The following is a 144,179-nucleotide window of genomic DNA, read 5'->3' on the forward strand; positions in this document are numbered from 1 at the left end:
AATTTTTTCGTGATAGGAGTTTAACTTAATGGGGAATCAAGAATGTACTATGTGATTTTTTTAAATCCAAAATTGTCTTTTGCGACAAAGATTTTCTCCCTTGCGTTATATGCATCCCAACTTTTAACATGGGGCATTTCTTTGAGCCCACCATGATTTATGTGTTAGAACTACACTGTCTATCAACTTTTCTATACTTTTCTAAAGCATGATCCGAAAAAATATGCACATTCAAAGCTCAAGTCAATGCCACCACATAAAGTAGTGGGACTGGAACGACTCTCGTTAAAACCTTCCTGATGTCCACCGTGAAACTTATTTTCCATCAAATCTCTTTATAAGATCACATAGACCTGTATGAAGGCAAAACACAAAAAGAGCCTTATGTGGTCCCAAGAAGTTTTCAATGATAGGCACCTAATTCCCACAGCTTCTTGTAGTGTGGCCCACTTAAGCCTTAAATTTGTTTTGTTTTTATGTCTTAATTTCTAAAATAATATGAAAAAAATGAATGGACGTTATAGATAAAACATATATTTCATGGTAGGCCCCATAAAGCCCTTAATTGTCCATATTTAGGTAGATCTTGGTGGGTAGTATGCAATTCCCTCCTAAATCGTAGGACTCCACTGGAATCTTAGGTGGATTCCACCATTATATTTGTGATAAATCTAATCTATCCATCCATGTTTTGAAATCATTTTCAGACTTGAGACAAAAATATGGAGGATACAAGACTTAAGTGGGCCGCACTAAAGGAAAAGGTGGGTAGGAAAATCCCTATCGTTGAAACCTTTATGGGGTCGACAGTGATGTTTACATGCCATCAATACCGTTTTTACCGTCATTCCTAGTGAGATAAAATCAAATCACAAATATTAGCATGATTGAAAACTTCTGTGGCCCCATGAATATTTTAATTATGAACATCCAATCCTCACATTTTCGGCCCATTCGAGTATTGGGTACGGCTCATTTTTAGCACTATGTCTTAAAATGATTTCACAAAACAGATGGACGGGGTGGATTTCACACAAACATCACGGCGGGCCCTACCTAGATTTTCAGCAGTGGACTTCCTAAGAAAGGCTTTCCCATGAAATCCGACTTACTGGAGATAGGGGTGTACATTGGGCCGAACCGAGTCGAACTGGGCTCAACCCGGCCCAGCCCGGTCACCAGTCAAACCCAACACGAACCCGGCCAGGCCCGGTCACTAGCCCAACATGTCCAGCCCGAACTCGACCCAGTCAGCAATCAGGCGAGTTCGGGCCGAGTTTAGGCCAGTTTCGGACCTGCTCAATCTACAAAGGGACCCATGATTTGGACGGCCTAGATTGCTGTAAATCTATTACACCTATGAGGTGGATGAGTCATTGTCACTTCAAAGATAAGCGATGAACTATCCCAGAAGTCAAGAGAGAGAGAGAGAGAGAGAGAGAGAGAGAGGGAGAGACGAGAGGGACGAGAGAGAGAGAGAGAGTTTTAGGGTTTAGGGTCAGGCGGCATTCTCACATCTCTGTCTTAAATGGTTAGGGTAAGGATTTAGGATATATATATATATATATATATATATATAAGGCCGAGTCGGGCCGAACTAGGACCTATTCGAACTGGGCTCAAACTCAGTTTCGAGTTGAAAAAAATGGCCCGTCCCGGACCGAACTCAGTTCAGGGTCGGGCTGAGTCGAGTTTTTTTGGTTCGAGTCGAGCGAGTTAATTGGGCTAGCTCGGTTCGTGTACAGCCCTACCTGGGGATGTGGTTTGGCTAGTGACGGTGCCACTAGCTTGGTGACTAGTGGTCGGTGCTCTGTGGGCCCACCATGATGTATATGTTTCATCTACGCCATTCATCCATTTTTCCATATCATTTTATAGATCATTGATATAAAAAATGAGGCAAAGGAAAATAATACTGATTAAGCGCCCATCATCAAAAATCTATTTGTGCCCACTGTAATGTTTATTTGAGGTCAAACCTATTAATTAGGTCATACAGACCTGGATTGAAGGGAAAAACAAATATCAACTTGATCTAAAACTTTTGTGGGTCTAATAAGTTTTTAATGGTGGGCAATAATCAACATTGTTTCCTATGATGTGATCCATTTAAGATTTGGATATACTTGATTTTGGGATCATGCCATAAAATGATCTGTAAACATGAATGAACAGAGCGGATGAAATGAATACATTATGGTGGAGCCCACAAAACACCAACCAATAGCCATTAGCTAGTGGTAGGGTAACTAGCCAATCTACCTCCCCAATATGGGGGAGCGGATTTGGTGTGACCCGGATCCACCGAGGTGGGTGGGACCCTGACTGTGGGGCCTATTGTGATATACATGATTACATTCATACTGTCCATCTATATTAAAAGCTTATTTTAAGGCATGATCCAAAAAATAAATTAGCTTCAAATCTTAGATGGACTTTTGTCTAAAAAACAGTGGTGACTGACCATTTAAAAATTCTTTTGGGCCACAAAAGCTTTGGATCATAATGATATTTGTGTCTTCATCTAGCTGTTTGTGACCTTTTCAATAGGTTAGATGACAAATGAACATTTCAGTGAAATTCATGAAGTTTTTAAAGGTAGGGATTCAATCACAATTATTTCATATGCGTAAATGTGTCAAATTAATATATTTCAAACATTTCATATGTTAGTTAACAAATAAGTTATTCTAGATTCACTATTAATTTTCTGACTTTGGATTCAAATTTCACATTCAGACTTCAGATTCAGACTTCGGATTTCATATTTAACAAACGGGCCCTAAGTTTGCTATTTATAATAAGTCACATTTTTAGGGTGTTTGAGTTGAGTCTAAGTCTAAATTCCATCTTAGATTTGAGTTCCTAATTTAAAGAATTGTAATTTCATTTTTTATTATCAACCAAGTTATTTCAAATTTTTAAAAAATTATTCCCGTTTTTCTCTAGTGGATTCGAGGATGCTCTGTGAGAAGACCAGAAAGCTCTACGAATTTGGAGCAGTTATCCCTTGAGGAAGACAGTGATCAACCTCATCATGTCCCTCCGTGCGCAAAAACCATCGTTACATTCTTTCTCTTAACGATCTATTTCTAGGTCAACGATTTAAGGTTTGGGATGAATTTTCTAGGAGATTTCTTGTGTATTAAAGGTGGAGTCTGACCAATCGATTGAAGGTTTGGAATGAACGTTCCAGGAGATTTCTTGTGTATTAAAGTTGGAGCCTGACCAATCGATTGAAGGTTTGGAATGAACGTTGCAGGAGATTTCTTGTGTATTAAAGATGGAGCCTGACAAATCAGAGGCTGTGATCTTACACTAGTGCCGTGAAGTCTCTTGTATTTTTTGCCAATTGAAGCCTAATGCAATTTATTGCCACCATCTAATTTTCCATTAAACTATACAAAAGTCCTCTTGGGTTTTGTTTGAAAAAATTAAGAAAAGGCAAGCTTAACAATAATCCACACCAACTAAACCCTTTATATATTTCATTGAAATTCATTGAATTGTACCCCGTGAAACAAACACAAAAGGTACATAAACATTAGGATGCCCATTAAGTATATGAACCCCATTATATAATACAAAAATATGCGTGTTTTTTCGAGTGCGGAGCACATGCCATTGTAGCCAAAGATGGCACACAGTTCAATGACCAAGTTGGAATATCTTATTTGGGTCCAGCCACAAATGAGAAAATTTTGAAATACAAAATTAAAATTAAATTGTCCAAATGGTGAGCCCCACTTTAGATGGATGATAAACCAACTTTAAATATTGAAATTAGATTTTAAGTACTGCTACATTCGTGGATGCCCAATTAACATTTTTTTGTATATTTAATTTTAATATTAAAAAATAAGGAAAAAAAAAAACTCAATATTAGAATATTAGCACATTGTTTTTCAAATAGAGATCCTAATTGTTCGATGTTAACAGATTTCTTTCAGAAAAGGAAATTATTATTATTTTTCTCTCCTTCAGCACAAGGAACCCAATTCCATGAGTTTGGGTGAGTTTGGGAGATTCTATTAAGAATAGAGTACACAACATCCAAACGACAATACTGTAAAGTAGCCGTTTTCACAACTCTGAGATTGCATCTTCATTGCTACCACACAAAAGTTATACGGTCTTAAAATCCTGCTCCATTGATATCTTCAATTTTGAATCTTGCATTTGAGTAGGAACCATTGAATATTTATTTTCACTAACAATAACAATTTCAACTAATGTTTTGTACAATGGGCTGGTGGCAGAGAAGCCACGAGCACTAACAGTTAAGATCATCCTCATGTAAAATTCAGGAGGGGGTGCTACCCTATCAAAATCCTATAGTTTTAATATTATTTTCATATCCACTGTAATTACTTGGGTGCCAAATTAACCAAAAGACAACACTACTATATGGGCTAATTTGTTTTTCAATTTATCTTTGTAAATCTTTGTAAACCTCCGTGAATAAGTAATAATTATTTACCTATGTAATTCTCGCAGCTTTCCCAAGGCAGGGATTGACAGCTGTTTGAAAATAGTCCATGCTAAAGCTAGGGAGGGGTGTGAAAAACAGTGGGGCCCACCCTGATGTATGTGGCTTATTCATGTTGTCTATCCATTTGCCAGTTGATTTTAGGGCATGAGAAATAAACAATAAGGCAGCTCCATATTTAAAGTGGACCACAACACAGGAAACAGTAAAATTTTAATGCTTACTAATGAAAGTTTTTTAGGGGTCATAGAAGTTTTAGATTACGCTAGTATTATTGTTTTCTTTGTATTCATGTCTACATGACCTTATAAACAACTTAGATGACAAATAAACATCAATGTACGCCCTAGGAAGGAAACATCTTTCAATAGTGGACGTTTTAGGAACTGTTTCTTGTGGTGTGATCCACTTGAGCTTTGGATCTGTCTTATTTCGGGCTCATGTACTAAATATCATGGTCAAAATGGATAAACAACATGGATAAGTCACATAGATTATGGTGGGGCCCACAAATATAACTCAGCTTTTTACTGACCCATTTTCGAATTAAAAAGACTCAACTATTTCCAAACATATATTATGAGTAATAATAACTTATTTATGGGATTTGTTAAACACCACTGAGCAAGATTTAATCTCTAATTACTTTCACAACCTCAAAGGGTTTGCATGTGAAAGTTCAGAGATTAAATCTCCCATTTGTATTCCAAGCTGGCCCATGTGGTGCGTGTACACACGTGTATGTTCTCAGCTGACTTGTGGATGTGGTGGAGGTTTTTTTAAGCAGCAGAAACGATCACATGAAACTAGTTGCATCCTCAGTCTACTACCATACAGCTAGATGCTTCAGGCAAGTGGAACGGTCCTACCATTCATCTGAGATCTCCACTCATTCAATACCATTGTCAGCCGGCCATCGATGCATAAATCCAACTGATGGGATGATCCCAGGCCTGCAAGGTTGGTCATTTTTGTTATAGCCGTTTATTTTAGAAGTCATGGTTAGGTGGTTAGAATCATCCTAGTGAAGTGTTCTTCTAGAATAAAAACTCATCCAAAGTGGGGGCCATGCAATAGGTATTTTAAGTGGATCACTTATTTTCCAAGGTCGATCTGGACCATCCATATTTGCATGGTTCTGATTGTATGGTAAAGATCAGGTGATTGGCAGGACACTTGACATACTGGCGCGGAATGAATTGGACGGTCCAGGTCATTGATTGTGAATGAAATACTATAAAGCCTGCATAGGCAGTAAAGGAAAGGTAAGAATGGACACGAGTCGCAATTGGGCATCAAGCAAATCAACGACGGCATTTATATCAATTCGATTAGGTAAATCCCTTAAATGCATGGATGGGCCTACTTGAACATATAAATTGGGTGTTGCCCGTGAACTGTGAACGTCCGAAAGTTTAACATTATTTATTGGAAGAGGAAAATTACTCTTCGACTGTTCATAGTTTATTATTCTAATCAGATTTTAGAAGAAAGTTATTGGCTACACCAAGTTTGTTATTTCATCTTTACCACATCCCTTGCCAGGCTCTTGAACGCTAAAACGTATATTGAAAAGAAATGCACATGCATGCCATGAACTTGTGATTCTTGCTGTTCTTTTTTTTTTCTTCTTCTTTTTTTATTTATCTTCTACCCTGTTTTCTTCTTCTTCTTCTTTTTTCCTTTTATATTTTCTTAATACTCTCTGCCGTGCATTGCATGCTTATTTCCAAGTAAGAATCGTAAATTCTTCTCCCACGATCAAAATTATCTTATGTTATTCTTGTTATTATTCCTTGACCTCAAGGTGTTTATGCCTGATCTAATAGTGTAGAATCTAACAATTTCGATGATGCCATGTGTCAGTGAAATCAAAACAAATTTTTTTATTTTTATTTTTTGTGCTACTTTGAAGACTAAATATGATCAGAATTCATGAAGTAATGAGTAGCCTCAAAATCATTCCAAACAAGAAATGAAGCGGCCACATTCATCGAGGACAAATTCGTCCATAGGAGGATGACACTGTATAAGGTCAGAATGTGGGGCCCGGTCATGGCATCTCCCAGCAAAGGCACTTGGGTTCGAATTGAGGGGATCCCCCTTCATGCCTAGAGTGAACAAATCATTTGACATATTGCGGACATGTTTAGATCAATAGTAGAAATTAATAGGCAAACCCTTGTTGGATCGATACTCTGGTACATTAGAGCCAAGATCATCCCTTCTTCGGACACACCGCTATTCAAGATACTGGATCTTAAGATTGATGAAAGATCATTCTCAATCACTGTCTTTTTCTAATTAATTGAATGTCCACAATCAACTTTTCACCTTCCTTGTGCTCATCCTTATGGAACAAGGATCCTTCGTCGAATTTGACGTCGCGAGGATAATTTTCCGTGTAGTCTAATCGTATAGTCTGTACCCCCTCACACCATTACTATAGTCGATAAAGATGTACTTTTTAGCCCTTTGGTCCAACTTATCTCTCTCAACTGATGGGATGTGAGAATAAGCATCACGACCAAATACACGCAGTCCTGAGTAGTTTACTTGCTAACCACACCACAATTCCTATGAAATTTTACATTCAATGGCCATAGAAGGGGATCGATTCACCAAGTAACAAGATGTGTTAATGGCTTTAGTCCACAATTCATTGCCCAACTCAGCATTACTGATCATGCATTGGGTCCTCTCCAAGTGAGTCTGATTCATTCGCTCAGCTACACTATTTTACTCTGGTGTGTGGCGCACTGTGTTGTGACTCATAATGTCTTTATCTTTACAATACCGATTGAATTCCCCACCGTTATCTGTCATTAACACCTTCGCTTTTTACCCAGACTATTTTTCCACTATATATCATATTTTACTGTTTGAAGTTGGTGAAAACATCGAATTTATTTTTTATAAAATAAACCCACACTTTTCTAAAATAGTCATAAATGAATGTGACAAACCATGACAATCCTCAATCAAAAACCACAAGTGTCAGCTTTCATACAATAAGATGTACATAATCTAAAATCCCCTTAAAAACATATTTCTCAGATTTAAAAGATAACATTAACTGTTTACAATATATACAATGCTCGCATATACTAAAATCAATGCTTTTAAAACCTGAAATTAAACAGAGATAAGAAAGTACCACATTGTAGACCCATATATATATCGTCTGCTAATACATGACCAATTAGTGTCTGGATCAATTTTTTTTTTCTGCCATCCCATTTCCCTTTAATGAGTTCTAATATGCAACGCCAAGCAATTCCGCTTTCTCGGTCCGAGAAGTGCATTGTTGGAACTGAGTTTTCTATTGATTCCTACGAATTGGATTTAAAAAAAAAATTTCTTGAATGAAGTATTCTATTCCAGGGATGAATCGAAAAAGAAATATTTATGGGTTCTGCCTCCTATTTTCGATGAAGAAAATGAATCATTTTATCGAAGGATTAGAAAAAAATCGGTCAGGATTTCCTCTCTTGAATTTTGGTTATGGAAAGTGAAAGTCATTTCGTTTAGTACGAGATTGCTTCACACCTCGTGGTGCTACACCGCTTGCCTATCGAAGTTCTATTCAAAAACCTCGTATGAGAACTCGCATAGAGAAGGATTTCCTGCAGCGCAGCAGTTCTTCCATACCAACTTAGTTGCCCGGTGTTGCTGATGTAGAGCAGGTCGCGGACAATTTCATGGCCAAGATGGATCAAAAAAGGCCGGTCGACGACAGAAGTGATCTGGACCGTCAGACCTTAGATCGGGTGTATCTCGCAATCCGGAATGAGTTACCTGACGTAAAATATATGATTTTGGGGTAGAACAAGCTACTTTAGCCAACCAACCCTGCTACATCGGGTTGCACAGCTCAGAATTACAAAAAACCCTTGGATTGACGGTCGTTTCCCTGTTTTAATTTCATTTTTACTATAAATAGTAAGTTTTAGTTTGATTATAACTCTTCATCCGTCGGGCTTTAGGAGTTGTGCCCAACGTGAAAAGAGCTTAGAATAATTAGGAGAACGGTTTGGTGAAGCCAAATAGGACACTTACTATTTTTGGCCGAAAACCTTGCGCACTAGTAGACATCACGATCGTCTATAAATAGTAAGTTTACTATTTATAGTAAGTCACGGATTCTAGGTGTTTGAGTTATAGTTTGATTCTGATTTCTTTCCCATTGCTTGGTACCCCTATTTAAAGGGTTATGAACTCGTTTTTATTCATCAATTAATCAATTTCGAATTTCTTAGAATTTATTTCTATTTTCTGCTTTCTTTTCTCGTGGATTCGAGAAGTCTCTATGAGGAGTCCAGAGAAGCTCCGTGGATTCGGAGTAGTTATCCTCATCACGTTCATCCCTACGTCAGCTGCTATTAGCATAACAACTGGTACATCATAGGTTGGCCCAAAACCTCATGCCCCGCTCGCTTATGTGGCCTAAGCATGCATGCCACATACATACAGACATGAAATCTACTACAGATGCCGCAACTCTACCCGATGAAGTAGTCCTGATCAACCTATAAAGGTCGTGTCTTTAGGACTATAATTGCCTCCTTGGAAACTTTAAGGTACTGTGTTGATTTTCTAATAACAGTGGTAATTCACGGTAAATGGGTAATAATTATTTACCTTCACATTTACAGCTGAATTTTCAAGGTGATGTTGATAGTAGCCTTCATTTATAGCACCTCACGTCACCTAAGTAAAAAAAATATTACATTTGTGGGGGCCATCATGATATTAGTGTCTTATCCACACCGTTCATCCCTTTAGCCAGCTCATTTTAGAGCATGACCTAAAAACTGAGGCAAATAAAAAGCTCAAGTAAACCATACCATAGGAAATAATGGGGATTGATCTCCTACCAATGAAATCTTTTTTGAGGGCCCTAGAAGTTTTGGATAAAACTGATATTTCTGTTTTCCCTTTATCTATGACTCTATGACCTTATTAACAGGTTGGATGACAAATAAACATGCCCTAGGAAGAAAATAGCTTTCAACGGTTGACGTCTTTACAATCATTGGTTTTTATGGTGTGGCCCACTTGACATTGGGATTTGCCTCATTTTTGGACTCATATCTTAAAATGTGTTGTTAAAAAAGTTGGATGCTGTGGATAAGTCACATACATCATGATGGGGCCCACAAGTTTAAATCAGTAAAAACATGGTTTTTTGGATTGATTTTCTAGATGTAATTCTTGTATATTTCAAACCGTTGAAGTTAGTCATAATTATTTTTTTTTTACAAGTATTTACTGGGAAACTTAAAAATCAAACAGCTCTTAAGGGCACGAGTAAAGTGTGTGAATTTGTACACAAGCGCCTCAAGTGCTCCGAGAGATATTAGATTTTTCCTTAAATCAGGAACGTATCTCACTTCACTCAAGATTTGCTCCATGCCATCAAACATCTTGATGCGTACCGATCCAACTTCTACCACTTTACATGCATTATCATTGCCCATAAACACATAGCCACCATCGCACTCACCGTAACTGGAAAACCAACTCTGATGAGGGGTCATATGGTACAAAGCTCTCATATCCATAATCCAATATTCTTCGTTGTAGTACCTGAATTTTGATGCTGTCAATACGTCACTACCATTCATTTCCTCATGGAATTCCATATTATTGGCTTCATTGAAAGAACTATCTGAATTCTCCTTTCTCGACTTAGGATTCTAACAATCATTCTTCATGTGTCCAGTCATGTCACAATTCCAGCACTTTAACTTGCCTTTGCCCTTACCCTTAGATTTGGACCTCGATCGCGAAGATCCACAATCCTGTTTAGAATTTATTTTCCTCGTAAGTAGTACATCTGTAGAAGCACCCACGTCACCATTTTTTCTTTCTCATCGCCTTCGACTGAAGAGTTGAGATAACGGTCTTAACACTAATGGTTGTTCTATTGATGCACAAAGAGTCCTTGAATGAATCATACGAAGCTGGGGGAGAATTCAGTAGCATACATGCCTAATCCTCATCTTTCATCATCTCTTCTACATCCAACAATTTGCAAATCAACCCATTAAAGTTACTAATGTGGGCCTCAACGTCAGCCCCCTCTGTCATCTTCAAATTAAACAATTGTAGCTTCAAGTATAAATGATTCTAAAGAGATTTCTTCACATAAATATTTTCTGATTTCACCTATGTACTTGCTGTAGTTTTCTCTTTCATAACATTATAGATGACCTCATCCATTAAACACAATTGGATAGATGTTTTAGCTTTCTTATCCATCTTGTTCTATTCTTCTTCTGTCATAGATTCCGATTATTTTTCAAGGAGAGCATCGTCTAATACTTGAGAAATATGATACTATTCATCTTAACTTTCCATAGTTCAAAATTATTTTTACTGAAATATTTTTCTACATTGAACTTCTGGTCACAACCAAGTCCAGAAAAGAATAATCCGAATTTTATGTGGAATTACTCTTTTGAGAAAAAACCACAGTACAAAGGTGACGCAAGGATGAACGTGATGAGGATAACTACTCCGAATCCACGGAGCTTCTCTGGACTCCTCACGAGGAAAGAAAGCACGAGGAAAGAAAGAAGAAAATAGAAATAAATAATAATAACTTCTAAATTGATTAATTGATCAATAAAAACGAGATCACCAACCATTAAATAGGGCTACCAATCAATGGGAAAGAAATTAGAAGCAAACTACAACTCAAACTCTTAGAATCCATGACTTACTATAAATAGTAAACTTATTATTTATAGACGGTCGTGATGTCTACTAGTGCGCAAGGTTTTCGGCCAAAAATAGTAAGTGTCCTATTTGGCTTCACCAAACCGCTCTCCTAATTATTCTAAGCTCTTTTCACGTTGGGCGCAACTCCTAAAGCCCGACGGATGAAGAGTTATAATCGAACTAAAACTTACTATTTATAGTAAAAACGAAATTAAAACAGGGAAACGACCGTCAATCCAGGGGTTTTTCGCAATTCCGGGCTGCGCAACCCGGCGTAGCTGGGTTGGTTGGCTTGAGCTCGTTCTACCCCAAAATCATATATTTTACGTCGATAACTCATTCCGGATTGCAAGATACGCCCGATTTAAGGTTCGATGGTTGGATCACTTCTGTCGCCAGGTCTTTTTCGATCCATCTTGGCCATGTAATTTTCTGCGACCCACTCTACATCAGTCTCCTCCACTTCAAAAGAACTCGTCCTCGAGTTCTCGTCATGCTCGGGTTCATGATATCGGTCCGCGACATTGAAAGTCCGTGAGATTGCCATGTCATCCGGAAGATCAACAACATAAGCGTTGTCATTGATCTTTCGAATGATTGAGATGGGTCCAATCTTCTTATTTTTTAACTTGTTGTACGTCCTGGTCAGAAATCTCTATTTGCGCAGATGGACCATAACACGGTCGCCCACCTTGAACACTTTTTGTCGCCGTTGCTTGTCCGCTTGTTCCTTATACTTCTCGTTCGAGGTATGTAGCTTGGTCTGCACTTCTGCATGGATGCCCATGATCTTGTTTGTTATATGTTCTGCTGCAATGCTCGTGCCTGTGTACTTGGGCAGAGGGACCAAGTCAAGTCTATGGCGAGGCACTCGTCCGTAGATAATCTGGAATGGTGATTTCCGTGTTGAGCAGTTCACCATGTTGTTAAATGCAAACTCTTCTTGAGACAAGGCCAAATCCTACTACTTCGGTTTTTCTCTTGAAATGCAGTGAAGGAGGTTTCCTAACATGCAATTCACAACTTCGGTTTGCCCATCAGTCTGTGGGTGGTAAGCACTGCTGAATTGAAGTCGTGTATCGAATCAAGTCCACAAAGTCCGCCAAAAGTGGCTAATGAACTTCGTGTCATGATCGGAAGTAATGGTCTTGGGGACCCCGTGTAGCCGTACGACCTTCCTGAAAAATAAATTCGCCACATGTGTTGCATCGAGGGTCTTCTTGTATGGGATAAAGTGCGCCATCTTGGAGAAATGATCTACCACCACGAACACTGAATCCATGCTGTGTTGTGTTCGTGGGAGACCAAGTACGAAGTCCATTGATAAATCCTCCCAAGGACCATTAGGCCCAGTGCGGTGTAGAGGCCCGTATTCGAGATTGCCCCTTGGAGGTCGACAAACATGACAACGTTGTACGGCTTTTCCCACATCGCGTACTACCTGCGGCCAGTAATACCGCTCTTCCACAAGAGCTCGCGTCTTGTCTCGCCCTAGGTGTCCACCGAGGCCACCTTCATGTAGCTCCTAAATAATCTGCTCTATTAAAGAACTTTGGGGGATGCACAATCGATTCCCTTTGAAGAGAAAATCGTCCAGGTATATGAAGGTCACAGTGACCTTCTTGACACTTCATCCAAGAATCTTTGAAGTCCTCATCCTCGGCATACGGATCCTTAGACAGTCGAAGCCGACTACCTCGTTGCTCATTGTTACTAGTAGTGATGCCCGAGGCTAAGTGCATCGACCACCTTGTTCTGCTGCCCTGACTTGTGTTGAACGAACGTGAATTTCTGTAAAAACGCAACCCATCTAGCATGCACACGATTCACGTTAGTCTGACTATTAATAAACTTTAATTCTTGATGGTCAGTGTACAAAACAAACTCTCTTTGAATCGAGATAATGTCGCCAATGTCGCGGTGCCTGAAACTCAAGCTCATAAGTGGACCACTTCTTTCGGGCTTCACTAAGCTTCTCGCTGTAGAAGGCTACCGGCCTGCCTTCCTGTGATAACACTCCTTTAATTTTGACGTATGAAGCGTCACACTCAACCTCAAACAATTTGTCGAAATTAGGAAGCACCAAAACCGGTGTTGTAGACAAACGATGCTTGATCTCATGAAAGCTCTTATTAGCTTTATCGTTCCACTGGAACAGTCCATTTTTCATCCAATCTTTTATAGGCGCGACTATGGTGCTAAAATCTCGCACAAATCGATGATAGAAAGTCGCTAACCCGTAAAAACTCCTCACCTCATGAATGTTTGTCGGGATCGGCCATTCCCTAATAGCTCGTACCTTTTCATCGTCCACATGAATGCTTATGAACATTACAACAAATCCTAGAAATAACAGGCTGTCAGTTAAAAAACTACACTTCTTCAAGTTAAGGTACAACTTGTTAATTTGTAGGACCTGCAGCACCTGCCTGAGATGTTTCCTATGCTTCGCCTCATCCTGGCTATATATCAATATGTCATCAAAATATACTACCACAAATCGGCCAGTGAACGGTTTTAGAACTTGATTCATCAAACGCATAAAAGTACTTGGTGCGTTCGATAGGCCGAAGGGCATGACCAGCCACTCATACAACCCTTCCTTGGTCTTGAATGCCGTTTTCCACTCATCACCGGGTCGAATACGAATCTGATGGTACCCGCTCCTTAGATCTAGTTTAGAGAACACCTTGGCCCCTTCTAACATATCGAGCATGTCGTCCAACCGTGGTATTGGGAACCGATATTTGATGGTAATTTTTTTGATTGCCCGGCTGTCGACACACATGCGCCAGCTTCCATCTTTTTTTGGCGTTAATAATGCTGGTACGGCACATGGGCTCATGCTCTCTCTCAAGAGACCCTTACGGATCAATTCCTCCACTTGCCCCTGAAGTATCTCGCACTCCTTCGGACTCATCCGATAATGAGGGCGATTGGGCAGGCTAGCCCCAGGGACGAGGTCTATGTGATGTTGGATGTCCCTCATGGGGGGCAATCCATCAGGTAAATCCTCAGGCCAGACTTCTTTGAATTCGTTTAGCAACAGTCTTAAGCTTGGAGGGATATTTGAGGGTTCCTCTTCCTCGCCCTTCACTACTACGGCGTATACCTCGCCAGTTTCCTTAGATTCCTCCATGAAATTCCGAATGGTCAAGAGGAATTTTCCTCCACTTTAGAGGCTTCAAGGTGGTTCTCTGGTGCCATAGGGGCAAGGATTATTTTTCGATTATCCTTGAGGAATACGTAGACATTATCTCGTCCCCGATGGGTCGCATCACGGTCCGATTGCCAGGGTCGACCGAGTAACATATGACAAGCTTCCATATCGACCACGTCACAAAGTATTTGATCCTTATAATTTTTGCCAATTGAAAACGAGATAGTGCATTGTTCAGTTACCTTGGTCTCATTCACCTTTTTTATCCAGCCAATAGAGTATGGGGAAGGATGTTTCATCGTTGGTAGCCGCAACTTGTCCACCATTACTCTCGAGACGATGTTTTCGCTACTACCACTGTCTATGATCACATCACAGACCTTTCCGTTAATGGTGCACTGAGTATGAAATATATTGTGTCGTTGTGGATGTAATTCCTTTCGTGGGGCATACAACAATCGCCTCACAACTAGAAATTCGCCACGATCCTCGCCCATCATTTCATCGCCACCTGCTATTTCTTCAGTGGTTTGTTCATGTTCATCAAAGCGATGGTCTTCCTCTGTGGCCTCATCTTCAGTGCCCCCTTCGTTTGTAGTCAAGTGCGCTACGGGATGTTGAGGACAAGTGTTTGATAAGTGACCTAGTTGGCCATAGCTGTAACAATTATTCGACCTTGGTCGAGCATAAGGATTTGGAATCCTACTCGGACCCGCTGTTGTGGGTGCTACACGTTGAGGTCTGGATGAGCCGCTCCCCGTATCACGGTTTGCGGTTGTAGGAAGTTGAGGTACTGGGTCTTTTTCTTATGGCAGTACTGGATCCTGTGTGGGACCCGTCATGGGGGGTCGAGTTGAAGGATATGACCGAGCAGGAGCTCTTTCAAGTTGTGTTTCTGCCCTACCCGCCAATTGAACTGCTTCATCTACAGTCCCGACTGGGTACATCTGAACTCGGTCCTGAATTGTCGGTCGCAACCCACCTATAAATCGCGCCACCTTCGTGACTCGATTACGGATCGTTTCGTGTAGCGTAGTTGAAATTCTTGATATAATCTGTTGTTCGATTTCCTTGCTGAATTTTGATATTCTTTGGAATAATATCTGCTCATAATCACTGGGAGAAATCGAGATCGAAGAAGACGCCTCATCCGTGGCCATGATGAGATAGGCGCCTTGTTCGCGAGCTCGTGAGAGTTGTAATTGTTCCCACCATGCGGAACCCGATTTTAATTTAAACGCTACCAATTTTACCCTCTTATGATCGCACGTCCATATAATCAAAATATCTCTCTACTTTGTGCCAATCGAGAAAATCTTCTATACGTAATAAACCGTTAAAACTAGGAAGATCAACCTTACCTCAATAGTCTCTTTCAGCACGATCTAAATGATTACCTCCATGGATTGGTCGTCGGGCAAAACCTTCATTAAGGTCCTCATCGTTAGAACTTGAATCATCTAGTGTAGCCCTACGGTTTGGCACTGGTAGTGCTCTACGGAAATCGGGGTTGCGTCGTACAGCAACCATGGGTGGTGGAGCCACCACGGGTGGTGGAGCACCGCCTAAGGCTCGGGGCGGAAGTAGCGCATCCGCAAGACGGTCAAGAGTTGCCTGCAGCCCTTGCATGGTCAACTGACTCTCCCGGTGGAAAGCTTCCATTCTTTCCGAAAGATAACGAATCCCTGGATCACTGTCCACATGATTTTGATTCATACCTCCATTGTTTGCCATCAGCTCGAGGGGAATCCTTGCTTTGATACCAATTGACGCAAGGATGAACGTGATGAGGATAACTACTCCGAATCCACGGAGCTTCTCTGGACTCCTCACAGAGACTTCTCGAATCCACGAGGAAAGAAAGCAGAAAATAGAAATAAATTCTAATAAATTCGAAATTGATTAATTGATCAATAAAAACGAGTTCACAACCCTTTAAATAGGGCTACCAAGCAATGGGAAAGAAATTAGAAGCAAACTACAACTCAAACTCTTAGAATCCGCGACTTACTATAAATAGTAAACTTACTATTTATAGACGGTCGTGATGTCTACTAGTGCGCAAGGTTTTCGGCCAAAAATAGTAAGTGTCCTATTTGGCTTCACCAAACCGTTCTCCTAATTATTCTAAGCTCTTTTCACGTTGGGCGCAACTCCTAAAGCCCGACGGATGAAGAGTTATAATCAAACTAAAACTTACTATTTATAGTAAAAACGAAATTAAAATAGGGAAACGACCGTCAATCCAGGGGTTTTTCGCAATTCCGGGCTGCGCAACCCGGCGTAGCTGGGTTGGTTGGCTTCAGTAGCTCGTTCTACCCCAAAATCATATATTTTACGTCAGATAACTCATTCCGGATTGCAAGATACGCCCGATTTAAGGTTCGATGGTCTGGATTACTTCTGTCGTCGACCGGGCCTTTTCTGATCCATCTTGGCCATGTAACTGTCTGCGACCCACCACAGTACAAAGAGATGAGTAATCCACTATGAAAGAAGAAGTTACAAGAGATAAAGTCTTACCAATTCAAACGGGCTTCGAATCTACTTCACAAGTCAACCCTTAGGAACGATTTAGAAAGCCCTAATACACTTATACACCTCCATCTCTCTCTCCCTCCCTCCCTCCCCCCTCCCCCGCAAAATTTATACCCAATATATAAACTATCACAATTAGAATAGAAAACTAATCCCACACTTAACACAATTCTACGTATATCTTCGATGGGACCTTTGATGCCATGCATCGACACCCATTAAGAATATGTCCATGGCATTGAACTCCTCCGATACCATTGAGTAACAACATTAAAACGTTCCAGCAACCAACATAGAATTTTCCAAATTTACTTGACGGGATCGAGCATTTGTCACGGAGGCAATGACATACCCTGTAAGACATATTTAAGACATCAACAACATCATCTACGTGCATATCTATCCAAGGTCTAGCTGGCAGATGTCACACGTGAATCAGCGCAGATAAAAAGAATGAACAAGGGCATGATGTGAGGACGTGAATCCAAGACATTCCAGGGCTGGTGATTACACTGGGAGGGAAAGATACAATATAGGTGGGCCTTCAGCCAAGGTCTACATACCACGGCCCAAATACGCCCAAATACCTTATACATTATATAGAACATACGTTTTCTTATATAGCCAAGGTCCACATACCATGGGCCAGGTCCACAGACCATGGCCCAAGTTCCAAAATCAAGATGCTCAGCTCACTTGTCATTAATTCAAAGAATGGACAATCATTCATTTAAATATAAGCTAAAAGAAAACCAAAGACAGTATTACATTTCCTTAGACTACATCAGGGCTTCATTAACGATACCCTACGGGTTCATTACATTTCCCTTGCTATAATTGTCCAAAGCTCAGCAATTACCTCATATATTCAATCTGAATCCCATCAATGGTTGTATTTACTCCAGTCCCACCTCTCGGCACCAAAGTAACCCAGATGTACTCATCTTCATCTGCCTCTAAATCTTCCACCACTTCTGAAATCCCTAACTTAAGAGTGCTCTTTCCGTTCACTGTCGAATCTCCCTCATTCCTCACTAACCTTACACCACTGCGCATGTTAACATAGGTCCCTGCAAACTCTCGAGACTCAGGTCCTGTGGTGGTTTCATCAACCACATTGACAAAGACATCAAACTTCACATATGTGTCCTTCTTAACATCAATCCCATACACGACTAACACCTCTTCTTCTTCCTCTTTCTCTTTTTTGCTTCTGTGAATCTTAGGCCTATGGACCTTGGTCCTTATGGTAGTGTCGAGGGTGCGACCCTCTGGGCCAAAGTCCGGAGAAAAGGTGTGACTCGGCAGTTGCAATCCGTTCTGGGTCTCTCTCATTTTCAATATGTTGCGTGCGATTTTGGGAGAAATGGATGGTTTGGGGCGTGCATTGAGCCAAGGAAGGTCCACCTCCTGGTAAGTATACCTGAATTTAGTCATGTCCAAGGTATCCCGTATCTTGATCCTGACAAGTTGGGCGTTCTCATCATAGAAGTAGAAGTAAGAGTCGAGCCACTCAGGATCTTCAAACTCAAGGCGGTTCCCTCTTAGCCCCTTCCAGACATTCCACAGGCGATCAATGTTTGCGTGATGAGCATAGAAGACAGGGTCACGTGCAGCCGAGTAGAACGCACCCATGTCCTCCCCCTCAGGCGTTATATCGCTCCCAGCCCATGAGTGCAACGTGTCATGGGGAGCAATCTCTATTGTTCCTGGCGACTTGCAGTAGCCCTCCTTACCGGCTTTGTACTTGCATCCCATGAAGAGCTCGGGCTTCTTTGCACCAGAAACCATTTGAGTATACATGAATGCAAGGTTGGAGGATATTTGGTCCTCAGGCCCAAGCCCACTCTCCTTTTCATGGTAGCTGATGTCGGCGACATGAGGTGGGAGGTGGATGGGATTCCGGTCCTTATCAATGAAAGACCCATTCAAGTACATACTGGGGAAAACCATGCCTGCAGGGTTATCCCAATTCCAGTAAGGCAGCGCAAAGGTGTCGTCTCCCATGAATTTCGCAAGCATCTGCTCATGGAAGTAGATCATGGCGCGATGCCATGGGAAGAATAGCCATGAATTGTGTATCTTGAAAATGGAGGTTGAATTTTCTTGGTTATAGGCTCCGGTGCAATAGATGCAGTGCATGTTTGCTTGGCGGTTAAAGCTACGTGGGTCATCATAGCTGAGTTGCTTCATGATTGAGACGGCCTTCTCGTACTTGGCAATATACTCTTCATCAACAAGGTAGGTTGGCCGACGGATACGCATCGGTGAGGAAGGGCTTGGGAACTGGAAATCTATGACGGACTCCTCCGATTTTGGTTTGGGAGGGCAACAGTAGACTGGCCTATCGGCATCTGTAAGGGACTTGTGACAGCTGCTTATGTTAGCAACCACGAGAATGGTTTTTGTTTTATTAGGCTCACTGCTGCTTGAAAACCATCCTCCATTCACACCAAACACGGTGCTCCTGAGCCATTCAAATGCTGCAGATATGTAGACTGCAGGGCTCTTCTCTTCATCCAAGCCTCTTAATTCCCTACACATTCAAAAAGGAAAGATAATTGTAAGTGGCAAAGCAAGAGATGATGCCGAGAAAGGACGGTTGTTGAGCAGTCATGAGATTTTGAATGAAGATTAATATGATAATGATGATAATGATAGATGCATATCACTTCTAGAATTAACAACTGATTACCGACATGAGCCTTAAAAATAAAAATTATATATATATATATATATATATATATATAAACAACTTTAGAATATATACTTTTACGGATGCTTTTTTTATTTTATTTGAAAAAAAAAAAAAGTGAAGCCCAACATTGAACACTTTATGGCATGAACATTTTCAGGCAGGCCCACCGACAAAATGGAGAGGGTCCACCTCTCATAAGATAGAAAGAAGCAAAAGAAAAACGGCGGGAGTTAGGCTTCCCTCGGGGCTTTTTTTTTTTTTTTTTTTTTTACACACGCGCACACACCCCTACACACTCACGCTGTAGTGGGATTTCACCACCTATGGATACTCGAACCCTTCCCTTGGGTTGCCTAGGCCTACTTGATCAAGGAACAACAGTCCTTGAATGGGCGTGGGGAGATCTCCCAATGAAGGGACGAGCCTGACCCGTTGACGGTCGCTCCCCAATCTGGCGTGGGTGCCCGCCACCGCGTTAGTCTCCCGTAGGGTGTGCGCGTTGCGAATGTCCAAATTGCACCACCAATAGCGGTATAGGGATTTTTTAGCCATTCGGTTCATTAAAAGAAGGCCTTGCTAGTGATTCCATTTACATGCATAAAATGTTAAAAGCCTTATTTGGATTATGAACTATTGGTAATATGGCAATAATTGCAGCTTAAATCACATCTACATAGATATAATTGTTTAAAAAAAAAAAAAAAATTTATTTTTATTTTTTTATTTACAATTTTACAAATGTGTCAACGATTCCAACTCTTCCACTGGTCATACTACCTGATACATCAACCCACACCTCCAAATCATCCGACCCTTGTGTGGATCGAGCAAAGGCCCAAAAGGAGCATCTGAATCCTCTATAACACATGTTGTACCGTGAGCCCATGTCATCTTAATTATCACATCCTCTCCATCCCTCGTTGTTTAGGCCCAACAGCTAAAGAAAAAAATCACTGATATCAGCAATTAAAGTGCGCCTCGCCATAGGGAACAATGGAGAGGAGATAACCACAGATTCATGTCGAGATCTTACAATGGCTCAAATAAATTAAGATGTCATGTTCACAACACAGTGTGACTCGCAGACAGTGCGAAAGGTTTTATTGGTCACGCATCCCCTCCCAACGTCTCCTTATAGTGTGTGGACCACCTGAGTTTCTGGTCGGTTTGATTTTTAGTCCTATGGTCTAACATCAAAGGGCGTATCGAATGGATGGGGTGGATCTGATGCAAAGTTGGTGTGGCCCCACAACAAACCCAGTGTTATATGAGCGCACCTCAGAATATAATTAGCACAAGATGAGAAGTGGGAGGAGAAATTAATACAGGTTTATTTCTCTTCCCTGTTCTGCTTAAGCTGAACTAAAAATAAAATAAAATAAAAGAAGAAGAAAAAGAATGAAGATTAAAGACATACCCCTCTATATGGGAGCCGTGAAGGAGAAAAGTTGCAGAGAAGGCAAGCGTGACAAAAATGAAAGCGAGCAGGACCGTTGAGAACCACAGCTTGGATCCCATGATGGAATCTGCAACCTCACCTCATTAATAGGAGGATGTGTTGAACGGCAAATGAGAGACCTTTGCTGAGCGGCGAATGAGATACCTTTGTTGCGCCTTTATAAAGATGTAGAACTTTGATCCCCAAACTACCACCTTTCTACCTTTCTCTCACCCATTTGTCCTTTTGTGGATTTTTTTCCTTCATTTTACAACCAACCCCAAAGTTACAGGTCATTAATTGAAGGTTAGGCATGAACATCCAAGGAGATTTCTTATGTATCCATGATGGAGGACCCCGATCAATAAGAGGCCCTGATCTCTTACACGTGTGTGACATGAAGCCTCTTGGGGCTTTGTTTGGATGGTTGACTATGACATTAATGTGGCAGAAAAAACTCACATCCTTAAATGTTACCTTTGATTGGATACAACCCACCGTCAAATTAATGTAATCCAAATTAATATGTTACTTGACGAAGGTCTGCCGATGTGCCATAGTTCCATGGACCTACCTTGATATATGCATTATATGCAGATGGTCTATCCATCAAAGTGGAAATGGACCACACTGTAGAAATCAATGGGAATTGAACGCCTACAGTCAAAAGCTAGTCCGTAGAAGTGTTGGATTAATTTGATATTTATGTTTCCCGTTCATTCAGGTCTATGTAATCTTATGAGCAGGTTGGATGGCAAATAAGATCATGACAGGCCTTAGGATGCTTTCAACGATGGGCATCATTATCTCCACTACTTGATGTGATGTGGTGTAGCTAGCTGAGCTCCGGATCTGCCTCATTGTTTAGGTCATAGCTTAAAAATGATATTGCAAAATGGAGGGACAATGCCGATATAACACATTTGAAACTTTTACATCCATATGCATCCAGTCACAATTCTTTCTTTACATGCATATCTATAATCCGAAATGTATCATAATCCATTCAGGGTTTACATGCATATATATAGTCCTAAATGTATTCTGGGAGTGACGTAACATAGGGTGATTTCTCCGGTTTACTTTTGATTATGTAATTGTTAATTCTAATAGGCCCTTGTATGTTTAGTTAAAAAACTTACTGCTATCAATTGTTATTTTAGTTTTTTGGGAAAGTTAAGAGCTCACCACCTATAACTTTGTTTATATGCGCGGGCACACACACATAAAAAAGGTACTATACTTGTCTTTGGGCAGGCACCATTAAAGAGGTAAAGGCCAACATTTTTGTTCCATTAAACCCCACAAAATTCCTCATGGGTCTTGTTTAAAATTTGGAGAACAACTGAGTTCAACAACAATCCATCTGCTGAACTTATATTTCATTGAAATCGCTCACCCCCTCAATCCAATCGCTGTTCTTATTCATTATATACCGTACATCTTCATTGTATATATGTATATACACCATGTACAGAAATATATATATATATATATATATATAAAAGAAAAATTATTCATAAATCATTATTGTTAAAAATGTGCCTCTATAAATCATAAACGAGGGGATGCAGACATTGGGATTCCCTTAAAATATCAATATAAAATATGTAATTTTAGAGTGTGGAGCTAGCACATGCCATTATAGCCACAGCTGACATGTGATCCAAAGACCAAGTTTGAATTATTTTTTAATTGGGTTCAACCACACATGGTGAATTTGAATTATAAAATTAAACTGTGCAAATGGTGAGCCCCATTTTATATGGATCATAAACTAACTACGGTAGATGGATCATAAACTAAGCTTACATGGTGAAATTAGAATTTAACTGTAACATTTGTGGATACCTAATTATTATGGTTTTGTATATTTAATTTCAGTATCAGATCAGCCATTGTTTTTCAATTAGAGTTTAAAATTGATCCATATTAATGGGTTACCTTCTAAATGGGGCTATTTCTTTCTCATGCAACACAGAGAACCCAAATCCATGATATTGGGAGAATCTATTACAAGTAGAAAAGATAACATCCATAGGACAGTACTGTATACCAGCCGTTCCTTTTAGGGTTGAATCCAGAACATGAATTGTTAAGATCATCATCATATTTGCATGGTTGTGATCATATGGTAAAGATCCGGTGATTAGTAGCACGCTAGACGTACGTAGTGGTATGGAATGGATTGGACGGTCCAGGTTATTGCTGGGACTGTCCCATGTGTCCAAAGAACAGGTTGTATTAGATCGATGCCCTTTCAGCTGATTGCCAATTAGAATAAGGCAATGGGCCTCGACGTTCACAAGCCATCCATTCTTTACTTTTGTGAAATACTATAAAGATAAGTTATCACCACTACACGTGGGCAGTAAGAGCCTGTTTGTTTTTCTATTATAAATAAAAGTAAATATTTAAGACAAGTATATATAACTCATGCCAGCTACTTCACATGAGTTGATGTATATGTGTATCTTTTAACAGTTCATCTCAAGGCATGAGGTAAAACATAAGGTAGAACCACAAAGCCGGTGGTCAGACACATCCATAATACCGGTGGGTCCCTCAATTTTAAAAAAGACGTAATCCCTGCGTGTATGTTTTTTATTTTTTATTTAATAAATGCCTTCTTTTTTTTTATTTTTTATTTTTTTTTAAAAAAAAGAACTAAGAAAAAGTGAAAATGGACACGAGTCTCTCGTGTGCACTATAAGGAAATCAATGACAGAACTGCAGAGTATCCCTTTTCGATTCGGTCGTCCAGAGGGATGGATTAGCGCGGGAGCGGATTAGGGGAGACCCGGGATCCACCTAGGTGGGTCGGACCCCTGATTGGGGGACTTATAATGATGAATGTGCCATAAATCGACACTGTCCAACTATTTTGAAAGCTCATTTTTTAGCATGATTCCAAAAATGAAGATGACTTATATCTTAGGTGGGCCACACCGCAGGAAATAGTCGTGATTGAATGCCCACCATTAAAAACTAAGTAGATTCCACCGGAATGTTTATTTGTCATCCAACCTATTGATAAGGTCACAAAACTTAGACGAAGAGACCACACAAATATCATCTTGATCCAAAGCTTTTTTGGTCCACAAAAAGTTTTTAATGGTCAATCACCACTGTTTCCTGTACTATCATTCATCTGGTACACGGAACTGCTTCATTTTTTGGATCATACCCTAAAAGAAGTTTTCAATACGGATAGACCGTGTAGATGAACTTACATACATCACTATGGGCCCCACAGTCAGGGCTCTCACCGACCTCGGTGGTTCCCGGGTGTCACCTAATCCGCTCTCGGTTAGGTTGCATATGTGGGCCCTACTTCAAAATAAAAAAATCTCTGTACCATGTGAACTGTCAACGTGGAGAAAGCTCGGGAACTGTTATTTATTGGGAAATGATTCTTGGACGGTGGACTCCGTGGAAGTGGGAGTGGATAGCGGCGGGCCGCCCAGGCTCTTTGGTGCCACCGTCACTATGGGTTTAATCCACACCGTCCATTCATCTTTTTATATGATTTTATGGCATGAGTGAAAAAATGTGGCAGATGATCCAAGACTCGGTGATAATGACGCCGACAGCTGGAGCCTTTCTAACGGCCACCGTGGTGTTTATTTGAACGTGGAGGAAGGAAAAACACAAATATTAGCTTGAGCCTTAGAATTTTGCCTCATATTTAGGCTCATACAATAAAATGATCTACAAAAATGTATGTAATATGTAGATAAAACCATACAAGTCAGCATGATGAACGGCATGAATCAGTTATAAATGTGACCAGGACTTCCTAGATGTAACGCTGGGTCACAGGCGGTGAATACAAGGCCCCGACCCTTGCAGATAATGGACGACCTATCCAGCCCAGATTTTGCAAACCAGGACTCGGTCAGCCGTGGGCCGAACGGATTAAGCAGGCTAGGGCGTGCATTGCGTACGGACACTGACAGTAGGGACGTAGCCACTTGTTGGTGCTTTGTGAACTTGCAATGATGTATGCTTTTTAATTATCTGGCTCTATATCTAATTTGGTTCATTATTTTAAAGCATAAGCCCAAAATTAAGGTAGATCTTCATCTCAGTTGACTCATATCACAGGAAAAACATGGTGATTGACCATTAAAAACTTCCTACAGCCCACTGTAATGTTTATTTTCCATCCAACCTGTTGTGAAGTAAAAACACAAATTTCACTTTGATTTAAAACTTTTGTGACTGTTGGTAGGTTTTTAATGGTGGGCATTCAATCACCACTGTTTCCTATGGTGTAATCCACCAAAGATTTTCATCTACATCATTTTTGGGCTCATGCCTTAAAATTAGCTACCAAAATGGATGGATGGCACGGAAAAAAGACACATACATCATTGTGAGGCCCGCAGGTCACCATCGAGTAGCATGCTATGCTCATTATCTCAGAAAAATCCAGTCCTTTAGATGTTGGAAACGTCATATTACAAAGGACACAGGCTGCCCATTGATGCTAGCTAACAGTGCTTTGTGGGCCCCACCATGATGTATGTGTTTTATCCACACCATCCATCCATTTTTCTAGATCATTTTAAGGCATGAACCCAAAAATGAGGCATATCCAGATCTCATGTGGACCCCACCATATCCAGAACTCATGAACCCAAAAATGAGGCATACCCGGTACATTTGAAATATAAAATTAAACCATCCAACTGGTGAGCTCCAGTGTAGATAGATCATGAACCAACCTTACATAGTGAAATTAGATTTTAACAGCTATATATATTTGTGGATATTTAACTTCAATATCAAAATATCACACTGTTTTCAAATAGAGTTCTAAACTATTCTATATTAATGGATTACCTTTCAAAAAGGGACTATACCTTTCTTTAGCAGCACAAAAAATCCAAATCCATGATTTCGAGGGATTCTATTAAGAGTAGAAAAGATTACATCCACAATACGGGATTGCATCTTCATTGCTACCGCACAAAAGCCATATATGGTCTCTAAAATATCTTCAACTTTCAATCTTGCATTTGAACAGGAAGTCATTAAATTTTCATTTTTCACAAACAATAATAAGTTCAAATAGTATTTCTAAAAACGTAGAATTCAGAACATGAACCGTAAGATCATCTTCATTTAAAATGTACTGGGGTGTTACCTTATGAAAATCTCATAGTTTTAATATTGTGTTCATCACAATTATAATTTTTTGGGTGCTAAATTAATCAAAAGACAACACTCTTTTTAAGGGTTGCGATGTCGCGAGTAATAAAACCCATATTCCGAATTCGGGGAATGAACTAAATAGAAATATAGGTAGGAAAATTTTTCACGGGTATGCGTAATCAAATTAGTTGTCAATTCATAGCCAACAATCAAAGTGGCGCTAGTTACAGAATGATTTCAAAGATAAACAAGAGTAACTAAACCGTAGAGAATGTCAAAACAAATATCCAAAATGTACAAATTACAAATCCCCCAGTTGGGGATATACAACCACACTAAACAAAATATACACTATATAAACTAAATAGATAAAGAAAACTCATCGACTCTCTGCTCCCCCACGCACTCCACTAGTAGGCGTCATCCCCCTAAATACTTGTATATGTTAAATGGAAGGCGTCAATGACCTATGTGGTGAAGAAATACCTACAAAATTGAACATGTAACATAATAGTCAAGCATATGTTACAACAAAAGCAACAATTCATAACATACAAACTATACATGTTATCCTCATACGCAAAAAAAATTTAACAACACGTCAAGCTATTTCACGGGTTAAGTCATATTTAAGTACGATGACACAAAAATATATTCAAGGTTGGGAAGGGGCATTGAGTTGGCACACGAAAATTTGTAGTGGCTAACAAGGTAGTAAAGTACGAAAAGAAAGCCCATTACGGCTAACAAGGCAGTAAAGTACGGAAAAACATGTTTGTACTAACCAGCCACACCCGGGCGGTATTTACAACTCATATTGGTTAAACACGCAAGAAAATCATCGTGCCTCAAATGTGTATTTACAACCATTATTAATCTAACTTACTAGTACTTGGTCTACAAGCAATTAAATTTAGGCAACTTAATTTATAAAGAATTTAACTTGCTAACAATATTAGATTGGGGATGCGCATCTAGCTAGCATGTGATGTCCATAGCGGCTAGCGATCAGGTAAAATATAAAGAAATGTACGTCCATACTAGTTAAGCACCTAGTAAAATCTTTACGCCTCAGATGCGTATCTACGACTTTTATTAATCTAATTATAAGCAATTTCATTTACCCAAGTTGGCGTGCGATGCCCATTGTGGTAAACCAGCTAGTAAAATACAGAGAAAAGTATGCCTGCACTAATTAGGCACCTGGTAAAATATTCACAACTCGAATGTGTATCTCCAACCTTTATTAATCCTAGTTTACAAGTTATAACGCTCGTAAAAATAATAATTTAGAGAGAGATTCTGTATCTCTCTCTCTCATCTAAACCTAATTCCTTTTTTTTTTATCTAATCTTAATTTTCTATCTTATCTCTATCACAATCTCTCTCCATTTTATATTTCTAACTCTTTTTATGTATCTCTCAACCACCCAACAAGCCATTCCTTTTAAGGAATGTGTCACAAGAGGAGTTCTACTATAACTTAAATATTAACAAAAAGACTCCCTACGTACAACTGAGAAAGAGATAGAGAGAAGGTTGGTTGAAAAATGATTTCAAGTTGGTACATTTATCATTTTTAATAATTTTAATGTAATATGTGGCTAGATGGGTGCGATGAATGGTTTGGATTAGTCTTCCGATTATTGCATACACTTGAATGAAGATGATCAATTCTTTGTGTAAATAGTCTAGTTTGGCACAAGAAATTACTCTCTACGAATGACGATAGATTTATATTTGTAAGATAGATTAGTTGTTATCAATTTTATTGAATTAAGGATTTAATTATTTGGACAACGCAATGAACGGATCAGATCGACAATACGATTATTGTGTTGTCAGATCTATAAGTGTTTAATAAGGAAAGCTCAAATTTTCTGTACGAATGTTGGTATCACTCGGCGTAGAAGGTCAAGATTGGCAATCAATATGTGTGTAGTTAAATCTACACCATTCATCCAATGTGTAGAGGCAAAACATGCCAAGACTTCAAAAATCTGGATGATCTAATCATTCGGTGGGCAACCCTGATTCGTCATTTGCCATTCATTTTCAAAATATAGATGTAAATAAGGATATGAATTGTTCAGATTAACAATATATGAGCCTCTCTGATTATTAACCGAGGGGTAAATAATGAGGATAATTTTGTCCATTATGGTTAAATGGACCCTATGTCCTTAATTAAAGTAAATCTTCAAAAATTTTGGGCTTATTTGTGTATTATCGATCAATCGTCGATCAATCGATTGATTGATCAATCGAATGTGCCGAATTTTGTTCAACGACTTGTATGCCTTAAACAGAATTTTATCGATTTGAAGTTTGATTGATCGACTATATCAGTTAATAGGTGTCTGGACAGAATTTAAGCTTTGCTAATCGAATCAAATAAACATATTATGCATGTAAACTTCAATTAAGTGATTTTTGAAGATTGTTGTATAGTAGTTGACCACTTAAGTTGTTAAATCAAAGGTGGGACCCACTAAGTGATGTAATTATATCAAACAATAATAAGGTTGTGTGATTGTTAGGATTTCCAAGTTCAAATCCATCAGATCATCTTGTGAATTGATCTTTACTACTAAAGTATTAGGTGAGTAACCCAACATATCTCATATTCATGGAAATTAAAATGAAATTGTTTATGTAATTAATTTATTCATATTTTGAACTAGCTGATGTTAATTCTTGAAAATGTATCACATTCTAATTTATGTTCTCACATTTAATTTTTGAAAAAATAATGGAATCACATACTTACATAACACTAGTGTTTATAAAATGATGAAATCATACATCATCCACTGTGGATCTTCTCAGCCTATGAAAGTTTTTTAAGTAAATAAAAGGCCGACTTTGATGACCTAAGGGCCCGTTTGGCCGGTCGGATTGGAAGGGCTTGGATGGTATTGGAAGGGATTGAAAGTCAAATCCTGGGACTGGCCTGGCGTGCCAAACAGAGTCGGTGATCTGATCCCAATCCCATGGATCTTAAGACAATCCACTGACAACACCATCATTACCTTTAAATCCCATCCAATCTAACCTAATCCTTTCAAATTTGCCTGGGACGTGTTTGGTTTGAGGGATTGGAAGGGATGAGAAGGTTTAATCCCAGGATTGGCCGGGCACGCCAAACAGATTGGATATAGCAATCCAGGGATATAGCAATCTCATGGATCTCGACAATCCACTGACAACATCATCATTACCTAGAAATCCATGCCATCCACCCTAATACCATTCAATCCCTCCCAATCCACCCGGCCAAACGGGCCCTAAGGGGTTTTCTCATCGTAGCTGCATGTACAAGTTAGTTGTCTCCACCAAATGCCGACTTTGATGACCCGGGGGATTTAATTCTCAACCTAGCTACGAGTGCAAGTTAGTTCTCTACAACAAATGCATAAAGTGGCGTGGCATGTGGGCATTAAATCTGAGCAGTCCATCATGTGGGTCTCACCATGTAGATGCCTTGCTCAAAGATCTGGCTGGTGGGATCGTCAGATAGGTCATGGTATTCGAAAACGGTGAACGGATTGGAAATCTTTTGTTTTTTTTTTTGGCAGATTTCATTTCTTACATGAAATGGGGAACACCCGATGAGAGAACCGGCTCTCTGTTTCCAGGGTATCTAACCGGTGGACCGCGTAATCGTACGCTTCAAGTTGAACGATCCAACCGTCCATCTGAGAACTCCACTCATTCTACACCATTGTTGGCAGGCCATCGATGCATAAATCCAACAGATCGACTGATCACATCCCTTGTAGTGTTGGCTGTTTTTGTTATAGCCGTTTATTTTTAAAAGTCATAGATCAGATGGTCAGAATCATGTAAGTGAAGTGTTCTCCTGGAATCAAAGGCAATCCAAAGTGGGGCCGTGCAATAGGTGTTTTAAGTGGAAAAATTATTTTTCCCCAGGTCGATATGGGCCATTTATATTTGCATGGTTCAATATGGTAAAGATCCGGTGATTGGTAGGATGCTTGACACTGCGGAATGCGCACTGGACGATTCCACGTGTCCATAGCTGATTCCCTATAAAATTAGAGCACGTGGCCTATTGAAATCCATCACCACTCCACGCGTTGGTTGAATAACATAAAGCCGTCAAGAGAGACTTTCACATGCTAACATGTTTTATGTTTTCATAACGCAAGAAGTCAACCATGATGTATAGGTTTTTATCACGGCGTTTATCATTTTTCCATATGATTTTAGAGTATGATCCCGAGGCACTTCCAAGGCTCAAGAGTTCCACACGGTAGCAATTGAACGCTCACCGTTAAAAACTTCTCTAAGGTCATGCGAGTTTTGGATCAAGATATAATTTGGGTTTTCCATTCACCCAGACTTATTTAACCTTATGAATAGTTTGGATGACAAATAAACATCAAATAAGCCTTATAAAAGTTTTAACAATAAGTACTATTATCACTGCTGCTTCCTATGGTGTGATTCCACGTGAGGTTTGAATCTGCTTCATTTTTTATTATTATTATTTTTTTTAAATCATGCTTTAGAAAAATGAATGCAGGGCAAGGATAGAGGTGGCCCCATAAAGCCCTTGCCCGTATCGATTTTTGTTGGTAAGGTTTGGGTAAGCCATAATCCGCTTTCATGCTCAGAAAACTCTTATTAGAAAGAAAACACCATTGGGCTAAAATTGGTGGGGGCCACTGTCATATATGTGTATATTATGTTAGCAACTTGTTTTAAGGCATGAGACTACAACACAGGAAACAATAAGGAATTGTGGGCCTACTCTTGAAAACTTCTAAGAGCCGTACAAGTTTTAGATTAAGTTAGTATTTGTGTTTTTCTTTATTTATGTCTGTGTAACCTTCAAGCTGCTATTTGTGTTTCCCTTGATTCATGTCTTAGTAATCCTATGAATAGATGGATGTTAGATCGACTCTAAGCTCCTACCAATGAAAATTATTGCTTGAGAAGTTAATCAACCTCATTTTTAGACTCATGCAGCTAATAAAATGGATGGAAAACACAAATTACATTTAAAAAAGTATGTTAAAATGGGTCCCATATATTTAAAAAGTATGTAACCCTCAAATTGCTTGGGTTTTCTTTTTTTTCTTTTTTCTTTAACACATGCACCCGACATACACCCACGCACGGCCGTAGTGGGATTTCACCACCTATGGGTCTCGAACCCAAGGCCTTGTGTTGAAACTCCTCAGTGTCTACCACTGAGGTAAGGACACTCTGAAAAAGCACATTTAAAAGTGAGTTCTATATAATTAAAGAGTATGTAATCCTTATATACAGTGAATAGATTATATATTCTAAAAAGACTGATTCCCACTTTCTCAAATGCGCACGTGGAGTAATAATTGTATTTTCAAAAAATCAAACAGGCCCAAGGAAAAAGGAGAAATGGCCAGAGTCTCACGGGTGCACAAAACAAACTGCAAACCAAGGACGGTAATAAATATCCCAAATGGAGTGTCTTTCAATTTGGTTGTTCCGAAGGAGAGGTTCATGTATGGTACTGCTTCAAAAATAAATTTAAAAAAATTCACTGTAGCATCTGAATGGTCAACGTGGTGGAAGCTCCTCCATTTAGATGAGGAACTGTTATTTATTCGAAAATTACTTTCGACAGTGAAGTTAGCGGACGTGGATGGCGTCCTGCCCCTTCCCAGACCGAATCGATGCAAGCAGAGGCTTTTGTGTTGGACGTAGGCCGGTGGGGCCCACTGGTGAGCAATCACTAGTGGGTGGGTCCCACATGCTTAGGCATCTTCCGGCCTTTCTCCTTTTCGGTTATATTTCAAATTCAAAATTGAATTTGATTTATGATAGGAGATAGGGATAAGACCGGATGATATGGTCTCATCCAATCTCCGCTCCTTTCCTATAAAAGGCACGCGCTCTCTCTCGCATAAATATAAGATATACAAAATACTGAGAGTATACGGAGAGAGAAACATTGTGCACGAGAGTCTGTCCATCTTAGCTTGTCCTTGGGACGATCTGATCCATAGATCGCAATCCGGGACCACTATATACCGTAGGATCAGAGGTGTGAATAGTTCCATCTGCTCCAGTAGTAGATAGGCGGGCCGTTGGAGCACCGTTCTTCTGCTTTGTAAAGGTTCCAAACATCGTGTAGACTGTCAAATCTTGAGGGATCACCTTCTGCGCTTCCCTACAGTGGTATCAGAGCAAATTTAACGGCGGATCTCCGATTATATTCATCTAAAAAGGTAAGTGACCCAACCTTTTTTTTGGATTGGAATCTATGACTTACGAATGGTATTGGATCAGTATATGTATGGTGGATTAGATTTTGGAAACACGCATGAGGATACATGTAGTATATGCATGTATCCTGGCTTTAAATCTAATCGGCATAAATGTATACACGTATGTCATATGCCTGTAAGCCCAATTAAGATTCCATATACCTTGTATACATGTATGGAGTACTACATGTGGACCATTCCATAAACAAATAACATGGCATACATGAATTGCTTGTGACATATCTCCACTTAAATACGTGTAAACATAAATACTTGAGTGATGTGCACGTGTACACATCAGACCCATGTGTACACGTGTTCACACATCAGTCCCATGATTACACGAATTGGATATTGTTGGATGATGTATACATGTGTTGGTGTTGGCAGCTATACATGCATACGAATTGTACATGCACACATATATGGCTATACACGTGTTATATATGGCTGATGTACAAGTGGGCCCATGTGTCATATATGACTGTCGCATAGGCTGATATGCTTATCCATGTTGTATTGAACTACAACACTGCTGTTGCATTGAACTACACCACTGCTGTTGTGCTTATCCATTTGTATTGAACTACACCACTGCTGTATACATGTGTTGGCAGTATCCATTTGTATTGCAGTGATGGACAATGACATAAGTTGTATCCAAACCGTCCATCATGACCAATGGATAAAATGGTATAAGTTGTATCAAAACGGTCAAAAGATACACATGTTATTCTATATGCGTGTTGTTTTGTACAGACGGTACACATGTTGGCTGTACATGCAATAAAACATGCAATTGCTAATCTGTACACGTGTTGACATATGTGTGAAGCAGATCTACAATAGCTAATCTGCAAGTACCGTGTGAAGCAGATCTGCAAAAGCTAATCTGCAACAGCTTATCTGCATTAGCTAATGTTGTACACGTGTTATTTAGCTACCATACATGTGTTGTATACCTTAATTATCTCTTGTACACGTGTTGTACACATAAAAGTTCACACGTGCTGTACATGTTGTACACGTGTTATACATGTTGTACATGTGTACACGTGTTGGCTACCATGCATGTGTCAGCCACTGTACATGTGTTAGCTGCTATACGTGCATAAGCTGCTGTACATGTTGTACACGTGTTGTAAGCTAATGTAGATTACATACGTACATACATGTGTACGCGTGTTAGCTAGATTACATACATGTTGTACACGTGTTGTAAGCTAATGTAGATTACATATGTACATACATGTGTACACGTGTTGGCTACCATGCATGTGTCAGCCACTGTACATGTGTTAGCTGCTATACGTGCATTAGCTGCTGTACATGTGTACACGTGTTGCCTACCATACATGTGTTACCTATTGTACATGTGTTGTAATCTGCATTACCTATGTATACAGTATACACGTACAAGTTAGCTACTGCATACTTGTCTAATAGAATTTGCTATACACATGTGTACACATGTTGTCTTATGTACACATGGCTTTTGTACACACGTTAGCATGTATACACATATCAGCCAATCCGTAGCAATTTTATTTTTTATTTTTTTATTTTTTATTTTTTCTAATTCTTCATGAGTAGATCTGTTGAAGCATGATAGACTCATATCATAAATATAGTTTCCATTATAATATCTTCTTCACTGTTGATCTATTGCTCATTAGTGAACGAAACGATCATCAACCATGATGATCAATGTTGATGAAAGGATCCATCATCAACAATGATCATTATCGGTAATGATCGGATCCATCACTAATAGTCATGCTCACAGGTGAAGATTGTTCTCTTTTTGTATCTAAGCACTTAATTTTTCCTTTCTGATGATGATGTTAATATACATGAAAATATTCGGTTTGATGTGTTTAGATCTAAGCCCCCTTATTTTTCATTGGAAAATATAGAAAAACTTAGTACTTAGATACTCCCTATACTCAAATAAAGGTTGTGCATAACCTGAGTGGGAGTTTATTCTCCTACACCAAATGATGCATGCAACCATGTAATGGAAGGTTGCACGTTATATAAATTTATTCTTATAAAAGCATTAAATCTCATCTTAATTAGAGAACTTGATTGTTCTACACCGCCCATTCGGGTATGTGGACTTCCAGATCTCATTAAGATGTGTTAACTACTTTTATACTTTGAAATTTTATATAACACGTAGAAATGCTGATGATTAGTGTCAATACCTTAGATCATAGCTAAGTAGTGATACTCATGCAATGTAGAGATGGCCACCAAAGCGTTAATCGCTGAACAGCTAAAAGGACAACATTTCGACGGCAACAACTACGAAGACTGGTCCCGCGCAGTGCGATGCCTTCTGGACGAGGACGACATATCTCACACACTCGATGTAGTTCAAGAGGAACCCATCCTGGCTGACAACGGGAATTTACAAGAACATAGGGTTGCGATGACTCGCTATAATAAGTGGCGAAAACAAAATCGTTCAGCCCGTAATGTCCTTCTTAGCACTATGCACAAAGAACTCATACCTACGTATGAAGTGCATGAAACCGCTAAGGGAATCTGGGAAGCACTGACAGATGCCTATGCGCAGAAGTCAGATGCGAGAGTTAGGGCAATGGAATTGGAATTCCAGGAGTATAGGATGCCTGTCGGCTGTCCCATCAAAGATCATATTCGTAAGATGGAGCAAATGATAGGTGCCCTTAGGAATGTTGGGTGCAAATTGACTGAAAATCAGAAGATTATAGCCATGCACCGTTCCTTGCCTGAATCTTGGGCCCAAATCAAAAGAATTCTAAACCATACTGATTCTATCACAACGTTCAGAGACTTTTGTGGCCACTTGGTACGTGAGGTTGAAATGAATGCAATTCAGCCAGGTTCGGCCAAGGCCTTTGTAGCAGAGACCCATAAGCGAAAAGCTAACAATAAACGGTCCAAAGCTCGCAAGAAGGCGAAGAAGAATAATCAAGAACAGAAGACCACAACACCTGCTCCAAATCTCAAGAAGGGGAATGGAAAGAAGAAGCAGAAAAAGACAAATGTAATCTGCTTTGTCTGTGGAAATTTCGGCCATTATGCTCGGCAGTGTGCCCACAAAAAGACGGTAATTTCTCAGTCACAAGATACTTTGTATGTAGGCGTTTGTTCTGAAATCCTTTCCGTTGATACTATATCTAACGAGTGGATTTTGGATTCAGGCGCAACAAAGCACGTGACTCAGAGTCGTCGAGGACTCGAGGAATTCCAGCCTGTAGCTAAAGGAAGTTATAAGCTGTACATGGGCAATAACGCTGTTGAAGACGTACTAGGGATTGGCGTTCTCCATCTCCGTACACGCATAGGGCAAACAATAATCCTTCGTGATACTCTTTTTGCACCGGGGATGCGTCGGAATTTAATTTCTGTTTCTAGGTTATTATTTGATGGTTTCGATATTCGATTTTCTGGGACTAGAGTTTCTATGAGACAAAATAACCTCATCTTTGCATGGGGAAATTTAATTTCAGATTTATTTATTCTAGACGTAGATTGTGATAATGCCCATATTGCTTTATCTACTATGTCGAATAAAAATATAGTATCTGAATCTCAAAAATGGCACGCGAGGTTAGGTCACATTGGAAAGGATCGTATGACAAGACTAGTACGTTCTGGTCTGTTAGACTCCTTATCCAAAGTTGATTTGCCATTTTGTGAACATTGTGTGTCCGGGAAGACATCGAAGAAACCATTTCCCAAAGCGGCTAGGTCTACGGGCACACTTGAGATAATCCATTCAGATATCTGTGGACCATTTAATGTACATGCCAGAAACGGATGTCAATACTTTGTCACTTTCATTGACGATTACTCGCGCTATGGATATGTGTATCTCATCTCACACAAATCTGAGGCTTTTGATTGTTTTCTTAAATATAAAGCTGAGGTGGAAAATCAGCTTGAGAAAAAGATTAAAACCCTTCGATCTGATAGAGGTGGCGAGTATACATCTGAAACGTTTAAATCATATTGTGAAAACGTTGGAATTGTTCGGCAGTACACAATGGCTTACACTCCACAACAAAATGGTGTTGCAGAGAGAAGGAATAGGACACTATTGGACATGGTTAGATCGATGATGGCACAAGCTAATCTCTCTACCACATTTTGGGAAAATGTACTGTTAACAGCCGTCTACGTCCTTAATAGAGTCCCATCCAAAACCATTCCTAAGACTCCATATGAGATGTGGTCTGGGAGGACTCCTTCTTTAGCCCACCTACGCCCTTGGGGATCATTGGCATATGTTTTGCTACCTACTCAACATAGAGGTAAACTTGATAGTAAAACCATTGAATGCGTGTTCATTAGGTACCCTATGCATTCAAAGGGATACGTTCTAGTTTATGAGGACCATGGACGATGGATTGAGATAGAGTCCCGAGACGTGACCTTCGTTGAAGATAGATACCCAAGCCGAATGAAGCAAAAGGTTCCAATAGAATTTTTTGAAATGCCCGATGTATCTCAGGAGAGTGGGAGTTCTGCTCCTCAAGATGAAGATGCTCCTATAGTTCACCAGGACAGTGGGAGGACATCGCAGCAGGCTCCTGAGTTACGTCGAAGCGAAAGAGGATTGATTCCCCGAAGATACTTCGATATTGAGGGGCAAACATTCTCTTGCGTTGCAGTTGATGATGATGAACCTGATTCATATCAAGATGCATTATTATCTTCTAACTCGGCCGATTGGGTAAATGCTATGGACGAAGAGATCGCCTCCATGGAGAAGAATAAAGTCTGGGAACTTGTTGATCTGCCTTCCAATCGCAAAGCGATAGGTAACAAATGGGTACTTAAGATCAAAAGAAAGGCAGATGGTACAGTGGACAAGTATAAAGCACGATTAGTTGCTAAAGGTTTTACACAGCAAGAAGGCATTGATTACGAGGAGACCTTTTCACCTGTTGCAAAGTTCTCCTCAATCCGCATGATCTTGTCCATTGTCGCAAGTTTAGACTTAGAGTTATATCAGATGGATGTAAAGACCGCATTCTTAAATGGTGACTTGGAAGAAGAGATATACATGCAACAACCCATGGGTTATGTGGACAAAAAGCATCCGAAGAAAGTCTGCAAGTTGTTAAAATCTATCTATGGGCTGAAGCAATCTTCAAGACAGTGGTACATGAGGTTCCACTTGGCCATCACCACTTTTGGATTCACGATGAGTGAAGAAGATCATTGTGTATATATAAAACGGTCTGGAAGATCTTTTCTGATATTATCTCTATATGTAGACGATATCCTGTTAGCTGGTAATGACATGCAATTGTTAATATTGACTAAAGATTGGCTATTCTCGAACTTTGAGATGAAAGACCTCGGTGAAGCCAACTTTATTCTTGGGGTAAAAATCATCAGGGATCGCTCTAAGAAATTTTTAGGCTTGTCTCAAGCAACCTATATACAAAAGATCTTAGAGCGGTTCAGGATGGAAAATTCAAAAGCTGTTGAAACCCCTATGGATAAAGCTACCAAGCTAGACAGGAAATCGCGTCCCTAGACTGAAGCCGAGAAATTGGCTATGTCCTCAGTACCTTATGCAAGCGCAGTAGGGAGCTCAATGTATGCCATGCTTTGCACCAGACTGGATATTAGCTATGCAGTTGGCATAGTCAGCAGTTTTCAGAGTAACCCAGGACAGTCTCATTAGCAAGTCGTTAAACGTATATTCCACTATCTCAGAGGAACAAAAGACCTAATGTTGTGTTATGAAGGCACAAGCCTCGAGCTTAAAAGATATTCTGATGTTGCTTGGGGTAATGACACCGACAAGGGAAAGTCTACTTCAGGATATATGTTTTTACTCGAAGGAAGAGTTAGCTCATGGTCGGGTAAGAAAGAGACATCCATGACTCTTTCATCTATAGAGGCTGAGTACATTGCATGTTGTGCTGTAGTTTAGGAGTGTGTATGGGTTCACAGGTTTCTTTTGAGTCTGGGTGTTGTATCGAGTGTTTGTCAGCCTATATCGCTGAAGATAGACAATACTTCTGCCATTGATTTGTTAAATGACTCTAAACACCACCAGAAATCTAAGCACATTGAGATCAAGTATCACTACATTCGTGATCAAGTGAGAGGTAAGAAGGTCGCCCTCAGCTACATTCCTACTAAGGAGATGATGGCTGATCTCATGACGAAACCTATAGCTAGAGATCTATTTCAGGTTCACGTCAGGCAGATGGGATTGAGGAAAGCTTGACTGATGTACTTATTTTGTAGTATGAATAATATATTCTTTTTATTCAGTATTGAACACTAATATAACTAGGTATGAAGATCATCAGCATTTACCTTAAAATCATGTAAGATTTCTATTTTTGTCGGCAGGCCGATCACCCACTCGCACGGGTTGACCAACCTTAAATGTACAAGAGAGGTACATTTAGGGTTATATTTATACATTGAGGTATGAACTTCTCTTTATTGTGAATAATAAAAGATGAGGATATGAGTGAGTCATATCTGCCTATAATCTTATAAAGATTGAAGATGAGACTGATAAAGTCGAATAACATAATCGCACCATTCCGTTACATGCGATCAATGTTATGGCCTGAAATTAAAGCCAGGTTATGAGGTTATAAGATGAGTCATACCTCATGTAGAATGACTCGCGTATTGTAAACCCGACATTCACCTAGCATTGTCTACTTTACGACGTGGATTGTAGCCACGTGCTGGGACCTATTACCTACAGATTGCTTTGATTCGATCTAATCATTATAACGTGTGAGTAGCCAGTCTCGTAGGTGACTCTTTGTGTCCTTAGCTATCCTCCTCTTGTGTATATGAGGATTAGATTGACTGTTGCTACTCTAGTGTACTATGAAGAAAGGTTCTTGATTGGTCAGAATCAATTACGCTAGGAAAATGGCTTGATTGATTCTAAATTATACATCTGTGTGGGGAAGATCCCGTGATAACTACACCAAGTTTCTAGAACTATAAATATACATTTGAAGATTAATCCGCCGGCAGTATCGAGTTGTTTTTATTAGACTTTTATAAACAATATTTTTTCTTAAAAACACACACATATATATATATATATATATATATATATATATATATATATATAAGTATTGCTTTGAATTGGTTTTATTCGAAGTTTGTGAAAAATCAAGTTTTGAATAACTCGATAAGTTGGATAAGTGCGTATGTTGGCCGAGTACTCGAGTCTGAGTTAACTCCATCCGGTGTGGTCATGCGACTAGGACAGGCATTGCAAAGCTTGGGTTATTGAGTACTAGTCGGTGGTCACTTAGTACTTAAGCACTGTGAGAAGATAATGGTGATCCAGCTGGTCCACGCCTCTGATTCTTTTGATCGCAATGTTTGGTTTTATGATTGTTATTAGGCAAGTTAGATGAACAAATTTATGTGCCTATCCCACAATGTGATTGAGTGGGAGATGTTGGACGTAGGCCGGTGGGGCCCACCGGTGAGCAATCACTAGTGGGTGGGTCCCACATGTTTAGGCATCTTCCGGCCTTTCTCCTTTTCGGTTATATTCAAATTCAAAATTGAATTTGATTTATGATAGGAGATAGGGATAAGACCGGATGATATGGTCTCATCCAATCTCCTCTCCTTTCCTATAAAAGGCACGCGCTCTCTCTCGCATAAATATAAGATATACAAAATACTGAGAGTATACGGAGAGAGAAACATTGTGCACGAGAGTCTGTCCATCTTAGCTTGTCCTTGGGACGATCTGATCCATAGATCGCAATCCGGGACCACTATATACCGTAGGATCAACGTGGTGGAAGCTCCTCCATTTAGATGGGGAACTGTTATTTATTCGAAAATTACTTTCGACAGTGGAGTCAGCGGACGTGGATGGCGTCCTGCCCCTTCCCAGACCGAATCGATGCAAGCAGAGGCTTTTGGGCCTCATGTATGTGTTTTATCCACACCGATTCATCTAATTTTTTTCAAAATCATTTCAGGGATTTAAGATTTAAGTGGACCACATCACACAAATTAAGTAGTAATAATAATTAATGACACCCACTGCTAAAACCTGTTTAGGGCCTATTTAATTTTCAAATTACAATGTATTTACATTGTAAATTAAGTAGCCATTATTACTTGTATTTTTAGCTCCAGGCCTAAAGCTGATGTTGACCAATCCGGTGTTCTGGAGCAAAACAAAAGGGGAAAAACATTTTAAGTGCGATATAGTTTAAATTGAACAGATAAAACAAATGCATCATGGTGACTACCACGGGGAACTAGTGAATGGCAGTGTTAATAGACAACCGGTACAATAAATTTTTGCTTTGCAATCAGTCATTCCAATCTACCTTTTCTTTTGGGTGAGAGGTCCCACCTGCAGCTCATTGTCATAGAAATATTCACTCATCTTAATAACGTGACCCATCATCTTTGAAAATCGATTCAAGCTCCGCCACAAAATCATTGCAGGGTACTTTTTTCGGAAGGGGATTGGCTGGTGTACCACACACCACCAATCTGGCTTATGTGTTGACGTCACCAAGTTCTATGGGTCCCATCACGAGGTATGTGTTATCTCCCAACCGTCCTTTCATTTGGCAAAGTTGTCGTAGGGCTTGAGCTTAAAATAATAATAATAATAATAAAATCCAAAGAACAAGGGAACCACACTGCAAAAAGCAGGAGTCTTGGATCAATATGATATTTGGTTTTCCTCCTTATCCAGGTCCGAGTGACATTATGAAAAGATTGGATAGTGGGCCCTATGAATATTTTAATGGTGAGAATTATTGTCCTATTGCTACTTGTAGTGTGGTCCACTTAAGCTTTGTATATGAATCATTTTTGCAGTCATGCTCTAAAATGATCTTGAAAAATGGATGAAAGGTGTGGATATAATAAATACATCATTTTAGGGCCCATGTAACTTTGATTCATTTGAACCGTTTTTACAACGCCACCGCTTGTCTTGGCACGACACATAGCCACAATCGGTGGTGTGTGGTACACCAGCTAATCACACTTACCTTTTTCTTCACGAGTTGAATCTTGGCCATCCATTTGTAACTCATTTTCATAGGAAAACTACATTGTCCCACGATATGACCCATCATCATAGAAAACCACAATACGCGGCACGACAAACTCACCCTAATGTATTCATAGCACCACCTCCAATTTATTCCCACATCTTTTCATAGTTTTAACGCATCGTCATAAAATATTCTACCTACTTTTCTTTCTTTCTTTCTTTCGTTTTTTCTTTACACACACACCCTCACATCCATATGTACTCCAACTCATAACGTATATGGTATATACTGAAACTCTTGTGAGTCTACCACAAACCCTGAGGCCTTATTCTTCACGTCTCAAGTTTTGGATGATAGTTCATTATTGTTGGAACTGGGGACTTGAAAATCAATGTATACCATAATCACACTACGTCAATTTAGTTGTTGATATTAAGTAATTACCATGGGTTTTCTTGAATATATATCTCACGTCACCCCGGAAAAAATGTTACATTTGTGGGGGCCATCATGATATAAGTGTCTTATCCACATCGTTCATTCCTTTAGCTAGCTCATTTTAGGGCATGTGTTGAAAAATGAGGCAGATATAAAGCTCAAATGGACCACACCATAGGAAATAATGGGAATTAAGCTCCTACCATTGAAAGCTTTTTGAGAGCCCTAGAAGTTTTGGATAAAAATAATATCTTTGTTTTCCCTTTATCTATGACTCTGTGACCTTATGAACCGGTTGAATGACAAATAAACATCAATGTCAGCTTTAGAAAGAAAATAGCTTTCAACGGTTGACATCCTTACAATCATTATTTCTTAAGACGGGGCCCACTTGACTTTGGGATTTGCCTCATTTTTGGACTCAAATCTTAAAATGTGTCGTGAAAAAGGTTGGATGGTGTGGATAAGTCACATACATCATGATGGGGCCCACAAGTTTAAATCAGTAAAACTTGATATTTTAAACTGTTTTTCGAGATGTAATTCTTGCCGATTTCATACAGTTGAAGTTAGTCATAATTACTTCTTTTACAAGTATTTACAGGGAAACTTAAAAATCACACAGTCCCTAATGACACAATCGAAATCGGTGAACTTGCACCCAAGCGCCTCGAGTGCTCTGAGAGATATTAAATTCTTCCTCAAATTAAGAACATATCTCACTTCAGTTAAGATACGCTCCATGCCATCAAATATCTTGATACGTACCGATCCAACTTCTACCATTTTATGTGCATTATCATTGCCCAAAAACACATGGCCACTATCGCACTCAGTAAAACTGGTGAACCAACTCCGATGAGGGGTCACAGGTATAAAGCCCTTGTATTCAAAATCTATTCTCCGTTGAAGTACCTGGATTTTATTGTGGTCAACATGTTACTATTATTCATTTCCTCACTGGATTCCACAATGTTGGCTTCCTTGGAAAAACTATCTGAATTCTCCTTTCTCGACTTAGGATTCTGACAATCCTTCTTCATGTGCTCCGTCATGCCACAATTCTGACACTTCAACTTGCCTTTGACTTTGCCCTTAGATTTAGACCTCGATCACGAAGATCCATTGTCCCGTTCAGAATTTATTTCCCTCGTAACCCGTGCATCTGTAGAAGCATCCACGTCATCATTTTTCTTTCTCATCACCTTCGACTAAAGGGTTGAGATAACGGTCTTAACACTAATGGTCATTCTATCAATTCACAAAGAGTCCTTGAATGACTTATATAAAACTGGAGGAGAATTCAGTAGTACACATGCCTAATCATCATCTTTCATCATCTCTTCCACATCCAAAACTTTACAAATCAACTTATTAAAGTAACTAATGTGGGACTCAACATCAGCGTCATCTGTCATCTTCAGATTGAACTATAGCCTCAAGTACAAACGATTCTCAAAAGATTTCTTCACATAAATATTCTCTAATTTCGCCCATGTACTTGCTGGAGTTTTCTCTTTAATAACATTATAAATGACCTTATTCATTAAGAATTATTGAATAGATATTCTAGCTTTCTTATCCATCTTACTCCATTCGTCTTTTGTCATAGATTACAGTCATTTTTCAAGGAGAGCATCTCCTAATCCTTATTGAACAGGATACCATTCATCTTAATTTTCTTCAGTTCAAAATTGTTTTTACCGAAATATTTTTCTACATCAAACTTTGGATTAGATTCCATTAATATGTTGCTTTCAAATTTGACATGTTTCCCAACGTTTGCTCTAATACCACTTGTTGGAAACCGTGGAAATACCTAGAGACGAATTAAGCAAAGTACAAGCAATCACACAACCAAATCCAAATAAGAACAATCTGAATTTTACTTGAAAAAACCATTTTGGAAAAAACAACCACAGTACAAAGCGACGAATAATGTACTATGAAAGCAGAAATTATATGAGATAGTCTTACCAAATCAAACAAGCATTGAATCTACTTTGCAAGCCCTAGCTATGCCCTTGAACCCTTAGGAACGATTTAGAAATCCCTAATACACTTATATACCTCTCTCTCTCTCTCTCTCCCCCCCAAAATCCCGACTACAACTAATATATAAATTATCACAACTGGAATAGAAAACTAATCCCACTCTTACGCAATTTTGTGATTAACAGAATGGACTATCATTCATTTAAATATAAGCTAAAAGAAATCCAAAGACAGTATTACATTTCCTTAGACTGCATCAGGGCTTCATTAACGATACCCTACGGGTTCATTACATTTCCCTTGCTATAATAGTCCAAAGCTCAGCAATTACCTCATATATTCAATCTGAATCCCATCAATGGTTGTATTTACTCCAGTCCCACCTCTCGGCACCAAAGTAACCCAGATGTACTCATCTTCATCTGCCTCTAAATCTTCCACCACTTCTGAAATCCCTAACTTAAGAGTGCTCTTTCCCTTCACTGTCGAATCTCCCTCATTCCTCACTAACCTTACACCACTGCGCATGTTAACATAGGTCCCTGCAAACTCTCGAGACTCAGGTCCTGTGGTGGTTTCATCAACCACATTGACATAGACATCAAACTTCACATATGTGTCCTTCTTAACATCAATCCCATACACGACTAACACCTCTTCTTCTTCCTCTTTCTCTTTTTTGCTTCTGTGAATCTTAGGCCTATGGACCTTGGTCCTTATGGTAGTGTCGAGGGTGCGACCCTCTGGGCCAAAGTCCGGAGAAAAGGTGTGACTCGGCAGTTGCAATCCATTCTGGGTCTCTCTCATCTTCAATATGTTGCGTGAGATTTGGGGAGAAATGGATGGTTTGGGGCGTGCATTGAGCCAAGGAAGGTCCACCTCCTGGTAAGTATACCTGAATTTAGTCATGTCCAAGGTATCCCGTATCTTGATCCTGACAAGTTGGGCGTTCTCATCATAGAAGTAGAAGTAAGAGTCGAGCCACTCAGGATCTTCAAACTCAAGACGGTTCCCTCTTAGCCCCTTCCAGACATTCCACAGGCGATCAATGTTTGCGTGATGAGCATAGAAGACAGGGTCACGTGCAGCCGAGTAGAACGCACCCATGTCCTCCCCCTCAGGCGTTATATCGCTCCCAGCCCATGAGTGCAACGTGTCATGGGGAGCAATCTCTATTGTTCCTGGCGACTTGCAGTAGCCCTCCTTACCGGCTTTGTACTTGCATCCCATGAAGAGCTCGGGCTTCTTTGCACCAGAAACCATTTGAGTATACATGAATGCAAGGTTGGAGGATATTTGGTCCTCAGGCCCAAGCCCACTCTCCTTTTCATTGTAGCTGATGTCGGCGACGTGGGGTGGGAGGTGGATGGGATTCCGGTCCTTATCAACGAAAGACCCATTCAAGTACATACTGGGGAAAACCATGCCTGCAGGGTTATCCCAATTCCAGTAAGGCAGCGCAAAGGTGTCGTCTCCCATGAATTTCGCAAGCATCCGCTCATGGAAGTAGATCATGGCGCGATGCCATGGGAAGAATAGCCATGAATTGTGTATCTTGAAAATGGAGGTTGAATTTTCTTGGTTATAGGCTCCGGTGCAATAGATGCAGTGCATGTTTGCTTGGCGGTTAAAGCTACGTGGGTCATCATAGCTGAGTTGCTTCATGATTGAGACGGCCTTCTCGTACTTGGCAATATACTCTTCATCAACAAGGTAGGTTGGCCGACGGATACGCATCGGTGAGGAAGGGCTTGGGAACTGGAAATCTATGACGGACTCCTCCGATTTTGGTTTGGGAGGGCAACAGTACACTGGCCTATCGGCATCTGTAAGGGACTTGTGACAGCTGCTTATGTTAGCAACCACGAGAATGGTTTTTGTTTTATTAGGCTCACTGCTGCTTGAAAACCATCCTCCATTCACACCAAACACGGTTCTCCTGAGCCATTCAAATGCTGCAGATATGTAGACTGCAGGGCTCTTCTCTTCATCCAAGCCTCTTAATTCCCTACACATTCAAAAGGAAAGATAATTGTAAGTGGCAAAGCAAGAGATGATGCCGAGTGAGGACGGTTGATCATGAGCAGTCATGATAATTTGAATGAAGATTAATATGATGATGATGATGATGATGATGATGATAGATGCAAATCAGTTATAGAATTGACAAATGATCACCTAAATGAGCCTGCGTTAATAGTAATATACGAATTTGCACCACTAATCGATTCGATTCATTAAAATAAGGCCTTAGGCCTTACAAATGATTCCATTTGCATGGACTGAATGGATTTTTGTGTATAAAAGGCTAAAGGCCTTATTTGGATTATGAACTATTGCTGTAAATATGGTGTAATAGTATAATAATTGAACTTTAAGTCACAGCTGTGTAGAATTATTTGTTAATTACAATTTTACAAATGTGTTAACTATTCCTCTGGTCATAATACTTGATATATCAACCCACACCTCCAAATCATCCTACCCTTGTGTGGATGAAGCATATGCCCAAAAAGAGCAGCTGAATCCTCTATAACACCTGTTGTACCGTGAGCCCATGTTATAATCTTACTTATCACATCCACTCCATACATCAAGTGTGTCCCTCGCTGTTTAGGCCGCAGCTAAAAAAAAAAAATCACTAATATCAGCAATTAAGGTGGTCCGCACCATAGGGAACAATGGAGAGGAGACAGCCACAGATTCATGTCTGGATCTTACAATGGCTCAAATAAATTAAGATGGCATGTACATAACAGCGTGACTCGCAAACAGTGTGAAAGGTTTTATTGGCCAAGCATCCCCTCCCAACGTCTCCTTGTAGTGTGGACCACCTGAGCTTCTGGTCAGTTTGATTTTTGGTCCCATGGGCTAACATCAAAGGGTGTATAGAATGGATGGGGTGGATCTGATGCAAAGTTGGCGTAGCCCCACAACAACCCCGGTGTCATATGAGCTCCCCTCAAAAATAATTAGCAAAAGATGACAAGTCGGAGGAAGTATTAATACAGTTTTATTTCTCTTCCCTACTCTGCTTAAGCTGAACTTAAAATTATAAGAATAATAATAATAATAATAATAAGCTAAAGAAACTAATGGCGATTAGAGACATACCCCTCTATATGGTAGCCGTGAAGGATGAGAGTTGCAGAGAAGCCAAGCGTCACAAGAATGATAGCGAGCAGGACCGTTGAGAACCACAGCTTCGATCCCATGATGGAAGCTGCAACCTTGATCTTAAGGAGGATGTGTTGAACGGCAAATGAGAGATCTTTGTTGAGCGGCGAATGAGAGACCTTTGTTGCGCCTTTATAAAGACATAGAACTTTGACCCGAATTACTACCCTTATTTTAAATTCTATAGATCTCACCCATTTATCCTTAATGGATTTTATTATTATTATTTTTTTTTTTTTTTCAAGTTTACAACCAATAGGCAATCGATCAATAATTGAAGGTTAGGTATGAACATCCAAGGAAATTTCTTTATGTATCCATGATGGTGGACCCCAGCCAATTAAAGGCTCCGATCTCTCACACGTGTGACGTGAATCCTCTTGGGGCTTGTTTGAATGGTTGACTATGACATTCATGTGGTGGAAAACTCACATCCTTAAATGTTCCCATTGATTGGATACAATCCACTGTCAAATCATAGTAATCCAAACGAATATGACACTTGAGGGAGATTTGCTGACGTGTCATAGTTCCGTAGTCCTACATGATAAAAATTGGAAATGGACCATACTATAGAAATCAACGAGAATCGGAAGCCAACCATTGAAAGCTTCTCAGTGTAAGCAAAAGTATTGGAATAAGCTGATCTTTATGTTTTCCCTTCATTCATTCAAGTCTATGTAAACTTATGAGCAGGTTGGATGGCAAATAAGATCATGGTAAGCCTTAGGAAGCTTTCAACAATGGACATCATTGTCTCCACTCCTTGGTGTGAAGTGGTCCACTTGGGCTTTGGATCTGCCTCATTTATTGGGTCATGCCCTAAAAATTGTATTGCAAAATGGTTGGACATTAATGTCTCTATATAACACATTTGAAAATTCATGTGTCCAATCACAATTCTTTGTTTACATGCATATCCATAGTTGGAAATGTATCATAGTCCGAAATGTATGGAATCACAATTCATGGTTTACATGCATATCCATCATCCGAGATGTATCATGGAAGTGACGTAACATAGTACTCCCACTAGCTTTCGATTATGTAATTGCTAATCCAAATAGGCCCTTGTATGTTTAGTTCAAAAACTTAATACAACTTACTACCATCAATTATTTTTTTTGGGAAACTTGAGAGCTCGTCGCTTATAACTCTGTAGGCATCTTCAGGGGGCACCATTAAAGAGATAAAGGCCAACATTTTGATTCCATTAAACCACACAAAATTCCTCATGGGTCTTGTTTACATTTTGAGATCAGCTAATCAGTTCAACAACAATCCACCAACTAAACCTTTTTACATTTCATTGAAATGGCCCACCCCGCTTTATCCATGGAATTCCATCTTTGGAAGCTGTTCTTATTCATTATATACTGTACATCTTCATTGTATCTATATACACCCTGTAGAGAAATATATATAAGAAAAATTATTCATAAATCATTTTTGTTAAAAATGTGCCTCTGTAAAGCATAAACGAGGGGATGCAGACATTGTGATTCCTTTAAAATATAAATATAAAATATGTAATTTTATAGTGTGGAGCACATGCCGTTATAGCCACAGCTAACATGCAGTCCAATTTCTTAATTGAGTTCAACCACACATGGTGAATTTGAAATATAAAATTAAACCGTCTAAATGGTGAGCTCCAATTTAGATGGATCATAAACTAACCACTTGAGTTGGATCATAAATTAACCTTACATGGTAAAATTCGACATTTGTGGATACCTAATTATCATTGCATTATATATTTCATCTCAACTGTAGTTTCTTGGGTGTTAAATTTAACTAAAATGCAACACCTTTTTTAAAGTTAAATAAATAAATAAAGAGGAGAAGAAGAAGAAGAAGAAGTTGTCAATATGTACTTTGATGACCAAGAGGGGTTTTCTCGGTATATGGCCTGTATAAGGTAGTTCTCTGCACTCCATATGCATAAAGTGGTGTGGCGTATTGTTGTGGAGAAGGAAAGATTATGTTTCTATTTTTATGGGTGGTGTTAATATGGGAGGCGCTAATATGGTTGGTGCTAATATGGAATGTGCTATATTTGGGATGTGCTATTTTTGGTTCCTTTCTTAGCCTAGAAGCTTCTTGTATCTCTATATATTGAGGTGCTCTTATATGAGCAACCATGAATAAGAAATCCTTCTATCTTCTTCTGCCGCGGAGGTAAGCTACCAGACTGAACCACGTAAATTTTCATTGTGTTAAGTATGTGATTGCGTTTATTAGATTCTTTATGGTATTAAAGCTATCGTTCTGATCCGACTCTCATTTGTCCGTCAATTTGGGAAGAAGTGAGACTGTGAAAATCAAGCATACTTCCGATATACATAACTTTTCGCTCCTCCGAATGAGCAAGAAGGTAGGGTGCTGCCTCTTACATTCAAGATTTTTTAGACGAGACTTACACAGTACGACACTTCCTGTAAGTTCTCTCCACTATTTTTCTTTAATGGTTGAATCTGATAATAACAGCAACCCAAGCATGAGGCTCTCATCGGTTCTCTTGAATGATTTAAACTATGTTCCCTGGTCCCGAGCAGTCTCTTTGTTGCTTAGTGGAAAGTCAAAATTAGGGCACATCAATGGAACAAAAAATGCACCTAAGATGGATAACCCCAAGTTCGAAGAATGGCAATCTCATGACCATTTGGTTATGTCAACTCCATGGAACCAAAGATTGTTGAGATATCCCGTGGGTTTGTCAAGCTTAATGTTGATGGGTCTGCTTTGGGCAACCCGAGGAAATTGGGCGGCGGAGGTATTTGCAAGCGTGACGATGGGGAATTCTGTTTCGCCTTCTCAGTGGGGTATGACATTGGGTCTAACTCTAAAGCCGAGCTCAGAGTTGTCTATAATCGCATTTTGTTATGCCTTGAGTCCGGTTTTAATATGGTCCAGATTGAATCAGACTCTAGGCTCGTTGGTGCCCTCTTGGAGGTGGGTTCACTGGAACAGAAGGATCGATAGGCCAAGGGCTAGTGGGTCCTTCTCATACAGCCACATCCTTAGGGAAGGGAATGGTCCAGCGGATGGGATGGCCTGGTTAGGCTCCTCTCTTCAGCAGTCCTTTGTGACGTGGCAGGTTGCAGATCTCCCCCCCAAGATCAGAGGCTTGATTTTTCTATACAAAGTGGGCCTTGGGGCTCTCCAGGTCTCCTCTAGATCTAGGTTAGGCCCTAGTTTATAATTGTTTTGTTTCCTGCTTTTACGATAGGCCGTGGCTGGGATCTCTTTTTGTTCGCCTGGCTCGGGCCCGAATGAGTTGTATATGTTCTCCCTTGGAATATATGAATCTTTTCGGTTGAAAAAAAAAAAGGATTGCTGAGATATTCACTTTTTTTGAATCTGCTAAGGATCTTTGGGAATTTGTTAGGGATTTATATGACCATCAAAATAATGTTGCCCAAATCTTCCAGTTGAAACAAGAAATCAACGAATGTAAATAGGGAGACAATTTCTTTACTAAGCACTTGGGCAAGATGAAAAGTATGTAAGATGAACTCAATATGTATTGTCCTCTCACAACAAATCTCAAAATATTACAACAAAGGGCAAAGCAAGACAGGGTGTTTTAGTTATTGGCTAGTTTAAAACCTGAGTTTGAGAATCATCGAAGCCAGATCTTGATGGGATTGGATGTTCCCTCCTTGTCCAATATTTGTGCGACCAACCAGCAAGAGGAAACCAGAAAAGGGCCATGAGCAATGAGCGTAACTCTACTACTATCATTTCTGAAGCAAGTGCTTTATTGGTGGATAAAAGGAAGGATGACAAGAAGCAAGGGAACAATTATGGCAAGGATCAAAATCAATTTCGCAATCAAGGGAAAGGGTGTTGTTGTGAACACTGCAATAAAATTGGGCATACTAAAGATCATTGTTGCATCGCTCAACCCAATCTCAAGCCGAAGTTTGATAAGGGTGACAAGATTGCCAGAGCAACCAATAGTGTCACTTCCGATACCATCATCTCCATTGGATAATTAGCTAAACTTTTACAGCAACTGAGTAAGCCTGACTCCCGCATTCCTGAATCATCACCTTCTACCCATGCCTAGGTGATCTCCAAGCCTTTCTTTCCGCCACCTCTAATTCCCACACTTGGATTATTGATTCTGGTGCCACAGATCATGTGAGTAATGAATCTGTTGGCTTATCCAATTTTCCCTCACATACTAATAAAATTGTCTCAGTTGCAAATGGGTCTTTTGCTTCTATTCGTGGTTGTGGACAAATTAATTTTTTTCCCTAACTACCCTGATTTTGTGGCACTTTACATTCCTTCTTTTCCTTCAAAATTACTTTCTATTGGAAAACTGACTAATGCCTTGAACTGTGATGTTCTCTTTTCTCCCACTACTGTGATTTTTCAGGATCGAGTTATGGGGAAGAGGATTGGTGAGGGCATCTATTCGCATGGGTTATACTTGCTGAAATATGACTCTCAAGCTTTGACTGTTCAAACTCCCACTGATTGACACAAGCGTATGGGACATCATTCTGATCGCATTTTATCCTTACTTTTTCCCATTAAACCTAGACATTTTGGTACTTGTGAAGTGTGTCAATTTGCTAAATAGACTCGTTTACCATTTAGTACCTCATTGTCTGTGTCTGTTGTATCTTTTCAATTAATTCATTCTAATGTTTGGGGCCCTATTCCTTTTGATTCAGATGATGGTTATAAGTATTTCATTACCTTTATTGATGATAAATCACGTGCCACTTGGATTTATCTATTGAAATTTAAAAGTGAAGTTGTTTCTGCTTTCCAAACTTTTCAGTCCATGATTATAAATCAGTTTGGTACTCATGTCAAAATTCTTCGATCAAACAATGGTACCGAATATACTAAAAATCTCTTCTCAAATTATGTTAGTAAGCACTGTATCATTCACCAAACCAGTTATGTGGGTACTCCCCAACAAAATGGCATGGCCGAATGAAAAAAAATAGGCATTTTTTTCAAATGAATGTTCTGAAAAAATACAGGTCCCACGGGGTTCTCACATCTGCCTACTTAATCAATAGACTTCCTAGCCATGTTCTTGAATTTAAATCTCCTCTCGAAGTCCTCAAACAATGCCCTATTGATCTCTCACACCTTCGTGTGTTTGGCTGTCTATGCTATGTTCATGTTTCTACTCTTCATCGTAACAAACTTAATGCCCGGGCTATCAAATGTGTGTTTTTGGACTACTCTTCTACTTAGAAGGGGTACAAGTGTTATGACCTATCGAGTAGGAAGCTTCTTGTTTCTCGAGATGTTCGTTTTGTTGAGACTGAACCCTTTTTTAAGGCTCAGTCCCATAGGGAGTGTTTTAGTGATCTGGTCCCTCTCCCAACCGTCGGTCATGAACAGCAAAGAGAACCAATTACAACCCCATTCTAGCCACCAGTCACTCCATCAAAAGATGCCTCACCAACTGCTACCCCCATTGAGGCTCCACCTGAAAACATATTGTGTTGGTCAACCAGATCCTCTTAACCCCCTATGAAGTTGCAAGATTTCTATACCTATCATGCCACCACATTTTCCATTCAGAATCATTTGACATATAATAATGTGTCCCAATCTCATTTAGCTTTCTTAAGTTCTATTTCTGATGAGCCCAAAAGATTTCTTGAAGCCAATGTTCAACCAATATGGAGAAAGGCCATGGATGAAGAACTTCAAGCTCTTTATAAAAAATCATACTTAAGACCTTATCAAATTACTTAAAGGCAAGAAAATTGTAGGGTGTAAGTGGGTGTACAAAATCAAGTATATTCGTGATGGGACAGTTAAAAGGCATAAGGCTCAATTTGTGGCTAAAGGGTTCACACAAACCTATAGGGTTGATTACAAAGAAACTTATGCTCATGTTGCAAAGATGAATACTGTTCGGGTCCTTTTGTCTGTTGCTGTCAACCTGGATTGGTCTCTATTTCAGATGGATGTTAAAAATGCTTTCCCCCATGGAGACTTGGAAGAAGAAGTTTACATGAGCCTTCCACCAGGAAACCCTTAAGAGTCGAATTTGGAATTGGCTTACAAATTAAATAAGGCTTTGTATAGACTTAAGCAATCTCCTAGAGTTTGGTATGTCAAGTCGAGTTATGCTCTTTTGAGTTATGGGTTTAGTAGAAGTTTAGCTAACTCCTCCCTATTCACAAAAAGAGGTATTCGTGGAGCTACAGTTGTTCTCATTTATGTGGATGACCTCATCATTACAGGGGATAACAATCAAGACATTGCAGCAGTAAAATCTCTTCTTCACAAGAAGTTTGCTATCAAAGATCTGTGTATATTAAAATATTTTTTATGTATGGAAATCGTTCACTCCAAAAAAAGGCATCTTCCTGAATCAAAGAAAGTATGCCTTGGATTTACTACAAGAGACCGGCAAATTGAGTGTCAAACTTGTTGATACTTCAACTAATAGTTCTGGTTGTAACGTCCTGGATTTTTACTGTTTTGGATCTCCAAGAATCCTTGAATTTTTTTTAAATGCAATTAACTTATATTATCACTTACTGACCATTAGCACTCAATGTTAGTTTATGCACGGGTGGAACCAGTAAAGAACTGCACAAGTTCGATTAATCAACCGTAAGAAGCCAACGAATCCGCCCAATCACTTAAACATCAAGTTTAGCCCCATGATTTACTCACATAGGGCCTAAAATCTAATTGACCCATCGCTAACTAGTCAAGACAATCATAACTAAATTAAAGATCTAACCAAAATTGAGTTAGATAAGACCCGGATCTTGACTAATAGACCAAATCAACCCCGTTACTCTTTTAGCCTAAAACCGACGGTTTAGATTAATCATGACTAAATATCCACTTTTACTAGTTATAAATGGGCCACACTATGAACATAGTTAATCCAAACCCCAATCATTGCCCACAAGAAATCTCAATACCTAATTCATTCCAGAAATGCCCCGTTTTTCGAATAAGCTCTAAACACCTCGTTGGTAGGCCACTAGTTCCAAAACTATAGAATCATGTTCATCATACTGGCCTCGACGTCCATCGCGGGAGTCGGACCTGGGTACTGTTCAGAACCACTTAACTTGAGTCAAAGGACGAGTGCATGAGAAATGCAAATACCCTAAAGGAAGAAGCTGAAACTTAAGTAAATTAGGTCGTCCACTCTCAGGCAAAGTTGAGGATTTCGGATCGTCAGTTTATAACTAAACTTTACACATGGAGTAAAGATATTTTCCTACTCATATCCATATAGCCGCGGCCCCAATCGACCATCGGTGACCGTTGAATAGACTTCTAATCATATCTGTCGATTGGCGTATCTAAATGGCGAGCCGATCATATCCATACGTAGATCATCATTAGGGCTAACTATCCTAAGGTGTATATTAATATGTACGCCCCATAGTGGGCCCTAGAGGCTAAAAAACCCTCCCATATTTCTAGTATAGTAAAAACCCAACCCTTGTGGCCATTTACACCAAACCTAGCATTATAAAAAGGCCTCATTTGGGCACCCCCTCTCTCCATACGAATTTGCTTTAGAAAAAAGAAAGTGAGAAAGAAAGAAAGAGAGAAAGAGGAGAAAAGAGGAGAAAGAGAGGGAGAGCTTAGAAGCATGAGGGTTTGTGCACCTTCACCCTCTCATCTCCTCTATAGTAACACTGTCCTTCATTGGTGTCAATTCGGTGATGATTGAAGGTAGGTATTGAGTTATGTTTATAGATTTAGGTCTTGTGTTTAATCTCTTCCAATTCTTACAAGCTTGTATTCTTGTTTAGGCATCTCAACGATGATTTCCTAACACCATAACCCTACAGGCGCCGTGAATTGAGCGGTTCCTCACAAGGTATAAACTATTATCCTTAGGTGGCCTAGCACTAATTTTACTATAAGTTTAATGATTATGAGTGTTAGGATGATGTGCTTGAGTAACCTATAGAGAGAACCTAGCCAAAAACCTACATGGTAGATCCTCCTAAATTCCATAAAATGATTAAATGTTGTCTATTTGTTCTTCAATATGATTAGGTTTAATTTTCGTATGGCATGTTCATCCCATATATGATTTTAGTATAACATTCCTTATGGCATGTATGATTGCATAAAATCCTTGTTGTATGTTGGTGCTTGCATAAATCCTTGTTATATATTGGTGCTTGTATAAATCCTTATTGTATATTTGTGCTAGCATTAATCTTTGTTGTATGTTTGTGCTATGAATGATGTATAACTCTTGATCTTTTCAGTAACCCATCACAACACACATGCACATTAATTTCATATTTTTGTTAGTAGATTCATTGTAGAAAAATCTGAATTTTATGTTTAATGTATGAGAGCATAACTTCACTTGTGTAGAAGATGAATCCTGAATTATTGGAATATTATTAAATGTCATCAAACCCCTAACTTGGTTAAGGAGCTGAGGTGGGAGGAGGTGGTCCTATTGGTAGACCATCCTGCGGTTAAACCAGCGGGTTTGGGCAGATGCGAATGAGCGACAGTAGTTGGATTACATGAGTCGCCTGTACTCGATGTCGTCTGTCACGTACTCGCCTGAACTCGCACGGTCTAGTTCACTTACTGACCAACCATGTTTATTAATCATGTCTGCCCACGCCTGTATGGAACTTGGAACACCCTTCAACCACTAAAGCCTATTGATAATCGTTTGAAACCGATCTACTGACTCAAGAGTAGGGCATGGAGGAATGGGACACTATGTCCGAGCTGTTGGCCTATGCTGGGGTGACAGCCTTCCCGTAGTGACCGTGAGTGATCCCTCTTCTCAGCACTCCCCATGTGCTTAAAATCGGAGATGGGGAACCCAATGAGATCAAGGATCGCTCGGTCCTTTCCTCGCACGTTGAGGGGCCTTGGTCTCGCAACCAGTTAAGCGCAATGATATGTAGGGTGTACCAGTTTCCCCAATTTGCTGGATAAACGGAATTAATTAAATATTCGGCTAACATTATTCATGCATCGCATTAGATAGGATTTGACGACTCGGCAGTTAAGGTCACAATGAGGGAGTGTTGGCCATGCGCGACTGTGAGATGAAGTTGCTCGAGGGATTGTTGTTGCGAGGTTATGCATCATATCATAATACATGCATATACATTAATAAGACTAGTTAGGGATCTGTGAATATATGTCTTTCATTAAATTCATCATATAATTGATGCTTGTTGTAATTTAGGGCTAATAGTAACCACTGAGTTAGTTACTCCCACTCTGGGACGGTGTTTTAAAACACCAATCAGACCCTTTACTAGATGCAGGTGAGGCGGAGCTCGATGAGTCGAGCGGTGTGAGCATGGATGAAGAAGAGGAGCTTTCTACTTTCAACTTAGGGGCAAATCACCGTAGATTGTTGTTGGGGGTCGAATATTGCATATTAGACCCTAGTTATTGCCTGGATTTACGAACATTATAATGTTTAACGGCTTAATTTAATCGTGTTTGTGATGCAAGGTGAATTGACAAGCATGGACTGGAAAAGGGTACTAAAAACATGAAATTATCACCCCAAAGTCACCAAGGCAAGGGACAGACTCTATGGGACTAAGATCGAGGATTTACACGCCGGAGATCAGAGAAATTCCAGCCATTCACCTTAAACAGGCCTAAAAGACGTCTAAAATGCAAGATTACAGGGTTCCCACCATCTGATCAGCTCAAAACATTATACAGGGCCTGAGGACTCTAAATTAACCATACACGTCGAATTTCAGCCAATGAATCCCTCTGGAAGTGGCCCAACGGACAGATCAGCCCATAAACCATTGATTTTGGGCCCATTTGATTTTTGGATATGCTTCAAACTTGGGTTCAACCCATTAAATGAGGTGATAAAACGTATGGATGGAGTGGATCTCTCAGAAACATCACCATGGACTCCACCTGAGTCAGGGTGTGCATGGTGCACAAGTGCACCAGATGTGCACGGCAACTGCATCTCCTTCCGAAACGAGTTGGTCTCGTGACTGAGTCAAAAACGACAACTGCTTTTTATTTCTTCCATAGACAGTTGCGCAGGGGCATTTTTCAGAAGCTGGTGGGCCACCATCATGGACCATCTATCTGATCCAAGCCATTCATCTTGTAGAGGAGCTCGGGACAGTCGAACCCATGTCTACCTCGTACATCAATGCAAGCACACGTGCCGATCACAGCGGTCACAAAAAGACCATTCTACTTTGTCCAAACTTGTTGCAGCATGATTTCTTCTATGGGTCACACCGAATCTGATCTAAAACTGTCCCTTCCCATCCAAAATTTTGAGGAGAATGCAATGGACGGTCTAGATTTCTCATAAATTATCAATCATGGGCCCCACCATCAGCATAGTGCAAGAGCCCTTTCGCAGGCTCTATTTTTGGCGTCCGAACGTTGCCCGATTTTTACGGCCCATTGTACGTCCATGGCAGTGATCGGATGACTATCTGGACCGTCCAAAATTATCCCATGGGACCATCGAGCAAGGCCAAGAAGCCTGACCGGAATAGATATTGCAACAGATCTGTGTTTTGCCAAAACTCATTCCCACGCAAGAGGATTTCGCGATTTTGCTACGCAACATGTTTCTAAATTCGTTGTTGCGTAAACTTACGCAGCAACCGACTCTTCTGCCATCTCATGTACAACCGACTCCCTTGGCTACAAAAAGGAGAAGAGAGAGAGCATGAAAAAGGGGGAGGAGATCTCGGCTGAGAATGTCAGTCGCAGAGAGAGACAGGGAGTAGTTTTGTTTATTTGTTTTATTTGTAGTTTTTTTTATCATGGTTTCCCAGAGATCTGGTCCAATCATGTTAGGCGAGACCTCTTAGATAGGGCTAAGAGGTGAAGCTTGTAGGAGATGGGGGACTCTATTTTATGCCTTTAATTTAATTTATGAACTGAATTTGATATTAGTTTGATTATTAAGGGAATGTTTTTAGTTTTTTAATGGTTTGTTGTGACTAAAATTACAATGGGTTTGCGATAGATTGAGCATGTTCCTTTCCTTTTGATGTTTATGATGTCAAGAAGCCCTGTCGTTCACCATCGTCTCTTGGGCATGGTCGGATGACGGTACCTTTCCTAACCTTCATAGCATATTGATTGGTTGGTAATTAGTTTAATTATGTTGTTTACTTTGTCTCATGGGCATGGTTTGGTGATGGAATCCATTCTAATTCATATACCTTTCATCTCTTGAAAACTATATCAAAGGAAGTTCAGTTTGATGGTTACACCCTTCAACTGGATGAAGATAGGACTCTAAGTCCAGTTGAATACTTGAAACAGGCATAAGATCTCCCTGATTTCTACAAGTGGATCCTCTGAATCCCTAGTGTCCTTTCTCTGAATTCCTTAAGTTTTAGATAATTATTTCATCATTATTCCTCAATTTACACTCGATTTAGATTTCATCTTACTCTAATTCTAGTTCTACTTAGTTTCAGATTACGTACAGGTTTCAATCCCTTAGGATTCGACCTCGGTCTCACCGAGTTTATTACTACATCACAACCCTATACTTGGGAGTGAACAAGTTTTTGGCGCCGTTGCCGGGGACTGACGGTTACGTTTTTCTGAAATTAATTAGTTTTAGAATTAAGTTAGGATTAGGATTTTAATTAAGAAACCTTGAGGGGTAGCAGTTTGTCCATTTCTCCAACTAAAGTTTGGATGATTTTTCCAACCAGGATTGTACGTATTAGAGGTCGGTCCATTGAAAGGTCTTTGATAAGTATTTACGGCATTGGATTGTTCATTCAACACTTCTCGAAAGGCGGGTATTGTAGGACAATTTTCAGTTGTATGAATGTTGCAATCACAGATGCCGCAAACACTTTCATTAACCTTATCCTTCTTTCCTTCCATGGCCTCAAATTTTCTTATGAGCGTAGTCACTTTATACTTGAGATCATCCTCTTCTTTTAAGAGATACAATCCACCTTTCTCCTTAGATTGAGTCGGCCTAGACGTGGTGTTCGATTTTGGGTAATAGTCCCATGATTGTGTTTTTTCAGCAAGACTATCGAGGTAATCCCATACCTCATCGACATTTTTATTAATGAATTCTCCATTACACATTGTCTCGACCATTTGGCGCATGGAAGATGTCAGTCCATCGTAGAAAAAATTTGTAATGCGCCACGTTTCAAAGCCGTGTTGTGGGCATGAACTGACCAAATCCTTGAACCTTTCCCAACATTGGTAAAATGTTTCATCCTCCTTTTGGGTGAAGTTCATGATTGCTTTTCTAAGGGTAATTGTTTTATGATGTGGAAATTTTTTTTTTATAAATTCCCTCTGCATATCATTCCATGTGCCAATGGATCTAGGACGCAGTGAATGTAACCATGTTTTAGCCTTCTCCTTCAAGGAAAAAGGAAAGAGTTTCAGCCTGACTGTGTCCTCAGACACATTTTGAAAATATAAAGTGGCTATGATCTCATCAAACTCTTTCAAATGTAGATATGGTTCTTCAGATTCAAGCCCATGGAACTTAGGAAGGAGTTGGATAACCCCTGGCTTGATGTCCATATGTCCTGTATTTTTAGGAAAAATCATGCATGAGGGCGTACTCACCCCCGCTGGTTGTAAATAATCTCGTAAAGTACAAGGCGGGGGTGCTTGATGCACCTCATTCTCATCCTGAATGTCCTCCACCCTAGGTTGGGGTAGAAGAGGTTGGTTTTCAGCCATCACTTCAATTAACTCAGGGGATTTTGAGTGGTGTCTAGTCCTGCGATGGATAGTCAACCCCTCAACCAATCCTCCTTCAGTCAAGAGACGTCGAGTGTTGTCACGGGCCCACTTGGGCATGAAACACTCGCAGCCCTCAATCAAATTCGAAACCTAATCCTAAGAAAGGAAAAGAAAATCTAGAAAGAAAGAGAGGGTTAGAAAGAAGTTACCAAATTGGAGTCCCTAAGTTAAAAACCTGCAAAAGAAAACAAAAGAAGTCAGTTTCTAAAGAGAATGTCTAAGATTAGAAAATCCTTAAAAAGAAAGATAAAAGTAAACTAATTTCTAAAAGAGGAAAATTCTAAAAAAAAAAAGTGGAAATTCCTAAAATAAATTAGGAAAGTCTTAAACTAGAAAGTAAGTTACTAAAAGAGATCTGAAAAATAGAAAGTAGAGAAAGAGCTTACCGAATTAGAAATTTCTATCTTAAAAGCCTACAAAATGGGAAAGTTTCTAAACAAAAAGTCTACAAGTAGAAAATTTCTAAAAATAAATTAGGAAACAAAGTTAGATTCTAAAAGAGTTAGAATTAGAAACTTGCTAAAAAAAACAAATCCTAATCTAGAAATAGCAAGGAAGAAATTAAGACAGAAATTACCAATTTAGAAACCTATCTCAGAGTCCTACAAAACGGGAAAGTTGAGTTAGTTTCTAAAATTAGAAAGAAATTCTAAAAGGGAAATAACTAACCTAGTTTCTAAAAACAAAAGAGGAAAGTTTCTAAAAATAAACTAGTTCTTAAAAATAGAAAAATACTAGAATTAGAAGATTTCTAAAAGGAGAAAATAAAACTTAAAATTAGAGACTTTCTAAAAATAAGTAAGAAAGTTCTAAACCTAAAGTTAGAAAATTCTAAAAAAAAACAAAATCCTAAAATAGAAAGTAATGTTAGTTTCTAAAAAGGGAAAATTTTCTAAAATTAAAAAATAGAAAATTTCTAAAATTAAAAGAAAGCCTAGAATTAGAAAATTTCTAAAACTCAAACCCTAATTAATTCTAAAAAATAGAAAAAGTAGAGGAATTAGAAAGGGATTACCAATTTAGAAGTTTATGTCAGGATCCTACAAAACAGGAAAACAGGTTAGTTTCTAGAAATCAGAAAAACCTAAACCTAAAGTTAGAAAAATCCTAATCTTAAACTAATCCTAAAACTAGTTAATTTCAGAAAACGTAACCGTCAATCCCCGGCAACGGCGCCAAAAACTTGTTCACTCCCCAAGTATAGGGTTGTGATGTAGTAATAAACTCGGTGAGACCGAGGTCGAATCCTAAGGGACTGAAACCTGTACGTAATTTGAAACTAAGTAGAACTAGAATCAGAGTAAGATGAAATCTAAATCGAGTGTAAATTGAGGAACAATGATGAAATAATTATCTAAAACTTAAAGAATTCAGAGAAAGGACACTAGGGATTCAGAGAATCCACTTGTAGAAACTACTATTTGGTGGAATATACAATATATTGGAGTTTTCTCCTATGCTTTATTGGCATGGAGGGAGGGGTTGGAGCTGGCTTGACTTCGTGATATTAAGAAATAATTTGAGTATTAAAAAATTATGAGTCTTAATGCTTTCTAAATGTCTAACTAAGTCTTAAAAATTGATATAACAGAAAATATTAATCCAAACATGAAAACATGATACAACAGTTTCATGTTTTTATGTTTTATTTGGAGAATTCATCACTGTTGCTATGTGCAACATTTTACTTTTCTGTTTGAGTTACAGTTCATTTACAGCAACATGGAGCACCTATGAAGTCTCCTGGTTCTCGGCTTGAACTCTGAGATGGTATGTCCTAAGGTCATAGGATCCAGCTGCCTATTGTGTTTTCTAAGATGTTTATGTTTTGCTTATAATTTCAATTGATGCTTCTGTTGATGATTGGAGCATCGTGATGCTTTTATGTGATTAGATTCCCATAGTTCACTAATTTTTCATGTTCAACTTGAATATAAAGAAATTGTTGCTTATTTTATATTTGCACTCAACGACACATACGTAAGAGCTGTTGTTGAACATGGATGCTTTACTCTAGGAAAGCATTGATAGGTTGTCCCAACGACATATCCAGAATCCTCTGTTTCTCTTTGTTTTCTTCAGTTCTGCTCTTAAAAAAGAAAAAGCAAAAAAAAAAGAAGAAAAGATGGTGTTGTCGTCCCAACCAGCATTAGATCAAATTAGTTTTGTAGAAAACCAGAATGCCTCAGGTCAAGGATGGATGTAGTTTGTGTTTGTTTGGAAAAATGCGAATGTGAATATAATGAAATATATTGTAACAGGTGTATAACAGGAAATTTTGCCTGAATTTCGGGGGGAAAAAAGGAGACTTTTACCACGCAAATTTTCGTAGGTAAAAGGTTGAGTAAATAGCTATTAGCTACGAAAACTGTCGTAGGTAAAAGTCTTAGCAGTGTTTTTTAGCTGACTTTTACCTACGGAAATGTTTGTAGATAAAAGTCTTAACACACTTTTTACCTACAAAAAAGTTCATAGGTAAAAGTCTTACCATTGTCAAGAAATCTTTGGCAACGGTGATTTACCGACGAACTATTTCGTAGGTAAAGCTCTTTGCCTACGAAATAATATCATTTACCTACGAAATATTTCGTAGGTAAAAGTCTTATTAACGTTTTTAATTTCGTAGGTAAATGTCTTACCATTGCCAACGATGGCATTTTTTGTCTATAAAAACCTTTAGCCACGATCTTTTACCAATGAAATTATCGACAAAATTTTTCGTAGGTAAACCTCTTTTGCCTATGAAATAATATCATTTACCTATGAAATATTTTGTAGGTAAAAGTCTTATTAACGTTTTTAATTTCGTAGGTAAACGTCTTACCATTGCCAATGATGACATTTTTCGTCGGTAAAAACCTTTAGCCACGGTCTTTTACCAACGAAATTATCGACGAAATTTTTCGTAGGTAAAGCTCTTTGCCTACGAAATAATATCATTTACCTACGAAAGTTTTCGTAGGTAAAAGTGGAATTTCTTATAGGTGTGAAGGGTGTAACCATCAAACTGAACTTCCTTTGATATAGTTTTGAAGAGATGAAAGGTATATGAATTAGAATAGATTCCATCACCAAACCAGGCCCATGAGACAAAGTAAACAACAGAATTAAACCAATTACCAACCAATCAATATGCTATGAAGGTTAGGAAGGGTACCGTCATCCGACCATGCCCAGGAGACGATGGTGAACAACAGGGCTTCCTGACATCATAAACATCAAAAGAAAAGGAACATGCTTAAGCTATCGCAGACCCATTGTAATTTTAGTCACAACAGACCATTAAAAAACTAAAAACATTCCCTTAATAATCAAACTAATATCAAATTTAGTTCATAAATTAAATTAAAGGCATAAAATAGAGTCTCCCATCTCCTACAAGCTTCACCTCTTAGCCCTAGCTAAGAGGTCCAGCCTAACATGATTGGACCAGATCTCTGAAAAACCATGATAAAAAAAACTACAAATAAAACAAATAAACAAAACTACTCCCTATCTCTCTCTCTGCTACTGACGTTCTCAGCCGAGACCTCCTCCCCCTTTTTGACGCTCACTCTCTTCTCCTTTTTGTAGCCAAGGGAGTCGGTTGTACATGAGACGACAGAAGAGTCAGTTGCAGCGTAATTTTACGCAGCAACAAATTTAGAAACATGTTGCATAGCAAAACTACAAAATCCTCTTGCGTGGGAATGAGTTTTGGCAAAACATAGATCTGTTGCAATATCTATTCCAGTCAGGCTTCTTGGCCTTGCTCGGTGGTCCCATGGGATAATTTTGGACAGTCTAGATGGTCATCCGATCACTGCCATGGACATACAATGGGCCGTAAAAATCAGGCAACGTTCGGACGCCAAAAACAGAGCTTGCGAAAGGGCTCTTACGTTGTGCTGATGATGGGGCCCATGATTGATATTTTATGAGAAATCTAGACCGTCCATTGCATTCTCCTCAAAATTTTGGCAACGGCGCCAAATTTTTGATTAGTTGTAAGCCTGACCGTAGACTGTGCGGGTTGATTATGGGTTGTTGAGTTGTAGATCCAGTGCACCATTTCTTTTGGACATTATTTTATAAAATTTTTGTCGGATAACGCCTTGTGCGACCCGTTTAATATTCATATAGACTTGTATTTCTTAATCGTATTTGTTTCAGTAGATTAGTTGTGGTTGTGGTTTATGTTCTAGCCGATTCCTTTATTGCTTATTTAAACTAATATATGTATAAATTACCATAATTAGAATATAAGCGACACCCGGGAATTTAGAGGCCGAGTTCCTACACGGCCCCTGAAAACCCGGGGTGTTACATTGGTAAACTTACTTTGGAAGGAAATATTTTAGAGAATGTTGGTTAATTTCAAACATTAGTAGGAAAACTCATTTATCTAACCATCACTCGCCCAGACATTTCTTATGCAGTCAACTTGGTCAGTCAGTTCATGTTTGCTCCTAGGAATAGTCATATGAATGCATTTCATAGAATCCTACAATACCTCAAAGCCTCCCTTGGACGTGGCATTTGGATGTGCAAAAATGGTCATACCTCCATCGCAAGCTATGCTGATGCAGATTGGGCTGGAAGCCCCGTTGATAGACGGTCTACCACTGGGTATTACACATTTGTTGGGGGAAAATTAGTCATGTGGAGAAGCAAAAAATAAAATGTTGTTGTTCAATCCAATGCCGAGGCTAATTATGGGGCCATGGTGTCCACTACGAGCGAGTTAACTTAGCTCTACTCTCTTTTGCAGGATTTGGGCCTTCTGACCCTCTTACCAATGATATGTTCTTTGACAATCAATTAGCCATACATATTGCTTCTAACCCAGTATTTCATGAACGAACTAAACACATTGAAGTCGATTATCATTTTTTCAGAGAAAAGGTCCAAGCCAATATTATTCGCACTCCTTCCATTTGTAGTGATGATTAACTGGCTGATATCTTTACCAAGGGTCTATGTAATGCCCCGGTTTCCAGAATCCGAGTACCAATCCCAAAAACCCAAGTGTTAATTAACCAGGTAACTGGTAGTATATCAAAATTAGAGTGCGATAGCATAATAAGCGTAGATAATATCATATAATACAAAATTTAAGATCCTTCTCCACTCAAATGGAGACCTTAAGTTCAAAATTTATAAGTTTCAAATATACCAAGACCAACAAGAAAAGAAATACTGCAACTATTGATTGAGCCCATAATATTCTGCTGCGTCCTACTGCGGCTCTTCCTCATAGTATCCTTCCTCCAATCCTTTTGCCACGTCACTGGGACCTGCTTCGTAGTCGTCCCCGCCTATACCTACATTTTATATACGGTTGAATATTTGATGAATGAGTGACCAACTCAGTGTGAATTCTCCTTAAGATTACACACCCCCGCCTTAGCTAAACATAATTAAAAACAACAAGATATTCAACAGAATGCAGTCGTATTTAAATGCATGGATGTCGAATGCACATCGACCTGGGGATGCTCATCCAGTCGGACTTGGGCTCGTCATCCGTGCATAAGACTGGTCATCAGCATAGCACAACACATGCGTACATCACGTACAGCATAATGACCAAGTCATCACATTACGTAAGTAGGTCGATAGTCGATGGTCTGGAAGCTAGCGAAACGATGCCCCACTCAGCCTGATAACACATGCTACAGCATCCAAAATTATCCACCCGTCATCGCTAGTATGCTATGAATGCATGATTAGCCAAACCTTTATTATTCCAATTACAACTAGCCATTTTAAATAACTCAAGGGTCACTGGGGGACCCATCACCTAGCGTAGGCTGATAGTTCGGGCATAGTGTCCTATGATCACCATCCCTGACTCATGAGATTTCTTCAAATTACGATGTCTAATGGATGCCCGTCGACCAATGGCCAATCACATTCAATAAGTAGAGATTACCATCGCATGGGTATAGGCCATCGAAGCCACGCAGGGCAACATCAAAATATGGGACAGATATTAAATTACAGCGGTAAAAAGGTGCTCGGAACATATAATCAAGACGGCAAAGGGGTAAGGCAAAGTTAAATCAGAGTGGTTAAAAAGGTCATTTCTAAGCCACTCAAGCCGTATGACCTATGGATACTAGATCTTATATTAGTGTTTCATGCCCCCACATAACCTCCAAATCAATGGTCCATTTCTTACCACACTCTATCTTATTACATCCTAAGTATGGGTTCATATACACAAAAGGGACTACCCACTAGTAAGTATAGTTAATATAGATCCATAAGTGACTTACAATAGGTCATTATGTGAACTATCGATTAAAATGGGAGTTATCATGTAAGTAACTATCGCATGCAATCATGGTTCACAACTATTAACTATAAATCAGATATAAATCATGTCTTAAGGATTCATAACTAGTGTAAGAGGTCACATGCTATGAGATAACAATTGTGATTCTAATAAAAACTATTACTGAAACTAATTTGGAAATGGAAAGCTTAAGGGGAAGAAGTCATCACCTAAACATATAGCTTGATCGAGACTTCATGACAGATTATCTTGCCTTTAGGCTATCTCTTGTTCTAATTAGCCCAATTTTTCAAAGTTAGATGTTTTAAAGTTACTATAAGCTTTAAGGAGTTTCGTATGCCGATTTATTGGCATACCTAAGAGGTTGTTTTAATGAAGTTTAGTCCAATTGCGGCCTTTTTATCGTTCCTAATTTGGTAGAGAGTTGGGATAAAAGTCCTATAGTTACGATGTAGTTAGCAACTATACACATATAGAACTTCTCATTCAATGGCTTGGTTAGGCTTACCTGTTGTGCAAATTCACTAAGATTTGGACTGATAATTCTAAGTCATGGTCCAGCTGGATCTAGCCCTGAAATAGGAGATTTTCTCATTCATTCAAGCTCGAGTCGACTTGGCTGGGGTGGCCCAATTAAAGCCATTTTCATGGCGAAATGGACGATTTTCTCATGGTAGGGCCTTGGCCCTCAAATTTCCAACCATACAAGGGCTGAGTTGGACTAAACCGAGTTAGTTGGGAGACCCCATCACTGATTATCATCCTTCCATCAGCAGTTACCATTCCAATGGGCCCAGCGACCCGTTTGCCGAGTTCGGTCCTGACTCTGCCCAGCACCTGTGGCCCATTGGGTTCAGTTCAGACTCAGCCAGGTTGTTATTGCTGAGTTCAGCCTGGACTCGACCCAGTTGTTGTGGCTGAGTTCAGCTTGGACTCAGCCCAACTGCTGTGGTTGAGTTTAGCTTGTACTCGGCCTAGCTGCCATGGCTGAGTTCAATTTGGACTCGGCCCGGCTATTGTGGCTGAGTTCAGTTTGGACTCGGCACAGCTGTTGTGGCTGAGTTCAGTTTGGACTTGGCCTAGTTGCTGTGACGTCCTAACTATACCATGCGGCATTTGGCCGACAAGGGTTCGACCGTAATTTAGGGCAGTTGTTATCGTGGCCAGGAGAGCCGTTCTTCGCCAAACGAGTGGCAGGTGGAGTTAGAGGGCGATCCCAACCATTGATCATGGAGGTGGGGGCATTCGGGTGTTACCTGGACCGTTCTGCACATCCGTTGGGCCGCCTTATCATTTACACAGCTGCTGCAATGGGTCGGGTCGACACTACCGGTAGCCAGGTCAACGTCCTTATCTCTTTCTGCTTCCCTTTCTCCTTTCTTTCCCTCGACTAAAGCCCACCGTGCCTGGGCCTGACACAACACGGCCTGAGCCCTGCAACTCGGTCTGGCCGACTTGGTCTCGGATGGGAGTGTAGCAGCACACTCACCCACCCTACTCTCTCAGCCGAGTATGGTGACACTGGTCTGCACTGACCCAACTTGACCTGAATTGACCGGGTCAACTTGGTGCAGTGCGACACCGAGTTCACTCAGTTTTCTCTCTCTCTCTCTCTCTCTCTCTCTCTCTCTCTCTCTCTCTCTCTCTTTGATTCCCACTCTCCCTCTCTACCCCTTGTAGTGATGCTACTAGTCTATACTGACCCAACTCGGTCTAAGTTAAACGGGTCAAGTTGGTAACTCGGTCCGAGTTAAACGGGTCAAGTTGGTGTAGTGTGGCACCAAGCTCACTATTCCTGCACTCACTCTCTCTTTCTTTTCTATTTCCCCTTTCTCTCTTTGGCCTTGGTACGAATCCCGAGACACACGCTATCCTTTTATAGCTGGGAGGAGTACTTGCACGATCCATCTAATGGCTGAGATAGGGTGCTGAATTTATGCTCCCATCTTAGTTTCCTAAATGCATGGGGTCCGTCCATCATGAGGGATGGATTCTTGACAATGTGACCCTCTGGAAAAACGTTCCTAATGGAGCTAAGGATCCATCCCATCATGGTGGGTCTATCGGCTCAACAGAGAAGAAGGCAAAGCCTCCAATGGCGTTTTCCTTCTGTCTGGTTAAAGTGGCGATCCAGTCCGCTTGGATGGATCAAATGGGGCCCCAGACCACTGAGGGGCCCACTTATCTCGTTAGTAATCACGGTCCTGATATCATCTCCTGAGAAATTTGGCCGCAACCTTATTTTCGAGGAACAGCTGCCCTAGTAGGAACAGCTGAGATTAGTCCACAACACTTGGGGAGGGGCTTGGATCGTGCCAACGTGATTTGCCCGAAGCGGAAAGGTTTCCCACTCCTTTTCCACCTCCCATCTGGTTGTCCACCCCTTTTTAGCATTGCAGGAAGTGTCGAGAGAGACTCCCATCGATCGGTTGAAATTAAAAATGAGCCAACAGCTCGGATCGCCGATGTGGCAGTCATCCGACCCTCTTCATTGGAGGGAGACCGACGCACACCACTGTCTGGCCTCTTCCTAAGTGCATGCGTGCTTGCATGGGTTTGCCCGGTCAACCTGGGTCCGGTCGGATCTGCTGTCCAGTCAAGATAGACGTTCCTGATCACGATGGTGGGCCTTAGTTTGGGTGGACGAGTATCGCCCAATTCAAACCTCGGGTTAGCAGGAAAAAAAAAGAGGAATTTTCCTCCTTTTTACAACTTCTATCGGGTCAAACGTTGTTTGACCCGATGCTCCATTTGGTGCATGGTGGGTGCACGTCTCAAGTGCACATGCACCATGGATGTGGGGCCCACTGTGATGCCTATGAGAGACCTGTTCTGGCCACCTCTTTTGATGGCAACAATCAAGGCCCTTGGTCGAGGATTGGCCATATCTAAGACTCAAGCGGGCCGCACTATGCAATCCTTGACTCTATATAATAGGTTTCTAATAATCCCTTGGTTGGATTGGTTTAAAATTTTTATCCAATGGTCATATAGGACCCTTAGTAATAGTAGCTGTTTTAGTAAGTTGTTCATTAGCTCCCTTTCACGATATTTTTTATTACATTATTTTCTTTCCTTTCCACTTCAGGATTGGATGGTTGTCCCATTGGTAAAGGTTATTCTGAATCTAGGGTGCTTGGTTGTTAGGTTTACTCACATGGCTAGTGCATGTCCTTGTTTAGTTTCTAGGAGACTTTGGTGACGTGCCCAGGTGTTGATGGATGGTTTCGACAAATGGTTGAAGGTTTCTCCTTGCTTTGGTTTAAGTTAGAACTGTTTAGTAATTAGGTTCACAGTTATACTAGTAAGGGTTTAATAGTAACACCCGTGTATCAGAGGTGCAGGGTGTTACAGTCTACCCTCAGCAAAGTTTCATACAATCTTGTCCAAGTTGGGCTCGATCGACATCTACGCTCCAACTTGAGGGGGAGTGTTGTGGAGAATGAAAGATTATGTTTCTATATTTGTGGGTGGTTTTAATATGGTTGGTGCTGATATAGATGGTGCTAATATGGAATGTGTTATGTTTAGGATGTGCTATTTTTGGTTCTCTTCTTACCCTAAAAGCTTCTTGTATATATTAAGGTGCTCTCATATGAACAATCATGAATAAGAAATTCTTCTCTCTTCTTCTCCCATGGAGGTAAGCTATCAAGCTGAACTACATAAATTTTCATTGTGTTAAGTGTGTGATTGTGTTTATTAGCTTCTTTACGTATGGTCATAATTAAATCTGAGCCTTCCATCATATGGATCTCACCATGTAGATGGCCTTGGCTCAGAGATATGACAGGTAAGATCATCAGGTAGATCATAATATTCAAAAATGGTGAACGGATTGGAAAAAATCTTCTCTGATTTCATTTCTTTTGAAAACTGAGGAACACCTGATGTGAGGACTAACTTTTTTTTTAAAGGGTAGTTAACCAGTGGACTGCCTAATGGTCCACTTGGATCTCCCATCTGTATTCTAAGCTAGCCCATGTGGAGCGTGTACATGTGTATGTTCTCAGCACATCGAGTGTCCGAAACAATAACAACGATGCTCTTACACACTGAGTTTTTTTAGCTATAGAAAGGGTTACCTAAAACTAGTTGCAACTACAACCGATAATTCTAAAATATAAAGATATAGTAAAGAATTCAGAAAGTTAATATTAAATCACAAGTATCAAAAGAAGAATTTAAAAAGTTGAGGTGTGTTATTGTCGTTGTCTTAAAGATAGATTTGTCTTCTATAAAGATGATTTGTAATCCCTAATGCACAGGATACCAGTAACTCTACCCCCATAATACAACAACTCTTCTCCAAGATGAATAGTTTAAATCCGTTGCACTCGTTCACAACCACACAAACTCAAAAATACTCGAATTGATTTACTAAGAAAGAATTCGAAGAAAAACCATAAATGATAAGATTTTTTCAAATGACTTTGCAATTGAGATGTGATGTCTTTATAAAGGAAAAGTAAATAGTTGTTAGGAACTTAAGGTAAAATAAATGCATGTCGGTGTATGCTGGCTCATTTCTTCATTGTTCATGAGTGCAAAACATGTACACAATCAAAGGCACACCACACCACTGCACAACGCATGTGCAAGGGTACTCACGTGACATATCATTATTTTCGAATACAAAGAATCAAGTAAGAGTTTTAATATAAAGATTTGGTTTTCATAATAACTTTTAATATGGGACAAAACTAAACCCAATTTAAAATAATAATAATAATAATAATAATAAAATTAAATTAAATTAAATTAAATTAACAAAGGTAAAAATCAATTTTCGAGTTAATTGCTTTGGGCACGTGGAATGGTCCAACCATCCATCTGAGAACTGCACTCATTCCAGACCATTGTTAAATCCAACTGAACAGATGATCCCAGTCCTTGGAGTGTGGTCGTTTTTGTTATAGCCGTTTATTTTTAAAAGTGGTAGATGGATGGTTAGAATCATCCAAGTGAAGTGTTCTTCTAGAATAAAAACCAATCCAAAGTGGGGCCCAAGCAATAGGTGTTTTTAAGTGAACCACTTATTTTCCCAGGTTGATCTGAGCCATCCATATTTGTATGGTTCTGATCACATGGTAAGATCCGGTGATTGGTAGGATGCTGGACGTAGTGTATGGAATGAATTGGACGGTCCAGGTTATTGCTGGGACAGTCTCATCTGTCCAAAGCAACGGGTTGTATTAGATCGATGCCCTTTGAGTTGATTGCCAATTAAAATAAGGCAATGGGACTTGGCATTCACGAGCCATCCTCCACTTTTGTGAAATACTATAATAAGTCATCACCTCTTCACGTGAGCAGTGGTATAAGTAAAAGGGCTCGGGTTAGGTACTACCCCCGCCTGTTCGGAGCTCGGGACAGGCAGAGGATACGAGGGCCACCATGATGTATGACTTTTATCTACACCGTCCATCCATTTTTTCATATCATTTTAGAATACTGGACCAAAAATAGGGAGGTTCCAAAGATCAAGTGGACCACACAGTCAGGATTAAATTCGTACCATTGAAAAAATCTTAACGACTACGGAAGTTTTGGATCAAAATGATATTTGTTTTTTCACTTCATCAAGGTGTACATGACCATATCAACAGGAAAATAAATGACATGGTGGACCCTAAGAAGGTTTCAATGGTGGGCCTCCTTAGCACTGCTTCATCCTGTGGTGTCGTCCACTTGAGCCGTGGATCTGCCTTATTTTTTGCACAATATTCTAAAATAATATGAAAATTTGGATTGACGGCATGGATAAAAGTCATACATCAACGTGGCCCCTCAATAACCTTCGGAGCCTCCGCCTGTCCCGAGGAGCTCTGAAGAGGCGGGAGTGTGCGCGTGTGTGTATATATATATATATATATAGAGAGAGAGAGAGAGAGAGAGAGAGAGAGAGAGAGAGAGAGAGAGAGAGAGAGAGAGGTGTGTGTCCCTTTTAACCACTCATTTTCAGGCATGAGCTAAAAAGTAAGATAGAGCTATAAAGCGGGTGGTCCACACCAAAGGAAATAGGGAGAATTGTGAGCTTATTGTGAAAACTTATTACCATACTACAAAAGTTGTGAACCGGGTTAATGTTTGTATTTTTCTTACATTTATTCTGGTGTAACATTATGAATAGGTTTGATGGCAGATACATATTCCTACAATAAACTAATAAAATGAAAGTACAGTAAGTGTAGATCCGACATATTCATCAGGTTGAGTCTCTCAATTTTAAAAAAGACTTAATCTCCGCGTATATTAAAAGGAAAAAACAAAAATGAAAAGTTGTTTCCCTTTTCTAAAATGCCTACGTGTTTTTTTTTTTTTTTTTTTTAATTTTTAAAAAAGACCTAAGAAAAGGTGCATATGGTCACGAGTCTCACATGTGCAATAAGAAAATCAAGGACAGCATCACGGAGTATCTCGTTTCGATTTGGTCGTCCATAGGGATGGGTTAGCTTGCATATGGGGCCCTACTACAAAATATAAAAATCCCTGTATCATGTGAACTATCAACGTGGATAAAGTTGCGGAAATGATTCTTCTACGGTGGAGTCAGCGGAAGTGGATCGCCTCCTGGCCTGCCCGGACGGAACCGGTCCACACATAGGCTCTTTGGGGCCACCCTGATGTATAGGTTTTATCCACACGGTCCATCCATCTTTTTATATCATTTTATGGTAGGAGTGAAAAATTTTGGCAGATGATCCAAGACTCCGTGATGATGACGCCCACAGCTGATACCTTTCTAAGGCCCACCGTGGTGTTTATTTTCCGTCCAACCTGTCCACAAGGTCACATGGACATGGAGAAGGGAAAACACAAATATCAACTTTATCAAAACTTCTGCTTCTGCCAAGAAGTTTTTAATGGTGAGCGTTCAAATCTCACTATGTGGTCCACTTGAGCCTTGGATCTCCCTTATATTTGTTGGGGGACCACAGAAGCACACATAGATGAATCATGGATAGTTATCTAATAACACCAAGCGAAAGGAAGAACGTGACAAAATCCTTTCGGAAAAAAACCACGGCACAAAGTGAAGATGATTACTATGAAAGCAAAAATTATAAAGAAAAAGAGCTTACCCGATTCGAACAACCTTGAATATCACCCTTACTATACCCTTCGAAACCCTAGAACAATTTAGAAACCCCTTAAAATACCTCTCAATCCCGTTTACATTCACATATATAGCCTTAGAAAGAATCATAAACGAAATCAGAAACAAATCCCACAAATTCGGAGGTTTACGAAAAAATCTACGCTGAATCTATCGATCCCATCGAATACTCATAGATGTCATCGAAACTAATCATTCGATGACATCGAACTAACACATCAGCTGTCCAGAGACAAAACATGATTTTCCAAAAATGCTCAATGACATCGAACACTCATCGGTTACATCGAAAAAGCGCCCAGTTAGTCCAGCGACCAATTGAATAAAATCCGAAAAATATCGATAGGATCAATCACTACTCGATGCCATCGAACATACTGTCGATGGCATCAATAGACCCTATATCTGACTTAATTTAAGACATCAAATACAACAATATATATGCTCATACAGTAAAATGATCTGTAAAAATGTAGGTAATGCGTAGATAAAACCATACAAATCAGCATGGTGAACGGCCTGACTCAGTTGTAAGTGTGACCAGGACTTCCTAGATTGAACGTTCGGCCAAGGGTGGTGAAGACAAGGCCCGACCCTTGCAGATAATGGACGAGCTATCTCGTCCAGATTTTGTAAACCACGAATCAGTCAACCATGGGCCGAATGGGTCAAACAGGCTAGTTAGGGTGTGGATTAGGTGCCGACACTGACAGTAGGGACGTAGCAACTTGTTGGCGCTTTGTAGACTTACAATGATGTATGTTTTTTATTCATGCCCTCTGTCTAATATGGATCAATATTTTAGAGCATAAGTTTAAAATTGAGGCAGATTAGCATCTCAGATGAGCCATAACATAGGAAAACCATGGTGATTGAATGCCCACCATTAAAAACTTACCAGAGCCTACTCTAATGTTTATTTGTCATCCAACCCGTTGGGAAGCAAAAACACAAATTTCAGCTTAATACAAAACTTTTGTGGCCTTTGAAAAGTTGTTAATGGTGAGCATTCAATCATGATGTAGAGTGGGTTGCGGACACTTTCATGTCCAAGATGGAATAGAAAAAGCACGATTAGAGGCGAAAGTGATCAAGACCGTGAGGCATATCCTGCAAACTGGAATGAGTTATTCGATGTACCATATATGATTTTGGGTAAGAGAAGCTACTTTAGCCACCCAACCCACTATGCCGAGTTGCATAGGCCGAATTTGCAAGATTCCTTCATATCGACAGCCAAAAATCCTTTTTAATTTCATTTTTACCATTTATAGTAAGTTTTACTTCGATCGTAACTCCTGATCCTTAGAGCTTTAAGAGCCGTGCCCAACATGAAAAGAGCTTAGCAATTTTAAGAGAATAACATGGTAAGGCCAAATTGGACACTTAATATTTTTGGCAAAAAACCATGAAGTCTAGTAGGAATCATGACCGTTATAAATAGTAAGTTAAGTCACAAATTTTAGGGACTTTGAGTTGGAGTTTAATTTTGAAACTTTTTACTATGTTTGATAACAGTATTTAAAGGGTTGTAAATTTATTTTTATTATCATTTAATTAATTTTTTAATTTCTTAGAATTTATTTCTATTTTACTATTTTCCCTCATGGACTCAAAGAATCTTTGTAAGGAGTCCAAAGAAGCTCATGGATCCGGAGTAATTGTCCCCTTAGGAAGACTGTGATTGACCTCATCACGTCCATCCTTGCATCAAATCACCACGGTTTCCTAAGGTGTGATCCACCTAAGATTTCAATCTATGTCATTTTCGGGCCAATGCCTTAAAATTAGCAACCAAAATGGATGGATGGCACCGAAAATAAACACATACATCATGGTGGGCCCGGATATCACCATTCGGTCCCGTCCTACGCTCATTATCCTAGAAAAATCCACTCTCCTTTCAAATGTTGGGAACCATCGTGTTAGAAAGGACACTGACTGCCCACATACCCGGGCTAAGGGTGTTCTATGGCCCCACCATGATGTATGTGTTTTATTCACGCCGGCCATCCATTTTTCTAAAATATTTCAAAGGCATGAGTAGGAAAACAAGGCATATCCAAATATCATGTGGGCCCCACCACATGAAATAGTGGTAATTGAACCCCTATTGTAGAAAACATCCTGAGGTCACAAAAGATTTGAATTAAGCGGATATTACTGTTTTCCCTTGGGGTGCACATTGAACCGTTGGAACCGTGTAACCAGACTGGAACCGTTGGATCGGTCCGGTTTGGTCTGGTTCTAGGGTGCTAACGGTCTGATTCCGGTTCCAAAGCTTCTAGAACCGTTGATTACGGATCGATTCCGATTTAGGGCCCTTTAGAACCGAACCGAACCGTTGATCCGAACCATTACCCGAACCGTGACACAAATCGTGGATCCAAACCGTATATATACTCATTTCGAAAATGGAGAAATACCCATTTCAGCTCTTGCAAATTCTGTAAAAACCCATCTCTCATTTTTCTCAAATCTCTCGATTTCTGTTTTTTGCATAGGCGAATGGGAATTGGGTTGAAGCTCGTTTCTTGAATGGAGGACTGGTTTCGAGAAAAAGGAGTAGAGTATTCCTATATGACAACAGAGAAAGACAATGAAACTTCGTTAAAGCTGTTCATAGACTGTTGCGGCTAATCCAAATTCCGATCCCCATCCATACTCGTCCAACCCGTTTTCGCCCACCGAGTCAAGCTTCCAAGCGAAGTCACAATCTTCCGACTCTCTCCACACGATGCAGAGATCCTTCACCGTTGCCGCTTCTAAACCATCGAGTTCTTCCCCACTCGCCGTCTCAATCACCGGCACTCTCTCTCTCTCTCTCTCTCTCTCTCTCTCTCTCTCTCTCTCTCTCTCTCTCTCTCTCTCTCTCTCTCTCTCTCTCTCTCTCTCATTGTCCCAGACTCCCAATCACCAGGACGCCAATAACCGTGGAACCGATCCGGTTTTCACGGTCCGATTCCGGTTCGATTCTAGGGTGCTAACGGTCCGGTTCTAGTTCCAAAAATCCTAGAACCGTATGGAATGGTTCGGATCCGGTTCCACCCCAAAACCGGACCGAACTGAACCATGTGCACCCCTAATGATTAGCCTTAGGAAGTTTTTAATTGTGGGCGTTCAATCAGCACTGTATCTTGTAGTGTGGTCCACCTTAGATCTGGATCTACCTTAATTTTTGGCTCATGGCTTGCAAAACATATGAAAGGATAGATTTATTAGGGATACCAATGGTGGCCCCACCCTGCCTCCAATCCCTGGATTAAAAGCCCTGTCTCTGCACACCGATCCAACTGCAGGTGGGCCCTACTGAGATGTTCGTCTCCTGTCCATCTGTCTTAGAAGATTTTTTTTTTTTTTTTTTTAAGGCATGAGATAAACAATCGGTCAGATCCAAAACTCAAACTCAAGTGAGTCACATGGTAAGAAAAAATGAAAAGTTTTTTGGGCTAAACTGCAGTGTTTATATGTAATATGAAATATTCATAAAAGCCACACCCTGATTCATAGCTCAACTGGCAGACTGAGTGGAGATACCTCGTTTCAACACTTGAAGTCTTGGTATGGATCCCTAGCAGGGGTGGCTAACATGGAGTGTGTGTACTGACATGGGTCATTCCCAGATTGGAACGAACTCAAAGAACTAAAATTTTAGCCTCATCCAAAATTTAGGTGACCGCACTAATGTTTTCCGTCTCGTGGAAGCATGAGCATTGGATATACCACTTTTTTTGGTTCATGCTCTAAAATGGTTGGCAAAATGGATTGACTATGTGGACTTTTCCCAAATACCGTTAGGCTCTGTCTAGCTTCGGGCCCCACCACAGCCCATCTCTCTGTCACAATAGTGGTGAGCTGGTTTTTTTTTTTTTTTTTTTACACACTCCATGGTAGCGGGATTTCATCACCTATAGATACTCGAATCCTTAACCTAGTGTTGAAACTCTTGTGAGCCCTTTATCTGCAGCCGCAATCTCACGCAAGTTGGCACATGCAATTCTTACTGTGGCCCACCTTGACGTATGTATTTTATAACAATTTCATCAATCCATTTTAAGGCATTGAGCCCAGTAATGAAATATATCAAAATCTCAGTCCAGCCATATTATAATAAACAATGATAATTGAAAACCCTATTTCGGTGATGTTTATCAGCCATCCAACCCATTAACTGGATGAAGGAAAAAACATAGCAAAAAATAAAAACAACTATCAGATTGGTCAAAACAATTTTGCCCCATAATAAGTTTTTAATGGTTAATAATTATTGCTTTCTACAGTATGATTCACCTGAAATTTGGATATTTTTTAATTTTAAATCCATTCCCTAAAATGATATGGAGATATGGATGGACGGCGTGGATATAGAATAAACACATCAATGTGGGCCCTATGGTAAGTGCCGCACCGTCTTCGGTGAGGCGAGCCGCACCTAATCCGATCCCACTGACGTTGAGCTTCAAAGTGACGAGTGCTGGCCCCACTGCAGGTGGGCCTTATTGTGAAGTTAGTGGGAAATCCACCCTGTCCATACGTTTTGCAAGCTCATGTTGAAGCATGAGACCAAAAATCAAGCTAATCGAAAACTCAAGCGGCCCACCCGAAAGGAAAGAGTGGAAGGAGACTGTCTACCGTTCAAACCTTTCTAAAGCTAAACTGCAGTTTATATGTAACACAAACCGTTTATAAAGCAGCCCAATTCCCACTGAACGAACCAAAAGAATAAAAAAATTAGCTTGATCTAAAGATTCTGTGGCCCCACGCAATATTTCAAGAATGGGCATACAATCTCCACTGTTTAATGTGGAATGGCCCACGTGAGCATTAGATATGACTCATTTTTAGGGTGAGGCTTTAAAATGTCCTTGCAAAACGGATGGATGGCTTGAATTTTTCACAAACACCATGGTGGGCCCGTATGTCATCTTGTGCTAGTGTTAAGTGGATTAATAAAATTACATTATAGTGGTACGGCATGGAGCAAACCATTGATGGGATTCGGATTGAATATATGCGGTGATCCGAATGGTCTGTCGTTCATTCAAATATAAGCTCAAAGAAAACTAAATACAATATTACATTTCCCAATATTGTATCACAGCTCCATGCCGTACCACTATAATGTATCAATGGTTTGGTGGTCCAAACTCCAAAGCTCAGCAATCACCGCATATATTCAATCCGAATCCCATCAATGCTTGTATTGAATCCGGTCCCACCTCTCGGCACCAAAGTAATTACCCAGATGTACTCATCTTCATCTGCCTCTAAATCTTCCAACACTTGTGAAGTCCCCAACTTAAAGAGTGCCCTTTGCCTTCACTGTCGAATCTCCATCACGCCTTTAAAAGTGTCTTCTAAAAGTCTATAAATAAACTTTTTTTAATCTGATTTTTTGTGTGAAATAGTCCGATTTTACTTTCAAAGTATGATTAAGTATTTTATGGTTGGGATTAAAAGTACAGACATGCCTAAACTTCTAATTCCATAACCCATGTAAGTAAGGCCGACCAAATATATGTCTCAGGTGTACTACATTAGCATGTGCTTAAGGGAATGGGAAATATGATGCGTACATGCCATTACTCCACAATTTAATTATCGCAATCAATGGACTGTCACACTATAAGTGGTTGAAAATATAGATTCAACGGATAGGCCTCAATTAATAGTAGGTTCTGCCGGTCCATTCTGATCTTAATGTAGCCAGACAAATAAATGGTGTATCGATTATGGTACATGAAACACATGTTCAGTGGATGTGTTACACGTCATATATATAAAACCCTGTTGGTATACGAGATTCCAGTCCCCAAAAAAACAAAAAAAAAAACCCTCATGCATCTGGTGTACAGAGTGAAACCACATCGTCTATATGGTGGGATGTATTGTGACAGTGGAAAAGCCACATAAAATGGGCAATACAACTGTATCATGATCACAATCTTCAATTGGATGGAGAGGTTGAAAGGAATTCATGTTCCACGTCCCTAAGCAATGAATCTTTTCACGGAAAGTCCATGATTCGTCAGTCAACTCGTTTCCATACAGAGGGCTGTTCATGGTAGGATGACAGCGGAGTACACCTGTACATGCGTTGGTATGAAAATAAAAAAGGCTTCCATTTCACAACTTGAACGGCTAGGATAGGAAGTTATCTTTGAAGAGAAAATGATGAAGCCAAGGATCCATTAATGTGCGATGGTGTTAGGGGTGCACATGGAACCATAGAACCGAACCAGTTTTTGCAATCCAGCTCCGATTCGGTTATAGGGTGCAAACGGTCTGGTTCCGGTTCCAATTTTTCTAGAACCTTTAGGAATGGTTCAGTTTCAATTTCACCCCAGAATCAGACCAAACCAAACCATGTGCACCCTTAATTAATGTACTATCATGCCCTGTAATTCGGATACAAAGTGTGCACTCTTAGACCAAGTTATGATTCATGACTCATACACTAAGTGTACTCAATGATCAATCATACAGTTGCTTGAAGGCATAATTTAATTACATTATAAGTCTCATCAATTCCCTGCATCTTCAAAAGACATCAAATAGGGATCACAGGGACTACTAATATTAACCAAACAGACAGAAAGAACCGAGATAAAGTCATCCAACACAGGATGCCAGCACCAAAAACAACAAAGACACCTCCAAGGCAGCTAAAGCACCTTGAAATGCAGCCCAACCTATTGGGAATTGCGCAAAAGCAAACTCGAATTAATCAAACAAGACGAAATCAAACGTAAATAAAAGCACATAAAGAACACACGATTTTTATGTGAAAAAATTCCTTGTGGGAAAAAACAATGGCACGAAGCGATAAGTAATCCATTATTAAATGATATTACAAGAGATGAATCGACTTACCAATCCAAACAATCCCAAAATTCCTTCTCATGATCCTAACTTTTCTCTGGAACACCTAAGGAATGTCTTAACATTCACTTCAAATACTTTAATATCAATTATACTTGATACACACACACACACACCCTGCCTAGCCTCTTACAAAATCTGCTGCCTCCAAATCTAGCTAGAGCTATCTCCATAGGACAGTCCCCAAACCAGCCCTGTCCGTGGAGAGACTACTCCTAGCCTCCCAATGGAGGTCAGAGCAATTCCGCATCAGCCTGTCCTCTGCACCTGAGCTTCCTGTTTGGGCTAAGATATCTGCTCCTGCATTATATTCGCTGAACGTATGAACAAACCGGCAATTGATGCCCATGATCTCCCAGGTTTTCTCGCGATGACCCATCAATGTTTAGTTTCACCCACCCTTCTATTGGTGCCAAGCATTTAAGCAGCTTTAGGCTTTTTGTAATTTTCCTTGGGCATGAACTTCCCCCACCACTCTTCTATCAATGGACATCTGCTGTCATCCGGCATCATTTGAGCTAGCTTCCTGAGCCAGCATATGATTTTGGAGATCACGAACTCTGATTGAATGAGTTTATCTTCAAACGTTCTTGGATTCTTTGCCATCCAGATTTCCCATACAACAGGTCGATTCCCCTAAGCCGTTTGATTGTTGATGCCTCACTAGCCCCACTGGCCCATGTTCGAATTACTATATCAAATTTATCTTAGCCCAACTCAAAGCTCAAACCAATCGCAAGCGCTCCTTTTCAAATGTATCTGGTTTGTTTTCAAACTGTCACTACCTAAAGCAGACTTCCCATTCTAATAAATCCAAAACGCCGCCCATCATTATTCTTCATACGATGGCTTGTGATTACTTACAGAAAAAAAAAAAAATGGATTCTCAAACATTTTGCATTAAAATTGAAAAAATAAAAATAAAAAAAATCTTCTTTTTAGTATCCTCATCAAATCGGTGGTGGTGGCTATTGATGTAGATCATCTTATTGATGGATCACCTCTTGAATCGGACACATCCAGAAAATCTCATTCAGGCATTGCAACTTAGCGATTCAAGTGCATAATCTCATTCATGATTAGCTCCTCTGAGTGGAAGCCAAATCAGATCCACTACTGAGTTTCCCAGTGAGTCAGCTCAAAATCTCACCACATTGCCAATCCGCAAGTTTTGAAACTGTGTTCAAGAGACTAGTTCATTGGTTGATTAGCCTAGATTTCCATACGGTATCCGCCAACTTGGCAGTTGCTATTCATTAAACACTTGATGGATATTTTAACAAAATTAAAAAAAAAAAACTATCAACCCGCTACGTGCTGATTAATCCAAGAACTAGGCTATCAACGTCACACCTAAAAAGATTTTTTTTTTTTTTTTTAAATGAATCAATAAAGGAATAGCATGAGGATATGAATCCTGGGGAGTGAAGGAGAGTGATTTGAGATCTCAAAAACGTGAACAGGGATGCAACTTACATCGAATGGAAACTAATACAATATAGGTGGGCCTCCAAACCAGTTCCACAATGACCCACACGTGCACCTACTATGGCCCAAGGACCAAACACTTTACACAATATTACATAGATCATACGTTTCTAAAAAACAAATAACAAATATAACTTTCTCAAATACAAGACGATCAACTCCCTTGTGATCAAAAGAATGGGATATCATTCATTTAAATATAAACTAAAAGAAAACCAAAGACAGTATACATTTCCCTACACTGTTATCAGGGCTTCATTAAAGATTCCCTACCAGTTTATAATCTTAATTCTCACACCGGTGTATCACCTTGCTTTAATACTCCAGACTCCAAAGCTCAGCAATCACCGCATATATTCAATCCGAATCCCATCAATGGTTGTATTTACTCCGGTCCCACCTCTCGGCACCAAAGTAACCCAAATGTACTCATCTTCATCTGCCTCTAAATCTTCCAACACTTCTGAAATCCCCAACTTAAGAGTGCCCTTTTCCTTCCCTGTCGAATCTCCCTCATTCCTCACTAACCTTACACCACTGCGCATGTTGACATACGTTCCTGCAAACTCTCGAGACTCAGGTCCTGTGGTGGTTTCATCAACCACATTGACAAAGACATCAAACTTCACATATGTGTCCTTCTTAACATCAATCCCATACACGACTAAAACCTCTTCTTCTTCCTCTCTCTCTCTTTTGCTTCTGTGAATCTTAGGCCTAGAGACCTTAGTCCTTATGGTAGTGTCGAGGGTGCGACCCTCCAGACCAAAGTCTGGAGACAAGGTGTGACTCAGCAGTTGCGACCCGTTCTGGGTCTCTCTCATCTTCAATATGTTGCGTGCAATTTTGGGAGAAATGGACGGCTTAGGGCGGGCATTGAGCCAAGGAAGGTCCACCTCCTGGTAAGTATACCTGAATTTAGTCATATCCAAGGTATCCCGTATCTTGATCCGGACAAGTTGGGCATTCTCATCATGGAAGTAGAAGTAAGAGTCGAGCCACTCCGGATCTTCAAACTCAAGCCGGTTCCCTCTTAGCCCCTTCCAGACGTTCCACAGTCGGTCGATGTTTGCATGGTGAGCATAGAAGACAGGGTCACGTGCAGCCGAGTAGAACGCACCCATGTTCTCCCTTTCGGGTTGCAGATTGCTTCCGACCCAAGAGTGCAACGTGTCGTGGGGAGCAATCTCAATTGTTCCTGGCGACATGCAGTAGCCCTCCTTACCGGCTTTGTACTTGCAGCCCATAAAGAGTTCAGGCTTCTTTGCACCAGAAACCATTTGAGTGTACAAGAAAGCAAGGTTGGTGGATATTTGGTTCTCAGGCCCAAGACCGCTCTCCTTTTTGTGGTAGCTGACGTCGGCGACTCGGGGTGGGAGGTGAGAGGGATCCCGGTCCTTATCAACGAAAGATCCATTCAAGTACATACTGGGGAAAACCATGCCTATAGGGGCATCCCAATTCCAGTAAGGCAACGCGAAGGTGTCATCTCCCATGAATTTCGCAAGCATCCGCTCATGGAAGTAGATCATGGCTCGATGCCAAGGGAAGAATAGCCATGAATTGTGGATCTTGAGAAGGGATGTTGAATTGATTTGGTTATAGGCCCCGGTGCAATAGATGCAGTGCATGTTTGCTTGGCGGTTAAAGCTACGTGGGTCGTCGTAGCTGAGTTTCCTCATGATTGAGACGGCCCTCTCGTACTTGGCAATATACTCTTCATCGACAAGGTAGGTAGGACGACGGATACGCATCGGTGAGGAAGGGCTAGGGAACTGGAAATCTATGACAGACTCCTCCGATTCTGGTTTTGGGGGGCAACAGAAGACTGGCCTATCGGCATCTGTAAGTGAATTATGACAACTGCTTAGGTTAGCAATCACAAGAGTGGTGCTGGTTTTATTAGGCTCACTGCTGCTGGAAAACCATCCTCCATTCACACCAAACACGGTGCTCCTGAGCCATTCAAATGCTGGAGACATGTAGACTGCAGAGCTCTTCTCTTCATCCAAGCCTCTTAATTCCCTATACATTTCAAAAAAATAAAGATAAAAAGCCAGAGAAGATGCCAAGAAAGGATGACTGATGAGCAGTTAATGAAATTTAAATGAAGGCTATGATGATGATAGATGCAAATCAATTCACCTACATGAGCCTGCGTTAATAGCAATACAGGGATTTGCACCACTAATGGCTGTACATGGATTTTAATTTTTTTTTATCCATTCGATTCATTAAAATAAGGCCTTAGGACTTTCTAATGATTCCATTTATTTGTGTAAAATCTACTCCGTCTATTAGCCCAAGGGCAAAGATCAGCCGATCAACGGCTCAGGTGAGCTACACGAGAGGGTTAATTGAGGACACCGACTCCAACCATAGCTTAGTACGTGGAGCCCACCACAGTTTCCATCTTCTATCTAACTTGCTCATCAGTCGCGTCTCACAAGGATGAAAGGACAATCCAAAAAAGTAGGTTTTTTATTCTAGAATTACTTGGGTCGAACCATGTGAATTTAAATGGTCCAGTCATTATTTTACCTTGTTCTCGGTGTGGCACACCTGAGTTTGGGTTGGACCATAGCCCAGATAATTTTGGGCTAATGCATTAAAATGAAATGAATAAACCGATGGACGGTGGTATAAAGCATATACATCTCGGTGGGCTCCACAGAGCCTGGGAGATCCCTGATGATATGGGCCGCAGGAAATCCGCGTCGGGTCCATCAGGTCAACATCATGATAAGAAAACACGCCTGGTTGGTCCTAAAGTCAATAGATTTTTAGCTGATAGATAGTTTTCTACTTTTTGAAAGTGGTGGGACCTCATCCATGGTAAACGTGGCGCAACCGCACGTATGTCTCTCCAGATTTTTCTGAACCACAGGTTTATATTTTGCATGGATCATGGCCCAGAGATTACTCCCACTGATCAAACAATCCTAACCATCTAATTGGAAGGTGTCGAGATGAGCGGTTAAAATAAAATGATTCATGGCCCATCATCAACTATCAAAATTAGACGGTTAAGCTCGTTCAATGAATTTTAAATTTTGGAGATTCTAGATTGATGTTCGTAAAGGGCACGTTTATGTTGAGTGGGACACGATAGCTAATGATTAAAAAAAAATTAAATAAATAAATAAATAACGGGTGAATTATCAAGGCGGCTACCATTGGCTGTCCATTTCAGTTGTAGCTTTATGAGCCCCTACGTGTATCACACACCACCAACTTAACTGGTGTGGGTACGTGTCGTGCGACGACGAGCGCTGACGCTCCTCATCTCCGAGTTGTACGAACGAGTCAAAGTAGATCAAAGCTTACATGGCCCATTCAACACCGTTCATCCATTGTTCCAGATCATTTTATATATTGATCCAAAAAATTAATCATATTTAAAGTTCAAGTGGACTACATTACAAATAACAGTGGAGACAATAATTCTCATTGTAAAAACAGTTATAGGGCTCACCATGATATTTATTTTCCATCCAATCTATCTGGGAAAACAAATATCATATTGATGCAAAATTTATGTGACCCCAAAGGGTTTCAATGGTAGGCGTTCAATCCCCCACTGCTTTTTACAGTGTGGTCCACTTAATCTATGGATGTGTCTTATTTTTAGTCTCGAGGCAAAGGTCAAGTTCGCCAAATGAACCGACGGTTTAGATATAACACATACCTCATGATCGGACCCAGGTAACTTGGTGACGTGAACACACCACCCACGTCAGTGGTTTGTGGTACACAAGCCAATACGCTTCCGATACAAACACGCCCAACGAACAAAATGTACCGTACAGTTCATGTTTGGAAAGGAGACACTAACTCGTTTCACAAGTTCTAAGCGTAATTTTAAGCCGAAGAGCCGATGGGGCCCACCTTTATGTATGTATGTGATCTATGCCATCCATCCGTTCTGCAAGCTAATTTTTGGCCATGAACCAAAAAATGAGCTAGATCCGAATCGCATGTGGGCCTTAGGAAAGTTTCAATTGTGGGCGTCAATATCCCCACTCCTTGTTTTGGTGTGGTCCACTTGTATTTGTGATCAGCCTCAATTTCTTTTTCTTTTTTCCCTCATGGCTTAAAATGATGTGACAAAATGGATGGACAGTGTAGATAAAACAGATACATCATGGTGGGGCCCATAGATCACCGACGAGTAGCAACTTGGTCTTGGCAAGGTCATATGCAATCAGTAGAGGTGGGTATCGGACGCCTCGATCCGGCTAACTCGACTCGTCCAACTCGTTCAGATCCGACTCGACCCGTACTGAATGGGTGAGTCAGTCCGAACCGAATAGACTTCAGTCAATCCAAACTCAAACCGAGTCGAGTTCGAGTTACCTAGTAACTTGACTCGAAACTCGATCCGATTAGACCTGAGTCAATCTGAAACCCGACTCTCTAACCTTACCCGCTGTACCCTACCCCGACCTGATCCCAAAATCTCTCTCTTAATTCCTCCCTCATCATCCTCATCTTCCAAGCTCGACCTCTATCTCTCCCTCCCTCATCCTCCTCATCTTCCAAGCCCAACCTGTCTCTCTCCCTTCCTCGTCCTCCTCATCTTCCAAGCCCGACCTCTATCTCTCTCTCCCGCATCCCCTCCAGCTTCCAAGCTCAGCCTCTCTCTCCCTCCCTCATTCTCCTCATCTTCCAAGCCCGGCAACCACCCACCACCATTACCCTCCTCCTCCTCCTCCTCTCTACTCTCTCAGTCTCTCCCTCCCTCATCTCTCAATCCAACTCGGTGCCAACTTGACCCGACTCGGAACTTCTGACCGGATCGGACTCAGTCCAAATCAGTCCAGGCCAGACCGGATTCAGATCGAATCAGGCATGCTAGACTCGGTATCGAGTCAGATCGAGTTGGAGTCACGCCTATTTCAAAACCGGATCAAGTCGAGTCAGCCCTAACTAAGTCCGACTCAACTCGATGCCCAGCTTTAGCAATCAACTTCCGCCCGTTCTCAGACAAGTGATGTTAGCGAGAAAGCCACCCCAATGATTTGTAATCTCATTTCAAGGTATGGGCCCAACAATGATGATATTACAAAGCTGAAGTGGGCCACACAGCATGAAACAGTGGGGATTGAACACCCACAGTTGAAAGTACCTTTGGATCATCCTCTGACCCAAATTATCTTTTTTGGCCCGTGCCTTAAAAAGAGATGAAAAAACGAAAAGGGATTGGCTACTCCCCTGCCAATGGCCAATGTCTACTGGTCGGTGCTCCGCAGGCCCCACCATGATATGTGTTTCATGAATGTGGTCTACCCATTCTTCCGTATCATTTCATGGTATGAGCCCAAAAATAAGGTTGATACAAATCTTAAGTGGACTGCACAGTGTTGATTGAACGCCCACCATTAAAAACTTCTTGGGGCCACGAGTTTTGGATTAAGCTGATATATATATATATATATATATATATATATATATATATATATATATATATATATTTTCCCTTCATCCAAATCTGTATGACCTAATCAGGTTTGATGTCAAATAACCATTACAGTGGGCCCCAGTAGGTTTTTAATAGTGGAAATTCTATCACTACTGTTTTCCCATGGTGTAGTCTACCTATTTAAATCTACCTTATTTTTTGGCATCAAGTCCTAAAATTATCTTTCAAAATGGATGGACGGCGTGGATAAATACATACGCCATGGTGGGTCCGCATAGCACCGACCACTAGCCACCTGGCTGGTGGCGGCGTGACCAGTCAAACCGCGTGTATTTCTCACAAAAAATAAAGGTCCCCCACTACCGTCGGACGCTGATTGCGTACTGAGTAACTCAGTACCCTTAGCGTACTGAGTAAACCCTGTGGGGCCTACTGTCATTCATTCATTTCATCCCTTCCGTCCATCCATTTTACCAGATAATTTTAGGGGTTTAACCCAAAAAATGAAGGATATCAAAAACTCAAAAGGAACACGCCGCATGAAAAAGTGTGAATTGAACATCTACCATTGAAAAGTTCTTGAGGGCCACAGAACTTTTAGATCAACCTTATATTTGTTTTTTCCCTTCATCCATGTCTTTATGATCTTATGAACGGTTGGATGACAAATAAACACCACAGTGGGCCTTAGGAATGTTTCAATGGTGGAAATCAATACTTCCACTGTTTCCCGTGGTATGCTCCACTTGAGCTTTTGATATCTTTAAATTTGGTCTCAACCCCTAAAATGATCTGGAAAAACGGATGGACGGCGTGGATAAACTACATGCATTCACGTGGGCCAGTACGCCATCCGATTCCACTACCGTCGCTGGCGTCTGCGGTTGCCAGATCAGCTCATCTTAGATTCCGCGTAGGTGAATTGACTAACCGCGAATTAGGTACGCCCCCCACCGAACCCAAGACGGTGCAGCTCTTACCGTGGGGTTTGATTTATGTATTTTATATCCACACCCTCCATCCATTTTTCTAAATTATTTGAGGGATGAGCCTAAAAAAGGAAGAAAATATGGTGGACCATACTACAGAAAACAGTGGTGATAGAACGCCCAACCATTAAAAACTTCCCAAGGCTCACCCTAATGTTTATTTGCCATCCAACCTTTGATAAGTTCATACAAATATAAGAGCCCATTAGGGAGGGTGGATTTGGAACCTGGATTCAAAATCAATGCTAATCCAAAAGTAAATATGCATAATACATTTATTAGGTTTGAATTTAATTACTAAATCAACTTTAATATCTCTAATTAGTGATCGAATATAATGTTTGATACAATGGTTGTAATAAGCCTGTTGAAATATATACTTTACACGAAAATGATGAAATTCTAAGTCTTACATGGACCCAAGCACAAGATCATGTCCAAGTAGCTAACCGTTGATTTGCATGGTCAATGTTTGGACCACATTGATCATTATATTAAAGTAATTATAATGATGCAATTGATAATGCAATTGATAATCTACTTATTTTGAGATATCATTAGTTGGTCATGTGTCCAACAAATTAATAGTCTAGTGATACACATGTTACACATGCAACTCTTGAAAAGATTTTAGATGTTATCCAAATTTTAACTGTGGATGCCAAACTCATATTTGAGATTTGAAATTGCCTGGATTTGAAACCCCAATTACTTTATAGTGCCAAAGAACCAGGGAATTTTAAACCCCTTCAAATCCCCCTAAATCCATTGTGCAAACCCCTTCAAAAATATATAAACTTAATCTAAAATTTTTGTGACTTACTAATGATCAATCACCACGGATTCATATGCTATGTTCCATGTGAGAATGGAATCTTATTCATTTTTGTGCTCCTATTCTAAAATGATTGGGCAAAACCGATGTACGGTGTGGATATGTAATACACATATCAAAGTGTGCCGCACCTGCGTGGGTAAGGCCGGTGCCGGTCGGCCAAGTTTCTTTAAATATTTCAAAACTGAGCCGATTTAGTGAACGGTTATATGAAAATGACACACCAGAAAACAACTGAGGCGCTATCATGTGGTACAGAGCTTCTGTGGGACTTACGTCAACTGTGTGTTCGATCCACGCGGCTCATCGTATTCTGGCCCTCATTCTCACCGTAGAAACCGAAAATAAAACCGATACAAAATGTAGGTATGCCACAATATATAGAACATTGTAAAATCATGCCCGAGACATCTAAATTCACGTTTTGTGGCCCACCTGAGTTTTGAAATGGCCTGAGTGTTTTTTTTTTTCCTTTCGATCCTGGTGGGTTACATAAGATGAATAGATTAAGATGGCATGTACACAAGACAGTGTCCCTGGAAAACAGTGCGGAAGGTTTTATTGGTCATGCATCCCCTCCCAACGTCTCCTTGAGTAGTGTGGACCACCTGAGCTTCTAGTTGGTTTGATTTTTAGTCCCATGGTTTAACATCAAAGGGCGTATCGAATGGATGGGGTGGATCTGATGCAAAATTGGCGTGGCCCCACAACAACCCCAGTGTCATATGAGCGCACCTCAAAAATAATTAGTAAAAGATGAGAAGTCGGAGGAGGAATTAATACAGGTTTATTTCTCTTCCCTACTCTGCTTAAACTGATTAAAAAAAAAAAGCTAAAGAAATGAATGGAGATGAAAGACATACCCCTCTATGTGGGAGCCGTGAAGGAGTAGAGTTGCAGAGAAGCCAAGGGTCACCAAAACGAAAGCGAGCAGGACCGTTGAGAACCAGAGCTTCGATCCCATGATGGAAGCTACCCCCTCACTTGATGGAAAGGAGGATGTGGGGAAAATGAGAGACCCATGTTGCCCCTTTATAAAGATGTAGAACATGATCCCTACCTACCACCGGAAGCGGATTGGCTGGTGTTCCACACACCGGCGATATAGCTCGTGTGGGTATGTGTCGCGCGAATACGAGCGCTTACGCTCCTCGAGCTCTGTGTTGTACGAACGGTTCAAATGAGATCAAAGTTACATGGGTCTTAAAATGATGTATTTATTATATCTACACCGTTCATACATTTTTCGAGATCATTTTAGAGCAAGAGTTAAAAAATGAGTCATATCCAAAGCTCAAATGGACCACATCACAAATAGCAGCGGGATAATGATTCTCACCGTTAAAACATTCGTAGGGTCCACTGTAACCGTTATTTTCCATCCAATCCAATCTGTTCGTAAGGTCACACAGATACAGATGAAGAGATAAAATAAATATCATAATAATCCAAAACGTCTATGACTCCCGAACGGTTTCAATGTAGGCGTTCAATCCTCGACTAATTTTTGCAGTAGGGTCAATTTGTTCTTTTGATCTGTCTTATTTTATTTTATTTTGCTCAAAACTAACAACGACTTTGCTAAATGGAAGGGCTGTTGGGATATAACACATAGGGGACCCACAGAACTTGCTGACGTCAACACATAGCCACACACCAGCCAATCTGCATTCCCTTCTACTCTCTCTCACCCATTTGTCGTTTGAAACACGTGGATGTTTCTCACTTTAAGACCAGCCCCAGAGTTTGATCAGGGCAATAATTGAAGGTTAGGTATGAACATCCAAGGAGACATTTTACTTATCCAAGATGATGGACCCCAACCAATCAGAGGCTCCGATCTCTCACACGTGTGAGATAAAGTCTCTCTTGTAATTTTCGCTCACTACATTAAAAGATGAGAAATTTACGACTGTAGACCCCACCTTTTATCCATTGGATATTCTTGAAACAATACAATCTTAACATACTCACTTAGACCTCCTCGTACGGACAACAAATTCCAGGACGAAAATACCCCTCCTTTTCACATAAACGGATTCGCTACTGCGCCTGCCAACTGCCAATGGCGGATTGTCGTGGTCTGTGGGCCCCACCATGGTTTATGCTTTTCATCCTCCGGATCATTTTATGGTATGGGACAAAAAATGAGGTATATCCAAATCTTAAATGTACCACATTATAGGAAACAGTGTTGAATGAGCGTCAACCATTAGAAATCCTCCCCCGTCTAAGTTGGGGCCCATTGTGATGTTTGTGAGAAATCCTCCCCATCTAAGTTCATTCATAGGGTCACAAAGACCTGGATGAAGAGGAAAAACAAATTTCATAATGATTCAAAACTTTATTAACCCCTGAGAGGGTTTCAATGGTAGACGTTCAATTCCCCACTGCCTTTTACAGTGTGGTCCACTTGATAGTTAGATTTATCTTCTTTTTTTTTTTTTTCTCAAACCTTAATATGAGCTCACCAAATAGATGGACGGTTTGGATATAACACAGACATTATGATGGGACCCACGAAAACAACTTAACAAATTTTTTTTTTTTTAAATGGCACAGACGGCCGCGGCACTACCGCCGGCTGTCTGGTAGTTTTTATTTTTTTTATTTTTTTTAACAAAGAAAACTTTTTCTCTCCTACATTTTTCTCTAATACATAATTATGTAAATATGTATATATAAGTATATAAAAATATTTTTCTATCTTTTAATTCATTTCTTTGTCTATTTATTAAACAAGCACACCCCCATGCACTCACACTAGTGGAATTTCACCACGTATGGATACTCGAACACTTGACCGGGTGTTAAAACTCCTAAGAGTCCACCACCTGAGTAAGAGTAAAAATCCTAAACTAGCGGGGGAAGCATGAAAATTAGTGGGGCAAGCATTTAAATGAGTGAGGCAAGCATGAAAATCAGTGGGGCAAGCATGAAAATGTGCGGGAGAAACTAGAAAATCAGCGAGGCAAACTGAAATATGAGCAGGGCAAACTAGAAAAACAGCGAGGGAAACATGAATTGAGCGGGAGAAACTAGAAAATCAGCGGGGGAAACATGAAAATGAGTGGGGGAAACTAAAAAATCAGCGGAAGAAACATGAAAATGAGTGGAGAAAATTAGAAAATCAGTGGGGCAAACTAGAAAATCAGCTGGGCAAACATGAAATTGAGCAGGATAAACTAGAAAATCAGCGGGAGAAACATGAAAAGAGCGGAGCAAACTAGAAAAACAACGAGGCAAACTGAAATATGAGCAAGACAAACTAGAAAATCAGCGGGGGAAACATGAAAAGCAGCGGGGCAAACTAAAAAATTAGCGGGAGAAACATGAAAAGCAGCGGCAAACTGAAATATGAGCAGGGCAAACTAGAAAAACAGTGAGGCAAACTAGAAAATCAGCGGGGAAAACATGAAAAGCAGCGGGGCAAACTAGAAAATCAGTGGAGGAAACATGAAAAGCAGCGGGGCAAACTAGAAAAACAGCGAGGCAAACTAAAATATGAGCAGGGCAAACTAGAAAATCAGCGGGGAAAACATGAAAATCGGTGGGGGAAACATGAAAAGCAGCGGGGCAAACTAGAAAATCAGCGGGAGAAACATAAAAAGCAGCGGGGCAAACTAGAAAAACAGCGAGGCAAACTGAAATATAAGCGGGGCAAACTAGAAAAACAGCGAGGTGAACTGAAATATGAGCGGGGCAAACTAGAAAATCAGCGGAGGAAACATGAAAATCAGCCAGGGGAACATGAAAAGCAGCGGGGCAAACTAGAAAATCAGCTGGAGAAACATGAAAAGCAGCGGGGCAAACTAGAAAAACAACGAGGCAAACTGAAATATGAGCTAGACAAACTAGAAAATTAGTGGGAGAAACATGAAAATCAGCGAGGGAAACATGAAAAGCAGCGGGGCAAACTAGAAAATCAGCGTCCCTTTTTCTATATTTAGAATGGTTTATAACAGTTCCATCCATTTTAAGAGATCATTTTAGGACATGAGACCAAACATGAGGTGGATCTAAAACTCAAAGTGGGCTACACAAGAGATGAGAAATCCACACCGTCTATTTTTCTATATTTAGAATGGTTTATAAAAGTTTCAAATTTGGAACAACTTAAAACCATTCTTAAATCAAAGATAGAACCATTCTAAATTCGTAATTTTGGTGTAGTGACAAAATTATCTGTATACCAAGAGTCATACTAGGAGGCCCTTATCTCTCTTTTAAGATTTTACAAACACCTATATGCAACTGTTGGAAAGAAACCTCATTTTTCATGACATGCTCTCTTTAGTCTTTTTCTTCCCTCGTCAATATAACAAATCCATGATACACAAACTCAATTACAACAAGCTACCTGCCGACAAGTTCACAAAACCATGATCCCTATATCTTGGAATGTTAGCATGGAAATTTCGTTGTAGAACATCAATCCAAGCTGTAAATATGGACTCTTTTAACTGAGCCCACTTGAGGATTTACCAATTTTTCCAAAAGGAATCATAAGGTCCATGCCCAACTATGCAAGTTTGATGGATCTAACTGTGACAACACCCCAAACTCACATAGATTTTAAAGTTGCTACCCTCAAACCTTAGACACTTCTTTAGTTGAACGTTGACCATTACATAGTTTTATGCCACTAATTAGAACATTAAGATTATCCTATTGAAATTTTTTATACTACTCTTTTCGAAATGAGACTGAACAGACCAGTCCAAATCATGGATGGACGATGTGGATTCCTCACAAACATCACAGTGGGCCCCACCTAACATCCCAACTTCCTCCAAAAGTCTCTCATAATCTGTGCTTGACCTCAAATCACAAACCGTTCTCTCGCCCCAAACCCTCAACTCTTGTTCTCCCTCTCGCTACGCCTCAAAGCCCCGAAGCCCCAAACCCTCTCTCTCTCTCTCTCTCTCTATTGGCATTTTTCAGGCATTTTCTTTATATGAGCATTGATTTGTTTTCATTTTCTCTCGAAATTGAGAGATTTTTCTTTGCTATATTCGATTTTCAACTGATGAAACCCTCTTCTCTCTCTCTCTCTCTCTGTGGGGTGAATTTTCTCTCATTTTCAAGTTTGCCCCGTTGATTTTCTAGTTTGCTCCACTCATATTTCAGTTTACCCCGCTCATTTTCTAGTTTGCCCCGCTCATTTTCATGCATGTCCCACTCATATTCATGATTGCCCCGCTCATTTTTCATGCTTGCCCTGCTCATTTTCATGTTTCCCCCGCTGATTTTCTAGTTTGCCTCGTTCATTTTTATGTTTCCCTTGCTGATTTTCTAGTTTCCCCCGCTCATTTTCATGTTTCCCTCGCTTTTTTTTCTAAAAGAAGGGCGATGCCCCTAAAACTTTTGATAAATGAACAGACGATGTACAAGGAACATTTTCAAGTGGGCTCCACAAAAAACATTGGGCCTCACCTATCATATCTGCTATTCAGAGAAAGAGAAACAAGAAAAAACATGTCAAGCTGCCCCTCAATGGGCATAAACACTACCAGGAAGACACCACCTTACTCACCAACAACACAGAGGCAAATCCGACTCCTCTACTCTTCGACCTTCTTAAAATCCCACGAGCCGAAGCGACCATTCTCCCTACCTACAATATTTCACTTATACAAACCAACCAGCTGCCACACCTTCCCATCTAGCCCTCCCAACTTTTGACCATAGACCATAGTCTGCTGCTATGATCACACATCCAAGACCCTAAACCAACCTTAGCGACAACACCTCCAAGGGAAGGCCCACCACAACAATACATAGGCAGCATCCACTAGAAGAAGTAGAGAAGATAGACTGAAGCAGAGAATCATAAAATTGAGCAGGGAAAACTAGAAAATCAACGGGGCAAACTAGAAAAATCAGCGGGGCAAACTGAAAAATGAGCGAGGCAAACTAGAAAATCAGCGGGGCAAACTAAGAAATCAGCAGAGGAAGCATGAAAATCACATTGAATGTATGTAGTATATCCACGCCGTCCATCCATTTTTCCATCTAATTTTAGCGGTTTAGCCCCAAATTAAACCATATCAAAAGATCAAGTGGATCACACCATGGGAAACAATGGGCATAATGATTTCCACCGTTGAAACCATAATGGGCCCAATAGTGATGTTTATTTGTTATTAAACCTATTCATAAGATCATACAGACATGGATTAATAGAAAAAACAATTATAAGCTTGATCCAAAACTTCTGTAGCCCCTAAGAAATGATCAACAATAGAAGTTCAATTCAAAATTTCATTTAGTGTGGTCCATTTGAACATTGGATAAGTTTAGATTTATTGGCTCAAGCCATGAAAATATCTGTTAAGTTCGCCCCGCTGATTGTCTAGTTTGCCCGGTTGAATTTCATGTTTGCCCTGCTCAATTTCATGTTTGCCCCACTGATTTCCTAGTTTGCCTTACTGATTTTGTAGTTTGCTCCGCTAATGTTCTAGTTTGCCCCGCTAATTTTCTAGTTTCCCTCGTTGATTTTCTAGTTTGCCTCGCTGATTTTCTAGTTTGCCTCGCTGATTTCATAGTTTGCCCCGCTGATTTTCTAGTTTGCCCCACTGATTTTCATGTTTGCCCCGCTGATTTCATAGTTTGCCCCACTGATTTTCTAGTTTGCCCCGCTGATTTTTTAGTTTGCCCCACTGATTTTCTAGTTTACCCCACTGATTTTCTAGTTTCCTCCGCTCAATTTCATGTTTGCCCCTCTGAATTTCTAGTTTGCCTTGCTTAATTTCATGTACGGTTAAAAGTTGGGTAGGTTCAACCCGACCGACCTATGACCGACCTGACATTAGATTAGGCTCGGGCAGGATATATCAGGTCCGATCTCAAGCTTGGGCTATACAAACACCAACCCGAACCCAATCAATATATTAGTTACTTATAAATTATAATTGAGTGTCGATTGTATGTGTAGAAGGTACACTGGTAATGTCGGGTCTCATTCATCCACATCATTTCCAAGGACTTAAGCTAACAAGATATGTCAGATTTCTCTCTCCCAATTAGACATGTATACACTCGACCAACCCAATCAACTCATCGAGCCCTCTTGGGTTGGGCTTGGGTTGAGAATTCCCAACCCAAGATTGGGTTGGGTTAAGTCAAGGTTTAGGTATAGGAACCTTGGGTTAGGTTAGGGTTGAGCACCAACCCGAACCAACCGGCTCGACTTTCAGCCCTAATTTCATGTTTGTCTTGCTCAATTTCATGTTTTACCCGCTAAATTTCTAGTTTTCCCCACTCAATTTCATGTTTGCCTCGCTCAATTTCATATTTGCCCAGCTGAATTTTCAGTTTGACCGCGTGATTGAAATTGACCGTGAACTGAATGAAATGGATTTTCGACCATCGATCCGATGGAATCTTAGAAAATAACTAGGTTGGTTGGCTTAATTAGCTTCTCCTACCCCAAAATCATATGTGATACGTTAAGTAAATCATTCTAGTTTAGGAGATATGCTTGTTAAATAAATAGACAAAGATATGAATTGAAAGATAGGAAAATATTTTTATATACTTATATATACATATTTACTTAATTATGTATTAGAGAAAAATGTAAGGGAGAAAAAGTTCTCCATGTATATAAAAATTAAAAAAAATAATAAAAAAAAAAGTCGGACTGTTGCCACACTATTGCCGATTTGGCAGCGTAGGCAGACTGCGCAGCCGCAGTCTGTGTTTTTGTTTTTTTTGCTATGTTGCTTTTGTGGGTCCCATCATGAGGTCTGTGTTATATCTAAACCGTCCATCTATTTGGCGAGCTCATATTAAAGCTTGAGACGAAAAATAAGATAGATCTAACTATCAAGTGGACCACACTGTAAAAGGTAGTGGGGAATTGAACGTCTACCATTGAAACCCTTTTAGGGGTTATAGAAGTTTTGGATCATTATGAAATTTATTTTTCCTCTTCATAAAGACCTTTGTGACCTTATGAATAGATTGGATGGAAAATAAATGTCATGGTGGGCCCTACAAAATTTTTAAAGGTGAAAATCAATTTTCCCGCTGCTCTTTGTGGTGTGGTCCAGTTGATCTTTGGATATGATTTTTTTTTTTTAGGATAATGCTCCGAAATGATCTCGAGATATGGATGAACGTTGCGGATATAATAAATACATAGCTGTGGGGCAATGTAACTTTGATCTCTTTTGAGCCATTCGTACAACTCTCGGTTGGAGGAGCGCCAGCGCTCATCTTCGAAAGGAAGGCGGGGGTATTTTCGTCCTGAAATTCCGACTCCATACGAGGAGGTCCAAGTGTGTATTCTAAGCTTGTATTGCCTCCAAAAAACCGCTGGATAAAAGGTGGGGTCCACAGTCGTAAATTTCTCTAAAAAGATTAATGCTACTTGCTGCCATCATTTTCATTCCATTAAACCGGAAACGGATTGCCTACTCCCCCTGACACCAGCCCCGGAGCTGGTGGTCGGTGCTCTGTGGGCCCCACCATGATGTATGTGTTTCATCCATTCCGTTCATCCATTTTAAAATATCATTTTATGTCTTTATCCCAAAAATGAGAGGGATATAAATCTCAAATGGATCACACCACAGGAAAAAAATAGTGATTGGATATCCATCATTTAAATCCTCCTAAGGCCTAATATACTGTTTATTTGAAATCCAATCCGTTTATTAGGTCATAAAGACCCAGATGAAGGGTGAAAACAAAGATCAACTTGAACCAATACTTTTATGGCCCCCAAAAACTTTTTAATGGTCGAAGTTCATTCAGCACTATTTCCTGTAATGTGGTCCACTTGAGATTGGGATATACCTAATTTTTATGTTTTACTATAAATTGATCTATAAAAATAGATAGACGGAATGGATGAAACACATACATCATGATGGGCCCACAGAGCACCAACCACCAGCTCCGGGGCTGGTGTCAGTGGGAGTAGTCAATCCGTTTCCCATTAAACCATACAAAAGGGAAGAGAATTGCGTCCTACCCTGCCTGGATGGAATCGGTCCGGATAGGGGCTATGTGGGGCCCACCGTGATGTATGAGTTTTATCCACACTGTTCATTCATTATTAAAGATTATTTTAGGATATTATGCCAAAAATGGGGCAGATTCAAGGCTCATGTGGACTACACAGTGGGGAATGAATGTCCACCATTAGAAACTTCTTAGGGGTCACAGAAGTTTTGGATCAAGTTCGCATTTGTGTATCCCCTTCATCCAGGTCTATGTGACCATATGAACAGGTTTGGATGACAAATAGACATTAGGGTGGTCCCTATGAAAGTTTCAACCGTAGGCATCATTATCACCGTTGCTTCCTATGATTTGCCCCACTTGAACCTTGGATTTGCCTCAGTTTCGAGCTTACACCTTAAAATGATCTGAAAAAATGGATGAACGGCATGGATAAAAATCATACATCACGTTGGGCCCTATACAGGCCTGCCTGGACCGATTCCATTCCAACGGGCCAGGACACAAACAACAATCCACCAACTAAACCCCTTTATATTTCACTGAAAATTCATTAAAATTATTATATTATCAATCAAACTTCCCAAATCATGGGATTCCATCTTCGAATCTGAATCTCGTACATCTTCACTGTATATATATTTCTCATAAATGTAGAGAAAATATGCAAGAAAAACTATTTATAAATTATTTTTATTAAAAATGTACCTCCATAAAGACGAGGGAATACAGACATTGGGATTCCATTAAAATATATGAGAATTAAAAAAGTATGCATATTTTAGAGGATGGAGCACATGCCATTACAGCCACAGCTGACATGCATGTGGTCCAAAGACCAAGTTGGAATTTCTTATTTGTGTTCAACAGCACATGGTATTTTTGAAATATAAAATTAAACCATCAACTGGTAAGCTCCACGGTAGATGGATCATGAACCAACCTTACATGGTGAAATTAGATTTTAACCGCCATATATATTTGTGAATATTTAACTTCAGTATTAGAGTAGCATACTGTTTTCGAATAGAGTTCTAAACAATTCTATATTATTGGATTACTTTCTAAAAGGGTTCCAAATTAATGGATTACCTTTCAAAAAGGGGCTATATCTTTCTCTAGTAGCATCGAAAACCCAAATTCATGGTTTTGAGAGATTCTATGTATTAAGAGTAAAAAAGACAACATCCATACGGCAATACCTCACGCCAGTCATTTCCACCACAAAAGTCCTTATCTCTAAAATATCTTCAGCTTTCAATCTTGCATGAACAGAAAGTCATTAAATTTTCATTTTCACTAACAATAATAAGTTCAACTAGTATTTCTAAAAACATAGAATTTAGAACAGCAACCGATAAGATCATCTTCATTTAAAATGTACTGGGGTGTTACCTTATGAAAATCTCGTAGTTTCAATATTATGTTCATCACAACTATAATTTCTTAGGTGCTAAATTAATCAAAAGGCAACACTCATTTTTAAGGGTCACAGTGTCAGTGTCACGCTTCAAATCTAGGCATACGAGTAAAAAGACCCAGATTCTAAATTCTAAATATGAAATAAATAGAAATGCATGTGGAAAAAAAATTCACGTGTTTGTATAGTCAAATTAGTAGTCAATTCACAACCAATAATCAAAGTTGCACTAGTTACAAAATGATTTCAAAGACAGGCAAGGGTAACTAAACCATAGAGAATGTGAAAACAAATATCTAAAATGTACAAATGACAAATCTCTCATATGGAGATATGTAACCACACTAAACAAAATATATAGGATCTAACTTAAATAGATAAAAAAAACTCATCGACTCTCCGCTCCCCCACGCACTTTGCTAGTAGGCGTCACCCCCCTAAACGCTTGTATATGACAAATGAAAGGCGTCAATGAGTTACATGGTGAAGAAATACCCACAAAATTGAACATATGACATAATAGTCGAGCATATGTTATAACAAAAGCAACAATTCATAACATACAAATTATACATGCTATACTCATACCCAAAAGAAATTTAACAACATGTCAAGCTATTTCATAGGTTAAGTTATATTTAAGTACGAGGACACAAAAATACATTCTAAGTTGGGAATGCGCATTCAACTGGCATGCGACAACCCGTAACCGCTAACAAACTGGTAAAGTACGGAGAGGCACATCTATACTAACTAGCCACCCTGTAAAATTCAAGAGAAAAATGATGCCCATAGTAAACTAGCCAACCAGTAAAGTACATGAAAGTATACCCATACTGGTTATACACTCAATAAAATCATCATGCCTCAAATGTGTATTTATAACCATTATTAATCTAATTTACAAGTACTTGGTCTACAAGCAATCGAATTTAGGCAACCTAATTTACAAACAATTTAACTCATTGACAATATCAGGTCGAGAATGTGTATCTAGATGGCATGTGGCGTACGTTCATAGCAATTAACGAGCAGGTAAAATACAAAGAATAGTACATCCATACTATTTAAGCACCTAGTAAAATCTTCATGTCTCGGATATGTATCTACAACCCTTATTAATCTAACTACAAGCAATTTCATTTACCCAAGTTGAAGATGTGCATCTTGTTGGCATGTGACGCCCATAATGGTAAACTAGCTAGTAAAATATAGAGAAAAATACGCCTGCACTGGTTAGGCACCCGGTAAAATATTCACGTCTTGAATGTGTATCTCCAACCTTTATTAATCTAGTTTACAAGTTGTAAGGCCCGTGAATTTATTTTTTTAAAGAGAGATTTAGTATCTCATCTCTTTCTTATCCAAACCTAATTTACAATATCTTATCTAATTCTAATATCTAATCTTATCTCTATCATAATTCCTCTCCATTTTATCTTTCTAACTCTCTCCCCGTATTTCTCAATCGCTCAACGAGCCTTTCCTTTAAAGGAATGTGTCGTAACAGGAGTTCTACTCCAACTCAAATATTAATCAAAAGACTCCCTATGTACAACTATGAGAGAGAGAGAGAGAGGGTTGGTCAGAAAGCGATTTCAGGTTAGTACATTTATAATTTTTAATAATTTTAATGTAATATGTGGCCAGTCGGGTGCGATGAACGGTTTAGATTAGTCATCCGGCCATCGTATACGCTTGAATGAAGATGATCAATTCTTTGTGCAAATAATCTAGTTTTGGAATAAGGAATTGCTCTTTACGGATTATGATAGATTTATATTTGTAAGATAGAATAGTTGTTATCAATTTTGGTAATTTTGGGATTTAATTATTTGGACAATTCAATGAACGAGCCAGATTGACAATACGATTATTGTTTTGTCAGATTGGTAAGTGTTTAATAAGGAAGCTTAGATTTTTTGCACAACTTTTGATATCACTTGGCGTAGAAGGTCGAGATAGGTAATCGATGTATGCATGGTTAGATCCATACCATTCATCCAATGTCACTACAAGAAAGAGGGTTTTTACCGATAAACTTTTTTTTTGTCGCTAAAAGTGACTTTTAGCGAAAAGTTTCCTTTTACCGACGAAATTGTAAATTCATAGGTAAAAGTCACTTTTACCGACGAAAGTTTTTGTTGGTAAAGGTTGTTTTAAATTTTTGAAAAAAATCAAAAAGTTTACTTTTACCAACAAAATTTTTCGTAGCTAAAAAATACGGATGAGACTTTTACCTACGAAAAGTTTCATCGCTAAAGGCTGTTAACAATTCTTGAAAAATATTTGAAAAGTTTACTTTTACCAACAAACATTTTCGTCGTTAAAGGTTGTTTTTAAAAAAAATTTGAAAAGTTTACTTTTACCTACGAAAATTCCCATAGCTAAAAAACATGGATGATACTTTTACCTACGAAAAGTTTTGTCGCTAAAGGCTGTTAACAATTTATCAACAAATTTCGAAAAGTTTACTTTTACCGACGAATACGTTTGTCGCTAAAGGGTGTTTTAAATTTTTGAAAAAAATTGGAAAAGTTTGCTTTTACCTACGAAAATTTTCGTAGCTAAAAAACATGGATGAGACTTTTACCTACGAAAGGTTTCGTCACTAAAGGTGTTAACATTTTTTTAAAAAAATTCGAAAAGTTTACTTTTACCGACGAACATGTTTGTCGCTAAAGGTTGTTTTAAAAAAATTTCGAAAAGTTTACTTTTACCTACGAAAATTTTCGTACCTAAAAAAAGTAGTTGATACTTTTACCTATGAAAAGTTTTATCGCTAAAGGCTGTTAACAATTTTTCAAAAAAAATCGAAAAGTTTACTTTTACCGACGAACACGTTCGTCGCTAAAGGTTGTTTTAAATTTTTGAAAAAAAATCGTAAAGTTTACTTTTACCTACAAAAATTGTCGTAGCTAAAAAACGTGGATGAGACTTTTACCTATGAAACGTTTCATTGTTAAAGGCTGTTAACATTTTTTTTAAAAAAATTGAAAAGTTTACTTTTACCGAAGAACATGTTTGTCGCTAAAGGTTGTTTGAAATTTTTTTTGAAAAGTTTACTTTTACCTACGAATATTTCCATAGTAAAAAAAATGGGGATGATACTTTTACTTACGAAAAGTTTCGTCGCTAAAGGCTGTTAACAATTTTTGACAAAAAATTTGAAAAGTTTACTTTTACCGACGAACATGTTCATCGCTAAAGGTTGTTTTAAATTTTAAAAAAGAAATTCAAAAAGTTTACTTTTACCTATAAAAATTTTCATAGCTAAAAAACGTGGATGAGACTTTTAACTACGAAAAGTTTCATCACTAAATGCTGTTAACATTTTTTTAAAAAAATTCGAAAAGTTTACTTTTACCGACGAACATGTTGGTCGCTAAAGGTTGTTTTAATAAATTTTGAAAAGTTTACTTTTACCTACGAAAAATTTTCGTAGCTAAAAAACGTGAACGAGACGTTTACCTACCAAAAGTTTCGTCGCTAAAGACTGTTAACAATTTTTGAAAAAAATTCGAAAAGTTTACTTTTACCGATGAAAATTTTCGTCGCTAAAGGTTGTTTTAAATTTTTTAAAAATTTTCGAAGAGTTTACTTTTACCTACGATACTTTTCGTAGCTACAAAACGTGTATGAGACTTTTACCGACGAATATTTTCATCGCTAAAAGTGTTAGATCTTTTGAGTTAGAAAAACTACGCGGTGAGTTTTAGTGACGACACTTTTAGTCAGTAAAAAGTCAAATAACACTTTTACCGACGAAAATGTTCATTGCTAAAAGTGTTTTGAAGTGAAAAATTTACGCGGTGAGTTTTACCTTAGATACGTTTACCTATAAAAATATTCGTAGGTAAAGAAACGTGAATGAGACTTTTACCCACGAAATGTCTTGTAGGAAAAAACGTAAAAGAGACTTTTACCTACGAAATATTTCGTAGGTAAAAGTCTCTTTGGTAAAAAAATAATATATTTCAGCACAAAATTCCTGATATACACCTATTACAATATATTTCATCATGTTCTTCCTGATATACACCTGTTATATAATATATTTCATCATATTCACATTTACATCCATCTAAACCCAAATTGCGTAAATCCATCCAAAAATAAACTACATTCATCCAAACATAAACTACATCCATCCAAACAGAAACAATCTTATCCACATCACATTCATCCACGCATAAATACATATAAGTTCAACATCATAAATAAAATACAAAAAATTATTCATAACCTATTTCCTAGTGAGGGTCACAAAATTCAGTGTGGTGAGCACATCGCCGACTATGCACACACACTTAGGTCCTTACTCATGCCTTCATGATAGATTCAAAATAGTTTCAATACAAGGTCACGAGTTCAAGTACCCATTGTGGTCATAAGTGTAAGGCCCGTATCATACTCCGTACCATTCCGTAGGTTTCTGCGATCCTCCCGATCGAATTTCAACAACCTTCGACCCTTATCCGACGTTTACGCGCGATCCTAAGTCGAATCCTGCAAACCGGAGTCCGCTTAACCCGAGACTTATACCCTAGCGACCGCGCCGTCGCCGCGGTTCCGATGCCGCATCTCGCACGTCGAGGCGATACCCAGGCCACGAGATATAGGCTCGCGTTCAGTTTGAGAAAACACCGCGCATTTGCAAATCCAAGAAAGATTTCAAATCATGTCTCATCAATCCCATCAATCACACCTCATGTCAAGTACACATCACCCCATCCCCAAGCAACCCCTAAAGTCAACACCCTCTTACACAAAGTACACCTATCACTCACCTTTTCACCCATCACACCTCCCTCTCTCTCTCTCTCTCATTTTTCTCCCAAGCCACCCACGTCCATGGCTCTCCATGGGAGAAGCTTTGTGTGGCCCACTCCCTACCAATTTATCTCTCATCTCCACCCTTGGATCATCATCTCCACCGTTAAAAGAGTACTTTTAGAGCATTGGAAGGCTAGGGAGGAAGAAGAATGAGAGGTGGGTGCTTCTTTCTCCCTCTTTCATTAATTTGGTGTGATGATATGGCCGTGTGGCCCACCCGGATATAGCCCATCATGATGTATGTCTTATTCAATCATCCAATTCATATGGACCCTATTCTTGGTGATGGGAAAATGCAAGCATTACGTTGATCCAATCAAGTGGGCCATGTCTACATGGGACCCACCAGCTGTGGTCCCCACACGTGGGGCCCACCTTGATGCCATGAATACCCAAGCTGTCCGTCCAGCGTCCCTAGACGCTGGACGTTGTGGAGAGTGAACTGAGTGAACTGACGGTGAGGTGTTCACCCTGCAAAAAAAAAAAAAAGAGACACAATTTGATTTTTTAAGGCTTTTAGGTTACCTTGATGTATGAACCTTATCCACCCCGTCCATTCCCTTCCAAGGCTCATTTTAGGCGTTGAGCCCAAAAAATGATGTTAATCCGATTTTTCTGGTGGGCCATAACATAGAAAATGTTGATTTTTACTGTTAAAAATCGAGTACGACCCACCTTGAGCCAAATCATTCTGGATATTGGACTCCTTTAGACGGTAGCGGGCCATGGAATCCAGTGGCTGGGGTGGATTTAGCTTAAGTGGGCCCCATGTATGGAAAACTGTAAAAAAATCATAATTTCAAAAAAAAAATAATTTCAATAGCAGCATTGCTGCTGTTGTGTCAGAGGGCAGGCAGCACCTGCTGCTGTGCTGCTGTGTATGGGCGGAAGGGCCAGGGGTCACGGCCCCACATGTGGGCCCCTCTATGATGTTCGTTTGTCATCCAACCCATTCATTATGTGGGCCCCTTCATTCAATAGGCCCCACCCAAATATCAGCCCCATCTAAGTCTAAGGTGGCCCACATCATGGTAAACAGTGGGGTTGAACCCTCTGCCATTGAAACCCGTTTCTGGGTGCACAGAAATTTTGTATCAAGATGAAATTTATTTTTACACTTCATCCAGGTCTGCGTGACCTTATGAATGGATTGGATGGCTTATAAGCATTATGGTGGGCCCCACATGGGACCCACAGTGATGTATGTATTTTATTCACACCGTCCCCAGCACAGGACGGTGGAACCCACCCTGTGCATGCGTTCTCTCCACGCCGTGCAGTGGACGGTGAACTCCACCGTGATTTATGTGTTTTATGATAGGTGGGACCCACTGTAATGTACGTGTTCTATCCGTGCCATCCAGCCATCAATCAGGTGGGCCACACAGCAGAGAACAGTGATGATTGAACGCCAGCCGTTGAAACCCTTTTGGGTTGCTGCACAAGTTTTGGATCCAAATGAAATTTGTTTTTCCTCTTGATTCTAGCTTATGTAAGCTTGTAAACAGATTAGATGGAAAATAAACGTTATATTAGGCCCCACGTGGGACCCACTTACCATGGACGTTAAATGGCTAGTGTACCGTGGAGCTACACAGCTCACGTCAGTCAGCTTTATAACACCTGGACGCTGGAGCGTTAGTGCATGTGTTTATATATAGATATATATATATATATATATATATATATATATATATATATATATATATATCAATGTATATTCTATTATTTATATTTACTATATTTACATATAATGCTATATGGTGGGCCCCACGTGGGACCCACCTTGACGAAGTATTATGTGTCCCACCGTATAGAGGTCTGGATGGTGGGCATTTGATTATGATTATAATATTATGAGAGAGGGATGTTGTGGTGGGCAACTGCTATGTGGGACCCACCTTTATCATGTTTTATGCACCGTCCAGAGACGCTAGAGTATGGGCAACCTCCTGCCACTGTATAATTATAATATTATATATATATATATATATATATATATATATATATATATATTAATATAAGATTATATTGGTGGGCCACTACATGGGCCGCACCATGATATATGGTTATATCTGCACCGTCCAGTTACCGGACGGTGTAACAAGCATGACAGCCATGCCGTCCATCCATTTTTATGGGTGGAGCCCCCACATGATGTATATGTTTTATTCACACTGTCCATCATCCAGCAATGGATGGTGGAGCCCTCTGAGGTAAATATTTTGCCCACTCTATCCAGTCCAGGGGATGTGGACCCTACCCTGATGCATGTGCTTCATTCTGTGCCGTCCATCTCAAGGGTCCACCATGATACTTGTATTTCTCCAAGCCGTCCATCTGTTTTGCCAGTATGGGACCACCATAATGTATTTCTTTCATCCACACCCTCTAGATTGAACTGGTCAGTGCTGGACAAGGTTTGGACAGTGCTAATCACATTAGTGAGCCATGTACCCCCATGATAGTGTGCAGTGATACACATGTTGTACCTGCCACTATTGAAATGATTTTAGATGTAATCCAAGCTCCCACCGTCCATCAGGACGTTAGACCCATCGTAATATATATGTTATATATATTCACACCGTCCATTCATGTGGTCCTCACGTGATGTACGTGTTTGATCCGAGCTGTCCATTGATGCAACCCACTTAATGTGTTTGAGGCCCATTAGTGCGGCCCATTGATGGTGTTTGAGGCCCATTAGTGCGGCCCATTGATGCAACCCACTTGATTGTGTTTGAGACCCATTAGTGTAGCCCATTAATGCAAGGCCCATTGTGATATGTATTGGGCCCATGACGCGTAGCCCATTTGATGTGTTCAAGGCTCAGATACGTGGCCCATTTGATGCATATGAGATCCATGTGTAGGGCCCACATGTTATGTATTTGAGGCCCATGAGCAGGGCCCACCTGAGGTGTATATAAAGCCCATTGATGTGGCACACTTGTTGTATTGGAGGCCCACGGATTGTGGCCTATTATGATGTACTGGGGGCTCATGGGTTGTGGCTTATTGAGATGTATACTTGGCCCATACGTCATGGCCCATTGTGATGTATTTCCGACCCATTTAGTGAGTCTCATTGTGATATATCTCTGCTCATATGATGAGGCCTATTGAGATGTATTTCCGGCCCATATGATGCAGCCCATAGCGATGTGCATTAGGCCCATGTAATGCGACCCACTTGATTTATGAAACCATTGTTGAGGCCATCGGCCCACTATATGTTTAGCCCTATGTGGGCCACTCGTTGGGAGCAATGTTGGTTAGATGTCCACATTGATGGACAATGTCGGTTAGATGTCCACATTGTGACCTTTCCTTAAGCTTTGTTAGGCACATTCTCATCATTCTCTTAGTGGGCTAACCCTAATCAGTGGGCCCCATTCACCATAGACGGATGATTCCGTGCTATCAGATTGGATATAACCACGGTTGAGTGTCGATCTTTATACTATGGTTGATCGGCTGATCATCTATAGACCCCGCTTTGTTTATCTATGGATTATTGGTGCCAGTTATCGAGGCCAACGCCTATTATCGACCCGGATTATTGGTGCCGATTATCGATGCTGATTATCGGTCCCGATTGTCGTAACTGGTTTGCCGATTCTGATTATCAATCGATTTCGATTGTCGTGACCGATTGCCGATTGACGTGACCGATTGCTGATTCCGATTATCAATCAATTTCGATTGTCGAGGCCGAGTATCAAGGCCTATGTGATGAGGCCCATTGTGATGCATTTGAGGGCCAGGCGATGGAGCCCATTGTGATGTATGTTAGGCTTATGTGAAAGGCTCATCGTAATGTGTATTAAACTCTTGAGTGAGGCCCATGGTATTGTATATCAGGCCCTTTGTGAGTCCATGGGTCTACTATATGTTAGGCTCTATGTGGGCCATTCCTTGAGGGCAATGTTGGTTAAATGTCCACATTATCGAGGCCGATTGTTGATGCAGGTTATTGATACCGATTATGAGTATGTGGCAGCATAGCACCATGATACATGCTCATACGCATCATCCGCATGTTGTTATGAGATATGATCGACCATTGCATATGTCATTGGACATGTTGTTATGAGACTCCCTGATAGGCGGAGATTATTTTACATGAGTACACGGTATGTGTAGGATTGATGCATGACTGGATTGTATGACTCATGCATCTTGCATTATGTATTGTAATTACTGTATGCCCTAGCGACATCAGGGTCGTAGCCTCCACAGGTATTTCGTGGATGGCTAGATGGGACACCGAAAATCTGTTCTACATGGGGTGCTATAGATATCCCTGGGTGAAAGTCCCTAAACCCTCTTGGTTCCAGAGGTTGCTCCAACGTCTAGACCGAGTGGATGCATGAGCGCATGAGGGCCGCATACCGTTAGGCCGCGTCTCCTACTGTGTCGTGGTCGGTTGGAAGGAGGTACGAGCTTACCTACCCGAGAGGAGGGGGCAATGCTAGGCTGAGTCTGACCAGCTCGAGGAATGGGTCCGCTATCGATGAGCCGGGCCCGATATTAGCAGGCAGATAGTGAGGTCTCTTTTACTCACCTTGTTGCGCGCGATGGGGCGACAATCTGGTTTGTAATGTAATAGACCCCGGTGATTTCCCAGAGAGTAATCGTACTGATATGTGGACTTATTGAGCAGGAGTTGCATACTCAGCATTTTACTCATTCATTCATTCACTATCCACTCGGGCTGGTGGTGCGCAACTAATTGTTGTATACCTTCGCAATGGCCAGGATTTCGGTTGGGGCGCGCGACTAACCTGAGATCAGGAGTTTACCACATTGAGTCTGACTATCCAAATTTAGGTATGGGACTGGTTTGGATAGAAGTCCCTTGTGGTGGACCCCGTAGCTTGCGATACTACGAACTATCATCCCGACTTCACACTCCAGCATAGTCATTTTATTCGCATCGCATATTGCATTACATCCGCAGGCATATGACATTTTGGGTTGCTATGTTTCTGCACTTATATGGCCTAGACAGACTTAGCAGGATTTGTATATTGCATTGCATCCTCGACATCTGATATTTGGCTCTTTATGACTCCTTATTGTATAGCTGTTCTATATTACGTATTCTGATATTGATTTACTTATGGACTTGTCCATACTTCCGCTTACTCTGTCATCATATGATTTATGATCTCGTCAGTATCTCTGCTTATTCCGATAATGTACGATTTATGGATTACCAGTAATTTTGGTATTGTATGATGATGGCATTGTATTGAATACTTGACACTTACTTTGTGTACACACTTACACCACCCTTTAAGCTTTCTATAAGCTTATGCACGATAGATGCGTGCAGGTGATGTTAGGTTGCAGCAGTGTTGAGCTTGGAGCATGCAGCGGTCTTCTGGAGATTGATTCTTGATTCATGTATTTCCTTTTCAGTATTGTATTCAAATGATTATATTAATGGATATGTGATGATGATGTTGCCTTTGTGAATTGGGTAATCTTGTGGTTATGCTTATTACGAGTTAAATGTATAAAAAAAAAATCCTCCTTGTGGGATCCCAGGATCAGAATCTGACGTATGAATGTTAGGAGCCGAGAATGGGGTACTACGGAGGCTGTCGGCACCGGACTCGGCGATCGTGATTCCTGTGAATCCGATCTCCAGGTTTGGGGCGTGACAATAAGCGACTCTGGTGTGTGAGTGTGTCTTAAAAGAAAAAGAAACAAAGAAAATGTTGATTTATCTTTTGGGTTGAGCCTAATGGTACTTGGTGATTTTTCATCAAGTAGAAATTATTATTAGTTGTTTTTATAAAGGTGAGATTAGGCCACTTATAATTATATTAACATGATAAAATGTTGTACGTATATTTGAGCAAACACCACAAAATAAACAATCATATGAAAAAAAACAAATGAAAAGAGAGAGAACATATGAGAGGTGATCCTTATCTCCTTTGATGGATTCAAGCTGCATGTGCCCTACCCAACATCCTATAAGGAGAAGTTATATAGGTCTTAGAATAATGTTGGTGACAAATCCACCTTATCTATTAATATTATCATATTGTGTTAGGACATGACTCTAAAAATGAGATAAATTCAAATCTCAAATAATCTATGCTATAAGGGATAGATAGTGGAGATGAAAATAGATGCATTGTGATGCTTGAATTCGAGTATGCTTGCTAACAAAGCAAGATTTTCTACTTCGTTGTCATGTGATTGGGCTACATTATTACATCAATCGGGTTCAGGTTTGGGATCGGGTTTAGGTTTGGGTTTTCAAGTTTACGTTTAGGTTTAGGTTAGGGAGTTGAGATTAGGTTTAGGTTTATGGATTTGAGAATACATTTAGGTTTTAGATTTAGGTTTAGGTTTTAGGTTTTAGGTTTTAGGTTTAGGTTTTAGGTTTAAGTTAAGGTTAGGTTATAGGTTATAAGTTTAGGTTATAGGTTATAGGTTATAGGTTAAGGTTTAGGTTATAGGTTTTGGTTTAGGTTAAGGTTATAGGTTTAGATTTAGGTTAAGGTTTAGGTTTAGGTTATAAGTTTAGGTTAAGGTTTAGGTTTAGGTTATATGTTATAGGTTTTAGGTTATAGCTTTAGGGAATTGAGAATATTTTAAGGTTTAGGTTTAGGAAATCGGGTTCGGGTTCGGGATCGAGTTTAGGTTTGGGTTTTCAAGTTTAGGTTTAGGTTTAGGTTAGGGAGTTGAGATTAGGATTAGGTGTAGGTTTAGGTTTAGGGATTTGAGAATACATTTATATTTTAAGTTTAGGTTTAGATTTAGGTTATAGGTTATAGGTATAGGTTTAGGTTTAAGTTTAGGTTTTAGGTTTAGTTTAAGGTTAGGTTATAGGTTATAAGTTTAAGTTATAGGTTATAGGTTATAGGTTAAGGTTTAGGTTATAGGTTTTGGTTAAAGTTTAGGTTAAGGTTATAGGTTATAGCTTTAGGGAATTGAGAATAGGTTAAGGTTTAGGTTTAGGAAATCGGGTTTAGGTTCGGGATCGGATTTAGGTTTGGGTTTTCAAGTTTAGGTTTAGATTTAGGTTAGGGAGTTGAGATTAGGATTAGGTGTAGGTTTAGGTTTAGGGATTTGAGAATACATTTAGGTTTTAGGTTTAGGTTTAGGTTTATATTTTAGTTTATAGGTTTATGTTATAGGTTTAGATTTAGGTTTTAGGTTTATATTAAGGTTAGGTTATAGGTTATAAGTTATAGGTTATAGGTTAAGGTTTATGTTAGAGGTTTTGGTCTAGGTTAAGGTTATAGGTTTTGTTTTAGGTTTAGGTTTAGGTTTTAGGTTTAGGCTTAGGTTATAGGTTTAGGTTAGGTTTAGGTTTAGGTTATAGGTTATGGGTTATAGCTTTAGGGAATTGAGAATAGGTTAAGGTTTAGGTTTAGGAAATCGGGTTCAGGTTCGGGTTTGGGATCGGGTTTTGGCTTGGGTTTTCAAGTTTAGGTTTAGGTTTAGGTTAGAGAGTTGAGATTTAGATTACGTGTAGGTTTAGGTTTAGGGATTTGAGAATACATTTAGGTTTTAGGTTTAGGTTTTAGTTTTAGGTTGTAGGTTTAGGTTATAGGTTTAGATTTAGGTTTTATGTTTAGGTTAAGGTTAGGATATAGGTTATAAGTTTAGGTTATAGGTTATAGGTTATAGGTTAAGGTTTATGTTAGAGGTTTTGGTCTAGGTTAAGGTTATAGGTTTTGTTTTAGGTTTAGGTTTAGGTTTTAGGTTTAGGTTTAGGTTATAGGTTTAGGTTAGGTTTAGGTTTAGGTTATAGGTTATGGGTTATAGCTTTAGGGAATTGAGAATAGGTTAAGGTTTAGGTTTAGAATATCGGGTTTGGGTTCGGGATCGGGTTTAGGTTTGGGTTTTCAAGTTTAGGTTTAGGTTAGGAAGTTGATATTAGGATTAGGTGTAGGTTTAGGTTTAAGGATTTGAGAATACATTTAGGTTTTAGGTTTAGGTTAGGTTTTAGGTTTAGGTTAAGGTTATTGGTTTAGGTTTAGGTTATAGGTTATAGGTTATAGCTTTAGGGAATTTAGTTAAGGTTAAGGTTTAGGCTTAGGAAATCGGGTTCGGGTTTGGGATCGGGTTTAGGTTTGGGTTTTCAAGTTTAGGTTTAGGGTTTAGGGTTTAGGTTATATGTTAAAATTTAGGGAATTGAGTTTAGTTTATAAGTTATATGTTTAGGTTATAGGTTATAGGTTAAAGTTTAGGTTATAGGTTAAGGTTTAGGTTATAGGTTTAGGGTGTGGTCCCTGCAAATACAAATATACACATGGCCTATCCAAATGGCCAGGCCACTCCAATGTTGTCTATATGAAATAGATAGCTTCATCATGGTCATAACAGCGGTTCCCACCTTCCAGGGACCCCCACTCAACATCCGGATAGCTCTAATGCACATCCGGGTCTGCTCCATAAATTTTGAGCAAATACATAAACATGGCCTGTCCAAATGGTCAGGCCACTCCAATGTTGTCTATAGTAAATGGACAGTTTCATCATGGTCATAACAGCAGTTCCCACCTTCTAGGGACCCCCACTCAACATCCGGATAGCTCCGACGCACATCCGGGACTGCTTTAACAAATTCGAGCTAATATATAAACACGACCTATCCTAATGGCCAGGCTACTCCAATGTTGTCCATAGGAAATGGACAGCTTCATCATGGTCATGACAGCGGTTCCCACCTTCCAAGGACCCCTACTCAAGTGAATAGTTCATCAATCCTTTATAATGATGTGAGGAAGTCAATAGCATATGATTGTTTGTCTCTAGTCTGTAGATGATATTTGTGAAGGGCATGGGAGAAATTATGAAGAGATGTTATATTCTATACATTGTATTAATTTCATTGTTGAATATACATAGTACATTGTTGTCCCACTCATGTACTATTTCATGTTATATACATTGTATTATATACATCGTTAAATATATATTGTATGAGGTTTACAGTAATCTTGGAGTGCAAAAAATTTTCAAGTCTATGCATTTCAATCCGAGTTCCTTCTCTAATCACGATAGCCTTGGGAGGGTAGATCGGAGGGATAGGTTGACTGCAAAAGGGCTGATTAAAACTATATTGGGTTATCTTGCTAATCCTGAAATCATTATACCAACAAGATAACCCAATATAGTTTTAATCAGCCCTTTTACACCCAGATCCATAGCTCAACTGGCAGACTGAGTGGAGATACCTTGTTTCAACACTTGAGGTCTTAGTATCGATCCCTATCGGGGGTGGCTAACATGAAGTGTGTGTACTGACATGGGTGTGCACTAACAAGCTAACCCAAAAAAAAAAAAAAAAACTAATCCCTCTGATCAACCCTCTCAAGGCTATCATGATTAGAGAAAGAACTTGGACTGAAATGCACAAACTTAAAAATTTTTTGCACTAAAAGATTATTGTAAACCTCGTACAATTTACGTGAAAATTTTCTTCAATCATAAGTCATCTGGTATGAAGAGCTTGTCGTTCTCTACTAACCGAACATAAAACACGAACTCATAAGCAATTTTTCAGCCTATGAAACGGGGCATTGTAATAATGCTAATTGGAAACTCACATTTTGTGTATAAGCAGTCCATCATTCCTTTCTCCAAGTCCAACTACAAGCAAATGCCACTCATATAGCTCATTAAAAGGGTGGACCCCATAGTGAGGATAGCATGGGACAGAATCAGAATGCTCCACTCAATGGTTAGGCCACATCAGCGAAATTGATGGACGGATGATGGTCTAAATCAACATTAGCCTAATGAGTGGACCTGCCTCATTTTCACAGCAGGTGATCTCATGGCGTGGCCCATATTTTGGACGGCTTGGATGCCCCAAACACATGGCATCTCTGATTCTATGGTGGGGTCCACTTGAGCATTAGATTTACCTGGCACAAGACTAGATGCAATTCCATCACACCTAATGCCTTCTAATCCTACTGCCCAAACACGCCCTAAGTAATTTCGAAGTGCCTGTGTATCAATCCCCAAATCCCTAGATCCCCAAATCCCTAAATCGGTATTGAGATTGAGAGAGATTGAGAGAGAGAGAGAGAGATACCTCACTGTCGTGAATGACCTTCAACCGAGCTTCAGAGAGAGAGAGAGAGAGAGAGAGAGAGAGAGAGAGAGAGAGGGCATGCTTGGGTAGGGCGTTCGGCAACGGACCGCAAGAGAGATCAGAGAGAGAGGAAGAGAGAGACAGGGAGAGAGAAGAGGGAGAGGATGCGAGAGAGACAGAGAGAGGAGAGGGTGGAGAGATCAAAGAGAGAGGAAGAGAGAGAGAGATAGAAAGTGAGAGGAGGGAGAGGGTGTGAGACAGATAGAGAGTGAGAGAGAGACTGCCGCACGGGTGCGGCCCTTAGATAGGTTGAGTAGCGAATTGGCTACTGAAGTGACGTCACCAAGTTTTGTGGGCCCCACTATGATGTATGTGTTGTATCCACACTGTCCATTCATTTTGAGATATTATTTTAGGGCAAGAGCCAAAGAATGAGGCAGATAAAAAGATATAGTGGACCTCACCACAGAAAACAGTGGTGAGAGTGATTCCCACCGTTGAAACTATCTTAAGGCCCACCATAATTTTTATTTGAAATCCAACGAATACATCATGGTGGGGCCCACAAAGCACCAACCACCAGCCATTGGATGGTGTCTGGGGGAGTAGCCAATCTGTTCCCCTTATTTGTAGCGTGGTCCATTTAATCTTTGGATATGATTCATTTTCTGGATAATTCTCTAAAATTATCTTGAAATATGGATGAACAGTATGTTATGTAGTCTGCTTATAGTGCGACTGTCCAAACAAAGGAAGTTAAATGTGTACTAACTCCGTACACTATAGCCTATTGAGTTAACTCTAACGGCACCAAAATTTATTTAGCTTATCAACGCCATCTATCCATTTTATCAAGAACTTTTAGGGCATGAGCACAAGATCAAAGCATAAATAAAGCTCAAGTAGACTACACCCTAGGAAGCAATGTCAATTGAACACCTACCGTTGAAATATTCTTAAGGGCCATGAAAGTTTTAAATCAAGTTGATATTTGTTTTTTCCCTTCATCCATGTCTTTGTGAACTTGTGAATAGGTTGGATAACAAAAAAACATCATTGTAGGCATTAGGAAAGTTTCAACGGCGGACATCATTTTCCCTATTGTTTCCTGTCGTGTGGTCTACTTAAACTTTTTATATGCTTCAATTTTGGGCTCAACCACTAAAATGAGCTGAAGTACCAGATGGACAGTGTGGATAAGACACACACATTCAAAGTGGGCTCAATAGGGTTTAATCAGTACGGTAATCTAACCGGGTTACTCAGTACGCAATCCTTGACTGTGGTGTACCTGATGTTTGCCTTTCATCCATGCTTGTGATGTTATCAACAGGTTAGATGAGAAATAAACATTACAGTAGGCCATGGGAAGTTTTTAAATGTTGACGTTCGATCATCATTGTTTTCCTATGGTGTGGTCCACTTGAGATTTTAATCTAACTCATTTTTGAGCTCATGCCCTAACTTTATATAGAAAAATGGATGGATGATGTGGATAAAACACATACATCATCGTAGCCTATAGAGCCTTGACTAGTGGACTACTGGTGTTGGGTCACTTGCCAAACTGCGTGCAAATCCTACACCTCCACTCTGTCCATCTATTTTGATAGATCATTTTAGGTTATGATACCAAAAAGGAGGCAGATAGGAGACTTTGGTGGACAACACAATAAGAAACAGTGGTCATAGTTGTAGTCATTTAGGTGGGGCCTATATATTTCCACAATAATGTCCATATGATACATTAGAATGTGATCATAGAAAGTTATGGTAGTATGTCATCTAAAACACCTTGTAAGTAACATAAAAATCAAGAAAAAAAATGGTATTTTTTCATATAGGTACCTTCCTTGCCACCAGCCACACTTCATTGAGTCATTTCATCAAACACTTGGTGAGCAACAACAATATCAAAGTAACCGAGTCACCAAACTGGTTCGATTTGAGTTGGGTTCGATCCGAGTCGAGTCAAGCTCGGGCAAGCTTGAACTCGGTTTGGTTAACACCCTGATCCATAGCTCAAGTAGTAGACTGAGTGAAAGATACCTAGTTTCAACACTGAGGTCTTGGAATCGATTCCCTAGTGGGGCAAGCTAACCAAGCTAACTCTGCTCATGTACATCCCTAACAGGGAGTACCTCGTCGCGACACAAATCGTTCGTGCGTCCCCACCCACTTTGATTTGGACTGTCCAAATTATCTTAAGCACCGAAAATAAGCTATTGACTCATAATCTCATTTTAGATATGATCAAAACCTTTGATTTTTAGAGTCTAACGCTTGCTGCTGAAAATCTTATTTCCATTGCTCTAGATACATCCATATACAGTGACCGTCACAATCATTATTTCAGATGTATGTGTTGTATCCACACCATAAATTCATCTATATAGATCATTTCAGGGCATGGGTCAAAGAATGAGGCAGATCAAAATCTCAAGTTGACGCACCACAAAAAAAAATGTGGGGATTGAACGCTTACTAATAAAAAATTTATAGAGAGCTACAGAAGTCTTGGATCAAGCTGATATTTGATTTTTCTCTTCATCTATGTCTTTTTTTAACTCATTAACAGGTTAGATCTCAAATAAACATCATAGTGGCCCTAGGAAAGTCTCAACGGTGGGTGTCACTGTCCCCACTGTTTTTGGTGGTGGGGCCACTTGAGATTTGGATTTGAATTGTTCTTTTGATCATCCCATAAAATGATCTCTTCGAATGAATGGACGGTGTTGATACAATACATACATCATGGTGGGGCACACAGATCTGACTCCTTTTTTGGATCAACTGTTAAAATAATTCATTAAAATGAATGGACAGAGTGGATAAATAACATACATCATGGTGGGCCCCACAAGACTTAAAAATGGAAATCGGATTGCGTACTGAGTTACTCAGTATGCTCTTATCATACTTAAGGGTGCACACAGGTCGATTCGGTCCGGTCTTGGGGTAAAACCGGAACCGAACTGTTCCTAACGGTTCTGCAAGTATTGGAACCAGAACCGGACTGTTAAAACCCTAGAACCGAACCGGAACCGCGCCGTGAAGAACGGTTTGGTCCCGGATCGGATCCACGGTTCTGGGCTTTTAAAAATCTAGCCTAGTTAGTTATTTTTTTTAAAAAAAACAAATAACAAAAAAGAAGATGAAATAGAAGAAAAAGAATAATTTTTTGGGCCACATTAGTACTCTAAGTCATACGATCGGTTGTCTAATAATATTTACTTTATATCCTCTTCTATAAGTCAATGCGCTGATTTTCATATAAAATGATCAACATGGCGTTGCCAAGATTTTTTACGGATAGGATTTTTTATGCATATGAAATGTTGGCACAAAAACATGGATGCATCATAACTCATGATACACAACTGTTGTATAGCCTGTATCTGATCATTTCTCGCATCGTAGATTCCGGCCAACAGGATCATTCATAAAACACCCTTCCACTTCAGACAGATACTCTGTGGATTATAACCATCTACGTACGTACACACTGCTTCCATGGATGCTGCCCATAATTCCACAAATCTAGCTGTTCAAATATGGGGCCCACGTATATTGGTCATAACCCTAAAATCACCGTAGCTATCAACAAGATGACTGAGAAAAATTCTATAAAGAAAAAAAAGGAAAGAATCAAAACCTAGAAAGAAAAGGGCATGGACTTAGGCAACTTAGGGTTTTTTTTTTTCGTTTTAAATACATCGGATCCACGGTTCCTATCATGGATCGGTTTTACGGTTTGGATATATGATTCGGATCAACGGTTCGGTTAACAGTTCGGTTCGGTTCTACAGGACCCTAAACCGGAACTGATACGTAATCAATGATTTTCAAAATTTGGGAACCGAAACCAGACCGTTAGCACCCTGAAACCGGACCAAACCGGACCAATCCAACGGTTCCAATCCGGTTACACGGTTCCAATGGTTAAATGTGCACCCCTGATCATACTTAGTAAACTCTGTTGGGCCCACCGTGAATGTATCTGGTCTATCCACACCGTCCATCCATTTTTCCATCTTATTTTAGGGGCTGAGACAAAAATTTAAGCATACCCAAAGATCAAGTGGACCATACCACAGGAAACAGTTGGAATAATGATTTCCACCGTTGAAACCTTTATAGGGTCCACAGTGATGTTTATTTCTCATCTAACCTATTTATAAGATCACAAAAACATGGATGAAGGGAAATCACAAATACAAGCTTGATCTAAAACTTTTGTGGCCCCCAAGAAATTTTCAATGGTAGATGTTCAATTCACACTGTTTCCTGTGGTGTGGTCCAATTGAGGTTTAGATATACTTCATTTTTTGGGTCAAGCCCTAAAATTATTAGGTAAAATGGATGGACAGAGTGGATAAAATACATAAATCAAGGTGGACCCCACAGAATTTACTTAGTACGCTAAGCTAAAAGCCAAAAATGAGGCCCCTCCCAAAACCAAAATCCCGCACCTACCCCTCCCAAAACCCAAATCCCACACCCGCCCCTCTCCCAAATCCTCTCTCTCTCTCTCTCTCCCTCTCTCTCTCTCTCTCTCTCGCGCGCGCGCACGCCTGGTCATTGGTTTCCCAACCTCTCTCCCACAAGCAAATGCACCCGGCCCTTTGTTTCTCAACACCTCTCTCTCTCTCTCTCTCTCGCTAGGGTTTTGAAATCCCCCTTTCGTCGCAAACCCACCATAGATTTGTGAGAGAGACTTGGAGAGCACTCGAAAGAAGAAAAAGAAGAAGAAGAAGGAGAAGAAATCCAGACATCTCAGACATTTATCCTGCGAACCATCTACGTTTTCTAGCTCCTCAAAACAACGGTTAGTCTCTCTCTCTCTCTCAATGCTGATTTATGCATTTGGGGATTTAGTAATTTATGGATATTTGATTTGATGTGGACCCTCATTTAGGGATTTGGGGATTTTAGGGCTTACAAATTTGAATGTGGACCCCAAATTGAGCTTTTGATCTGTTTCTATATATATATATATAAGATTAAAAAAAAACTCAAATTTAATGTTTCAAATATGAGATGCCATATAGTTCATGGAGAGGCTGCAATTCCAGCAGGCGCACGTAGGTTTTGAGCTATGATTTCAACTCGTGGATACCCGCTACACCTGACTTGACTCGATGTTGACTCGACTTGACTTAGTACCTGTGTTCGGATTGGACTCGGTTCGAATTAGTCTAGGCCAGACCCAGACTCTGGTCGGGTTAGGCATGTTCGGATCAGTCCTAACTTAGTCCGACCCAATGCTAATCTCCGATCGACTTAATGCTAATCTCCAATGCGACATGATTTCCAATGGATTTGTACTTGTTTTCTCCCTAATCTGTTGGAAAAATGAACTTAAACAACTGAAATAAAAAATAAATAAATTCACATATTAGTTTTTTTTTCTACTTGATTTTGCTCTCAAATCGTAGTTTCTATGCCAAAATTATGTTTCAATGCAAAATAACTCAGGTGGAGTTGCCAAAACACACGTAGGAACGAATTTCCCCAAAAAATCTGAGCTAACATGGAACTTTTTAATTTTTGAATTTTTGTTGATTTTTCAACAATATATAGACTGATATGACTCAATACTTGTGATATTTCACAAGTATCAATTAATACAGTGTAATCTGATGGAGTGTTGCTTTGCTGATATACAATGATAATGATATCGATAATGTCACGATATATCAGTATATATTGACCATTGTAGTTGATACAATGCATTTTTATGTTACACACCCATAATATTGTAGCAACACCATGTTGATATTGATAATATCAGATCATTTTGTAGATGCATTGATCACTAACTGATGTAAGTAGCTAAACCACCAAATCATTAACATGTTGCTTGCCTACTTATTGAAGTATTTTGATTTAGAAATGCCTACCTCCATCCCAGCGAACCATTATGGTATCCTCCGTCGAGTGCATACAACCAAAATGGCATGCTTATATGACATCCAAGCCGCTAAATAGATAGCCCCACATTGAAAATCAGTGGATGCAGATGACAACCGATCCAGTCATCAGGTGGCCACATGTGTAAATTGAGTAAATCAATTGTCCATCCATTGTTTTCTACATTGTGACCCACCTGATGAATGGATCTGCCTGATTTTTGCTACCAATTATCTTCAAGTTGGGGCCTACTTCTTCTATGGCTTGAATGTTTGTATACGTGTGGTGCTTTGATGTATAAGCTCAATAGACGGTAACTTAATGGTCTATTAAGATGTGAATGTGAACATTCCTCATTTTACATAATTTAACTATTTACGACTGTTAAATATTTTGTTAGTCATTATACACCCAGTAAAGTTTGAAGACTCTATGATCAACTTAACCCAGCTGGAAATCATGTCAAGTTTTTGTGTTGCTAGGAGTATTTGTAGAAATAGAAATTCAGATTTAAGTCCACTTTGTGTTTCTAGGAGGTAGGGTGAAGGCTCTAGTTGACCACACCACATGAAGTAATATGGTGACAATGACCCCCCACCATTGAAACCTTTCTAGGGCCTACGATTAAGTTTATTTTCCATCCAACCTATTGATAAGGTCACATAGAAGTGAATGAAGGGAAAAATATAAATATGAGCTTCTTGACATCAAGCAGTTTTAAGCAGTAGGCAATCAATCCTCACATTTATGTGGTGTAGTCTTCTTAAGCATTTGATCTGCCTCATTTTTGGGGTAATAACCTAAAATGTACGGATGACGTGGATAAAACACATATATCATGGTGGGCTCCACAGAGCTCCTAACAGGACTGTCTATCTCTAGCTAGGTTCTATTAGGAGTAGTACTCAATCCCGGCACTAAGGCAGCATACTAGTAAACTCTTATGTGGCCATTATGATGTATATGTCTTATCCACGCCATCCATCTTTTTACCCTTCATTTTAGGGCATGAACTTAAAATTGAATCATAATCCAAACTCAATTACACCATACCACTTGAAATAATAGGAATTAAAGGCTTACTGTCGAAAACTTATTGAGGCCAGTAGTCTTGGATTAAGCTGATATTTGCTTCATCCATGTCCCTCTGTTACTAATGCAACTTATATTGTTCCATTGCCCTCTGTTGCCTATAGTTGTCCTTGCAAACCTTCATGAGCTTGTATATTACATTTTTTTGCCTCAAATTATTATTGTGATTAGTTAGTTTATAGTTGTGACTTGTAATTTATAGATTTGTACGTTAGATAATTAGTTACTCGTTTGAGGATTTCTATGGGGCCATACATAGATATGGTGTATTTTTGGTGGCATAGAAATCGCTCAAATTGTCCCATTTTAGACAATTCAAGGTTAGATGAATAGTATGCTTTCATATAATCTAATTAAATATTCATGCCTGATCCACGGTCCATCTCATCATTTCTCTCTGGATATGTTTCTTCCGTTCCATATCTAATGTCAAATATCTTTACATTGTTTTAGATATTTGACATCGGAATGTAACGTAAGATCAACTTATCTGGAGAGGCATGGGGAGATGCTGCCGGATTTTCGGCGTGGATGTTTAAATGGGAATATGAAAGTATTACAATCTATCCAACCTGGATGAGTAACTAATTTAGGATTTAATTGTATTAGCTTAGAATTGATGGAGCAGACCCGGATGTGCGTCGGAGCTATTCGGATGTTGAGTGGGGGTCCCTGGAAGATGGGAACTGCTGTTATGACCATGATGAAGCTGTCCATTTCCTATGGACAACATTAGAGTGACCTGACCATTTGGACATGTTATGTTTATGTATATGCTCAAAATTGATGGAGCAGACCTGGATGTGCATCCGAGCTATCCGAATGTTGAGCAGGGGTCTCTAGAAGTTGGGAACCGCTGTTAATGTTTGGGTAAGATAAGATGCATGATTTTCCTTTTCAACTGTTAGTCATAAAGTGACAGTATTTGTTTTAATTTTCTTGGATGGATGATGAATGTATTTGCGAATGTAAATGAAAATAAAGAACTTATAATATATATATATATATATATATATATATATATATGTTATCAATGAAGGGTACCTTGTTTAGGGGGACATGAAATTCTTGTAGCTTATGGTATGGTGCCCCAATATTGGTTGTATGTTACTAGTATGTAGTAGATAATACTAGGTTCAATAATAGATAATACTAGAAAATACCTAAACCCGATCTGAACCCGAAACCGAACCTGATTCCCTAAACCTAGACCTTAACCTATAACCTTAACCTAAACCTATGACCTAAACCTATAACCTAAACCTAAAACCTAAACTTTAACCTATAACCTAAACCTAAACTTACAAACTTAACCTAAACCTATTCTCAAATCCCAAAACCTAAACCTAAACGTAAACCTTAACCTATAACCTAAACTTAAACCTAAACTTAAACTTATAACCTACACTTATAACATAAACATATAACCTAAACCTAAACCTAAACCTATAACCTAAACATATACCTATAACCTTAACCTAAACTTATAACTTTAACCTAAACTTATTCTCAAATCCCAAAACCTAAACCTTAACCTAAACCCAAACCTAAACCTATAACCTTAACCTAAACCTAAACGTAGACCTAAACCTATAACCTTAACCTAGACTTATAACCTTAACCTAAACCTATTCTCAAATCCCAAAACCTATACTTATAACCTAAACGTAAACCTTGACCTATAACCTAAACCTAAACTTATAACCTTAACCTAAACTTATAACCTTAACCTACACCTATTCTCAAATCCCTAAACCTATACTTATAACCTATAACCTAAACCTAAACATAAACCTAAATCTATAGCCTAAACCTAAACCTTAACCTATAACCTAAACCTATAACGTATAACCTATAACCTTAAACCTAAACCCAAACCTAAACCCAATCCCAAACCCGAACCTTAACCTATAACCTAAACCTAAACCCAAACCTATAACCTAAACATAAACCTTAACCTATAACCTAAACCTATAACCAAAACCTAAACCTATACTTATAACCTAAACCTGAACCCGAACCCAAACCCGAACCCGAACCCAAATTCCTAAACCTTAACCTATAACCTATAACTTAAACCTATAACCTAAACTTAAACTTAAACCTAAAGCTGAACCTAAACCTATATAACCTAAAACCTAAACCTAAACTTAAACCTACAACTTAAGCCTATAACCTATTCTCAAATCCCAAAACCTATAACCTAAATCTAAACCTAAACCTTAACCTATAACATAAACCTTAACCTATAACCTTAAACCTAAACCCAAACTTAAACCCGATCCCAAACCCGAACCTTAACCTATAACCTAAACCTTAACCTATAACCTATTCTCAATTCCCTAAAGCTATAACCTATAACCTAAACCTAAACCTAAACCCAAACCTAAGCCTATAACCTAAACCTAAACCTATACCTAAACCTAAACCTATAACCTATAACCTAAACCTATACTTATAACCTTAACCTAAACTTATAACCTTAACATAAACCTATCCTCAAATCCCAAAACCTATAACTTAAACCTAAACCTTAACCTAAACCCAAACTTAAACCTATAACCTTAACCTAAACCTAAACCTAGACCTAAACCTATAACCTTAACCTAAACTTATAACCTTAACCTAAACCTATTCTCAAATCCCAAAACCTATACTTATAACCTAAACCTAAACCTTAACCTATAACATAAACCTAAACTTATAACCTTAACCTAAACATATTCTCAAATCCCTAAACTTATACTTATAACCTAAACCTAAACCTTAACCTATAACATAAACCTATAACCTATAACCTTGCACATCTAAATGGAGTCCTAAGAGACCAGATTTCTCCTATTACGACTATTATGTTGACTGAAAAAATGTCGAGTGCTTCACAAAACATAACATATGCTTCTGAAGCGTACGATAACTTACACAGGGAGTACTTCAAATAGTTTACCTCAAAGTTGTTTCGTATTATAACAAAATATGTGTATTTAATATAGAACGACAATGTGTAATGAAATTTTCAAAGGTTATAGATTAAAGTTTACAGTTTTATTATATTCTACTTACATTATAGTGTAATAGTTTAATCATATTTTAATCATCTCTCTGAGCATAAGCACAAATGTATTGTACCATCAACACTACTTGTATAATGTTTTAGTATATTCCACTTGTATTGACATTGTTTAAATTTATAAGTTCGTATCTCGCACATATTCAGTGATGGCACCAGGTGGGAGAGCACGTCGTTCGCGCACTGGATCTACCCCTTCTACCCGTGATGCGACGTAGACAACATCGCCGTCACATGTTGCATCGTAGGCGTCTAATCCCTCAGTCGCGCATACATCGGGCACTGCATGTAAGTCTAGACATATATTTCTTTAAATGATTTCTGTTTATGTTTAGACTTACATATTTCTTTTGCAGCAGCATCGTCGACCAGCCGATGAGGACGTGGACCCACGCATGGGTTGCTTTTAGAGCGACTTATGCGTGAGGGTAGGGTGACGGTAGAGTTCCCATAGGACTACATTAGACCTATTGGGAACTGTCACGCCCCAAACTTAGGAACCGGGCTCACAAAATTTTCAATCATCGAATCCAGTGCCAATAGCCTCCGTAGTATCCCATTCTCGGCTCCCAACATACATACGCCAGATTTCGATCCCCGGATCCTACAAGGAGGATTTTCCAACGTACATTTATCTCGTAATAAACATAACCACAAGTTTACCCAAATCACAAAGGTAACATCATCATCACATATCCACTCATATAAACATTTGAATACAATGCTGAAAGGGAAATACATAAGTCAAAATAAGATCAAAGCTCCAGAAGACAGCTATATGCTCCAAGCTCCACGCTACTGCAACCTAATGTCACTTGCACGCATCTATTGTGCATAAGCTTATAAAAAACTTACAGGGTGGTGTAAGTGTGTCCGCAAGGCAAGCGTTAAGTGTACAATATCAGAGTAATGTGAAAATATACGGGTAAATCCATGAATGCTATCAGCTGTACCAAAGCTATATGATGCAAGGCATGAATGCTATCTGCCATACCAAGGTCATGCGATGTGAGGCCTATGTAGCTAAATGTCATATGCGAGATGCAAAGCAAGCATGCCGGTCCTCATCAAGTACACATATTAGTACAGTTCCTCTCTGGATATCACCGGGGTTTTGATACACTTCACACTGACTGCCTCCTCCCTAGCTGCACAGCCAAGCAAGTGGAAGAGACCACACTATCCGCCTGACCAGTAGTCTGCCAATACCTACCCGGCTCGTCTATAGTAGACTCATTTGTGAGCTGGTCAAACTCAGCCTAGCTTATAGCCCTCTCACTTGGGCGAATAAGGTCACACCCCCTTCCAACCGACCACGACACAGTGGGAGATGCGGCCTACTGGTATTTGGCACTCGGGCGCTCGTGTATCCACTCAGTCTAGAAGTTGGAGTATCTCCTAGTACCAAAAAGGTTCTAGAATTTTCACCCAAGGACATCTTAAGTACCCACAATGCTGAGCCAATATTTTCGATATCCGATACGACCATCCACGATGTGCCTGTAAAGGCCACGACCTTGATGTCACTATGACGTGCAGTGATCATGACACACAATGGGAAATGTATGAGTCACACCGTCAATCATGCAGTAATCCTGCGCGTATCGAGTGCTCATGTGGGGGTACTCTGTCTCATAAGGAGTCCGGCTTATGCTATGATCAAACATTCCTCATATCAAGCATACATATGATGCGTATGGGCATGAATCATGGAGCTATACTAAGCATGTTGTAAAGTAATGAACTATCCTTACAACACAGATGGGCCTAGACGGCCTACACACAACAAATACAGGCTTATCAATGGGCCCTAGGGAGAGTTATAATGCGGACATTTAACCAATATTATTCTTACAATGTGGATGTCAAACTAATATTGCTCCCAAGGCATGGCCTGCCATAAATATCATTACACAAACCATGGTAGAATCACACATTACAATGGACTTGTGTACATCCCATTGGGCCTCGACCCATGGGCCTCCAAAACATCAAATGGGCCTCATATCATGGGCCTCATGTATATCAAGGTGGGCCTCAACGGATAGGCCATAACTACATCAAGAATAGCCTAATTATATGGGCCTCATATATATACCAAGGTGGGCTTCAATGGACAGCCAAAAATAAATCAAGATAGACCTCATAACATGGGCCTTACATTCATATCAAGGTGGTCCTCAACAACGGCCTCATATACATCAAGGTGGGCCTCAACCAACGGGCTATAAATATGACAAGTGGGGCACCTCGCATGGGCCATATGTATATCAAATAGGCAACACCAATTGGGCCTCATGCATATTAAATGGGTCATACCCAAAGATAAGTGGTGATAATGATTTTCACCATTAAAATTCCCAAGGCCCACGATAACATTTATTTCCCATCCAATCTGATCATAAGGTCACACTGACCTGAAAGGGGTTTTAATGGTGGATGGTCAAACCCACTGTTTTCTATAGCGTCATCCACCTAATCTTAGATCTGTCTTAATTTTGATCTCAAGCCTTAAAATGGGCTTTCAAAATGGTTGGACAGATTGGATGCAACACATGCATCATGGTGGATCCCATAAGGATAGACGGTGTGGAGAGAACACATACATCATTGGGGACCCACCGTCTAGTGGTATGGACGGTGAGGCAAGAACACATACATCATTAGGTGGGTCCCATTGTCCAGTGCTGTGGATGGTGCAAACAAAGCACATACATCATTAGGTGGGTCCCATCGTCCATTACTGTGGATGGTGCAGATGTTGAGGGTCAAATATTACATATCAAACCCAGTTATTGCATGGATTTACAAGCATGATACCGTTTAATGGCCCGAATTAATCGTGTTTGTGATGCAGAGTGTATTTACGAGCATGGATTAAAAAAATGGTGCTAGAAGTGTGGATTTAACACTCCGAAGTCACCAGAGCAAGGGAGACACTCTAGAGAACCAAGACTGAAGAATTTACATGCCAGGGATCCGAGGAAATCAAGCCATTCACGTTAAAGAGGCCCGAAATTGGTGAAGAATGCAAGATCACATAGTTCTCGTCATCTGATTGGCTCAAAACTTCATACATGGCCTGAGGGCCATAAATTAATTGTACATATCAAATTTCAGACCTTGGATCACTACGGAAGCACCCCAACTGACAGATTAGCCCATAAACCGTTGATTCTGGGCCCACCTGATATCTGGAACTATCTCAACTTTGGTCTCGACGGTTTAAATAAGATGAGAAAATGAATGGATGGATCAGATTTTTGAAACACATCACAGTGGGGCTCGTATGTGAGGTGTGTACATTACACATGTACGTGTACACGAGCCGCACCGAACCGATTAAAGCCAGTCAGCCACGGTTGACCCGCTTCTTCTTCCCAAAACGGATATTTCCGTTTTAGCGCTATATAACGGACGGACGGCGTCCGTTTTGCGGACGCTAGTGGGCCCCACAGAGCGTAAATTCGTATAATCTAAACCATCCATCTTGTAGAGGGCCATGAATTCTTCAAACCTATGCTGAACTTTTGGACCCATGCAAGCACACGTGCGCGATACAAAGGCCATAAGTGGACTGCCCTGCAACGTTCAAATTGATGTTTGAATAATTTCTTCTCTGATTCTGAGTCAATGGACATGAAAAACCATCCGTTTCTGATCAAAATTTCGAGGGCAATCTAATGGACGGGGTGGATTTCCTTGAAAACACCTCTGTGGGGCCTACCTATCACGTCAGCGCCGGACGTGCGAAAGGCTATGCACGTCTGCAAAATCTGATTTTCCAGGTAGTTGTGGCCCACCATCTTTGATCATATGCAGATCTGAACCGTCCATCGTGTAGGTCAGCCAAAATACTTCCAAGAGACATTGATTTTACAGAAATAATGCAAGAAACGCGAGAGTTATGAAGCCCTGAACTTGGCTGCGAAAAGGCTTTCGCTGCATGTGCGATAGCTTCCCAAATTCGATTTCCACCACTCCAAAAGCTATAAAAAGAGTTCCAAACGTGGAGAAGAGGGTGTGCTTGAACAGGGGACGTCAGATAGAGAAAGAGAGGCGGAGAGAGAAGTGTTTGAAATTTTTATATATTTTTTCTTTATTTTTCTTCTTTTTCCTATGAATTATGTTGAGATCTAGTCTGATTATGTTAGGCTAAACCTCTTAGCTAGAGCTAAAAGGTGAAGCTTGTGGCGTGATGGGAGCTTCTACGGGTTTGATTTGAACTGAACTGATTGACTCTGTTTTGATTTAAGAAATTCTTTTAGTCATTAATGGTTTGTTGTGATTTAAATTACAGTAGATCTGTGATGGCTTGAATAATTCCTTTCCTTTTATTTTGATGTTCGGAAACCCTGTTGTTCGCCATCGTCTCATAGACATGGTTGGATGATGGAATCCTTCCTAACACTCATACATCTTTTAGTTGGTTATGGATTGGTCTAAGTTCTGTTGTTTACCTTGTCTCTTAGGCATGGATTTGTGATGGAATCATACCTAATTCTTATACCTTTCATCTCTTGAAAACTATATCAAGTAAGTTCAGTATAATATCCATGAAGCAGGCATAAGATCTCCCTGATCTCTACAAGTGGATCCTCTGAATCCCTAGTTCCCTTTCTCTGAATTCTTTAAGTTTAGATTAATATTTCACCATTATTCCTCAAATCACAATTGGTTTAGATTTCATCTTAGCCTAGTTCTAGATCTGGTTATTTTCAGATAACGTACAGGTTTCAGTCCCTGTGGATTCGACCTCGGTCTTACCGAGTTTATTACTACATCACAACCCTGCACTTGGGGTGTGAACAGCAGACAGAGCACATACACCATGGTGGTTTCCACCGTTCACGGCTAAGTAAAACACATACATCATTGTGGGTCCCATGTGGGGCCTACCACAATGTTTACTTATCATCTAATCTATCACGCCTCGAACTCAGAAATCGGGCTCACAAAATTTTCGATCACCGAATCCAGCGCCGACAGCCTCTGTAGTACCCCATTCTCGGCATCCCGGTACCCATACACTAGGTTCCGATCTTGGGATGCTATAAGGAGGATTTCTAATCATCAATCTGGTTCGTAATGAGTATAACCACAAGCATAACCCACGAACAGTAACCACAAGAACACCATCACAAAATCCACTATGATCAAAAACTTTTGAATACAGTACTTATGAAAGGGAAATATAATATAACGAAAATAACAAAACTCGAGAAACTCGGCTGCACACTCCAACTGCAACAAGGCTACGGCTGCGTCCTCGCATCACCTGCACGCATCAATCGTGCATAAGCTTATAAAAAACTTAGAGGGTGGTGTAAGTATGTGCGCAATATGAGTGCGCTCAGAATGCAAGGACAGAGTAATGCAGAGTCATGCTGATGAGTACATGAATGCGATCAGCTGTACCAAGGCTATGCGGTGCATAATATAAATACTATCGGTCATATCAAGGCCATGCAATGCATAATGCAAGTCAAGTATGCCAATCCACATCCACATATCAATGCAGCCCCTCTCTAGAGCATCAAATCAGTACGGTTCTCAGTCTGGATAATCACCAGGGTTTAGTACACTCCAAATGGCACTTTCGCTCTCCAAGCCGCACAGTCCAAGTGAGCGTAAGAAACCTCACTATCCGCCTGGCCAATAGTCTTTCAATACCTATCCGGCACGTCGATAGCGGACCCATTCACGAGCTGGTCAAACTCAGCCTCGTATTGCCCCTTATCCTCGAGTGAGTATGGCCACACCCATTTCCAACCGACCACGACATAGTGGGAGACGCGGCCTCCTGGTATTCAGCCCTCGTGCGCTCATATATCCACTCGGTCTCGACATTGGAGTCGTCCTCTGGTACATCGAGTTTAGGGATTTTCACCCAGGGACATCTATGGCGCCCCGATGCTTAGTAACAATTTTTCGGTATCCAATCTAGCCACCCACGACGTGTCTGTGGAGGCTATGGTCCTAGTGTCACTAGGGCATACAACAATCACAATCACACAAATGTAAGTGCATGAATCATACTATCAGACATGCAACAATCCTGCGCGTACCGAGCGCTCATGTGGGGCGACTCTGCCTATCAGGGAGCCCATGAACGATCTGCCCGAAGGCATATGCTATGATCGGTCACTTCTCATGTCAGACATATATATGATGCGTATGATCATGAATCATATATCTATACTAAGCATGTTATGTGATGATGGGCTCTGTTCATAACGAAGATGGGCCTAGACGGCCTACACACTGCAAGTATGGGCCTATTAATGGGCCTTAGGGAGAGTGACAATGTGGACATTTAACCGACATCATCCTTACAATGTGGGCATCTAACCATCATTGTTCCCAAGGCACTACCCGTTATAAACATCATTATATACACCATGGAGGAATCATGCATTGCAATGGACCTAATTGCGCCCCATTGGGCCTTAAGTACATCAATTGGGCCATATCATATGGGCCTTATATTCATCAAGTGGGCCGTATCAATGGGCCGCACCAACGGGCCTTACGTACATTGCAATGGGCCATAACCCATGGGCCTTGCATACATCACAATGGTGTGTGTGTGTGTGTGTGTGTGTGTGTGTGTGTGTGTGTGTATATATATATATAAGGTGAGCCTCAACAAAGGCCACCAATACATCAAGATGGGCCTCAACAATGGGCCTTAAATTATCTCCAAAATGGTTGGACGGTTTGGATGAAACACACGCATCATGATGGATCCCATAGGGATGGAGAGGATGGTCGGCATAGACAAAGTACATACCTTATGGTGAGGCCCACACTAATGGAAAGTGTGGATTACAATACATGCATTAGTGGGTCCCATGTGGGGCCCACCATAATGTTTATTTTCTATCCAGCCCATTGATAAGATCACTAAGACCTGGGGGCCCATGGTAATGTTTATATGACATCCAAACTGCTCATAAAACCACTCAGACCTAGGGCCCACTGTACTATTTATATGACATCCAAACTGTTCATAAGGTCACTCAAACCTAGGGCCCACTGTGATGTTCATTTCCATCCAAACTATTCATAAAGTCACATGGACCAGGGGGCCCACGGTGATGTTCATTTTTCAGCCAACCTGTTGATAGGGTCACGTGGACCTGGGGTGGGACTGGGGCCCATCGTAATGTTTATTTGCCACCTAAACTGTTCATAGGGTTACGGTCAGGGGCCCACCATAATGTGGTTCGCAAATCCAGCCCACCCATTATGTGTGTCCCACTTGGCTGAGGGTTCAAACCAAGTTTCAACCGCATCCAAATTTCAGGTAGGTCCCACCAGGTGATTTTATATTTTTTAGGCATGTCTTCACATGATTTTAGATGGTGTGGCCCACCTGAGTTCCGTATACGGCTAATTTTTGGGATATCCCATAATTTAAAGGGGACACCTTGAATGCACAGTGTTAATGTTCGAAACGCATCACGGTGGGACCACAGCTGGGCCGTGAGGGCCAGCTCGTCCATCCGCCAGGCGCAGGCAATGCCTGCGTACGCTCTGACAGCAGCAGCGCTGCTGCTGCTTGTTTTTTTTTAAACAAAAAACCAGTTTTCCTGTGGGTTTTCACAGGTGGGGCCCACATCAAGGAAATCTGTCCCGCCCATTATATTCCTCGGCTCGATACAGTCAAACAGAGTCCAATATCCATTAGGATTGGGCGAGTAAAATAGCAATGCGGGTTTTGGACGGTAATAATATTGTTTCCTAAGGTATGGCCCGCCCGAGAATCGGACTGCCCTCAAATTTTGGCTCAACGCCTAAAATGAGCTGGGGAGAAGGATGGATGGCTTGGATTGAGTACATACATCAAGGTGGGGCCTGCATGAGTGGCCCACCCCAAAAGCCCCTTTTTTCTCTTTTTTTTGTTAGCTTGTAAGTACACACCCTGTCTGTACACGCACTCCATGTCAGCCGCTCCCTATCCAGCGTCTCCTGGACGCTGGATAGCATGGATATAACACAATCATCATGGTGGATCCCACGTGTCATCAAGGTGGGTTCCACATGAACGTAGCCCCCTGATGGGTCTAATATTTGTGTTTTCTATCATCCAGGTCAGGCCCACTGGATGGGATGGATGAAGCAGATGAACGGCGTTGATAAAATACATCCATCATGGTGGGTCCACGATCGGTGTGGATCTAGTGGACCACACCCATGACAAAAGAGAGAGAAAGAGAGACATAGAGAGAGAGATACGGTGAGATAGAGAGGAGAGACCCCGCCACTATGGGCCCTCCATTTCTTATATTCATACATCAAACGGGTCCCACCACATATGACCCACAAAAATGAGAAATAACGATTGATCACTTACCTCTAAGCCTCCTTCTTGCTCCCTTAAGCTTGTATGCTCCTATGATCAACCTCCAACGGCGGATGATGGGGTTTCGATGGTGGGGATGAGAGATGAGAGGGTGGGCTACACTTGTTGTTTGGGAAGGCTTGGAGAGGCTTGGACGTATGGAGTTTTTTGTTGCTTGGGAGAATGTTTTGAGAAATAAGGGAGAGAGAGAAATGATGGGATTAAAGGGATGGATAGAGTGGTGGTTGTAATGAAGAGGTATGGGTGAGTTTGAATTTTTTGTAAAAAGGGGATGAGTGTGGTTGAAAAATTGTAAAAGAGGGATGGTGAGTGGAGAGAGAGTTGACTTATGGGAAAGGAGGGATGGGTTGATGTACTTGAGGTATGGTTGTACTTGACATTGATTGATTGATGGGACATATCATAGAGATTCCCTCGATATTTGCAACAGGCGGCATTTCTTCGAAATAAACGCAGGCCCACATCTCCTGGCCTGGGTATCGGTTCGATATGCGAGTCACGGCGTTGGAACCGCAGCGACGGCACGGTCGCTAAGGTATAAGTTTCGGTTCGAACCGACTTCGGTATGCAGGACCTGATTTAGGATCACGCGCAAGCGTCAGATACGGGTCGAGGATTGCTGGAATTCGACCGTAGGGACCGCAGAAGCCTACGGAACGGTACGGACTATGATATGGATCTTACACAATCTGTTGATAAGGTCACACGGACTTAGAATGAAGAGGAAAAATAAATTTTATAATGATCCAAAAGCTTCTGTGACCTAGAAAATGGTTTCAATGGTAGCCGTTCAATCACACTGTTTCCTGTGACGTGGGCCATATGAGTTTCATATACGGCTAATTTTTGGGGTGGCCCACAGCCAGGAGTGGGGCCACCAAATGCATGGTGTTGATGACGACACACATCACGGTGGGGCCCACGGTTGGGACCCCCTGCTTCTAGCGCCCACGCAGCAGGACGCTGCTGGGCATCCTTGGTTGTCAGTAGCAACAGCAGACGCTGCTGTTTGCTTATTTATTTTTATTATTTTTTTTGAAAAACTGGTTTTCCCAAGGTTTTTCCTAGATGGGGCCCGCATCATGTAAATCCACTCCAGCCATTACATTTCATGGCTCAAGACCGACTAAACAAGCCCAGTATTCAGTATGTTTTGGCTTAAGGTGGGTCCTAGTCGATTTTTAACAGTAAAAATCAATATTTTACATGTTATGGCCCTCCAGGAAATCGGATTGGATTCATTTTTCAACTCAACATCTAAAATGAGCTGGCGAATGGAATGGACAACGTGGATTAACTTCATACATCAAGGTGGGGCCTATAGGAGTGGCCCTCCCCAAGTTTTAAATCAAATTGATATTTATTTATTTACTTTTATGCATGTCAGGGCACCACACCATCACTTCACACTTCACAAATAGCCACGTCAAGCATCCCTAGACGCTGGACGGTTTGGGTAACACAAATTTAAGGCAGGCCCCACCCACATACATGTTACCAGGGTGGGCCACCAAATGGTTGGATGGCTTGGGTGAGACATACATCAAGGTGGGGTCCATCTGAGTGGGCCACACAGCCACATCATCGTACACAAAACAAATGAAAAAGGGAGGGAGAGAGAGAGAAAGAGAGAGGGACACGTGTGATGGAGGGCTCTGCCACTATGAGCCCTCCCTTTCATTCAATCATACATCAAGTGGGTCCCAATACATGTGGGCCCACCAAATCAAAGATCAACGGTGGAGATTACTTCTCCACCCAAAACGAATGGTCTAGATGACCTCTTTTCATGCAAGGAAAATAAACATCATGATGGGGTCCATGGAGAATGGCCTCATCATGGAATGATCATGAGAATCAAGGTGGGCCATCGGCCACACCTAGGGTCCAAAGTGAGATCCATACCATCAATCGGTAGGCCTCACTTAGCCCATCATACAAACATGAAAACTAGCCTATAGAAGCACCCACCGTTCTATCTTCTTGGTCCGATGGAACGACGAGCTCCTTATGTCTCACTTTGATGGAAGATGATGAGAAAGGAATGGCTAGGATGGTGGATCTTGGGGTGGGAAGTGGGCCACACACATGCACTTTTTTCTCTCCTTAGAAATGTTGGACGTCCACCACTCTTGCTAGCTTGGAAAATGTGTTGAGAAATGAGACAGAGAGAGGGTTGTAAGGGAGAGAGAGTGATGGGTGTTGTGAGGTGAGTGATGGATGTGAGGTAAGTGATAGGTGAGGTGAGAGACTTGTTGACTTGGTGGTTGCTTGACTTGTGGAGAAAGAAAGCATAGGTTGCTCTTGTACTTGACATGAGGTGATTGATTGATTTGAGTGATTGATTGATGGGATATGACGTAGAGATTCTCTTGGGATTACAAACGCGTGGTGTTTTCTTCGAAATAAACGTCGGCCCACATCTCCCTACCAGGGTATCGAATCGGTATGCAAGACGCGGTGTCGGAACCATGGCAACGGTGCGATCGCAATGGTACAAATCTTAGATTAAGCCGACTCAAATCTATGGGATACGACTTAAGGTCACACGCAAACATTGATTATAGGTCATAGATTACCGGACTTCGACGGGAAGGATCGCGGGAGTCGACGGAACAGTACAGACTCAGATACGGGCCTTACAGGAACAATGCCATGTTGTTTACGTCGGAGCTCGGTGTCTTATACCGATCTCTGATCCCCCCACCACCCCCTGTTGGGCAGACGTGACAGATGATGTGCAGCAGCTTATCCGTCAGCACCTTCAGGTAAATTTTAGTAAATTAAAATTTATTTTATAAAAGTTCATTTACGGTTAAGTTATTTTCTTAATAAGTTTATTGCATTAATATATTATTTACGAAACTGCAGGATAAATTTGACTTGGATTTGAGTGTTTCGCACATCTCCCATGCCGTCGACGACATGATCAAGGAGCGGTTCAAGGATTACTGCGGTAAGTTACACCAGTGGTACAAGCAGTGCGTGAGCCATGAGGAGGGTGCGTTGTCTGCACCGCCACACGTGACCCATGAGGACTGGCGGATACTCTGCGATAGGTTTTTGTTTGATTCTTTTCAAGTAATATTTACATATTTATGATATCTTAACATAATAATTAAATTCACAATTAATAACAATGTATTATGAATAATGTGTTCAGAAGAGGAGCAAAATAAATTCTGACAACAAGGGAAAGTTAGAAGTGAACCACGTAGCTAGTTCAAAGTCATTTGTACGACTTCGTCACGACATGGTAAGAAATTACTGATAATTATTACGTTTATATATTCGTCACGACATGCATTTATATTAACTCTATTGTCCTTTCGATTGTGCAACAAGATTCTGTCATTGGCCAGGAGCCTGGACCAGTAGACTTCTACAGAGGGACTCACTGTCGGCAGTTGATGGGATCTTGGTACATCCTACAGCCAGCAAGATTTAGGTAAAGATCTTTACATTATAAAATTTAATTGCATTAAATTATAATAATGTCATTTATTATGAAAATTCATATATTTTCATTACAGGCGGAGATGGACACCTTACACAGTCAGCCCACTCCTGATGGTACTCAGAGGAGTGAGCCAGAGATCCTGAGTCAGGTGCTAGGCACCCGTTCTAGATATGTGCGTGAGCTTGCCCATGGTGTCAAGCTCATGGCACCCGCTAGAGCTGCCTCCAGCCGATCCATCGTCGTTGGCAATAACGCTATACGCCGAGCTGATATCGCAGAGAGAGAGGTTCAGCAACTACGGGTCGTCATCTATGACATCAGAGAGCAACTAGACAGGCAAAGGGAAGAGCAGGAGAGGAGGTGGATGGAGGAGTTAGCGAGGCAGAGGGAGGAGCAGGAGAGAAGGATGGAAGAGATGCTGGTGGAGCATGAGCGACGGATCACGGAGATGTTTCAGGCTCTCGCTGCATGTTTACCCACAGATACCCCACCACATCCGCCTTCATCTTTGTGATTTTTTATATTTTTATTTATGGTGTTAAACTTATATGCATTTATGCGTGAATGAATATGATGTGGATAAGATTAGTTGTGCTTGGATGAATGTAGTTTATGTTTGAATGGATTTACTAGTTTGGGTTTAGATGGATGTGAACGTGAATATGATGAAATGTATTATATAACAGATGTATACCAAGAAGAATATGATGAAATATATTGTAACAAGTGTATATCAGGAATTTTGTGCTGGAATATTTTATTTTTTTTTTAAAAAAAAGAGAGAGACTTTTACCTACGAAAATTTTCGTAGGTAAAAGTTTTGTAAATATTCGTAGGTAAAAGTTTCTTCCATGAAAGTTTTGTAATTATTTTTAACGGCAAAAAATATCGCCGGTAAAAGTTTAACGTTTATTTTTTAACGACGAACAATTTCGTCGCTAACAGTTTTGTAATTATCTTTAGCCACGAAAAATAGCGTCGGTAAAAGTTTAACATTTATTTTTTAGCGACGAACAATTTCATCGCTAACAATTTTGTAATTATTTTTAGCTATGTAAAATATCGTTGGTAAAAGTTTAACATTTATTTTTTAGCGACGAACAATTTCGTCGCTAATAGTTTTGTAATTATTTTTAGCCATGTAAAATATCGTCGGTAAAAGTTTAACATTTATTTTTTAGCGACGAAAAATTTTGTCGCTAACAGTTTTGTAATTATTTTTAGCAACGAAACATATCGTCGGTAAAAGTTTAACATTTATTTTTTACTGACGAAAATATTCGTTGGTAAAAAATTTGTAATTATTTGTAGCGACGAAAAATATCGTCGGTAAAAACTGTCTTCCTTATTTTTTACTGACGAACACTTTCGTCGGTAAAAATCTTAGCATTACTGACAATTAAAAATTTCGTCGGTAAAAACCTCTTGCCTCAATCTTTTATCGGCGAATTTAGTGACGAAAATTTCCGTCGCTAAAACATTTTAGCTACGAAAATTTGGCTTTTAGCGACGAAAATTTTCATCAGTAAAAGTGATATTTCTTGTAGTGTGTAGAGGCAAAATATGTCAAGACCTCAAAAATCTAGATGATCTAATCATCCAGTGGGCCACCCCGATCAATCATTTGTCATTCATTTTCAGAATTTAGATGTAAATAAGGATATGAATGATTTAGATTAATAATTTATGGACCTCTCTGATTATTAACTAAGGATGGGTCAATAATGAGGGTAATTTTGTCTATTGTAGTTAAATGGATCCTATATCCTTAATTAAAGTAAATTCCCAATATTTTCGGGCTTATTTGTTTATCATTGATCAATCATTGATTGCTTGATTGATTGATCGATTGAATGTACCAAATTTTGTTCAGTGACCTGTATGCTTTAAACATAATTCCGTCGATTCGAAGATCGATCGACCATATTGATTGATAGGTGTCTAGATATAATTTGAGTTTTGATAATAGAATCAAATGAACATATCAATTTGGACCTTTTATTAAGTGCACCTAGGCGTGGATTCCATCTAATCATGCAACAGTGCCTAAAGGATCGAGGATCCAATGACCCGGGTCCTACTAACAATTAATATGATGCGGTCTAATCGGGTGAAAAGTCTACTAATTTTTGGGTTTCCAAAATAAAGGTTCACTAACAAATTTCTAAGTTATTTGGACTCAACAATGTACAGGGTTACTTGCGTTAAGGGTTTTTAAAATTAGGTTTTTATCTCAAATTTCTAAGTTCTCATGTTATAAGACACGTTCACACACATGAGTAATTGAGTGACAAATTAAGAATTTTTCTTGTGATGCCTGAAGACATCAAATACCCGAGTATTGGAGGGTCAGGGCGTTACACACGACTTTAGTAGAACCATGGAAGTGGGTGGGATCCCTGACTGTGGGGCCCACCGTGATGTATGTGCCTTACATCCACTCTGTCCATCCGAATTGAAAACTCATTTTAGGGCATGATTTGAAAAATGAAGCAGATCTAAATCTTAGGTGGACCATAGTATAGGGAACAACTAATCATCGTTGAATCGCACCATTAGAAACTTCATGGGATCCATTGGAATGTGTATTAACCATCTAACCTATTGATAAGGTCACAAAGACTTGTATGAAGAGACCATGCAAATATAAAATTGATCCAAAACTTTCATGCCCATAAGAAGCTTTTAATAGTAATTTAAAATTGTTTCTTGTACTATGATCCTCCAAGATTTGGATCTACTTCAGTTGTTTAGTTAAGGGCATATATTCGGTTTACTTGTGTGCATAGAAAGTGCAAGCGTGCTAAAGTCATATTCAACTCAATGTTTGATTGAACGTTGGTGACCCCTGCATTGAAATGACTAACTAAGACCAGAATCGAAAACCTAGATGTAGTTTCGACCACCGTTTGTAATCAACAACAAGGCAATTTGCGAGAAGATAAGGGTGAGTCATTCTAAATGGGTTCTTGTTGCCTTGCATTAATGACTTTTCTTTTACTGCTACTTGCGACTAATGTATTTCTCAAAAAAATGAAGATGAATATATAAACTAAAAGGGTTAAAACAATATCAATTTTATTAATATGTGAATGTAGTTCATTACAATCGACAAAGCAAAAATAACTAGAGATAAAAAAATATATATATACTAAAACTGGTCCATGTGAGCAAACCGTCCAATCAAATGGTCAACAAGATGTGACCAGAAAGATTGATGGCCCAGGTAAAGACTTGGTTAATCAAGATCTAATGACTTAAGGTTGTAGATATTTAATATAATCATATGGTACTATCGCAATGACGCCGAACAATAGCGATCTATGCTAAGATTATGTTATATTAAGATAAACGTAAAGATAAAAGTAAAATAAGATAAATTGTATTTGGCGTAGGCCTCGAACTCTTCATCGTACACTTCTTTTATAGGTTGTCAATGTGGCAAAACCCTCATTGGATTCGGTGGTTTATGATCCTTCGCATATATGGCTTGTATTTTAAATAGGAAGACCTCCATAAATATGAAATTGTTGGTTTTTATATCTCTACTTCTACGTAAATGCTTTCTTATCGGAGACCTTTAGGAGGATGTTGCATTTAAAAATGGCTTGATCAGAACCATCTTCACCCTTCGTCCCTTTTAATTGATGAACTGGTAGTCAAGCTCTCTCATTCTTTTGATTCTGATCCGCTCCATTATGTGTTCATTCAATTAATATCCATTTATTCATATATCAATTTGATCTTTAAATATTTAAAATCTTCATAATCACCATAAGCATCAGAATGTATTTGGTAAGATTTCTTATTTTAGAAAGATTGTGAGAGAACTTTCCTAAGTGTACCATGGCCAAATTTGTAATAGAATTCTTTCTTTTGATAGATCTTTTATAGATATGCTAGACATGTTGTCTTAACGACATATCACATGTATTATGGGCATATATCATTCCATGTTTCGCTATGTTGATGACATGTGTACAGTTTCATGCCATTACACTAATAACGGAAGACTTATTGGTCCACGTCAGTAGGCATAAAATGAGTGTAAATGATGCCTAAACTGAATTTCAATACAGATGGGCGGCGTGGATGCAAGGCACGTATATCACGGTGGCGACACAATCAGGGATCCGACCTACGTCAGTGGGTGATAATCCACAGAAGCTACGCTGCTTTTTAAGTAAATAAAAGGCTGACATTGATGACATACGGGGCAATTTAGCTGCATGTACAAGGTAGTTCTCTACACCAAATGCATAAAGTGGTGTGCCATATGAGTATTAAATCTGAGCAGTCCATCGTGTGGATCTCACCGTGTAGATGCCTTGCTCGAAGATCTGGCAGGTCCGATCATCAGGTAGGTCATGGTATTTGAAAACGGTGAACGGATTGGATATCCTTTTTTTATTTATTTTTTCAGATTTCATTTCTTTTGCACCCGATGAGAGGACCGGCTCTTTGTTTTCAGGGTATATAACTGGTGGACCACCTAATGGTCCGCTACAATCTCCCATCTGTATTCCAAGTTGGCACATGTGGTACATCCACACACGTATATTTTCTCAGAACACATGACGTCTTGAAACGGAATCGATGGCAACAACGCATGTGCGCACGTGTATGTTCTTAGCTTGCCCACGTGGTGCGTGTACACTCGGAGTTTTTTTTAGCAGCGGAAAGGATCACATAAAACTAATTGCAACATCGGTCTACCGTACAGCTAGTTGCTTTGGACACGTAGAACGGTCCAACCGTCCATATGAGAACTCCACTCATTCCACATCATTGTTGGCAGGCCATCGATGCATAAATCGAACTGATCGGCTGATCCCAGCCCTTGTAGTGTTGGTTGTTTTTGTTATAGCCGTTTATTTTTAGAAGTCATAGATCAGAAGGTCAGAATCATGTAAGTGAAGTTTTCTCCTGTAATCAAAGGCAATCCAAAGTGGGGCCGTACAATAGGTGTTTAAAGTGGAAGATTTATTTTTTTCCAGGTCGATATGGGCCATCTATATTTGCATGGTTCTGTATGGTAAAGATCCGGTGATTGGTAGGACGCTTGACTGCACTGGACGATTCCACGTTTCCATAGCTGATGCCCTACAAAATTAGGGCAGCGTGGCCTGATGACGTCCACCACCACTCCACACGTTGGTCGAATACTATAAAGCGACATGGTTTCTGTTTTCATGACGGTGAGAGACACATGTTTGGAGTAAGCCAACTGTCGTTTTTTCTGGCAGGGCTGTGGGGCCCACCGTGATGTATAGTTTTAGATTAAGTTGATATTTGTGTTTTTTTTAAAAATAATTTTTGTTTTTTTAAAATTTTATTTTATGTCTGTGTAACCTTTAAGCTTATATTTGTGTTTACCTTCGTTCATATCTTAGTAATCCTATGAATAGATGGATGATAGATCCGTATCAAAGCTCCCAACAATGAACATCATTCTTTGGGAAGTTAATCAACTGCAATTTTGGGCTCATGCCTGAAATGAGTTAATAAAATGGATGGACGGTGGATGTGGATCAGACACATACTTTAAAAGTGGGTCCCATATATTTAAAAAGTATGCAACCCTTGCATACAGTGATTAGATGGATGATGTTTTTAAAAAAGACTGTTTCCCACTTTTTCAAATGCTTATTTGGAGTAATAATAATATTTTTAAAAAAATCAAACAGAACCAAGGGTAAGTGGAAACGGCCAGATTCTGACGCCTGCAAAAAGCAAACTGCAAACCGAGGACAGTACTTCCGTCCGCCATATGCAACTCATTTTCGAAAGCGGATTAGCACACCAGCCATATAACTGCTTCATTGACGTCAGTAAATTCTGTGGGTCTGATCACGAGGTATGTGTTATATCTAAACCGTCCATCCATTTGGTGAGATCCTCTTAAGGTTTAAGACGAAAAATAAAACAGATCTAACTATCAAATGGACCACACTGCAAAAGGCAGTGGGGGATTGAACGTCTACCATTGAAACCCTTTTTGGGGTCACATAAGTTTTGGATGAATATCGAAAAAAAATTTCCTCCTCATTCGTGACGTATGAAAATCATTATCTCCACTGCTATTTTTGTTGTGGTCCACATGATCTTTGGATATGATTCGTTTTTTGAATAATTCTCTAAAATGATCTTTAAAAATAGATGAACGGTGTGGATATAATAAATACATGACTATGAGGCCCATGTAACTTTGATCTGCTTTGTACCGTTCGTACAACTCGGAGCTCGAGGAGCGTCGGTGCTCGTCTTCGCACGACACGTACTACGGCAACTATATAGCTGCTGTGTGGTACACCAGCCAATCCGCTTCCCCACATTTCGGACGGAGAACATAGGTGGACCCGAGGTGATGTTTTTGAAAAATCCACTCCATTCACCTGTTTTGTGAGCTCATTTTAAGAGGGCGTTTAGCGCATGGTATGATGTAAGGCTAAAAATGAGCAGTATCCAATACTTAGATGGGCAAAATAACGTGAGTATTGAACGTCAGCAGTTAGAAATATTCGTGTCGCCACAGAAGCTTTGAATCGGATAATATTTGTGTTTCCATTTCATCACAATATAAATGGCGTTATAAACGGTATAAATGTCATATTAACATCACTGTCGAAGGGAGGAACGTTTCAACGGCAGGAATTTCCCTGCACATATTTTCCTTTAATGCGGCCCACTCGAGTCTTGAATCCTTTTCAATTTGGTTTCAATTACTAAAATGATTTCAAAAAACGGATAGACAGGGTGGATTTCTCGTAAGCATAACATTAGGCCCCACCTAAGTCTACAGCGCAGCAACTTCCTGCCAAAGGCTTTGCAGGAAATCCGCGTCCCTCATTTTCACAGCGAAATTGCACAGGGAATCGGATTGCGTACTGAGTAACCCAGTAGGCTCTTATGGTACCGAGCATGAATGTATTTAGTCTATCCACGTCGATCCGTTTTTTCATATAATTTAAAGCATTGGGCCCAAAATTGAAAAATATCAAAAGATCAAGCATATCATACTGCAAGAAACAGTGGGAATAATGATTTCCATCGTTGAAACCTTGTTAGGCCCCACGGTGATGTTTATTTGTCATCCAAACTGTTCAAACAATCTTACAAACATAGATGAAGGAAAAACATAAAAATAAGCTTAATCCAAAACTTATGTAGCCCCCAAGAATTTTTCAACTATAGATCTTCAATTCATATTGTTTCTTGTAGTGTGGCCCATTTGAGTGTTGGATATATTCATTTTTGATCTAGTTTTCTAAAATTATCCCGTAAAATGGATTAACCGAGTGGATAAAATACCTAAATCATGATGAACCTCAAAAAGTTTACTTAGTACGCTAATTGCACTGAGTTACTCAGTACGCAATCCACTTCAAATTACACAGTCCTAACGATATGACCCATATCATATCAAACCATAATAAGCGCCACGACAAACTCTCTCGAGGCTATCCATTGCACCACCTGCAGCGCCACGACAAACTTGCTCCAGGCTATTCTTTGCACCACCTGCATCTCATTCCTACCGTCCATTCACAGCTGAAACGAATCGTCATAAAATATTCTTCCTATCTTTTTTAAAAAAAAAAAAATTCTTCTTTTCCTTGCATACGCACCCTCACACTACACCGACCACAGTATCCACTCGAACTCATGACATCTCTGTTAAAACTCTTGTGAGTTTACCACAAACCCTGAAGCCTTATTCTTCACGTCTCAAGTTATAGACGTTAGTTCAAGACTTTTGAATGTTTATCATTGTTGGAATTTAAGACTTGAAAGTTGATGTAACCATAATCACACTGGGTCGATATGTGACAAAGTCAATTTTAGTGGTTGATATTAATTACATGGGTCCTCTTGAATATATGTTATGTGAACTAGATTAATCTTGTGTTGTCGTAATCATACATATTATTAATCATGTGAGTACATACCACGTGCATCATCTTGTCTTTAGAAACTTGAAATTGGACATCGTGGTTAATGATTGAGAAGAGTTGTGTTTCATGAATTTTAATACTTTGATGAGCCCTAACTAATACAT

At 39.9% G+C, this 144,179-nt stretch overlaps 1 protein-coding gene and 1 non-coding gene across 5 annotated transcripts; one reads left to right on the forward strand and one right to left on the reverse strand.

Annotated features, from left to right (window-relative positions):
- Positions 1 to 17,759: 17,759 nt before the first annotated feature.
- Positions 17,760 to 89,965, reverse strand: LOC131234322 (aureusidin synthase-like). Of its 4 annotated transcripts, none has more exons than XM_058231118.1 (2): positions 89,771 to 89,950; positions 17,760 to 19,449 (listed from the first exon to the last, which is right to left on the reverse strand). In XM_058231118.1, the coding sequence occupies exons 1-2, from the start codon at positions 89,869 to 89,871 to the stop codon at positions 17,769 to 17,771; spliced, it is 1,782 nt and encodes a 593-aa protein (XP_058087101.1). In that variant the 5' UTR covers positions 89,872 to 89,950; the 3' UTR covers positions 17,760 to 17,768. The 4 variants fall into 4 exon arrangements, with proteins under 4 accessions (XP_058087101.1, XP_058087102.1, XP_058087100.1 ...); XM_058231119.1 differs by lacking the exon at positions 89,771 to 89,950 and adding an exon at positions 21,029 to 21,211; XM_058231117.1 differs by lacking the exon at positions 17,760 to 19,449 and adding an exon at positions 44,274 to 45,963 and having other exon boundaries at positions 89,771 to 89,965.
- Positions 59,284 to 59,390, forward strand: LOC131235791 (small nucleolar RNA R71). Its single transcript, XR_009166312.1, has one exon. It is a non-coding gene; the product is annotated as a small nucleolar RNA R71 (small nucleolar RNA).
- Positions 89,966 to 144,179: the final 54,214 nt, after the last annotated feature.

Source organism: Magnolia sinica, chromosome 19 (assembly GCF_029962835.1).
Source record: "Magnolia sinica isolate HGM2019 chromosome 19, MsV1, whole genome shotgun sequence".
NCBI lineage: Eukaryota > Viridiplantae > Streptophyta > Magnoliopsida > Magnoliales > Magnoliaceae > Magnolia > Magnolia sinica.

Excerpts from the sequence above, each read along its gene's own strand:
- LOC131234322 (XM_058231117.1), bottom strand. The coding sequence starts at position 89,958 with ATGTTCTACATCTTTATAAAGGGGCAACATGGGTCTCTCATTTTCCCC. Across the intron at positions 45,964-89,770 it reads CACGGCTCCCACATAGAGGG|GGAATTAAGAGGCTTGGATG; the intron begins GTATGTCTTTCA and ends TTGAATGTGTAG.